A 105,653-nucleotide genomic window follows, 5' to 3' on the forward strand; every position below is an offset into this window, starting at 1 on the left:
AGAGAAGCAAACGGAGAAGAGGGCCAAAACGGGCTGGGGAATACCAACCCCAGGACTTTTACCGGTGTCAAATCAGTAAAATCTGCAATTAGGTATCAATTGCTAAAAATATTTTTCTTTATTCCAACATACATCAATAGTACACACAACTTTGTTATGCAACCATAAAATATGATGAGGCAAGATACAGTGTGGAACATCCACAAAATTACCCCAATTTTATACATAAAAGCACAAATGCTGAGCTGCGATTTTTTTCAACATGTTTCGTTCAAAGTTCGAGCTTCTTCAGGAACTAGCACAGCTGCTAATCATAACTAAAATAAAAACAGCATATGTTTAGTTCATAGACATTGTTTCCAAAGTCTGAATACAGATATCAAAATATCAAAATTTCAAAAGTGAGAATACAAAAAATCTAAATTACATATATTCCAAAGTGTTATTGATACACTATGTCATGAGTTGTAGATATATTAAATGAATAATAATCAACATATTAGATCAGAATAATAAGAGTATCATATTAATTCTCTCACCTTTGAGCCAGAATTTCCCAGAATTAGGAGTACATTTACCAGTGGTATGCTCTTATTATGTATGCTATAGTAATTGGCTATTCCTTATTGTTTTATTTTATTGAACATCAATATTATTAAACAAATGCCAAACATAAAACATAATGTTTTTCTCTACAGACCAACTGGTGACGCGTCGCTGTTTGTTGGCCATTTGTGTATTAATTGCATATCTTTCTTAAATTTTATTAATTACCACTGGTAAATGTACTCCTAATTCTGGGAAATTCTGGCTCAATGGTGAGAGAATTAATATGATACACTTATGATTATTCTGATCTAATATGTTGATTATTATTAATTTAATATATCTACAACTCATGACATAGTGTATCAATAACACTTTGGAATATATGTAATTTAGATTTTTTTGTATTTTCACTTTTGAAATTTTGATATTTTGATATCTGTATTCTGACTTTGGAAACAATGTCTATGAACTAAACATACGCTGTTTTTATTTTATTATTTTAGTTATGATTAGCAGCTGCGCTAGTTCCTGAAGAAGCTCGAACTTTGAGCGAAACATGTTGAAAATCGCAGCTCAGCATTTGTGCTTTTATGTATAAAATTGGGGTAATTTTGTGAATGTTCCACACTGTATCTTGCCCCATCGTATTTTATGGTTGCATAACGAAGTTTTGTGTACTATTGATGTATGTTGAAATAAATAAAAATATTTTTAGCAATTGATACCTAATTGCAGATTTTACGGATTTGATACAGGTACAAGTCCCGGGGTTGGTATTCCCCAGCCCGTTTTGGCCCTCTTTTCTATATGTGATTTTGGGATGTGGTATCTTCCCTATTCAATCCCTCCATCTTAATTTTGAATCAGTTAGAGACAAAGAGAAGGAGAGAGAGAGAAGAGGTGAGAGAGAGAGAGAAAGAAGGGAGGAGAAAGCGAGAGAGAAGAGAAAAGAAAGAAAGAGAAGGGTTAAGAGAGAAGAGAAGGGAAGAGAAGAGAAAGAGAAGGGTTGAGAGAGACAGATAGAAGGAAAGAGAGAGAGAAGAGGCGAGAGAGAAAGAAGGGATGAGAAAGCAAGAGAGAAGGGAAAATAAAGAGAGAAGGGTTGAGAGAGACAAAGAGGAGAGAGAGAAGTGAGAGAGAGAAAGAGGGGAAGATAATGTGAGAGAGACCGGTGCAGAGAGAAGGGAAAAAAAAGAAAGAGAAGGGTTGAGAGAGACAGAGAGAATGTAAGAGAGAGGGGTGTGAGAGAGACAGATAGAAGGAAAGAGAGAGGGGGTGAGAGAGACAGATAGAAGGAAAGAGAGGGGGGGGGGTGAGAGAGACAGATAGAAGGAAAGAGTGAGAGAGAAAGAAGGGAAGAGAAAGTGAGAGAGAAGGGTTAAGAGAAAAGGGAAGAGAATGAAAGAGAGAAGGGTTGTGAGAGACAGAGAGAAGGAAAGAGAGAGAGAAGTGAGAGACAGAAAGAGGGGAAGATAATGTGAGAGAGACCTGTGGAGAGAGAAGGAAAAAAAAGAAAGCGAGAAGGTTTGAGAGAAGGGAAGAGAAAGAAAGAGAGAAGGGTTTAGAGAGACAGAGAGTGAAGGAGTGAGAGAGACAGAGAGAAGGGAAGAGAGAGAGACAGGTTGAGAGAGAAGGGAAAATAAAGAGCGAGAGGACAAAAGGTAGAGGGAGAAAACAAGATAGAAGGACAGGAAAAGCGAAAGAAAAGAGGAATGACAAGAGTGAGAAAGACAATAGAAAATAGAGAGAAAAGAAGGGGAAACAAAGGAAAGGAGAAATGAAAAGAGTGAGACAATAAGAGAAACAAACAGTGAGAATAAAAAAGGAAGATAGAGAAATAAAGGAGGAAGAGAAGAGATGGAAATGACAAGAGAGTGAGAAAGGAAGAGAAAAGAAACAGAGAAACAAAGGAGGAAAGGGAGAGATGGAAATGACAGGAATGGGAAAGGAAGTGAAACAAGAAGACAATGAAGAGAGGGAGAAATTGGAATGACAACTTAGAAAGGAGAGAGAGGACAGAATGGAAAAGAGAGCTGAAGAGAGAGAAAAGAAGGGGAAGAAAAAGAGAAATGAAGAAAGAAAGTGAGAAAATAAGAGAGAAATGAACAGTGAGAATAAAAAAGGAGGAGAGAGAGAAAGGAACGAAGAGAGAAATGAAAAGAGAGAAAGGGGAAAAAGAAGGGAGAGAAGAAAGGATAGAAGAGATGGATGGATGGAGGGTAAGAACGGAAGAGAGAAACTAACAGGGAGAAAGAAAGAGTGAGAGAGAAAAGAGAGAGAAGAGAAGTCATAGACGGAGGCTCCTCCGCACACACACGTCCAGCTGGAATGAGAAGTGATGAGATCGGTGATGAGGTCGGTGGGGTTGTGCAGTAATGAGATCGGTGGGGTTGTGCGGTGATGAGGTCGGTAATGAGATCGGTGGGGTTGTGCGGTGATGAGGTCGGTAATGAGATCGGTGGGGTTGTGCGGTGATGAGATCGGTGCTGTTGTGGTTCTGCACACAGAGACCCATCCCCCTCTCCATTCCTGATCCCGGTGTCACTGTCACCCCCTCCAGCTCCTCCCACTCTGGGCGGGTCCAAGTGTCACTTTACGGCCCATCTCCTCAGAACCGGAAGTTTTTCAGCAGCGACCGGGAGAAGAAGGTAAACAGAGGTGAGAGGTGTCTATTGTAGAGTGCGGTGTGTCCCCGGGGTGTGCTCAGGACATGACAGTTGTGTACAACACAGGAGATTATTCTACACAGGCGACCTGCTGTGGAACTACAAGTGTCAGCAGTGTGTGTGGGGGATGGTGTGCCTCTATAGTGTGCCCTGTAGGGGGGGCTCCATGTAGCACTATTGTGCTGTATATTGTGCCCCTGACATCTGCTATTATTACTGTGTGCTGAGACAGCTGTGTATGGGGGGAGGGAAGTGTGGCTGAGGTGCTACTACAAGTCCCAGCATGCCCAGCCAGCATTCTGCACATAGATGTGTACATAGCCACCTACACGTGGAATGTCCCCTCTGTATATGACTATGGGTATTGCCTCCATGGTATGCCATTCATGTGTGTGGCCCTGAGATCTGCCATGACTCCTGATCCCGGGGACATTCTGCCTGCTGGTGACACAAGTCCCGTCATGTCCCTCGGATGAAGCCTGGTTGTGCTGGGATCATTTCACGTTGATTTCAGACCACCAACTACAGTGATCTGGCACGGGGGCTCCATATAGGCCGGGTACATGTCACCCGAGTTGTGTTTCCTGCGCCCTGTCATAAGATCAGGGCAATTGAATCGACTCATTGGGGGGGGGGGGATTTACTAAAACAGGAGAGTGCAAAATCTGGCACAGCCGTGCATAGTAGCCAATCAGCTTCCAACTTCAGCTTGTCCAATCAAGCTTGGACAATAAAACCTGGAAGCCGATTGGTTGCTAGGCAGATCTGCACCAGACTTTGCGCTCTGCAGTTTTAGTAAATCATCCCCCTTGTTTGGCGTTTCGCTTTTCATGGCAAAACGCTATCTTGTTTTCCTTAACGCACGTTGCCGCGCTCTGTGATGCATTCTAATGTTTGGCACTGCAAGTAAATGCGGCCTGTTCCATTATCACCCCGTGTTGTGTTGGTGTGGCCCATTGGAAATAATGGATCCCAGTTTGTCATTGCCTTCTGCCTGTGTTGAGCAAAGCAGCCCAATGGATGTTCGAGATGGGCCCTTAAAGAGGAATTCTGCTCCCCCAGCAAAAAGTGAAGCCATCCGCTAAACATACTGCATCTGCCGACTTTTAATATTAGGACATCCACTGATGTCCAGGCAATGTTTCCATCAGCTCTCAGGTGCTGCCACCGCCATTCATGATAAGGGAACGGAAAAGGCTTCACTTCCCTACTGCGCATGCACGAAGCACGCTGCCCTTTCCAATCGGCTCAGTGGCAGAGGAGGAGGGCCTAACTTCGGAGTGATTGTGGTGTGATATCCCAGAAGTGGGGACGGGTACAGGTACCCCCCCCCCCCCCAAAGGTGCCAAATGTGACACTGGAGGGGGGGCTGGTAAGTGGAGCTTCTACTTTTGGGTGACACTCAACTTTAAATAGGAAATGTATCCCTTTACTTTGCTTGTTTCCCCCCACCCTTTCTTAGCTTTTATAAACATACTCACATTCCCAGTGAATCCAACATTTATTTATTTATTTATTACAGGTGCTTCTATAGCGCCGTCAATTTTCGCAGCACTTTACATACATATTGTACATTTATATCAGTCCATGCCCTGGAGCTTACTCGGGTCCCTAACTCACATGCATACATATACTAGGGCCAATTTAGACAGGAGCCAATAACCTACCATCATGTCTTTGGCGTGTGGGAGGAAACAGGCTCAGGGAGATCATGCAAACTCCTGGCTAGGTATGAGCTCTGGCGTGTTCTCACACTCCACGTGCAGAGCCCGCCAGGAAGTTGGCACGGCGCTGCGATAATCACAGGCAGTGAGACGTTTCCTGATCTCTGCAGCCGCACATCGGGAAATGTCTCGCTGCCTGTGATTAGCACAGCGCCGTGCCAACTTCCTGGCGGGCTCTGCATGTGGAGTGTGCGAACACGCCGGAGCTCATCCTTACTCCAGGCAGGTAGTGCCGTGGTTGTGATTTGAATCGGCGACCATAGTGCTGCTAGGTAGACATGCTAATCCCTTAGCCACTGTGTTCACTATTGGAACATGTTGCATCTTTTTTTAGGGTGTAACATGTTCCAGGACCCCCCTCACCCCAGAGCCCCTTTCCTGTGATATCAGGTGGGGGTTTTTCTCCCCCGCAGCCGCTGTCATCTTTAAAATCTGCGTGGCTGTGCGTGTTCTGCCTGCACAGCAGCATCATTTATTTATGATTATACACGGACATACTGTTATGTCCTCCCCTTCTGGGTGAATAACGAAAATACAAAGTCCCATCTTCCACTGCGGCAGATGGGATGGTAGCACTGAAAGGGTGCTGATGAGTGCCGTTCTAGTCCACTTACACTTCCTTCAGTTTTCTAACGGCCCGTACAAAGGTATGGGCAGGAAGCTAGAGGGAGTGTCTACAGCAGCCTGACATGCTTTGTAGGCTCCTTTAGGAAAAACTCCTGAGCTGTGGTGCTTGTGTCCGTTGACACAGACAGCGTGGCTCAGCCCCGACCCCCCACCCCCCCCCCTCTCTGCTCACAGGCTGTGATTGACAGCAGCAGGAGCCAATGGCTCTGTCCACTGAGGAGTGGGAGCGCAGAGAGCCTCTGCTTATGGGATCAGGCTCGGGTAAGTATAAGGGGAGCTGCACAATGTTTGTTTTTGTTTTTTTTACCCTAAGGTAAAAATCTGCCTTTAGAAACACTTTAAGCCTGGCCATGGACTGATAAAAATGTGGCTGGTTCAGCAGTGACCAGACAAATTTCAGTCAGTATGTGGCTGTCTCTGCTTAACAGATGTTAATTATATGACTTCTGTCAAAGGGTCATGCTTAAAAACTTTTCTCGATCAGCGGCTGCAGACACTGATCAATATATTCTGACAGCAACTTGTCCTCCGTCTACCTTGTTTGTGTGGATAGCGGAGGCTATCTGTTCATGGCCAGCTTTACTCTGCTGGGATCCAGTCCCCCAATGCTACACAACAGGTCCTATGCCGCCATCTTAATTTTTTTGTCCTTGGAGGCGACTATCTCGTCCGGGTTCTTGTAGCAAACCCCCTTCTAACACTTTAAGAATGCATTATTACCAGCACACCATCTTCACAAATGCAGGCAGCATTAATTCATCACCCACAGAGACATTTCAAGGCCACCAAGAACCTGATGATGCCATCTGTCTTGTCCCTCTGGCACTTGCTGTATGATCGGTTGCTGTAAGATGTGTGCTGAATTCTTTGTACATATCCCTCAATGACCTGGCCCAATGTTCTCCAGCCACTGCGATGCTTCAGCTGAATGCCTCCTGGGATACCTGATATTGATATCTCGAGAGGCCGCATCCTCACCTAGGCAAGAATGGAGGAAGGTGGTGGGGTGAAACATGAAAATAACTTTTTAAAATAAAGGTGGGGGGGGATACAATGGGGCAAAGGGGTATTTGGCATGAAGGTATACGTTAAAAACATCTGTGTTGATTCCTATATTACGTGTACATAAACATATTACGTAGGGTGTAAGGGGTTTACTCCAAGTGTACCCTTTTAGGTTCCACACTAGAGCTGCATGATCTTGAAAAAAGTATTTCCCAATTCTTTCTATTCAGAGAATTCTCTCTGCTCTGCTGAAGCTGTCAGCCATTAAAAGAAATGGAAAAAAAAAAAAACGGGCAGTCTGCTAAGAATCACAACATTCTTTAGCAGTGGAACCTAAGTATAAACATTGTAACAATATTTGTCCTTTAGATCAAAGGAATACACTTTTTGGTGTGAAATTAAAGGAAGTTTAACCACTTAAACACTAAAACTTTTTCTGACATTTGTTGGTTTCAAGTTAAAATCATTTTTATTTTTGCTAGAAAATTACTTAGAACTCCTAAAACATTATTTATGGCTGGAGCCCTATGGCCGATACGTATCTGAACAAAACAAGCTTATCATGAGACACCTTTTATGAAATGGACCTGAAAGTGTGCCCTGGTCTAATGGACGGTATACCAAAATAAGGGGGCATACCCAGTAATCAGAATGAATATGATTGAAGAGAAATGTTTTTTGATAAATGCCCTAAAAAGGGGATGGGAGGGAGGGTATTGCGCACCGGAAACCGACAACCACCACAGGCGAACGGGCTGGTTAAATACCCCCCGGGCTCCTCCCATAAATTCAGGCCACCATACTGGCCTTCCTACTTATGGCTGGAGCCCTATGGCCGATACGTATCTGAACAAAACAAGCTTATCATGAGACACCTTTTATGAAATGGACCTGAAAGTGTGCCCTGGTCTAATGGACGGTATACCAAAATAAGGGGGCAAAACAGTCAGGTAGGGATAAGAGAGTTTTATTGTTTCCTGGTTAATTTTATTGAGCCAGTTGAGTGAATGCTCGAGACATCTCCACCTGTGGGTTAGGGATGTACCGAGTGAAGCAGGCCGACTTCCACCTGCCCAACCTTTTGATGACGTGGTCCGGGACCCCATGCCGGGATGCGGATGAAGCTGCTCCAATGCGAAAGGAGTGGCCGGAATACTCACTAGGATTGAGGAGCAGGTTGCGGAGGAGAATCCTGATATGCTTAACAAATTGTTGGTTAGTTAGTGGTTTCACCGGGAAGGGCAAAAGTGGGCTAGAGTCCGGGAGCTCGGGCAGCCGAGCGAGAAACTGTGTAAGCATCGTGACCGGGCACCAGGCATTGTTGGTTTTGTAGAGGTGGATGTCTACGCCGGTGCCTGTCTGCTGGGTCTTGGTTACCGGGAGGTGGAGGATGAAATGGTCCTGGTGACGGAGCAGATGACATCTGCGGAGGACTGGGCCGTGTAGGCTGTTGTGAGTAAACTCACCGGGCCGAAGGAAGCCATAGAAGGCTAGGTAAATGGCTGCCTGTATGACCAGACTGGGGAGAACACCAAAGGGGTAGCTGTTGAGTATGGTGGACATGTCCCTGAAGATGGCACTGGTGATGGGGAGCCGCTTGACTTTTACTGGCGGCTGTTGCTTTTGGATGCCGCGTAATATGGCTCGGACAGCGTGGGACGAGAAAACAGAGGGTTTGGTAGGATCCTGGATTGAAAGGAAGTGCTGAACACCAGCTAAGTATAAGCGAATGGTGTTAAAAGACAAGGCCAGTTGGTTGTGGCAGTACGAGATGAAGGCTAGAATGTGTCTAGTATCTGTGGGGGTGCCTACTGAGGAGGTGACCAGAAATGCGTTGAAGGTTCTCCAGGCTACCTGGTAGGCTTTGAGAGTATTGTCCGATAACGAACGGTTGATGAGCTGCGTGGCTCCTAGTAAATGCGGCTCTAGTCCAGGGTCAACTACGACCAATGCGGGATAGGCGCTGATGCGGCATCTGCACTGGGAACCTGTAGAAAGAAGGACCGGAAATTAAAGCGGGAGAGGGCGTCAGCTGCCCGGTTATATTTCCCTGGGATAAACATGCAGATGACGTTAAATTGGTGCTGTAGTGACAGCTGCACCAGCCTGCGTAGGAAGGACATCACGGAGGGGGATTTAGACCTGCCTTTATTGACAATTTCGGCTGTGGCCTGATTGTCGGTGGTGAAGCCTACCGTTTGTCCGGACCAGGTAGGGCCCCAGAGCTGGGCGGCTGCAACCATGGGGTAGAGCTCGAAGAGTGAAGAGGATTGACTAAAGCCCGGGATGCTAAGTATCTGAGAAGGCCAGGGTCCGGCGAACCAATGGTGGCCAAAAATTGCTGCGAACCCTGTAGAGGCCGCGGCGTCTGTGACTACCTGTGGTGAGAGAGGTGAAATGCACGGGATGAAAAGGGAGATGCCATTCCAGTTGGACAGGAACTCGTCCCACATTGCCAGGTCTGCTAAAGCTGCGGTGTCTAGGCAAAGGATATGATCCGGGTCTTGAGCCTGAGACAGGTAGACCAACAGTCGTGAGATAAAGGAACGGCCTTGTGGGATAATGCGCATGGCATAATTGAGCATGCCCAACAGTGACTGCAGCTGTCTCCTAGTACATCCCCTGGTCCGAGTGAACTCGTGAAGTGCCGCCCTGATGCGGGTTAGTTTGTCAAGGGGCAGGCTGGCTTTCATGGAGCCGGCGTCTAAAATAACACCCAGGAAGGTGATTGAATGTGCGGGTCCGTCCACCTTATGTTCAGCGATGGGAACATTGAGGTTCCCGAAAACGGTCCTTAACTTGTCAAGATCTCTGGGAGGTGCGCCTGGCCGTTCTATCAATAAAAAATCATCTAAGTAGTGGATAACTTGCTGACAGCCGACCTTGTGTAAGAGAATCCACTCGAGAGATTGGGCAAATATGTCGAACAGCCACGGGCTGCTTTTGGAGCCGAACGTCAACTTCGTGGCAAAAGTAGTATTGATCCTTCCACTTAATCCCGTGCCAGCACCAGAGGGACGGGTGGATAGGTAACAGTTTAAAGGCGTCGGATATGTCCGCTTTCGCCAGCCATGCGCCTGTGCCTACTTTAAGGATGGCCTGGATTGCCATGTCCACTGAGGAATATTTTAAGGAGAATTCTTCAGAAGGGATCAATGAGTTTAAGCTAGGGATGTGAGAAAAATGAGGCGCAGACAGGTCATACACTAAACGACTTTTATTGGAAAACTTGCCCTTGACAAGCCCAATAGGGCTAACTCTCCACATATTGAAGGGGGGCTGAGTGAAGGGGCCTATAACGAAGCCTCGATCCACCTCGTTCTGCAGCAGCAGGTCGATGGCCTGTTCGTCAGAGGCTGCTGAGCGGAGGTTTCTGCACTCGTGGGTTTGGTGAGGTAGGGAGATGAGGCCGGTGTGAAAACCTGCGGTGAAGCCGCCTATGAGGAAGGTGGTTAGTGAAGGAGTGGGGTGCGTGTTGAGGTAGAAGCCCAGGCAAAGTATGTCTATACGGCTCAGTCATGAACCTTTGTGCGCTTTGACCTCGCACAAATTCCTGGGGTGCGCCCTGTGGCATATAACGCAGATATGCAGTAGACGGCACTGGCTGTAATTACAAGAACCGTAGTTGAAGTTATTGCAGACGGCCGCGCCCCCAATGGTTTGGACCGTGCGTCCAAACTTGTCCACCTGGTTTTTTGGTGCCGAGCCTGATGGGCCTGGGGCTGCGGCAGAGGTGGAGGGAAATTCTACCGGGCGAGTAGCCGGTATGTTGGCGCACCAGGGAGCGGTATGGGTGGAGGACTGGCAGACGGCACACAGGGGTGAACGAAGGCCGGCAAAATGCCGGCAGAATAGTTCCGTGTCCATCAGGCTCCAGTCTGTGAGAGACTGGAACTGTGCCAGTTTGGCGGCTGCTTTCGCTGAGAAGGAACGATGGTAGTCGTAGAATGCAAAGCCACCATATTTGTACCCCAGGTCCACCACCGTGTGGAGATACAAATCTAATTCAACCCTCCTGGCAGGAGAGGCTGAGCAAACGACATCTCTGAGCATGCCGAAGGCTAGGGTAAACTCGGGGATGGATAGCTTCCGGTTTAGCCTGGGGTCCTTAGCTTTGAGAACTACGGATACATCCCCCCAGGTGTAAGCCTTGTTCTCTGCCAGGTCATGCACCGAAATGAGCAAGGAGGCAAGGTTAACATCCTTGCCGTCCAAGATGTCCTTCCTAATGCTGGCCGGCACAAGATGTGCTGGACAGACCACGGGACATGTGCCTTCAGTACCTGTTGGTAGAAGAGACGGGACTGCATCCGGAACAGTGGTGGCTGTAGCTGGAGGTGTTTCTAAGAGGGTCACCCTGGTTTGAACATCCGTGACCGAGCTGGCCAGAGACGACACCATGGTATGCAGTTGACCTATGGCCGAAGAGATGGACTGCAGCGTAGCCTGAGGCGGGGTACTAGGCCCGGCGGTAGCTGGGGGGGCAGAGAGGAGCCTGAACAGCTCTGCCTTCCTAGCTGTGGCTGGGAAGGGAATGCCCCTGCGTCTGAGCTCCGCTGACAGCCTAGGGATAGTCCAGCCCCTGAAAGACTGAATGCTGTCGCCCACTGAAGGCGGGCGAGGTGACAAGGGGGCAGTAAGGTCTTCACTGCTGGTCTGGGACATGGTTCCTGATGGATCGAGCCCCGGGAGTGATGTCCTATCTCTTTTGGGGAAGATAGATGGACGACCGGAACCTATAGAGGATGACAAAGTCAAGACTGTTTCTCTATTTTCCAAGTGAGCCCACCTGTTGCTTGGGTACTAAGGCGGAAGCGAACGCGAATACACATATATACTGACGTTCCTTCGCCTACATACATATGTGTACCGGTCCGTCTTGCTGACGCCTTTTCCACTCCTAGCCCTTCTTTTTTTTTTTTTTTTTTTTACCTGGGAGACGACGTCCAAGCTGGTGCAGGGTGGACCTACTAAGCTTTGACTGACCTGGAGAGAGAAACAACAGATGACATTTGTTTGAAGGAGCCTAACAAGGAAAACTGGCATGTGACGTAAGTAGTTGGCTAACACAACTGAAGTGCACCGGTGAGTAGATATTTCTGCGCCATGATTCCTAAACCATCACGCCGTTATTCCCTCATTGTTTCTGTTATCCTTTTGAGATTCCGTTTTTTTTTTTTTTTTTTTTTTTTGGCCCAGCGCCAGACAACCTGTGGAAAAAATAAATGAAATGTGGCTGTTCCCTCTGGGGCACGCCGAACCGTATCGATGCATCATAGATGCTACTGGATTCGGATCGGAGCGCTATAAGTGACCATGAAATGAAGCACGATTTGCCGTGACAGAGGCACAAACTGGTCGTGTCGTTAGTACAACTGACAGCAGAACGGACTCTGGAGCACGTACTGAAATGAGGGCAACAACCTGGGGGCGAACCGGAACGAATCGGTGCATCCGATCGTGCGACTGGATTCGAACCGGAGCGCGGAATGTGACAGTGAAATGAATGAAGGACTACTGTCATGACAGAGGCCTGGAATGGCCGGCCCCAAACTGAGGCTGGAACCAACCCGGATTTCTGGAGCATGCACTGAAATGAGGCCGAAAAAGCTAAAAAATGTGGGACCGTCCGGGCGGATCGATGCAAACGAAATGCGACCGGATTCGACCCGGGCGAACTAGATGAGGATGAAATGTTTTCCCATGGTAGAGCTGCGACTCGGAGAGGGCGCGACTCGTAACCATCAACGAACGGGCTCTAGCGCATGTACTGAAATGAGGCCAACGACAACTGGGACACGTCGACCAAACCTGTGCGTTTTTTTTTTTTTTTTTTTTAAACGACTGGTATTGGTTCGAACGTAGTGGTGACGTGAAATGAATCCCATGACAGGGCCCGGGTTGAAATGGTAACGCACGGGCTCTGGAGCATGTACCGAAATGAGGCCAAGCTATTTGGGACACGTTTAATCGAACCTGTGCGTTTTTTTTTTTTTTTTTTTTTTGGCAAACGACTGGTATCGATTCGAACGTAGTAGGTGACGTGAAATGAACCCATGACAGAGACCCGGACGGTTGGTACGAGCGGACTCTGGAGCATGTACCGAAATGAGGCCGAATACCTAGGGGCACCCCGGGACGAATCGGCGCATTTAGGTGATGCAACTGGATTCGAATCGGAGCGTAGTAAGTGACAGGTGAAATGAAGAAATGGCCTACGTGAGCCAGTTTGTGGCAGAGGCATGGGTCGTTGTGCCGCAAGATACGACTGACAACGATATGACTGCGGAACATGACGAACAAGATTATGCAACCGGTAGCTAACAAAGTATCACAGACAACCTACCGAACGACGCCCGTGAAATGAAGGGCGTGTGCGGGCAAGTGCGACATGAGTGATAACAACCCGGTATAAACCCGAACGATGTGACATTTTTTAGGGTTTACGACACTCAAATAAAGTAGAAATGAATAGAAATGAAGGTCAATCGAGACCCCTACCTGCGGCAGTCGAGCCGGCGAGATTTGTACAAAACCGGACGGAACACGAAAACTACGAGACTTCCAAGAAGGGAGACGTTTGTCTGAATGGTAATCAAATGGTGATCAACACGAGCTGTCGGCCTAGTGACGTGGTATTGCGCACCGGAAACCGACAACCACCACAGGCGAACGGGCTGGTTAAATACCCCCCGGGCTCCTCCCATAAATTCAGGCCACCATACTGGCCTTCCTACATATATATATATATATATATATATATATAATAATAATTATATATTTTTTTTTAGTAGAGACACTAGAGAATAAAATGGTGGTTGTTGCAATATTTTATGTCGCACTGTATTTGTACAGCAGTCGTTCAAATGCATTTTTTTGGGAAAAAATTACACTTTAATGAATAAAAAAAAAAAAAAAAACTACCAGTAAAGTTAGCCCAATTTTTTTGTTTTTATTTTTTTGTATAAAGTGAAAGATTTTACTCTGCAAGAATCGTGAGAGAATCATGATCTTTTTATTCCAAGCAAAAAAATTGTGATTCTCATTTTGGCCAGAATCGTGCGCTCTGTTCCACACTAAGGGGTATATCAAACATGTTTTACTGCACACATGACTGATTTTTCTGTCGTGGGATTAGTAACACTTTTGTTTCCTTTGACATGGGCGGTCGGCCCAGTGGTGTCTGATTGATCTCCCGCTGTTGCTCAGAGAGGGATTGATCCGCTGATCCCTGCTGAGCAGGCGGATGACAGGTCCTTGTCCACTCACTGTGCAGAGATGGACCTGTCAGAGCCCTGCTCTCCTCTATGGGGAAATCGGATGAAAATAGATCACACAAAATTTATGATGCAGTTTGCTGAAGACAAGCAGACTAAGGACATGGATTACTGGAACCATGTCCTGTGGTCTGATGAGACCAAGATAAACTTACAACCAGGTGAGGAGTACAAAGACAATTGTGTCTTGCCTACAGTCAAGCATGGTGGTGGGAGTGTCATGGTCTGGGGCTGCATGAGTGCATTGGGGAGCTACAGTTCATTGAAGGAACCATGAATGCCAACATGTACTGTGGCATACTGAAGCAGAGAATGAGCCCCTCCCTCCGGAGCCTGGGCCACAGGGCAGTATTCCAGCATGATAACGACCCCAAACACACCTCCAAGACGATCCCTGCCTTGCTAAAGAAGGGTAAAGGTGATGGACTGGCCAAGCATGTCTCCAGACCTAAACCCTTTAGAGCATCTGTGGGGCATCCTCAAAATGGAAGGTGGAGGAGCGCAAGGTCTCTAACATCCACCAGCTCCGTGATGTTGTCCTGGAGGAGTGGAAGAGGACACCAGTGGCAACCTGTGAAGCTCTGGTGAACTCCATGCCCAAGAGGGTTAAGGCAGTGCTGGAAAATAATGGTGGCCACACAAAATATTGACACTTTGGGCCCAATTTGGACATTTAACTTAGGGGCGTACTCACTTTTGTTGCCAGCGTTTAGACATTAATGGCTGTGTGTTGAGTTATTTTGAGAGGACAGCAAATTTATACTGTTATACAAACTGTACACTCACTACTTTACATTGTAGCAAAGTGTCATTTCTTCAGTGTTGTCACATGAAAAGATGTAATAAAATATTTACAAAAATGTGAGGGGTGTACTCACTTTTGTGAGATACTGTAAGTAAGTATATAGTGCTTACTTTGTACATACAGACAGGTACTGAGATGTCCCAAGCAGCATCTAAGGTAGCTGAGATCTAAATGTGCTTCACAAGCCACTGGTTGGGTATATCTTCTCACGGCACAGACTATATTTTTTGTCTTTGTGTGTTTTGAAACACTTGTGTCGGCACATACTGTATGTATAGTCTCTTATCTGTGAAGATCACTGAAGTTATTTCCTGTCCTGTTTTTGATTTGTGTGTAGCTATTTATACAGCTATGTATACATTATACAATGTTACATTGCACTGGAACTGCTTTGTGAGTATAATTCCCCCGTACACATCGGACTTTCCAATGGAAAATGTGCGATCGGATCGTGTTGTTTGAAAATCCGATTGTGTGTGGGCTCCTTTGGACTTTTTCCATTGAAATTTCCGACACACAAAGTTTGAGAGCTGGATCTAAAATTTTCCGACCACAAAATTTGATTGTTTAAATTCCGAACGTGTGTAGACAATTCCGATGGACAAAGTGCCACGCATGCTCAGAATAAATTACGAGACGAAAGCTATTGGCTACTGCCCTCTTTATAGTCCCGTCGTACGTGTTCTACGTCACTGCGTTCAGAATGATCGGATTTTCCGTCAACTTTGTGCGACCGTGTGTATGTAAGACAAGTTTGGGCCAAAATCCGTCTGAAAAAATCCAACAGATTTTGTCGTCAGAAAGTCCGACCATGTGCACAGGGCATAAGACTGGTCTGCCTAATTCAGGTTGTGCTGCTGGCATATAAAGATGTGTCAGGTTTAACATATAAACGTATTAAATATTGAGCAAGTTAAAGCGGTTCTGCACCTAAAAAAAAAAAAATATTAAAGGCCTGCAGCTACTAATATTGCAGCTGCTGACTTTTAATAAAATCACACTTACCTGTCCCAGGGTCCAGCGATGTCAGCGGCAGATGACGAGCGATCGCTCATCTCGCTGCTGCCCCCGCCGCCATCCTCTGTCAGGGAATCGGGAAGTGAAGCGTTGCGGCTTCACTACCCGGTTCCCTACTGCGCATGCGCGAGTCGCGCTGCACGTCTCTTCTGGTCCCCCGCTGTGTCCTGGGAACTGTGTGTTTCCCAGAACACAACGGGGGGGGGGCGTCTGCGGGGGTCTGTGGCGGTCTGCCCGGAAGTGGGTGCAGATACCTGGATTATCCAGGTAACTGCACCCCCATCCCCCCTGAAAGGTGCCGATTGTCGCACCGGAGGGGGGGAGGGATCAGATTAGCAGAACTTCCCCTTTTAGGGGGAAGAACCGCTTTAATGAAATGCCCGGAGGATTCTGCCATGAATAACTGGTAAATAAGGATGGCAGCCTCAGAAATATTTCATGAAATATAAAGGGGCAAGCTGGTCAAAACATAATTTTTTTGTTGGTAATTAAAGCGATATTAAACTCTATTTTTCTTTTAATAAACGGGTCCTCTGCAGGTTATGCCATAGTGTGCTCGTTAGCATCGCACCTGTCATAATGTGCCCTTCAGCACTGCACTGTCCTCACTTCCACTGGTTCCCACTGGGGCTTCCAGCTTCTCATGGTCTTCCTTCCTTCTGTTTCCGTCTGTTCGACCGCTTGGATGGCCAGGCCACGAAGACGTCACTCCCATGTGCTTGTACACAGGAGTCGCATCACCATGACACAGATCGGGTGCCATAAATGTACGCTGAGCGGCACATGTGCTTCTCGGGGTACATGACAACTGACAGGCAGGAGAAGCATTTATGGCAGAGGAAACCGATAGGAGCTCTTCTGTCATAACAAGTTTGAGTGTCGGCAGATTTCTAAAATTTAGAGTTAAATACCACTTTAAACCATTAAGCTTCTCTTCTGTCTCCCAGACCAGCCTCCATCCCAGTTAGTCCTTTGTTTTTATTGCTATAGCTTTGTTGGAAATATAAAATCCTGTGGTATAAAAAGTTTACATGTCAGATTTCATATTTGATTTGCTTTTTTTTTTTTATTTTTTTTTTTTTTTGTGCAAGCAAGTAAAATCTTGCTTACCAAAACAGAGAAAACAAAGGGAGAGTTGTCACACCTGGGCGATCCAATTCCTCCACCATTTCACAGTTCACACTGCGATCTGCGAACTGATCTGTGGGGTGTCATTAACTTTTTACATTGACACCCGCAGCAGTTTGCAGATGTCAGTGTGAACCACCTGCGATTCAGAGGCGAACCAGCGTGATTCCACGCGCCCAGGAATCGCGCTGGTTCACGCATTGCACAAATGTAAACCTAGCCTAAATGTCCTACAATATAAATGTTCGCATGTTTTGTTATCTTGTGTTTATATAACATTTAATTTCCATTTCCTGCATACTGTCTTCTTACAGGAAACAATAGTCTTTATTTAAAGTGGTTCTAAAGGCAGAATGTTTTTTTTATACCTCTACCTCCAGAACCTGCATTCACTATATCTGATCATCCACAGTACACAGAACATGGAAATGAAATCATTTAGTAAATATAAACAGATAAATACTTTTTTCTCATCGGCAGTATATAGCAGTCTTATGATTTCTATCAGTGTGTGGTTAAAGCTTGTATGAAAACTCCTCCTTCTCCTCTGATTGTCCTATGAGGCTGCATAACCCCTGACCCTCTGTGTGAACAGTGCTGATTGGTCCTGTGCCGATCACATGCACTCTCCCACAAAAAAAAGAAAAAAAAATACTGTAGAGCAATACACACTAAACTGATGTGCAGAGTGCCTCCAAGGCTCTGTACTAACAGGAGATGGATTGGGGACAGTGAGAGAAAGGGGAGGATTAGAGAAGAAAGGATCAAACGCCTTTTTACACAATGCGGAGGATTAACCCCTTAGGTTCCACAGTGAGTAAAACAAACATTCCTTACTGCATATACAGACCAATTTAACTGTTGTGGGTTTAGTAACACTTTAATGCATTCTCCTCTTAGGCCCCTTTCACACTGGGGGCAGGAGGAGCGTCGGCGGTGAAGTGCCGCTATTATTAGCGGCGCTTTACCATTGGATTTGTGGCACTATTCGGCCACTAGCGGGGCATTTTTACCCCCGCTAGTGGCAGAGAAAGGGTTAAAAACCGCTGCAAAGCGCCTCCGCAGAGGCGCTTTTCCGGCGGTGTAGCCACGCTGATTTCAATGGAAAGGAGCGGTGTATACGCCGCTCTAAAGATGCTGCCAGCAGGTCTTTTTGCACCATTTTGCCAGCACACCGCTCCAGTGTGAAGGCCCTGGGGGCTTTCACATTGGAGAGACAACAGTGGCTGTTTCAGGTCTGTTTGCAGGCACTATTTTTAGCGCTGTAGTGATTTCAAAATTACCCAGTGTGAAAGGGGTCTAAAGGTAAATAAGTCCGGCTCTCCCCGTCTGAGCCCTGCCTTGGGCCTCTTTCACATGGCTGATCCGCTCAGATCCGCCTGTCAGTTTTTCAGGCGGACCTGAACGGATGCTCCATAGAGGTCTATGGTTCGTCGGATGTCAGTGGTGACATGTCCACTGACATCCGACCCGCTCCGATCCAAAAAAGTGTGACGGAGGAAAAACCTACTTTTCCATCTGTCATCGGATCGGGTGACGACGGACTCTATGGTCCGTCGTCACCCAATCTCCCATAGGGGAGAGAGGCGCTCTGCCAGGTCCGTCCCTGCGCAATGTGCGGAGATAGACCTGTCATCTTCCTGCTCGGCGGAGATCGACGGAGCAATCCCCTGCTGAGCAAAGCGGATATCCACGGGGTGGAGCATCATGGATCTGTCCCGTGTGAAAGAGGCCTAATACTTACCTGAGCCTGATCTCAGTCCAGCAATGTGCATGAGAGCAGCATCTCTCTCCCTTTTCATTGGCTCCCACTGCTGTCAGGCACAGCCAGTGAGGGGGGAGGGGGGCAACAAGTACAGAATATGTGACCGTATACTGTACCTTTAAATGTTGAATAAGTCTACCTATCATGTTATTTATTCATTTAAGTTTTATAGAACCTCAAGCCTATAAACTGTTGGAGTATAAAGAATGGAATTCCATTGCACAAGAGGTGTTTTTCTACTGCACAAAGGTTACTATTACAATAGTTTCTCAATATAAAAATATCTTGCAGAAGTTTACTCCATGGATAGTTGATTTAACACAGCCAACAGCTTCAGGAGTTCAAGCCAGGTGAGGTCTGTCGCTGGTGTTTGTCATTCTGACTACTAATGGGGGTTCTGTGCTTTACAACAGCAAACGTCACATAGAATTTCAGACATGGGCCAAAGACATAACCATCATAAGGCTATAATGAGATTTGAAGTACATGCATGACTCGTGCTTTATTCAAATAGTCCAGAAGCCAGTTACACTGCAGAATGTAACAGTCAATGTAGGTAACGCTTAGTCTCCAAACTTTGTAAACAAACCGTCAGTTTACTCCTTGCAGGAGTTAATTTTTTTTTTTTTACTACCACTTTAAAGCGACTGTAAAGGCAATTTTTGTAAGTGATATTAAAGCATTGTTTTTATAATATTTATATATATATATATATAATATTAAAAAAACAATGCTTTAATACCACTTACAAAAATTGCCTTTACAGTCACTTTAAAGTGGTAGTAAAACAAAAAAAAGTTAACTCCCGCACGGTAATGTTATAATGTGCTAGCATGAATTGCATACTAGCACATTATGAAATACTTTCCTTAAAATGAAGCCCTCCAGAGGCACACTTTCACTGCTGACAGGGCTTCCATCTTCGCCCGGTCTTCCTTTTGGGTTCAGCCGCTTGAGTGGCTGAGCCGCAATGGCGTCACTCCTGCACATGTGCACGGGAGTCACGGTCACGGCATACAGCTTTAAAGGCACAGCTGAGTGTGCCATCTCTTCAGAGCGCATGCACCAGTTACATTACCGGCTGCAGACACACTGAATAGCTCCTAAATGGTGCAGGTTTAGGAGATATTCTTGGTATCTACAGGTAAGCTTTTTTTTTTATGGCTTGCTATGGGGAACACGAAGAAGAGGAGGAGCCAGAAGTGCCAGCGGGGGGAGGAGGGAGAAGAGAAGGATCAGGGCAATACCACTGCACAGAGCAGGTGATTATAACATGTTTGTTATTTTAATAAAAGAATAATAATGTTTGACTTTAGTAAGACTGTAATGTTTAGTACAGAGAAGTAAAGCTTCCAGCACTATAGACATTTAAAGGGGTTGTAAAGGTTCATTTTTTATTTTCTAAATAGGTTCCTTTAAGCTAGTGCATTGTTGGTTCACTTACCTTTTCCTTCGATTTCCCTTCTAAATGTTTTATTTCTTTGTCTGAATTTCTCACTTGCTGTTCCTCCTCAGTAAGCTGTTTTGGCTGACTAAACACCGCTTGGATAATGGTGTGAAGTTTGCTGAGGAGAAACAGGAAGTGAGAAATTCGGACAAAGGAAAAAAAACATTTTGAAGGGAAATTGAAAGAAAAGGTAAGTGAACCAACAATGCACTAGCTTAAAGGAACCTATTTAGAAAATAAAAAACAAAGCTTTACAACCCCTTTATCTTGCATCTTAAGGTCAATTGTAATGAAGGAAACAGACCATCACTTGGAGTTTCAAATCCCTTACCCAAATGTACCATTGTGGCAGGCTCTCTGGAGCTCACGTTCTGCCTTATCTCTTCAATAAGGTCCCCTTTGGTGACTGAGGTTTGCCCACGTGGACATCTTGGTAGCAGATAAATGGTTAATAACACGAGATGATGTTAACACACTAAGTGATCTTTCCTGAATTTTCATATTTCATTACATGCATTATGGCTCTGTGAAATCATCAAAGGAATTCATTCAAATTCAATGATTCGCATCATTTACCCCGCTTTTGTCTAATGAAAGATTTTATTATCCGCTGTAATTAAACACTGTATTAGTAAAGCAAATAGAATGGCTTTTTCTCTGTCACAATCAGAAAATGCAGGCCTCCGTTTGTACGGATTTTCTCATTTTAGTTTCTTCTCTGATATTTTTACAGGTTCAGCTGTGTTAACAGTCTGGATCTAAGCTGACAGCTGGTACCTCCCCGTCCTGAGCCAATGCTGGATCTGGAGGTTGTTCCTGAGAGATCCCTTGGCAACCAGCAATGGGAGTTTACCTTAGGTGAGTTGTGTTATTTGGCCAATGGCGGTCCAAGTCTAGCTTAAAAAGTAACTGAAGTCTGCTCACATAATTTGTAATAAAAACATCTCTGCCATTCTGAAGCTTCCCTCCAACCACTTTGCATATTCTTTTATATATACTGTGATTCTGTACTTGCCAAATATGCTGCAGAAATCTCCCTACTCCACAAAGTCTGGCTGCATCCATTTTAAATATGGGCAGCTGAAGCTGTTGCCTGTTCATTTCCTGAATTTACACAGACACGCACCTCCAGCTCTGCTGCCCTGCAGCGCTCATTGGCCCACTTATGACTCATTCCGCCTCCCTTCCTGGCAAACTCTCACAAGAGTGGGAGAGAGCCATGATGGAGAGGAGTCTGTGATGGGGGAGTAGGGTGTCTGTGAAATACTAATAGGTTTATGTTGATTAAAATTGTTCTTTTGTTTTAAATATTATATTTTCTTTTTTTGTTGTGTACTACAAATAAGATATGTGCAGTGTGAATAGGAATTTGTTCATATTTTTTTCAAACTATAGTCCAGCCCCCCAACAGTCTGAGGGACCGTGAACTGACCTCCTGTTTAAAAAGTTTTAGGACCTCTGTGATAGACCAACACAAAGTGGCACATAATTGTGAAGTGGAAGGAAAATGATAAACGGTTTTCCACATTCTTTACAAATACATATGTGAAAAGAGTGGCGTGCATTTGTATTCAGCCCCCTTTACTCAAATACTCCTAACTAAAGTCTAGTGCAACCAATTTACTTCAGAAGTCACCTAATTGGTAAATATATCCACCTGTGTGTAATTTAATCACAGTATAAATACAGCTGTTCTCTGAAGCCCTCTGAGGTTTGTTAGAGAACCTTAGTGAACAAACGGCATTATGAGTAAGGAGGAGCTCCGGCGTGTTCGCGCAGCTCACATGCAGAGTCTGCCATGAAGCCAGCACTGTGCTGTGCTAATCACAGGCAGTGAGACATTGTCCCGATGCACGGCTGCAGAGATCAGGAAATGTCTCACTGCCTCTGATTAGCACAGCACAGTGCCGACTTCCTGGCAGGCTCTGCACGTGGGCTGTGTGAACATGCCAGAGCTCATTCTTAATTATGAGGGCCAAGGAACACACCTGACAGGTCAGGGATAAAGTTGTGGAGAAGTTTAAAGTAGGGTTGGGTTATAAAAAAAATATCCCAAGTTTTGAACCTCGCACGGAGCACTGTTCAATCTATTGCCTGAAAATGGAAAGAGTATGGCACAACCTCAAACCTACCAAGACATGGCCGTTTACCTAAACCAACAGGCTGGGCAAGGAGAGCATTAATCAGAGAAGCAGCCAAGAGGCCCATGGTAACTCTGGAGGAGCTGCAGAGATCCACAGCTCAGGTGGGAGAATCTGTCCCACAGGACAACTATAAGCCCCTGTACACGCGGTCGGAGATTTCCACAACCAAATCCGTCGGATTTTGCCCGTCGGATCTTGTCCGAAACTGTTGCATACACACGGTCGGACAAAGTTGTCGAAAAATCAGATCTTTCAGAATGTGATGACGTAATTTTGTTACGATGGGACTACATTCAGGCTAGTAGCCAATAGCTTTGGTGTAGGAATTTGATCTGAGCATGCGTGGCACTTGGTCCGATCAAAATGCTCTACACATGATCGGAGTATGCCTGATCAGCCCAGTTGGTCGGGAAATATTTCCAACATGTAGGAAAATTGGGTCCGACGGATATTCCGACGGAATCAGTCCGATGCATACCACACACAGTCGGATTATCCGACGACGCGGTCCGATAGGACACATTCCGACAGATTCTCCGACCGTGTGTACAAGGGCTTAGTCCTGCACTCCACAAATCTGGCCTTTATGGAAGAGTGGCAAGTAGAAAGCCCTAAGAAGTCTCACTTGAAGTTTGCAAGAAACCATGTGGGGGGGGGGGGGGGGCAGCAAGCATGGAAGAAGGTGCTCTGGTTAGATGAGACCAAAATTGAACCTTTTGGCCTAAAAGCAAAACGCTATGTGTGGCAGAAAACTAACACTGCATATCACCCTGAACATGACACATAATGGTGGCCGCATCATGTTGTGGGGATGGTTTTCTTCAGCAAGGACAGGGAAGGTGGTCAGAGTTGATGTGAAGATGGATGGAGCCAAATACAGGGCAATCTTAAGCCCCGTACACACAAGAGGACTTATGTCCGACAGACTTCCGAAGGAGTTCTGCCGGAGTTCTGCTGGAGTTCTGTCGGAGTTCCGACAGAGTTCTGACGGACTTTTCGGCTGAGCGGACTTGGCCACACACAATCACACTAAACTCCGACGGATTTGAACGTGATGACGTACGACTGGATTCGAATAAGGAAGTTCATAGCCAGTAGCCAATAGCTGCCCTAGCGTCGGTTTTAGTCCGTCGGAATAGCATACACACGAGCGAATTTTTCGAAGGGACCGGGTCCGGCGGAGTTCCTTCGGAAAAATTTGAAGCATGTTCCATATTCTAAAGTCCTTCAGACTTTGGCGAGTCAAAAGTCCGTTGCAGCCCACACACGATCGAATAGTCTGACGGAATCAGTCCATCGGACTTTGGATGTTGAAAAGTCCGCTCGTGTGTACGGGGCTTTAGAAGAAAACTTGTTGGAGTCTGCAAAAGACTTGAGACTGGGGCTGAGGTTCACCTTCCAGCAGGACAATGACCCTAAACATACAGCCAGAGCTACAATGGAATGGTTTAGATCAAAGCATATTAATGTGTTAGAAAGGCCCAGTCAAAGCCCAGACCTAAATCCAATTGAGAATCTGTGGCAAGACATGAAAATTGCTGTTCACAGACGCTCTCCATCCAATGTGACAGAGCTTGAGCTATTTTGCAAAGAAGAATGGGCCAAAATGTCACTGTAGATGTGCAAAGCTGGTAGAGACCTCCCCAAAAAAGACTTGCAGCTGGCAAAAGGTGGTTCTACAAAGTATCGACTCGAGGGCTGCGTACAAATGCACGCCACACATTTCACATATTTATTTGTAACATATGTTGAAAACCATTTATTTTCCTTCTACTTCACAATTATATACCACTTTGTGTTGGTCTATCACATAAAATCCCAATAAAATACATTTACATTTTTAGTTGTAACATGACAAAATGTGTAACAAAGAAAATTAGGAAAAAAATGGACAGGTCAAAGGACACAGTAAACTAAAAGGTTGCAATTACCTGGAAAATAAAAAAAAGTATGGTTTTATTTTTTTATTTTTTTCTCATTTAAAAAACAGGAGTATGGCACCCGTTGTACAGCTACCAAAAAAAGACACAGGATCACACACTCGCACATCTATCTATACATATGGCTTACATCCCCTTTCTCCTCCAATCCTCTATACTGCTCTTTTATGTCTAGCAAGGGGTGCCAAAGTTTGAGACATTTTTGTAGCCTTCGGATTCCCACATAAGCAAGTTTGAATTTCATCAGAACTTCATTCATTACATTAAAAAGTTGGCCCGAAGTAGTGGTGTGTAAACCCTTTCATCATGGTAGTATTGAATTACATGCATAAGGTATTATAGTTTCCATACACGCTTCGATAAATCAACTTCTGTTTGAGCTATTGCAGAACATTAGGCCGGAGTTTGGTTGGATCATGGAAGAGAAAAGAACTTTACAGCAGGATGCTTTTTCATGTGTCCAAAATCTAGCTTTTAGGCTGGGTTCACAATATTGCGTTTTTTTCCCCGCATCCAATTCGCATGACAGGAGACTGACCGGCTCTCAATGGAGCTGATTCACACATCTTCATAGAGGCTGCAGAGTGAATTGCACAGGAGTCCTGGGTATCTTTGGCTCTGTTTCAGGTCCAAATTCAGGCAAAAATTTGGGCCTGAATCGTCCCTGATACAGAGAAAAGGAACGCTCCGGACCCCTGCTGTCAGCCGCATCCATCTGTAGTGTGAACCCAGCCTAAAAGTTCCAATAAAGGGTTAGTTCACCTTTTCGAAAAAAATGTGGAAGTAACCCCATAGACCCCCCCCCCCCCGATCCCCTCTGTACTTACCGCCATGGGTGATGAGCTGTGGGTGCCCACACAGCTGATGCAGTGCTCTGGGGAATTTAATTCGACACTCTTCTTCCACCTTCTTTCTGCAGGGCTTCTGGGATGGATCTGAGCGATTCTGCCTTTGAGCATTTCCCAGAAGCCATGCAGAAAGGTGGGGAGGAGAGGCGCGAGGATTTAAAATCCCTGCAATGCTGCACCAGCTATGTGGGCACCCACAGCTCATCACCCACAGGGGTAAGTACAGTGAGCAACGGGATGATGTGCGGAGTTCACCTTTTTTTTTTATTTTATTTTTTCTGAAAAGGTGGATAAAAAATAATTTAAATCGTTTGTAGTTAAGCTGTAACAGAGACAGAGCAAACCGGACCAGAGTTCTATTCATTGCAGCCAGTCATATTCTAGTGCCATTTAGATTGAAAGATTAGAAAGATTAGGCCTGATTGTTTACAGCCCTTCATTTCGCTCACTCTATTTTTTTTTTTTTTTTTTTTTGTGTTGCACAATAACCAGTCTGATGTAACCTATGCATTTTTGTGTGAAAAACTGCATACATTTGTTTCTTTCTCAGCTTGTTTTTTTGGCACTTTACTCGTAGTGTCACCTGATTTCAGGAATTTGGCCTCTGGTTTTCTTTATTTGGACATTGTGAAACTAGTGACACCCTGGGAGGAGTCATCTCAGCAGCCGCCACTTTGTACAATGTCATCCAAAAAATGTTTGTTTTTTTTTTGTTGGGAAGAATAGTGGACAAGGCTACAACAGGTGTTCATTTTTTTCCCCAATATATAGTAGCTTATTGGTTGAAACTGTTTAGTGCAGTTGGTTTCTGAAAGAAACCGCTCAAAGCATTCAAAACCACAATATGGTAATTTGTTCATATCGGTTACGGTTTGTATTCCCCGATCCTCCTCTCTTTGTATATTATACTTCCTTTTAAAATTCAACTCTTTGTATTTGGTTATTCATTGTGACAGGGTGCTTCCATATACCCAGTGAAGTGACTGGCCTCAGGCGATACACAGGGATAAAACAAATCTTCCTACATAAGTTGTACCTATGGATTTAGAGAAGAGAAGAGAAGACTCCAGATTGATAAAGCTTGTCTGAGCTGTCAGAAAACAGGGGGCTGACAACTGAAATGACACTCTGCAGAGCTCAGTTAGGGCCCTTTCACACACGTGGACCGTTCAGATCCGCCTGTCAGTTTTTTCAGGTGGACCTGAACGATCCCTCCATACATCTCTAGCGACGGATGTCAGCGGTGACATGTCCGCTGACATCCGATCTGATCCGTTCCTCTGAATCCAGACGGATGGATGTCCTATTTTCCATCCGCAGATCGGATGAAAATAGACAGGCAGTCCGTTTTCATCCGATTTCCCCCCTCCCCCCCCCCCCCCCCCCCATAGAGGAGAGCGGAGATCTGACAGGTCTGTCCCTGCACAGTGTGCAGTGACAGACTTGTCATCCGCTGGCCCAGCGGGGATCAACGGATTGAGCCCTGCTGAGCAAGCGGATGTCTGAAAACAGATACGCACATGTGAAAGGGCCCTTAGGAGAGCTCTGAGAGCTGTTTGGAGGTAAGGGTCACCCCCCCCCCCCCCTCTTCACACAGCTCATAGGAGCAAAGCTGAGGTTGTCAATCACAGGCACAGGTGTGCTGGAGATCCATCCCATGTCACCATTTTTTCTCTTGGTGTCAGCAAAACTTGTTAGAAGTCATTCATGCAGATAGCAGAGGGAAGAAGCATCAGCTGGAAACGACATGTAGTACTCTGGATTATGACAAGTACACACTATAGGGATAGGCTTTGTTCATTTTTCAGGTCTGAGGTTTACAACCACTTTAACAAAAACTCTCCTTTTTAAGATACAATATCTTGTTCATTGTCTGCTCCACTAAAACAAATGCAGTTTAGCATATTTTGGATCCCAGTTGAGATAAGTTGGACATATTCTGGACAGCTTTCTGGCAGTAGAATGTTTCTATTGTTTGTTTTATTTTACTTATGGTAGTATCTAGAAGGATGAGCTCAGTTTTGGGGTATTTGGGGCAATAATTCAAGTGAGAGTTCACCCAAAACATAACTAACGTTAAACCTACTCACAGCCAAATTCTAAAACTAATCTATCTAGCCATGTAAAGAAGAAACTGCTATACATTCCTTTTCTGAAGCTGATCTGGTCTCCAGCAGCAGATGCTGTGTGCAGGAGCCAGCCTACAACGGCTGTGAAATGCCCGGAAAGTGACGTCACCCATTCACATACTATGGCAGGGCTGAACAAATCCCATTCTTAACGGTGAGTAGAAAATGTGGCCTGGCACCTGGGCTGTTGTCAGCCCCCAGTGGCTAGCATGGGGGGGGGGCGGAGCTGGGCGGCCGGCAGGCAGGTGTCCCCTGTGTTTTCTGATGCTGGGGGGTGGGAAGGGACAGTGCTGTGAGGGCAGATTAAAGGAGGAGAGGGGTAGGACTGTGAAGGGCAGATCAGGGACAGGGGGGGAATGGAGCTGACAGGGGTGGAGCAGAGCCCCCTAGGGCAAGAAGGGTCCCTTATGTGGCTCTCTTCCCTCTCGCTGGGTGCGGGTCTACATCGCACTGTCCAGGGAGACTCCCCGGAACAGGAACAGGCAGCTCTGAATGGGCTCAGCAATAGCCGGACACCGCCTCACAGGGGATCACCTTGCTTTCGGCTCCAGTTCCCTCTGGACAGGCTCTGACTGCTGCTCTGAGTCGGGTCTGGGCAGCCCGAGAGCCCGATACTCCCTGGATAACCAGTGTGGCCACTTGTCAGTGCCCATCAATGCTGCCTTATCTGTGCATATCAGTGACCCATTAGTGCAGCTTCATCAATGCCGCCTATTGGTGCCCATCAATGCTGCCTTTATCAGTGCAGCCTAGCAGTGCCCATCAGTGCAGCCTCATCACCGCACATTAGTGATTTAGCAAAAAAACAAAAACCTAATTGGTGAATAAATACCACCAGAAGAAAACTTTGTCTCAAAAAAATGATAAAAACTTCATATGGCTACAGTGTTTCATGATCGCGCCATTGTCATTCAAAGTGTGACAGCACTGAAAGCTGAAAATTGGCCTGGGTTAGGAAGGGGGTGAAAGTAACCAGTGGGCAAAAGGTTAAAAAAAAAGGCTCCTAACTTTATCTGGCTCCTAGATTCAAAGCAAATTTGTCAAGCCCTGTACTACGGGGCTTCCCATTTTTCGGCTGCGCCTCCTGCACATGCCTACACAGTGAAGCCGTTGCTGACAGCTCAGGGTGGGACCGGACCAGAGCGGCTGCAGAAAAGTTATGTATAGTGATTTCTTCTTTACATGGCTAGATTCATTTTAGAATGTGGCTGCGAGTAGGTTTAGCGTATACATGGGTCGATTTTTCAAAAGAATTTTCTTTCGAAAATCTTATCTAAGAATTTTTGTTCATATTTCACACCATTAGTGGGCTGCAGCAACAGCCAATTTTTGTGTGACCCTTGAATTGGACTAATCGGAAATGTTGGAAATTATTTGAAAAACAAACGATTTTTAATCAATGATGGGAGAGTCGTGGGAGGAATGTAATCGAAAAAGAAATGCGCATGTGCAAGAAAAGAAAATTCCCGGAAAGAAAAGAAGATGCCCAGCCACGAAAAATTATTTTCTGTAACAACATCAGGTGAGAAAGTGAAGGCTTGGGTGGTCGAATTTCGTAATCCATAATGGCACCATCGGATCACAAAATACACATTTTCAGATTTTTCAAAAGAAATTCTTTCTTAACTCGACCATGTATGGCCAGCCTTAGTAATGTGTTTGCTGCACTTCTACTTTCAGCATTAGGTTGATTTTGTTTGGTAGGAAACAGACTGACTGCTTTTTTTCAAAACTAATACATTTTCGAATACAGAAGTATGTCTCGTAGGGTAGGATTCTGAGTCACAGCTCCAGGAGGTGCCCAGCCCAGTTCCTATGCCACAAAGGTGGTATCACTTACAGCAGTAAAGATCCTGGCATCCCTGTCTCCCCAGGACTCCAGAGAGGCCTTAGGGAAGATTCTGCACTAGAAGAAGCTGGAGCACTAACCATTAAACCACTTTACTGTCATAAGATATACTGTCGATTGTCTGTTTCAGGAATGCCCCTGGCTCAGGCTGTGTCTATCCTCCAGAAACATTGCAGAATGATCAGAAATGTGCAGATCCTCTATAGCGAACAGGTGAGTCTTTACTTAAACTACTTATTCTGCATCAATAAACCCCCCCCAATTGCCCAGACTTCTTCCATAGAGGGCATTGTGCTCATTGGGAACTTCAATGCTGCAGACATTTTTCTGTACCCTTCCCCAGATCTGTACCTCGATACAATCCTGTCTCTGAGGTCTACAGACAATTGCTTGGACTTTCTTGAATTGGTTTGTGGTCTGACCTGCAGTGTTAACTGTGGGACCTTATATAGAGAGCTGTGTGCCTTTCCAAATCATGTCCAGTCAACTGGATTTACCACAGATGGACTCCAATCAAGTTGTAGAAACATCTCAAGGATGTAAAGATTTCAAACAAACTTCTTTCATGTCATTATGGGGTATTGTCTGTAGAATTTTGAGAAAAATAATGAATTTAATAAATTTTGGAATAAGGCTGTAACACAACAAAATGTGGAAGGGAAGCACTGTGATACTTTCCGGATGCACTGTAGATCGGTGATCTTGCCTTTCCTCTGACTACACTTGCTATGTCCTATTTTTCTATTAGCAGCACAGAATTGCCCCAATTTTCAGGAAAGCTGCAGGGTACAGGGGGGCTCCAGCTTCTAGTTCCCTGCAGTTTTTTTTTGAAGCAAGCCTTTCCTGTGTTGCTCCCATCCGCTGACACCCGATATCATCATCTGTCTCTGCTATGGTCCGATTCCGCAGACGGAGGAAAATCCTATTTTTTTCTATCCATCTGCAGAGCGAATCGGATAAACAGGGACAGACGGTCCATATTCATCCGCTCTCCCCTATGGGGGGAATCGGAGATCTGCTTCACAGTGTGCAGGGACCGCCCTGTCATCCGCAGGCTCAGCAGGGATCAATGGAGCGATCCCCGCTGAGCAAGCAGATGTTTATGGGGCTGATCATCACTGATCTGCTCCGTGTGAAAGGGGCCAAAGTTTGTTTAATGAAGCTTTGGCAATAAAACCTGGAAGCTGATTGGTTTCTCTGCACAGCTGCACCAGATTTTACATGCTTCAGTTTTAGTAAATCACCCTCAAGTGTATCTAAACAGCTTGGCTGAAAAATTAAAACCGATGCTAAACAGAAGATTGCAGTTGGACCAAGAGTGTGTGATTCTGCTGTTATGCAATTGTCTCCCAACATGATTTATTGGAATAGCAGATGCACAGGAGAAAAAAAGAACCTGAAACCAGAACATGGCTTTTGCTCTTTTTGACTTGGGTCCAATCATGGCCTTGCAGTGTCAAAGTGTAACTAAAGGCAAAACTTTTTTTAGCTTTGCATAGAGTGGAGAGGGATTAGAACACCTGTTAGTTGTTATTGCTGTCTGTGCCCCTGTTAGGGAGATGCTCCCTTTCTAATTGTTATTTTTTACTGTTTATAATCAAAAGTGAAAGTAAAAGAAAATCACAAATTATGGGTTGACCTCAGAACACGAATCGTGGGGAAAACTTCCACTGGTGACACACTGGGATTCCCTCACTTTGGAGGGATTTCTTCTGACTTCCTGTTTTGTGTATAAGACAGGAAGTGATGGGAAATCTCCCCAATGGGACACACATGGAGGTTAGGAACCCCCCCCCCCCCCCCCCACTCTATCCAAAATGGGGATTTTTTTTATTTTTTTATTTTTTTTTTAGTTACACTTGAATTGATTTGTAAGATCTGTATGTTTTTCTGTTGTAGATTACAGAACCGTGATGCAGAGTTTCTCAAAGACACTTCTAGGCTCTGGCATAAGCTGACCATACAGTATGCAGTTTTCTTAGTCCATTTCCTTTTAGATATCCCTTCAACTATATAGTGCAAGGGCATGTCTGCATACGTATTGAAAGTGTTTAGGTTTGGCCTCATATTATTTGTATACTTTATTAAAGTACTGTACATTGAAATAAAAAAAAGCAATAATAATAATCTAACCAAGCATAGCAAGCATTTGAAATAAGAAATAAAAAAACACTTTTTTATATTCCGAATATGTATTTTTATTTTTTTATTTACAGTGTCCTTTGAATCATGACCTCATACTTAGCCTTACTCAGGACGGGATCAAATTGTTGTTTGATGCATTTAATCAAAGGCTAAAGGTGAGAAGCTTTTAGAAATTGAAAAATTAGGGTTGTTTTTGGCTCATCCCATTTTTTTTTTTCTAATGCTCTTGATTTTTATATTCAGGTGATAGAAGTATATGATTTGACAAAAGTAAAATTAAAATATTGGTAAGTGTATCTGTCACCATGTTTTGTCTCTCACCTGAGCACATCTTTTGGTCAGTTCCATTAACGCCTACCTCCCTTCTTTCTTTGTTTCTCAGTATAGTTGCTTATACAGTTTTTGCTATTTCTGTGACTTTGATAGGAATCTCCACGCTTTCTCTGCTACTTGCACTGTATATCTAAGCAAAAACATGCTCACTACATCTCTGCACATTTCCCATGTTTTGCCAGTTATGCTGCAAGTACAGAAAGCAATGCCTGTTGATCCTGTCAGAGATCCAGTGAGATCCTAAGTTAACAGATAATACTGCTTTACTGAAATCCCAAATTGTGTTGTGAACTACAGAACACGTCATCATCACATCACCATCTCCATAAGGTGTTCTGTAGTCCAACAGAGGGCTGATAGCACTGCTTGGGATTTCAGTGCAACAGAGTCAGCATGTTGCAGGAAGTAATGCGTATGCTTGATTTCTGGCAGGATCATTAGGTACTTTTCTGTACCGGCAGCATTTAAAGGGATAAAGCATAGGAAAATGTATATGTATTGCAAAGATTTACCCTCTACCCTATTATTTTGTTTTTATAATCTAGCTCCTTTTCTGCTTATTCTAAGCTTTGAATCTCTTTTTTTTTTTTTTGTTAACCTCTACCCTTTCTTCGCAATTTCTACTGTATTCAGTTCCTTCCACTCCATTTTTTTTCTCACTCTGACTAAGGTTGCCACCTTTTCTTCAAGCCAAACCCGAACGCTTTACTGGCGCACAGCATTTTTTTTTTTTTTTTTTTTTTATATACAGTATACATTATAGACAATAGGATTGTTAAAGACCTTGGAGTGGGTGTGTACAGGAGGGTAGTGAGATGCACAATGCTACTAATACTTTGCAAACAGTCTGTTTAAATGTTAGGTTAGATCAGCCCACGAGTGGAGTATTGTGTACCTCATTGGGTTGGTGGTCATTGTAGATGGCCTAGGTATAATACAGGGGTGTTGCTAGAACTATACAAGACCTGGGGTACTTTTGGGCACCCAAACTTGAGCAGTAATGTGGCATGCACAGCGCGTCACAGCAAACACTTGTGCTGGCCAATACGTATTCTTCTACATATTTTTGGTAAAAAAAAAATCGCAATTAGCGATTTATTGATTGGTTTGGGCAAAAGTTATAGCGTTTACAAAATAGGGTAGGATAGTTTTATAGCATTTTTATTGATATATTTTTTTTTTTTTTACTAGTAATGGCGGCGATCAGCGATTTTTATTGTGACTGCGACATTATGGCGGACACATCGGACATTTTTGACACATTTTTGGGACCATTGTCATTTATACAGCAATCAGTGCTATTTAAATGCACTGATTCCTGTGTAAATGACACTGGCAGTGAAGGAGTTAACCACTAGGGGGCAGTGTAGGTGTTATGTATGTCGTTGTGTTGGTTTTTTTTTTTGTATTGTAGGGGGCGTGGCCTGGCATGTGACGTCACTGATCGTCCTTCCCTATAAAAGGGAACAGACGATCAGTGACAGCCACACAGGGAAGCATGGAGAGAGGTTTGTTTACACAGACCTCTCCTCGTTCTTCAGTTCTGTGACCCGATCGCTGGTCCCGTGGTCACGGAGCTCAAGACCGGGTCGAGAGCACGCTGCTGGCGGCATCATCGGTACCGGTACGTGATTGTGCCTAGCCGCGCCATTCTGCCGACGTATATCAGCGTGAGGCGGTCCTTAAGCAGTTAATGACCAGAGCAATTTTTGCAATTCGGCACTGCGTCGCTTTAACTTACAATTGCGAGCTTCAATTTTGAAAGAAAAACAATATTTTTTACTTTTTGCTATAGTAAATATCCCACATTTATTTTATTTTTTTTAAAACAAATGTATTCATCAGTTTAGGCCGATGTATATTCTTCTACATATTTTTGGTAAAAAAATCGCAATAAGCGTATATTGATTTGGTTTTGCACCTACAAAGTAGGGAATAGATTTTTGCCATTTTTATTATTTTATTTTATTTTATTTTTTTACTGGCAATGATCTGTGATTATTTATTTATTTATTTGTTTATTTTTTTTTGGGACTGCGACATTGCAGTGGACAGATCAAACACTTTTGATACTTTTTTTGGGACCTTTAGGGTGCTTTTACACCGGCGTTGTCGGCAGTAAAGCAGTGCTATTTTTATCAGTGCTTTACTGTTGTTTAAGAGGTGCGCTTTTGACCCCAGCTAGCGGCCGAAAAAAGGTTAAAACCGCCCGCAAAGTGCCGCTGCCCCATTGATTTCACTGGGCAGGGGCACTTTAGGAGCAGTGTATACACTGCTCCTACAGCGCTGCAAGGATGCTGCTTGCAAGACTTTTTTTTTTTACAGTCATGCAAGCGCACCGCACCAGTGTGAAAGCACTCAGGATTTCACACTGGAGAGACAGAAGAGGCTCTTTACAGGCGCTATTTTTAGTGCTGTTGCGCCTGTAAAGTGCCTCAGTGTTGAAGCAGGCTTAATTAATAATCCTTTCCATATATACATAAACCTAAAAACAATTTGCACAATATTCCATATATATTGTGTGTGTGTATATATAGTAAATTGCATACTCTGATATAGAAATATGTTCAGTTAATAACATGCGTACACACTCAAATGCATACAGATACTGAGATATATATATATATATATACATATGCTCAATTACATGCAGTGCATGCACAATAAATATATATTCGGATACATAGATACATGCAGACACACTACTGTAAAGACACATATATAAGATACATGCATACACACACATTATATTACACTCAGATACATGCACTCAGATATATACTGTACATATGCTCAGTTACACACTGAGATACATACATGCATTCAGATACACATAAACATGTATAAATACACTTGACACAGCCACAACATATTATGAGATGAATACATATATATGTAGCCTGGTAATGGGCAGCCAGCTTCTCTCCTCCCCGCTCTGTCCCCCTCTTTCCTCACTCACTGTCCGTGCATCTCCTTCCTCTTCCTGCTCACACACACTCACAGCTCCTCTCCAATACATTGGTCTGCCAGAGTGAGCAGTCCTGACAGGTCTCCAGTAGCCAGGACTAGAAGCCAGCATCAGAAAATGCAGCCAGGAGATTCTGTATCCCTCCATAGAGAGAAACAAGTCCCCTGTAACTAGGGCTGTTTCTATCCAGACAGTTACATATATATGAAGATAGGTGACATTCTGATGCATATTATGGATCCTAAATTCTGATTAAGCTTTTATGGGGGTGTTATAGGAAATTTTGAGGGTTCCCTGGTGGCAGTGTCAGAAATGACAGGCAGTCAGAAACCCGGGCACAGGATGTAAAAACCGGGGGAATCCCGGACAGGTGGCAACCCTAACTCTGACCCTGTTTCTTTCTGTGTAACCTTTGTTTTTTATGCCTTTCTCTCTGCCCTCTAGTCTCCTATAAACTCCTCCTTTTCTTTCTCTGCTGCCCCCTATTCCTTCTAAGATTTTTAACAGTCTCTGCTTTCTATATGCATCTCTCTCTGATCTCAGCTCTTTTTTCCTTTACTCTACTGCTCAGTCTGGATTTTTCTTTGAGCTCCTATTTTAAAAGAGAAGTATAGCCAAAGCTTTATTGGCTAGACTTCTCTTATGGATCACAGGGGTGCAGTTCATTCAGCACTCCTGTGACCTGTTCTCAGCCTACAGTGGGCCAAAGCCTGCTGATGGCTGACCTCACTCAGCTGCTTGGGATAGATCCTGACTTTACAGTCGGGATCCCCTCAGATGCCTGGATTGGCAGCTGGCTCAGTCTCTCAGCATGCCACTGGGAGACTGAGCCAGCTGCTCCCAGCACTCCAGGGGCAGAGCAGAGAGCCGGTGACTGGCAGTCACCATTTTCTGCTCAAAGTGGGGAGAACTGATCAGCAGTTTGTGGACAGCAGCAATGATATAGATGAGTATGATTTTTTTTTTTTTTTGCTATTCCCAAACTTCTCTTATAATTCATGCTTTTCTTCTTTTGCTCACCCAAAACTTTACCCTTGATTGTCAGCTTCTGTTTCTTTTCTCCTCTGCTCTTTCTCCTCCGTTGATTTTCTGTAGGCTCTGCATTTTTATTTTTCATAGATCTGAGCTTGGTTCTTTCTTTAAATGATCTGCTTCCCGTCCTGACCTCTTTATCTATAACTAATTTTCTTTCTCTGCCTTTTTTTTATGTTTTTTTTTTTTTCTCTATCCAAGATAAATAATTTGCCCTCTTTTTTTTTTGTTACAGTGGAGTTCATTTTAACTCTCAGGCCATAGCTCCCACTATAGAGCAGATCGATCAGTCATTTGGAGCAACGCATCCAGGCAGTAAGACCCCACTTTATTAATGTTGGTATGTACTTACTTCAATACAGCAGTTATCTTAATGCTGCCTTGTGTTCATTTCAGTATACAACTCAGCAGAACAACTGTTCCACCTAAATTTTCGAGGTCTGTCCTTTTCTTTTCAACTGGATTCCTGGACGGAAGCACCTAAGTATGAGGTAAGAAATTCTGCTTGATAAAAAGGATATTTTTTACTGATTCATAAAATATGTGCTAGAAAAGTTGTGTCCTATCATAAACAGGCTGATTTTGATTGAATGGCTTTTGGCTTCTAAGTGATTCATAATATACTGCTATGAATTGCTGGCCAATTAGACAAAATTTTAGTTCGACATGTATTTGGCCAAGTATACGATCTCACTAGAACTGGTCGTGGGGAGGGACACAGGCAATGACAAAATGGTTGCTGACCTTGCACTTCAGGTGCGCAAGATAAAAAAGGCAAAATGGCAACTGATTTTAGACCAGAGGTTTTAGAGGAAGCTGTCCATGGTAGAGGTGGAGGGGAGAGAGCAGTGACAGTTAACCTTGGAACATTAGGCGATACAGGGTTTGATTGATTAAAACTGGAGCGTACAAAATCTGGTGTAGCTGTGCATAGAAACCAATTTGTTTCTGACTTTAGTTTGTTCAATTAAGCTTTGACAATAAAACAAAAACAAATAAAAAAGCTTACTATGCAGAATTGCATCTGAATTTGCACGCTCCAGTTTTAGTAAATCAACTTTACAAAGTATTAGCACACTGGGGATAATATAGATAGGTTGTAGATTGTGACAGGAAAGTGGATGAGTGGTAGCACTGTGCAGATGATCATGGAATGGGAAATATACAGAAGGCAGTCGGATCTGAATGTGCACAGGGATTAGAGGGGATGGAGTGTGATCAGATCACTAAACGCTGCAAGAGGAACAATGGTTAAGCTAAGTAGTTGATTTCCTAAAACTGGAGATTGCAAAATATAGTACAGCGTTGCATGGTAGCCAATGAGCTTCTAACTTCAGCTTGTCCATTTAAAGGATAAGTTCACCTTTTGTAATGTGTTACACCCATATTCAGGGTGTAATATGTTACAGATGCACTGGCCCCTGCTCCCCCCCGATCCCCCGTTCTGACAGCTAGCAAAGGAATCTTCTCCTGCCCGCCTGACCACGTCATCCATTCACAGTGTTCATTGAATCGAAAAACTAAAAGGTCCAACAGCCTTTGCTGCTGTCAGATTGTAGTTTTCAATGAGCTACCATGGCGCTGTGGAGCTCCGTTGTAGTTCATTCTCTCTTCCTGTCAGATTGTATCTGCTTGCCTGTACAGGATGCAAGGGGAAGCAGATACACTGGCAGATCTGCTGGAGACCTGCATGGCACCAGCGATCTACTGATCGCTGGTACAATGCTTTACAAGCTCAAAAAAAAAAAAAAAAGTAAATGCAAATCTTTTACCTGCAAAAGGGTGCATTTATTATTTTTTCCTAAAGAGTGAACTCCTTTTTAAGCTTTGACGGAAAAAAAACAAATCTGGCAGATTGGTTTCTATGCAAAGCTGCACCAGATTTTGCATTCTCCAGTTTTAGTAAATCAACCCTAAGTGTAGTTGAGTAAAAAATGATAGAGAATGTCGGTGAGTTGAAAAGAGGTAGCTTAGGAGTTGTTCAAGGATCGCAGAGAAACTGAGGGCTTAAGCCGGCCATAGTTGGTTCAGCAGGTACCGGCTAAAGGTCGAACCATGCATGGGCAGGCTGATTGTACCCAAGTCGATCCATTGATTTGACTTGGGTACAACCAGCATGTAGGATTTTTACTTGCGATTATTCCCAGCAGCCGTAGTTGCTAGCAATGATCACTATGTTCTCCCAGCAGAGTTTGCTCCCTGCTCAACTACCGAATACCCCCCCCCCCCCCCCCCTGCTTCCATCAGGAGAACACTATAGCTCCCCATGGGAAGGGTCTCCCTCATCAACACAGTCAGTGTTGATTAAGTGTTTTTTTATTGAAAGAAAATCACATGATCTATGGCCTGCCTTAGGAGCTGGGAGAAGTGTCAATGCAGAAAAAATATCTGGTCATCAACTAAGGCCAAGAAGGAGCTAATTATGAATATGAGGAGAAAGATCACCTATAAACTGTAATATCTGCTTCCTAGAATATTTCTTAACTTTTTTTGCCTTATGTGTAAAATTGTGGTGCATCTGCTGGTGCCAGCTATGCCACACTTCTGACAATGGGTGGAACTTTGAGAAGTGGAAAGGAGCAAGGCTTAGCACATATGATTTATACACAGCAATGTGTTTTTACTGCCACTGTGTGGATTTAATTAATGAATATGTATGCAAAAAAGAAGATGCAAATTTTTATTCTTGCTTTTTATAGCCCAACTTTGCCCATGGGTTGGCATCACTTCAAATACCACATGGAGCCATGGTGAAACGCATGTATATCTACAGCGGTAATAGCCTCCAAGATACAAAGTAAGAGACAACTTCAAGTACAGCTGCCGTTGTTTACATTGCTCAAGGTCTCTCACATAGTACATTACATTCACAGAAAGTCAACTGGCTGGAATAGCTGTAATGACACAAAAAGTTTCAGTGCTAGAAAAATTCTGGTAGTACATTGAGAAGTCCAAACCAAATCTATATGCAACAGAAGTACACTTTTGAACCATAAATCATTACAACTAGCTATATCTCTGCTTTATGCTATGCTGATGTAAATCATTTGCTAAAAATAACTACAACTAAAATTTTGTTCCAGCACACAAAATATCTGTTTCTGATCATTGGTGACAAGTACTCTTTAAGTAAAAAAATTGATATGTCATTTTTTCTTCCTATATTTTTACATGGTAGAGCTCCAACAATGCCTTTGGGCTGCTACATGGGCAATGTATATGCGGAAAGTGTGGATGTCCTGCGAGATGCATCTGGTCCTCTAGGGCTGAGACTTCGTCTGCAGAGTACAGGTATGTTGAGCTGTGCATGCAATATTTATTGAAATGTGCATATTAAATTAGAATAAAAATAATTCTGATGTGGTGCATACTCTCCTGTAACACTGCATAGGTTAGATGGTAATAATACTCTCTAATGAGTAGGCAGGGGACACGGGATCATAACTAAGCATGGTCATGTTGCTGTGAATCCTGTGCTCTTCTCTTACAACTGCCTTATATATCTACCCCAAGCTCCAGTGCTGGAAAGTCTGTTGGATTGGTAATGCTGCACAGCACATTAAAGTATGATGCATGGCCTTTCAGTTTAGTGTCATTTAATTTAATGCACAGATGATTATGGAAAGATATCATAAACTAGATTCCAGACAGTTATATTTTCTCCAATAAAGGGTATGCCCATCAAAAACTTTTGGACCTGTAGAATGAAACATGGTAGTTGCAATTTTTCTTTTGCAATATTTGCCCAAATTTTAATTCAATCTATATTTTCAGGAAATAATACACTAAAGTGAATTCAGGTGCACGGAAACATAATATTTTTTTTTTTGTACAAAATAAACCGAGTAAATAAATACCAATTATGTTAAGCCTTAAAACTGCCTACAACACTTTGAAAATGTATGGTTCCCAAAACTATCAATAGGCCATGCTTAAAATGCCTTTAAAATTCATCAGTTTAGAGTTAACAATAATGCTACGCTCACACAGTTGAAGAGGGGCATAAGGCACATTTTTCCCATCCCCAACCATAAGCTGCTGGATGTGCAGATACATGCATACAGCCAAGGCTAATGTCAACCTTCCATTGCTTTGTAAAGGCTTCCTGGCCGCAGCTGTTCACATACACCTCTGATCCCAGCCGCAAAAAATCGGCAGATTCTTGCCACAGGAATCCGTTGTAAGCACGATATAGCCTAAACGAGGGACCTGGATTTATTTTAGAATTATTACACAATGTGTATTGTACGATTGCTTACATAGATGAACACACCCTGCACATGCATTTTTGTTTGTATGTATGTGCCTGGGGCAAGGGGGATGCCTTTATTTGTATTGATATTATTTTAAATTTTTTACACTTTTTAATTTCTTCTCCACTTGGCTGCTACTGTAGAAATGAGCTTGTTTTAACTCCTTCAAGGCCTAGGCATACATGGCATCCCCCTCTCAAAGAACTGAAGTGGTTGTAAAGGCTGAAGGTTTTTTTGTTTTGTTTTTTGTTTTTTTACCTTCATGCATTCTAAAAACCAGCAGGGGGTTTAAACCATCCAACTCTGTCCAAAACTAAAATAAAGAATTTTGGTCAGGCATACACTTTTTTTTTTCTGATGTACAACTGTATAATACCATGTTTTTTTCACTGGCAGGTTGTGGTCCAGGAGTAATGGCCGATGCTAAGCTGCGTGTATCTGAGCGGTGTGTGTATTTTGGAGACTCGTGTCAAGATGTGATGAGCATTCTTGGAGCTCCACATAAAGTCTTCTACAAGTCAGAGGACAAGGTAGATGGACCTGCAACACCGTATTTTATAAATTGAAGCCTCATACACACTGGTTTATTGTAAACGCTGTTTCTGCTGCCAGGAGAAAATCAATGTTAGCTCAACTAAGCTGCATTTGTTTCCTAACCACTTTAGATGAGTTTAGCAGCGTTTGCCCATTTATTTCATTGGCCGGAGTTTCAATTTATTCTGGCCATTGAAATGAATAAATACTCAAGTGCTAAATGCGAGTTTGGGCACGTTTAGCATTTTTATACCCAAAAGCTTCTCTCTTGAACGCAATTCTTCTGCGTTCAGAAGGAGCTTTGACTGCCTCTAAACTCTGCTGCTTCTAAACTCCTCTAAAAGCCTAATGTGTGCATGGACACACAGGCTTTCATTGAGGTGCATTCAGTGGCCTAGGCAAAAAATGCCACAATCCCCAGAAAACGTCCGTTTAGGAGCTGCAGTTTGCATGAGGCCTGAAAGTCCACAGAGTACCTTTATTTACAAAGGCAAGATATTAACTGAGCCCTTTGATTAAACATGCTACTATAGAACAAGATACCAAATTTTTATTTAATGCAACATAATCTATACAGAATCTAAAATCCAATTTATACACAAGTCAACAAAAAATGTTACTAAATATGCAATAAATAGCTGTTTTGCAACTACATAAATCCCAGCTCCAGGCACAGCTATTTTTATGTTTATTTTTGATATTGACATTAAAAACAATAGGGTCCCTTCACATGGGCTTTCCGATCGGGTCTGCCTGTCCGTTTTTCAGACGGACCTGATTGGATGGTCCATTCACCCCATCAGGCAGCGGATGTCAGCAGGGACATCTCCGCTGACATCTGCTGCTATCCATTCTGATCCTGTCCACCAAATCCAGGCGGATGATGACCCTATTTTCCATCCGTCTGGCGGATCAGATAAAAATGGACAGACGACCGGATTTTATCCGATCGCCCCATCTGAGCAGGACTCTGACAGGTCCGACTATGCACAGCGAGAGGAGACGGACCTGTCATCCGCCTGCTCAGCGGGGATCAACAGGACAAGCCCATGTGCAAGGAGCCTAATTGATTAACACCAGTTTCTTTCATATACAATCTATAAATATGAAAGGTTTTTAAAAATCTATACTGTAGATTTGTATAGGTGGCAGATTTCTACCAGTGTATTGTTACAGAAAATGTATAAATTATTCTATTGCTGATTAAGCAACAATTTTCTGCTTTCTTACCAGATGAAGATTCATTCCCCGTCCCCCCACAAGCAAGTCCCTGCAAAGTGCAATGATTATTTCTATAACTATTTTACTCTGGGTGTGGTGAGTATAGATCCAGTTTTATGTGCAATTTTTATTGGTAGTAATATAATATGATACTCTTAAACAAATGAACACACTTAATTGAAAAAGTGGAAGTAAAACACCGCACTTACCGTATATACTCGAGTATAGGCCGACCCGAATATAAGCCGAGGCCCCCAATTTACCCCCAAAAAAACTGGCAAACTTATTGACTCGTGTATAAGCCGAGGGTAAGACATGCCTGTCCATCCCTGTGTGTGTGTCCGTCCATCCCTGTGTGTCCGTCCATCCCTGTGTGTCCGTCCATCCCTGTGTGTCCGTCCATCCATCCCTGTGTGTGTGTGTGTCCATCCATCCATCCATCCCTGTGTGTGTGTGTGTCTCCATCCATCCATCCATCCATCCCTGTGTGTGTGTGTCTCCATCCATCCATCCATCCCTGTGTGTGTGTGTATCCATCCGTGTGTGTGTGTGTGTGTGTGTGTGTGTGTGTGTGTGTGTGTCCAGCCTACCTGTGTCCCGAGCCTTTGTCCCGAGCCTCCGTCCCGTGCCTTGCCTCCTTGCCTCCGTGCCTCGCCGCCGTGCCTTGCCTCCGTCCCGTCCCGTCCCGTCCCGTCCCGTGCCGTGCCTTGCCTTGCCTCCGTCCCGTGCCCTCTTCGTCGGCGCCTCGGCGGCCATTGTAAAATTCAAAAGCTGCGCCGCCGCCTTCGCCTGTGATAGGCGGAACACTGAATTTCCCAGCAGCCTGTGTTCCGCCTATCACGTACATCGTATCATCCTCGTCCGTAGTACGAGGATGATACGATGTCCGTGATAGGCGGAACACAGGCTGCTGGGAAATTCAGTGTTCCGCCTATCACAGGCGAAGGCGGAGCCGGAGGCGCGGCTTTTGAATGATAGAATGGCCGCTGTCTGTCTGCTCGACACGCTGATCGAGCGGGCAGACAGCGATGACTCGAGTATAAGCCGAGGGGGGCACTTTCAGCCTCAAAAAAGAGGCTGAAAATCTCGGCTTATACTCGAGTATATACGGTAATTGCTCCCTTTTTTAAAGAGGAGGGTCATTCTGGAAAAAAATGTTTAGCTGCTGACTTTTACTGTACAAATACTGTAGCTGCTGACTTTAAAAAAAAATGCACTTACCTGTCCAGGGATCCAGCGCTGTCATCGCCTGGGCTAGTCCTACTGTGCATGTGTGTGTAATGCTGCATTTTGTGAATGGGACCTATGATGTGTCCCCAACGACTGCAGGGAGGGAGAGATTAGAACTTCCTCTTGGCTCATCTAGGCAATCCGAGTGGGAGTGGGTACCTGTCAAAACTAGGTATCCACTTTCCCCAGCAAAACAATGACATGCCAAATGTGGCAGGGGAGGAGGACTTAAAGTGAAACTCCACCCAAAATGAGAAGTTCCACTTTAAGACCACTTTCACACCACACTGCCCATTGTGTCGGCGGTAAAATGCCGCTATTTTTAGATTTGCGGCGCATTTTCGGCCGCTAGCGGGGCGCTTTCACCCCCGCTAGCGGCCGCGAAAGGGTTAAAACCGCCGCAATAGCGGTGTTTTGCCAGCGGTAATGCAGCGCTGCCCCATTGATTTCAATGGGGAGCAGCGGTGGAGGAGCGGTAAACGCACCGCTTCTTCACCGCTCCAAAGAAGCTGCTGGCAGGACTTTTTTCTGACGTCCTGCCAGCGCACCGCTGTTACACACAATGGTGCAGCTTCTTTAGGGCGGATTGCAGGCGCTATTTCTAACACTATAGTGCCTGCAAAACGCCCTGGGCTTAATATACTCTTGGAAGTGTTTTGTTATATCTGTTTAATAAGTGGAAATTTTTTTTTAATGGAAACTTAGTTCTGTCTTCTGCACACTTCCTGTGTTATCTCAAAGAGCCTTCCTAGTTCTTATCTTGGACTACAGAATAATTAGCCATTTGTAGTAGTTTAGTGAAGGACAACTGGAAGAGATGACACCAATCGGTCTCCAAAAACATTGTGTTGCCTCAACAGGACATATGAGCTGAGTGCATTTCTGTTAGATCAACGGGTACTTTTCTGTACCTGCAGGGTCTTTAAAAGAATTAACCTGGGGAAATTTGTATGTATTGTAGAGATGTCCAGTATTTTGTTTTGGGGGGTTGCCTTGCCATGCACTTTAACGCTGGAAAAAGACTGGTTAGAAAGAATCACTATATAAAAATAGAGGCTGTCTTTTTTTTTTTTTTTTTTTTTTTTTTTTTTTTTTAGAATGGGGTGGCATTCCAGCTGCTTTTGATTCAAAGCTTGATGGAGCCTCAGCAGAAATTAGCAGATTTGATTGAAACCAGGGTTCTGTCTTGGGGCCAGTGCTGTTCAGTATGTGTATTAATGATAAATTGAATGAATTGATAATGGAATTAAAGGTATTGTAAAGTCAGAAGTTTTTTTTTATTTTAACGCATTCACAGCCTTCTGTGTTGCAGCAGCCCCCCTAACTATGCGTTAAGATAAAAAGCCTTCTGTATGCAGCAGCCCCCCTAATACTTGCCCCATCTCAGTCCGGCGGTGTCCTCCATCGACCATCTGCTGCTTTCAATCAAAGTCAGTTAGCCAATGTAGGGACACCCAACAGGAGGGGGGCCAGCAGCACAGAAGAGGGACCTGAGAAGAGGAGGATCCCGGCTGCCATGTGCAAATCCACTGCAACAGAGCAGGTAAGTATAACATATTTGTTATTTTTATAAAAAAAAAAAAAAAAAGACTTTACAATCACTTAGAGCTCAGTTTTAGTGTTTCTGATGATACCAAATTATGTTGGGAAACAACACAAAATATAGCATTGTTACAGGAAGACCTTGACAAATTAGGAGGTTGGGCAGCTACATGGCAGGTGAGGTTCAATATTGAGAATTTAAAGTTATCCACTTTAGTGCCAAACATAATCATGCAAAATACATAGGAGAATCTGTGATGGAAAAGGATCTGGGGGTGCTTGTAAATCAGAGATTTAGCAATTGTATGCAATGCCAAGCCACATCTAACAAAGCTAGTACAATACTGTCATGCATTAAGAGTTAATTTAAGACTCCTTTCACACTGGAGGAATTTTTCAGCCACTTTAGCTCTAAAAATAGGGCCTGTAAAGCACCTGAAAAATACCTCATCTGCAGTCCAAGTGTGAAAGCCTGAGTGATTTCACACTGGGGCGCTGCGCTTGCAGGACGTTAAAAAAAAAAAAATCCTGCAAACAGCCTTTTTGGGGCACCGCTCCTAAAGCACCCCTGCCTATTAAAATCAATAGGCAGTGGCGCTGAAGTGCCTGCAAAGCACCTTGGCAGCGGCGCTTTTACCATTACCCCCGCGCACGCGCTAGCGACCAAAAAGCTCCTCTAAAGCGACGGTAAAGCGCCCATAAAACTGCACTTTACAGCTGCTAACGCAGCCGCCTTGTCAGTGTGAAAGATCTCTAATAGTTCTACCCCTTTATGAAAGACTGGTTCAGCCTAATCCTCAATACACAGTTCAGGTTCTGTCAAAGAAAAAGGTAGTTGGATTAGAGTTCAGCAATGGGCAACAAAATTAATAAAAGGGATGGAGAACCTCAGCCATGAGGATCATTTATATAGATCAGTGGTCATCAACCTTGTCTTCAGGGCCCACTAACAGGCCAGGTTTGCAAGATAACTGAAATACATCACAGGTGATCTCATTTGCTGCTCAGTGATTGCAGTATTCTAGTCTGTATCTCCCCAAGGTAACACATAAAACCTGGCCTGTTAATGGGCCCTGAGGACAGGGTTGATGACCACTGATATAGATTACAACTATTCACTCTGAAGAAGAGGGGCATAAGAAGGTATATAATTACAATGTACAAATATGTCAAAGGTAACTCCAGTAACTATGATAAACGGTTTACTCTAAGGTTACTGAAGAGGACAGGTGGCCTTGAGTTGAGGTTAGAAGAATGGAGGTTTAACATTAGATTGAGGAAAAACTTCTTTACTGTTAGCCCTTGTACACACGGTCGGACATTCCGACGGAAAATGTCCGATCGAATCGTGTTGTCGGATAATCCGACCGTGTGTGGGCTACATCGGACTTTTTCCATCGGAATGTCTGACCAACAAAGTGAGAGCTGGATATAAAATTTTCCAATAACATGATCCAATATGACTTTGTCCGATTGTTTGTAGAGAATTCCGATCGGACATTCCAAAGTGCGACGCATGCTCAGATCAAATTACAAGACCAAAGCTATAGCCTGAACGTAGTCCCGTTGTAACGAAATAACGTCATCATGTTCGGAACAATCGGATTTTATGACAACTTTGTCCGACCGTGTGTATGCAACACCAGTTTCGGACAAAATCCGATGGATTTTGTTGTCGGAATGTCCAACCGTGTGTACGGGGGCTTAGAGAATAACAATTGCACACACTATGAACTGGATGAACCTTTTTTTTTTGTTTTTTGTTTTTTCAACCTTATAAACTATATAACTTTGTAAACATGCAAACAATAAATACATTAAATACATGCAAAGAATTTGAGAGTTTGGTTTGTTGTACCAAGAGATTGGTGTATATTTCCCTTCAGACTCAGTTTGTTGTCTTTTTAGTAGCCATACCGTTACTATACTGATGCCAATTTGTTTTCACTTCATATACACAAGTGTTTACAAGTTTGGAATCCTAACAGATTTTTTTTTTTTTTTATATGTTTTTGATATTTTCTTCACCAAGGTAGCATTAAATTGATTAGAATTAATAATCAATAGACTGACAATGTTAATAAATTCTTTTAATTTCATATATTTTTTATAAAGCCAGCACCTTGAAGATGACACTGGTTCAAAGTTGACTCTGTTCAAAGAAAAATAAATCTAAGAGGAAGAATATAAAATTCTGCAGCTTACTAGTCATTAGATGTGGTGGCTGCATTTGTTTTCTTTTTTCAGGCTAAGTACAAAAATTGCCTGTTGATTTTACTGGCGTAAAGCTACACAATGTTTTGGTTCTCCTGTCTGCTTATTGGTTGGGATTAGTATGCCTGTTTAAACTCTATACTGTAACTTGAATCAGAAATAATCCTTGCTTGTCTCTCATATTTGCAGGATATTCTTTTTGATGCAAATACCCACAGGGCCAAGAAGTTTGTTTTGCATACAAATTATCCTGGACATTACAACTTTAATATGTGAGTTGATGTGTGACTCCTAGTTACGTGTTTTTTTTTTTTTTTTTTTTAATACATATTATTTGTTTCTGCCATACTGTATATACAGTATATTGAATACATCCTTTCATTAGTAAAAATGTTTCCTCTCCATATCTGCTTAGACTCTTTCAAGATACTGCCATAAGAATGGAGCAAGGATAGGAATATTTGTTTTTTGAATTATTATAAATGTGTATTGTTATAACAGTGGTCTACTCCAATTGTGTGTACAGTGATGGTAGGAAACCTTATTGGGTACAAGCTTTAAATAATAAAGACCAAGGTTTAAATAGATTTTCTTATGAAAAGGCTGCTACCATTGTTTGCATCATAGTTTCATAGTTAGTAAGGTTTAATAAAGATCCAGTCCATCCAGTTCAATCTGAGTGTCTACAATTGTCCCTATCCCTGTACATTACACACTCACATTGGTCCCTACCGTGAAGGAGCCCACAATCCAAGGTCCCCATTCATATACTAGCGCCAATTTTGGACAGAATCCAATTAACCTACCTACCTGCATGTCTTTGGTTTGTGGGAGGAAACCGGAGTACCCGGCGGAAACCCACGCAGGCACAGGGAGAACATGCAAACTCCAGGCAGGTAGAGTCGTGGTTGGGATTTGAACCAGCGACCCTTCTTACTGCTAGGTGAGAGTGCTAACAACTACACCACTGGTCCTATATCTCCTGACTGGTACCTGCCTTTATTCCACTGCCTGTATATGGGGAGGCAGGGTCTGTGTCAGGTTGGCTAGGCTTGGGCAGGCCATACATGGTGCAAATTTCTTTCCTGCAACCAAGAGTTACAGGAAAGAATTTCACACGATTCCCCCATCAACACAGACAGTGATGATAGGGAAATCAGCAATTGTCTTCTCCCAGTGGGGGCGGGCAGGGAAGCCATCCCCATCGGGAGAAGTCAGTGATAGATCTAGTGATAATTGCAAGAGAATCCGGCAGGCTGTTTGTACCCAAGTTGATTGATCAACTTGGTACATGCAGCATGCCCATTAACGCTTTGAATCTTTGCTGGTTCCTGATAAATCAGCCAAGATACGAACTGTGTATGGCCAGCTTAAAACAGATCTCGCCTTGCCAAAACCCAAGATTAAAGATAGGCGCTGATGAGGCAATATGAAGCTGAAAGATCTAATAACGATTTCAAGACCAAAAGGTCTGTATGGACTTAAAATGTCTTTACAGCAAGAAGCACTGTTTAATTTACGCAAGAAGTACAGCTGGCTGTATTTCTCCTGTAGATCACAGGAGTGCAGTTCGTTCTGCACTCCCGGGACCCGTTTTCAGCAGAGAGCGGGCTGAAGTCTGCTCTCTGCTGACATCACAGAGTCGGTCCAGGCTCTGCGTTATCACAACCATGGAGTCGGCATCTGCATAGATCTCTGGATGGACACTCTGCTCAGCCTCTCAGCGAATTGCTGAGAGGCTGAGCCAGCCACTTGTGCCCCCTCCACAGCTCTGCTCTCCAGTGAGCGAGGAGGGGGCAGAACAGAGAGCTGTAACTGACAGTCACCAGCTCTTTGCTTGGGGAGCTGTGAAATTGAAGGATCGTCAGTGTTTGATTGCTCGGTTCTCAGTGTTAGAGGCGCCGATGCTGCATCCACCTAGGTAAGTATGAATCTTTAATCCGTGACTCTAAATAACCTGTCTTTTTCAGCCCCAACTAGTTCTTAAAAAATAAAAAATAGGCTGTAAAGCATATACAAAATACAGAAAGCTACAAGGTTCCTTCCAGACATAATTAACAAAAAGGACACTTGGTAATATGGTACCAAGTAAAAATTGTTAAGCTGTGCAGCAGTAATTCTCTCAAGAAACCTCTGCCAAGTGTGCAGTTCAGATATGTGTAAAGCCGATAAGGGAGTGTTTCTCAAACGTTTTGATCGTGCGCCGCACTAAAAAGATCTAAAACTTTTCACAGCATACCTGAAAAGATTTAACAATTTTTGTGGTGAAAGACATTTTTACATATATATTTAATTTTAAATTGAATGTAAAGGATGTGCCTGCTTACAAAAGCAAATCAGATTGAAGCGATTATAATCTTCAGATAATGTTTCTCTTTCAGAGTTCCATACTTGATTAAGTATTTTTCCATCGCTAAACAATGAACAAACTTTATTTATAAGAATCAAAGTTGGAATGGAACGGTCTCTGTTATTATAATATGATTAGAGCAATCGAGGTCTCCCGAGATCTAGCACAAGTCTTGCGTTACGAAAGAAACCAATGAATGACAAACTGACAGAGATTGCATTTTTTATATCTGTTACCTTATATATATATATATATATATATATAATATTTTTTTTTTTTTTTTAAATCGATTTAATCAACTAATTTCGCTTAATTATAACGCACATACAGATTCAACTACCTTATTTATCGGCGTATAACACGCGCCGGCGTATAACACGTACCCCAAGTTTAGGAGGGTATTTTGTGGAAAAAACTTTTAGGAGGGAAATTTAAGGAAAAAAAAAACTTACATTTAAATGCCCATCAATGCAGCCTTATCAGTGTCCATCTGAAGCCTTGTCAGCGTCATTTGCAGCCTTGTCATGCAGCCTGTCCATCATCGCAGCCTTGTCATGCAGCTTGTCCGTCATTGTAGCCTTGTGCATCAGTGATAATGTCAGCTTATGTTTTTAAAAATGGCGCTGCTGAGATGTCCTGTGTATCTCGGCGGCGTCCGGAAGTTCTTGGCCGCTTTCGGACCTTCTCGGCGGCTTTCGGCCGCTCTGGGACCTTCTTGCGGCTTTCAGCCACCTCGGCCCTTCCCGCCGGCTTTCGGCCGCCTCGGCCGTACTCAGCGGCTTTCGGCCGCTCTCAGACCTTCTCGGCGGCTTTCGGCCTCCGAGAAGGGCCGAAGGCGGCCGAAAACCACGAGAAGGGCCGAAGGCGGCTGAAAGCCGCCCAGAGCCCAAAAAATCGCGCGGAAATCGCGGAGGACCGGCGTATAACACACACCCGCGATTTTCCCCTGATTTTAAGGGGAAAAAAGTGCGTGTTATACGCCGATAAATACGGTACTTTTAGCTGATCTCTTGCATTGCAATTCTGCATTAGTCAGTGGGAAATGTGGTATACACTATATACAATCACCCCACACAAGTTAGTTTCCACAATCCATGACTTAACTTCACAGTTCACACAAATACGTTTTAAATTCAAACTGTAGCACTGACGTAAGTAATTTTTTTTTCTCCACAGTAGCGTGACAATCCCACCACCTCCAGTCTAACTAATCACTCTCGCCTTATGGCATGGACCCCTGTGCAAACAGGTGGTCATGCAAGCGGGTATCAAAAGGGTTAACGTGGACCATAAACTTCTCTCACATCTCCTTAGATTTCAGCAAGGATGCCAGGTCATGGGTAGAAAGAAAAGAGCTAAGTGCTCACCGCTTAAGTATAAGATTTAATTTTTGTGTTCAAACACAAACTACTCACATAAAGATGATAAAAACACAGCATGTAAAGCCGACAATCGTGTTAGTTCCGTAGGGCAGCAGCGGGTGACCTCATGCGTAGCGCCTCCCCCATAAGCGTTACGTTCAAGAGGAGAGGTGAGTACTGTTCAAAAGAATTTTGATCACTCAAAAAAATTTATCGATTAATCGAGGAATTAATCTTTAATTTCCACAGCCCTAATTTCAAGTGTTTCCAGTTCAGGGTACTTTTGATGCTCCAGCATACAAAGTCATTTCAGACAACTGTGTGTTTTCAGGCTTTTGGTAATATTTTAGGGAGGGTCTTTTTCTGTTTCAGCATGACTGTGCTCCTTATAGATATGGGATAATGAGTTTTGGTGTTGAGGAAGTTGTGGCCTGCACAGAGCCCTGAGCTCTGTACCCACTTGAGCACCCTTGGGATGAATTCATAGGACAATTGCAGGTTAGGGCTTAGGCTTCATTCACCCCAATGATTTAGGCTGGTGTGAATAATATTGGCAGAAATCGGAGACTCCTGCTGCGGTTCTGAGGGGCTAGGTGGGGCCGCTGGACCCGCTCACTAAAATGACAGGCCGCTGGTGGCCACAACTATTCATGGCTGTTTGCACATTAACTGCTGTGATCACTGCTGGACTCACTTTGTGTGCGTCCAGCAGCGATCATCCCAGGTAATCTCTGGCTGTGCGAACAACAGCAAATAGCTGCTGGCCATATGGTGTATGTTAAATCAAAGTTTTTGTTGCTGCACTGGTGCATCCCTGTGATTAAACACTGTAGGTGACACAGGTATCCTTTTTTTTTTTTTTCTTTTCTTTTTTTTCTTTAGGTTGTTGCTCTCATGTTTCCACTTGTCATATAACAGTATTTGATTCTTTTTATATTATGTGAAACTTTTTCTGTTTTAGTTATCATCGTTGTGACTTTCGGATTCCTCTAACTGTGAAGAGAGGTGAGGTTAATAGATTCCACTGCATGTTTCACAGCATTGTTTCCTATGACTGCTCTCTATCCATGTGGTCATGCTGTAGAAAATGACTCAATTTTCTGTTTTTCTTTGTACAGACAGCTCAGAAACACAAACTGAAATCTGCACCACATACAGTAAGGTGAGATATCATTCCTTACATACAGTTGGTCCACCCAAACTTGTTTTTTCAGTACTAGTTTGATACTGGCTGGCTGAATTACATCCTGGCTTCTTATAATTCTTGTATGTGTATGGAGTAGTGCCTGGTAAAAAAATTAATCTCACTTGACAGACCTTTTGAAACCTTTAATGGTTATGAGCTTCAAATAAATCCAAATGTATTATTGCAAACAAGATATGGTCTGTAGGTTTGTTCTTAAATTGAATTTGTATGTAATTCGGAACAGGTAAATTTTTGTAAAACAAAACAATTGTTACGTGTTTTTTTTTGGGGGATAGCATATGGAAGGGCTAACACCCCTGTAACATTTGTTTTGCTGTCTGTGCACCTGTTAACAACATTTCGCCTCACTTTATGTCCCCATGACAATTGGATTGGAGTCGTTTGTAACTTGGGGACCGCCTGTACACACTCCCAACAACTAGAAGGGTTTTATATTCTGTTACCAGTATAATTGTTTATTACTGATTGGTGCAGGAGGAGTGCACTTGTGCTCAGTATATGGTTATTCTTAGAGAGTAGCATAAAATAATAACCATGACTATTATGTACATACATACATAGTATAATAAAAGCATTTGTGACTTATATGACAATATAATGCACATATGTGAAGTGGTTTGTAAAGGCTGAAGTTTTTTTTACCTTTTATGCATGAAGGTAAAAAATATTCAGTGTGCAGCTCCCCCTCAGCCACCCCCAATACTTACCTGAGCCTGATCTCGATCCAGCAATGTGCATGAGACCCGAGGCTCTCCCGGGTCTCTCCCTCTTGATTGACTGAGATGCCGCAGCAGGTGCCATTTGCTCCCACTGCTGTCAGTCACAGCCAGTGAGGTGGGGGCGGGGGGCAGGGCTGAGCCAGCTGAGGTGTCTTGTGGACACAGAGAGCTGGCTCCAGAGCGAGCATGCATGCAAAAGTGCCCCCACAGCAAGCGGCCTGCTATGAGGGCACTCGGGAAGGGGTATTACATGTTTGTTATTTTATTTTTATTTTTTTATTAAATCATTTTTCTTCACAATCACGTTAATTCTGGTTCTCTTTGAATTTCTAAAGTTTTTAGACTTTATTAGAAACTTTACAATGAGCTTGTGCCCAGATCATGCACATTAAAGCATTTACATATTCTGAACTAATGGTAAAAACACTCAAAGTTTAAAATACAAACATTGAAATCTTAGATTTTTTTTTTTTCTATGGTATGAGATATTAGCAGGCTGCCAGTCCTCTGATATAAACAACCATCAGGTGTTCCAACACTCTTAGAAACTGAATGAACCCAACTTTAAAGCCTTTGTTGAGAATGGATAACGTCACATTAAAATCACCTAGTTAGGTGAGCAAGAGCTTATTCTAAAGCTTTTCCTGCTTGTGAGGAATATGAAAAATAGTTGAATGTTCATCGCCTGGGCACATGTTCACTTTAATAATAGTATTTGTCTAATTCACTATGTGTGTATTGCAGTGGGAAAGTATTCAAGAACATCTAGGGCACCCAGTGGAGAAGCCAGTCGTCCTTCACAGGTAAATGTCTGAATATACAGTATAATCGCCCACTTTTTACTTTATGTATTGAGCCGAGTTCATGCCATCTTATTGTGGTAACACGCATTTGTGCTCTGCAGTGCCGTTCATTTTGTTTGTCACCCCCAATAGACTAAGGCGCCTGTGCTTCAGTACACAATAATACACTGCCATATATTGCATTACCACCCTGCTGGGGTGCGTTGGCAGCGCATTAAAAATGAATGCTTGACATAACATGCATTAATGCATTGGACCTTTGTGAACATGGCCTTAGTTTCTGCCTTGGGAGTGCCTTTTAATGTGGTAGTCCCCCCTTTTTTTTTTTTTTTTTTTTTGAGCCATTGTATAATATTTGAAGCGTGTGGAAAAGGGTTTGTTTTTGGCAGTATTTTTATATTTTTATGGATTTTTAATTTTGCAGGTTTGTAATCAGGCTGGATTTTATTCATAAGACCCCTGCAGGTCGTTAGCTGAAGAAGCCCCTGTAGACACAATACCTTGCAGCTACAAATTGCTGATTTAATATGCATGAGCAGATACAGTACACTGAACCGTGTTAAATATAATAGACCTTGGCAAACTGGAATTGCTTAGCAACAGTGCTGGGAAGTTACTATGAAGTGGCAGTTCTATTGATTGCAATTTGTTTTCAACAAACAACAAAAATGCTCATCTTGAGGAAGAGGATTTGCATTACTGCTATAAATCCTTTTTTCTTAAATGGCTCTTAATTATATTCAAAGTCCTCAGAATGCCAGTTATTTTTTCTTTTTTGTACAGCCAATCAATTAAAAAGCTGAACGCAGCTGGCTTCATGTAGTCACTCTCGAGCAATATCCATCTGAAATTGCCACCTTTTTTGTGAAACGTCGTGTCATGTGTCTTTTCCCTCTTTACAGATCATCATCGCCAAACAACACAAACCCGTTTGGATCAACTTTTTGTTTTGGTCTGCAGAGGATGATTTTCGAGGTAAAAAACAAAAAAAACTTGAGTTTTTGTTCACCATTAAAATCAATGTAGGCTGACTGCTAAAAAAAAAAAAGTTCGCAAAATAGAAGTGGTAAAGTGCCTAAGATATGAGATGACAGATCAGTCAAGGAGCATGTGTGTGTGTATATATATAGCAGCTGCAGACCATTCCACCTGACCGTTCTCAAGAAGATATAAGGCCCCTTTCACACATCCGTTTCCGGATGAAATACGGACATACACGCACCCCTATGGGATAGCGGGTGTCTGCGGATGAACATCTGCAGACACCCGCTATCGTCTGCCTCCGCTATGGTCCGATTCTGCAGACGGAGGAAAATCCTATTTTTCTATCCTTCTGCAGAGCGGATCGGATGAACACGGACAGACGGTCTGTGTTCATCCGATCCCCCATAGAGGAGAGCTGACAGGGCGGTCCTGCACAGTGTGCCGGGACCGCCCTATTATCCGCCGTCTCAGCGGGGACAACGGAGCGATCCCCGATGAGCAAGCGGATCATTACTGATCCGTCCCGTGTGAAAGGGGCCTTAAACAGAAAGTTTAAAAAAAACATTGTCTAACCCATATTATTTATTTTGACACAGACCAGTGGTGGGATAGTCTGCAGTGTGTTCAGCAGCACCTCCAGCTCCAATTTTTTATAGAATTGTGATAGGAACTGAGAATTCAGAAGACACATGGCCACCTTTGCTCATAGCAACCAACTTTGATTTCTTCTATTTTTAAGCTGTACTAGGAATGTGATGGCTATATGTTGGTTGCCATAGGTAACACCACCTACTCTCCTATCTAAATTAATAAGAACTATTTTGCTGTTTTTTTAAAAACTTTAAACAATAGTGTAAAAAATAAGTAATACCAAATCCAGTGCCGGGACAGGGTCCTCTAGTACCCAAGGTGAGGATGCCAAATTGTGCCCCCCACCAAGCACCTTAGTTTGGCACTACAACTGTAGGGAAGGAAGAAGTTCATAAAAATAATGGCTGCAGCGCTGGTCAGTGTATACTGAAAGTGAGGGAGTCCATGCTTTCAGAATACAATAGAGTAGTGGGGAGGATTACCTCATCCACCTCAAATGTGCGATGGATGTGAAACGTGTCGTGTTGTGTTTTGTTTTTGTTTTTTGTTGTTTAATTAAGCCAGCTGGCTGATAAAAAGATAAATCTAAAGCCAGTTTAAAGTGGAAGTAAACCCATGGATTTAAACAGTTAAAAAAAAAAAGGCATGCCGGGAATGCTAACTGCACATTGGCTGTGCTCTCAGCCAAACTATCAAACCATCCAATGGCTGGTGTCATAACGAATCACATGTGCAGCACCATAGCAGTTGAAGTTTAAACAGAGGCAAAGATGGAAGCTTCCTTGGCTGAAAACGATAGGGGAGTTTACTTCCACTTTAAGGCATGTTCTGCCTCTGCTTCATCCAGGCCCTGGCCAAATCCTTGGTTGAAAAGTAACATTATTAACTGCTGAAAAGATGACTGCAGTATCATTTTAGATCATTTAGGCTAGGTATCCATTGTAGCATTTGCATTTTGCAGAGCAGAATAGGACTGGCCAGAGAGGGATTACTTTGACGCAGTTGGCCAGCTTAAACATGTATTGCAATGTATGTGAACTAAAAATCCCCATTTTTTTTTTTTTTTTTTTTTATTGCAAAGTTTGCTAGAGATGGTGCGTTGCAGTGTGCAGAGGGTTCATCCAGAACTTTCCATGCATTCTGGAACACATAAGTGTGAACCAGATCTTAGCTGGTGCACACAAAAAAACAAAATTAGACTTTGCATGAAGAATTTTTTTCATTTATTTACAATTATGTTAAAGTCTCTTTTTTTTCTATTAAAATGTTAAACATGTCATACTTGCCTATTCTGTGCAGTGGTTTTGCACAGGGCAGGCCAGATCATCCTCTTCTCAGGTTGCTGGCTGCAGCTCCTGGCCCCTCCCTCCTGTTGAGTGCCTCCACAGCAAGCAGCTTGCTGTGGGGCCGTGGTTTGGCCTCGCCCCTTTTCACTGCTCATTGGCTAACTAAGTTTGATTGACAGCAGCGGGAGCCAGTGGCGCTGCTGCTGTGGCTCAGCCAATCAGGAGAGAGAGTCCCGGGCGGCTGAGGCATTCGCGGACTTCGCTAGATTGAGATGGGGCTCAGGTAAGTATTGGGGGGGCTGAGGGGGGCTGCTACACAATTTCTGCCTTTACAACCACTTTAACTTCATTGCTTTCACAAAGGGTCTTACAAGTTGGTTCCCTAGCATAGCCCTCTCTGTCCTCATATCCCTCTCTTATGCTGTGAGCTTCTGATTACTGTCTGTGCTGGTCCAGCTCCTTGGACCCTCTTTTCAAATGTCTATATAACCTATTATGTAGACTGGAGGAGTGAAGGGGACGAGTAATGGAGTGTTACTTGAGTGACTGCTTTGAGTCTACTTGGACAGCTGACCTCACATCCAAGATAGTAGCACCGTAGTAGCAGCAGTGTCAGGGCATTTGAATGTCTACACAAGGAGGGACTGTTGAGTAAGCAAAATTCATTAAACTTATTAAATGCACATATAATTCCATGGGAAGATTGTTGTTTGCGATTAAAAGTCTGGTGTCTTTAAGCTCAAACTAGCCAGTCAGAAGCTCAACCTGAATGATGACCTGTCCAATTGTCAGACACCATTTGTACAGTGTTTTTGCCATTATTAAAGCGAACTCCATGTACATATAAAAAAAAAAAGTATCTAGTTACCTATACTGTACTTAATGAATTCATAAACATATTGTTTAATTCAACTAGTGTAAATACATGAATTTGACTTCATTTAATGCTCTTGCAACTCCTTCCAGCAGCATCCATGCTGGAAGAGAGAGAGGCTGCCTTTGTGATCAGGTGTCCTGTATATACATGTACTGACAAGGAATTCACTGATGGGAGAAGAAAGCAGAGGGATGATTCAGATTTAAATTCAGAAAAGGGAAATTATTGCGATACCACTACCTTCAACAAAGACAACACAAGAGCACAATAACGCAATAAAATTACCAATAACAGCAATTAGTACAAATAAAACAAATTAAAATTATACTGTAATAAAACACCCATACTATTAAAATAGGACATAGATTAATTAACACAAATTGAAAACAGAAAATCAAAATACAAAAATGCAAATAATGCACCACTTTCTCTAACATTACCCCAAATATTAAATAATATAACACCAACATACTATAAAAACTGCATAAAAATCTTAATCGTAAACCAGATCAGATCAAAAGAAAAGTATGGGAATCTTTTTTTTTTTTTTTTTTTTTTTTTCTTCTTTTATTCATCATGATTACCTAGGTGGATGTAACATCGGTCTGAATCGAGCGATCAAACACCGCTGATCACTCGGTTCTGTCAGTCACTGGCAGCCTGGCCCCCCAACAACCCTAAACCCACCCGCCCCCGTGCTCACAGAGGCTTCAGCCCACTGTCTGCTGAAAACGGGTCAAAAGGGTGCAGATTGAATTACACTCCTGTGATCCACAGAAGTATAGCCAAACAAGCTTTGGCTATACTTCTCCTCTAAATCTTCACATCAGCCCTCAGATGAAGAGAAGAATTATAGAATTTGATAACCACAGGCAAAAACGATTTCCTGTGTGGTGCATTGTGGTTGTAACAATCTGTCCCTGATGGTACTCCGCAGACTAACTAGCATATTGTGGAGTGGATGGGAGGAGTTGTCCAAAATTGAACGTGCCTTGAATAACATTCTCCTCTCCAACACTGTTGTTAGACTCCAACTCTAATCCAACAACATCACTGGCCTTGCAAATCAGTTTGTTGTGTCTATTGGAGTCAGTCACCTTATGCCTGTTTCCTGTTTCCCCAGCATGCCACTGCATACAGGAGAGCGCTGGCCACCACAGACTCAGAAACATCTTCAGCATTGTCCGATTAAATGTTAAAAGAGCTCTGCCTCCTAAAAAAAAAAAAAAAAAAAAAAAGACAGCTCTGGCATTTCCTATAGAGCACCTCAGTGTTCTTGCTCCAGTCCAGCTTATTATCTATGTGCACCCCCAGATACTTGTACCTCTTTGCCACATCCTCTCCTCAGGTGGATAAGGGGGGGTCATCGGTGCCTTCCTCTGTCTCAAGTCCACAAACGGCTCTTTTGTCATTGTCACAAGTTCTCCCCCACAGTCCTATACTCTGTCACATTCCCATCCCTGATACATCCCATTACCGCAGAGTCATCCAAAAACTTCTGAAGATTGCTCCTAGCTTCTCACCCAAGATCTGGCCTAATAGTATCAAAAGCACTAGAGAAGTTAAAAAATCTGACCCTCGCAGTGCTGGCCTATCCAAGTGTGCATACGTGTGATTTAACAATGACGATGATAGCATCCTTAACTCCCAAAATGCAAAGGGTCTAAGGCCTGATTCACACCTATGCAGGTTGCAGTTTGCATATTGCAGATGCAGTTTGCGTTTTTCAGTACACGCTTTTATTGTGTATGGAACCAAAAACCAGAAAAAAATTCCCTTGCCCTTTCCAAAAAATGCACAGATGTTAACTTCATCCATAGGAAACCATATTAAATGAACTGTAGTGTGTTTCTGCAAAACGGAAAATGCACTAAAAAATGCATAGTTGTGAACCAGGCCTAAATATTTACTAACCACACACATTTCCTGGTGTTCCTTTATTGTCCAGTAAAGGGTCATGCGGGGGACAGCTGAAAAGCATGAGATCCCCATAATGACTGTGCTGTGTAAATCTCAGTACTGGATCAACAGAAATATAAATCTTTTAGTAAGATAAACAGGTCTCATATATGTACTTTTAACTACTTCCTGCAAACCGCCATCATTGTACGTCGGTACTTTGCCGTAGAATACCAGGGTTATGGCAGAAATTAGCTGCCATAACCCCAGTATTTTCTTCAATGCCAGGACGGTCTGCTTTCAGATAAACAGATCACTTTTATCAGCGGCGGGAGAGGTGCCTTCCTGCCATGCTTCGGTCATCTCCGCCGCTTACCGGACCCGCTAGTAGTGGCGGAGACAATCCGATCTTATCCCCTCAGTAGCATAGAGCCGAGTGGGGGAAAGATTGCCCTCACTTGGCTCCATAACATTGGATGATGGAAGCGACATCAAACGTCCCTACCGCCCAATGGTCTTAAAGGGGAATTTTTTTATTGCATTTAAGTGTAAATGTGAGATCTGAGGTCTTTTGGACCCCAGATCTCACATTAAAGAGGACTTGTCATGCTTTTTTTTTCTATTTCAAGGGATGTGTAAAAGGACAGTGTAAAAATAAAATAAATAATAATAAAGTGCCCTGTCCCACTGAGCTCACACGTAGAAGCAAACACATACGTAATTCGCACCCGCATATGAAACCGGTGTTCAAATTTCACATGTGAGGTATCGCTGCAATCGTTAGAGTAAGAGGAATAATTCTAGCAAAAGACCTCCTCTGTACCTTAAAACTGGTAACTTGTAGAAATGTTTAAACATCGCCTACGGGGATTTTTGCGGGTCATAGTTTGTCGCCATTCCACGAGTGGGAGCAATTTTGAAGCATGACATGTTGGGTATCAATTTACTTGGTGTAACATTATCTTTCACAATATAAAAAAAAGTTGTGCTAACTTAACTGTTTTCTTATTTTTTCATTCAAAAAAGTGTATTTTTTTTTCCATGCAACGTCTGCCATTTTATTTTCTAGGGTGTCTGGAAAAAAATAAAATTAAAATAATATATATATATATATATTTATATATTTATTTATAATGTTTGGGATTCTAAGTAATTTTCTAGCAACAAAAAAAATATTTTAATTTGTAAACAAGTTTGAAAAATAGTCCCGGTCCTTAAGTGGTTACTAGTGTGTTTGCCTGGAGTTCAGATTTAGGAAAAGTGATTGTAAAGCAGAAAACTTTTCCTGGGCCTATAGTTAATTTAAAGTATAATTAAAGGCACAACTTTTTATTTTTTTCCCATATAGGTAGAGTAGTGAGGGGATAAAACTGGCAGGTTTTAATTGCTGTCTGTATCTCCATTAGGGAGATTCACCCTCTTGTACGGCCCTGATCACCACTGTTGCCAGAAGTGAGGTTAAATCCAAAACTTTGAGGGAAAATCTTCCAAGGGGTACACTCCCTCACATTGGAAATATATCCTTTACCTTCCTGCTGAGTCTAAAGGACGGGATGTAAAGGGAAATCTCTCTATTGAGCCACACATGGTAAAATAAAAACTGGCAGCAGTTCTAACCCTTCCCTACTCCAAAATGCACACAGAAAAATGTTTTGACTTCATAAATACTTTAAATGTATTTCTTGGTCAACTAATTTGCAGCCTTGCTAAAGCGTATATGAAATAGGTATTCTTTGGTGATGTATATGCTTTTAACTTTCTTTTCCTTTCTTTGCATTTAGGTGATGCAGAACAACCACATAGCGTCAGTCACCCTTTACGGCGCCCCAAGAGCCAGCGGGCAGCAGAAATCCTCCGGGCTCAGCCAGTAAGCATGGAACAGCGGGTGGGGTGGTACAGCCCAGTGTGCCTTCACTTGCTGACGGATACTCACACAAGACTCAGCTGTGTGTGCTGTTGGCAGAGAGGCATGGAGCTGCATGGATTGTGGGTGACTGCAGCTGCTGCCTCATTTCCAGTTCCTGCCAGGCATCATCCTCATTGCAGCAAGCGTGCCCTCCATATCCCCGTGACCTCCTCCATAGAATGTCAGGGTCACCAGGGAGCTCTCTGCTGCGCATAAAGCACAAACATGCACGAGCCATGTGCAGGAACAGGGTGTAAGAAGCCTTTGTGTTGATGTTCTTGAATTCACGTTGTATTCACATCTGTATATATTAATATACGTGGATATGTAAACACATTGCAATGTCTGTGGTTAAGGACAGTCTAATATAAACGGTATATATAAATGCAACATAAACAATATATATATATATATATATATATATATATATATATATATATATATATATATATATATATAGCCACACATTCAGGTACTACATCATGTGACTTTAAAAATGGAATACACACAACCTACCGTCAGAATCTGTGTGTTTGTGCACAGAAGAAAATCTGTTGACCCTTCCCCACGTCACAGGCTTCTGTTCCTGATGCTACTGATTCATAATGGATCCTTAGTATTCTTTTCCTGAGTAACTGCCATGGTTAAGAGCATTTAAAGGGGGAGTATTTATCTTAAATCATTGTTTTCTAAGTTGTAAATATTATGGGGGGCATGCTGATCTCAGCTTTTGAAAAGATCTTGATTATCTGAACAGGCTGTCTAACATTGTAAGCCTGGAAAGATCGAATACTTCCCATTTAGGTGATTCTAGACTCTTTAGGATCCAAGCTCAGGTTGGAGTGCTGAAGTCATGTAGCTTTATAAATTTTCTGCCAAAAAAAGCACTGCAGATATTGCAGATACATGGCACCCTGCAGGCTTAATCATACACGTGCTTCATGCATCTAAAATTTTCCACAACTAAAATGTAAATGTGGCAGCCGTTTTGTTGGTAGACTCAGTAGTCAGTGAAAATCTCAGTTCTCTGGGGGGGGGGGGGGGTTGGGGGCGCTGGCATCACCGAGGCATGAAACACAAATGACAAACTTCAGGAACTGCTCTAAGCACTGTGTCAAAAGCAGCCACATGGGGAGATTTTATTGACATTGGAGCACTCAGAATTTGGTGCAGCTGTGCATGGTAGCCAATCGGCTTCTAACTTCAGCTTGTTCAATTAACCATTGGCAATAAAGGCTGGATACTTAGTGGTTTCTATGCAGAGCTGCACAAGATTTCGCACACTCTAGTTTTAGGAAATCCCCCAATAGTGCAATATTGCTGTATGATACACAGTGTGCATGTTGTGGATGAGTATACATTAACCTTCATCAGTCAGCCCTCACATGAGCTGTGCTGACAGTGTGATCAGAGTTCCGGGGGTCCCAAGTGCACATTTTGCACAACTCCTTTCCTAGGTAGAATCCCCACCCTTTGAGCAACATAGGCTGGGTGGAGATGTGCTGTAACAATAAGATCCTCCATGGCAGAACCACTAATGGCAAGCATAGAAATCCAACAGTATACATCTGCTGTGCTTGGTCATATTATATCACAGATCAGACTGCAGTCACCAGCAGCTCTGTCTTTGGGTAATCTTATTACAACACCTCTACCCGGTATGCTTTACTGCGAGTGATACTAAAGTCACATGGAGCAAATTTCCCGAGTGGTTCCAGGCCAAATTTGATCCGTGAGTGACCTGTTGGCATTCTCCCACCTGACCTCATTTATTTTGAAAATCAAAGAAGCCGGATGGTCAGGTTGTCATCTGAACAACAGCGGCATCCAATCCAATGCATCCACTGTTTGGGTTTTTTGACAGCCATGGATATCGGCTGTCATAATACAGTAGTAGGCAGAGGAGATTCCTCCACCCACACTATTTAGTGTAGACGGGGAATCGATTGATATCCCTTGTTCAGCCCATGACACTGAATAAGCAAAATCTTAAGTGTATGGCCAGCTTAAAGCGGTTGTAAGGCTTTTTTTTTTTTTTTATAAAAAAGAGGATATACTTGCCTGCTCTGTGCAAGGATGTTGCACAGAGGGGCAACTTAGTTCCTCTTCTGGTATTCCCCACTGGTGCTTTCTGCTCCCACGCTTCTCCGAGTGCCCCCATAGCAAGCCAGCTGCTATAGGGACATCGTGACCCTAGACACACACAGCGTGGCTCTGCCCCACCATCCACTCCCTATTCACAGAATTTGACTGACCGCAGCAGGCGCCAATGGCTCCCATTTGTGAATACAGGAAGAGTGGAGACGAGTTACTGCACACGTGCACAGCGCTGGATCTAGAAAGGATTCAGATAAATGTTGAGGGGGGATCTGCTATTTAAAGGTTTTTTACCTTAATGCAGAGAATGCATTGGGGTAAAAACAACTTTTGCATTTAGAACCACTTTAGGAGGCAACAAAGACTTAGAGGGTCATAGCGCCTCTTTGTACATACCTGAATATGATGTAGTGGATGGGGCGGTCACAAACAAGGTGTTGGATATGGCAGAACTGCTGGTTTGAATCTTTATATGCACCCTAGTTTCAACATAGGGAGGTAAAATATCTTGAATGGTTATATTTAAAGCTGCTTACATTATGACACATTCATATACATATGTATGAAACAATCAGCGCCACCCTAATAATCAAGTGCAAAGTTGCAGCCGCTATACACTTTAAGTGAAATCACTACACTTAAAAAAAAAAAAAAAAAAAAAATTATATGTGTGTGTGTGTATATGTACTTTTTGGTGCACATACATATTTTTATATATATCTAAAAATATGTATGTGTACCAAAAAGTACCCACAGTGCAGCGCTACTACAGTGATAATTCAATGCTATATTATGTATACATGCAATACAATTCATAAATTGATAATAAATGTCCTATAAATCAATATCAATCTTGATAGTAGTGCTGCAGTGTTATCATCTCACTGTGTTTTTCAATAATTCTTATTGCTTGTGCACACCACCACCAGCTATTTAATCTGCTCACCTCAAGGATGAGTCAGGCAGACTCATATGAACTCTTTATTTTCACTCCCCAAACATCTTTTCTTTCTCTCAGGACTCAGCTGATCAATTTCTCCCTTTCAAGATCTCCACTCCACCCAATGTGTCCCTCACAGATAGGGGGATGATCTCCGAGATTATTCATCTGTTCCTCCACTTCAAGGGACTTGTGTATCATGTAATAAAAAACACAGTCGGCATAGTGCTCTCTGCTATAAAAGTTTTATTTAAAACCCTGCTAAAAGAGGATACTTGCTAGATAGTAAAACAAAATTTGCTTGTTACATGTATTGGGAGCGTCCGCTCGTTCACCACCGTGGCTGCGCGACGTCACAGGCTCAGATCCGGGGTTTTAAATAAAAGTTTTATAGCAGAAAGCACTATGTCGGCTTTGTTTTTGATTACATGATACATGAGTCCCTTGAAGTAGAGGAACAGCTAAATAATCTCGGAGATTTATGGAACATTTATTATGAATTTTTTATGAATTAGAATTTTATTGTATGTCTACATAGCACTAAATATAGCATTGAATTATCACTGTAGTAGTGCTGCACTGCGTGCATGTGTGTGTGTCTTTTGATTATATTTATATAATATATCATTTATAATTTTATGACACATTCATGTTTTTTAATCAGGCGGGCATCTCTGCTAATACAAAGAGTATTAGCACAGTAACCCATGGCAGCCAATCAGAGTTGAGCATTTGGCACAGGAATAAGAATCGATTACTGATTTTTGCTAGCACACATTCCCTCTATGCTATAGCTTAGTAAATAATCCCTTGCATTAGTCAGTAACAGGACATTATACCTCGTGCCTCTGTCGTTGTCTGTTCCTAGTAACCTGATAGCCCTGATACTTGGTCCCCTCACACATTCACTGCCTCTTCAGTGTATGCAAAAGGTACTCTTTACAAAGGGTATCATGAGTTACTCCTCATTTGAGCCATAACCTGAGTATCTCGCAGCCTTTCCAATAAATGCGCATTGTTTGCAGCCTGCCCCATCAGTATGAATAAGCATGCAAAAATAAGATGCTTGCCTTTTTTTTTATTTATTTTTAATTTTTTTTTCTAGTCATTTGCACTACATACACTTTACTTGATCAGTCAATGTGTTCACTGAACATCATCTGAGGGATCTTATGGACATTCGGATGTTGAGCGTAAGGCTTATTTATATGGTGGGAAATTAACCTTCGCCCTGCTTTCCTGCACTAATGATTACTTGACAAGCTTTTTTTTCTTATTATATTACACCCCTTCCTCTCTGTTAATGATTTTGTTTTCATACCCATTTAATTGTGACTTGTAACTTTTTTTTTTTTTTTTTTATTTAATAACTATAGTAATTACTCCACTTGAATCTTTAGTTGTGGTATTTTTAAGCAAATCCTCAAAACTATTTTTTTTTTCTTCTTTTCCAATGTAGTAAAGTGCTCAGAAAGTCTTTATTAGTACAGTTATTAGTTTATTAGTTATTAGTACAGTGTTCCAAACTGAGGCCAAATAAGCCCCATTTGCACCTTTTTGTCAGAACACCTTTCCCCTCTTACAGACAATAGCCAAAGACCGGATCTGCATGTGCGTTGGTAATTCTCTTTACTTTCAAAAATGACAAATTCCTCCACAGTTCATGTCGCTTGACATTGTCACAGTCGCTCTAGATATTGAAGTCCATTCCCAACAAAGCATCTATACAAATCCTGTAATTTTGTTTAGGTGGAGGGTGACACTTGAAGCCTCTGCAGCCCTGTTAAAAAAAAAAAAGTCAAATTTGCTGCCTTATTCTTTAAATGCTAGTTGCCTGGCTCCCATGTTGAAACCTTAGCTAACTGTTGTAGTTGTAGGCACCGTTAAACAATTCATCCCCAAATTCAAAACAGAAGCACTGAATTTGTTAAAGTATCTCTCAGTAGCTCAGCAAACCCTTCTCTTCCTCCCTGCAGTGACCCAGCAGCCCTCTAATCTCTTAAAGCAGAAAGCCGGAGCTCTTCGAGGGGGAGCAGGGTGAACTGAGCTGCTGAGAACCAAAAGGAGAAATTCCGCTTTTCTTTCTTGCACCCCTGTCCCCCTGCTCTCCTCTCCCATATTTGAAATGTATGTTTTTGTGGGGAGCAGACCCATGATTTTTACAGGTACCGGCTCCCACTTTCAGTCGTATCGTCACGGCCATCCAAGTGGCAATTCGCACGCCCCCCCCCCCCCCCCCCCACAACCTCTTGGGACACGTCACAGGTCCCAAACTGCGATACTATTCGCACGGCTCGCAGCTGGCTGTGAAGCCTCAAGGAGTCGGTCCTCTACCCACAGTTAAGATGCCGGTGCCTGGATCCGAAGACTGACAAAGAGCTGAGTTGGTGACACTGTATCCTGGGACAGGTAAGTGGGCATTTTTTAAACATCAGCAGCTACAGTATTTGTAGCTGCTGACTTTTACATTTTTGTTGACAGGGCGAAGATCCTCTTTTAGTGCTTCTGTTCTGAACATTGAGATGAATTGCTTCATAGTGCCCGCAGCTACAAAGATAAGTGTGGGCCTTATTTTAAAGTTAATTTAATGCTAATTAAGAATATAGAAAATACTAAATGTCTTTCAGCAGTTTCAGTTCAGCACTGAATTTAAACAGCAGAGCTGCAGAGATCCCTGTGTTATTACACAAGGCTTCTCATATCCACCCAGCTTCAACTTTCCTGATATGTCCTTTATGGTCTCCAATAGGATATCTCTTAAACTGTAGCCAAGCTGACCTGTAGCGTTCTATGTCAAGGTTTGTAAACTGTTCATAGCAAGACATTTTCAGCAAGGACCTGTTCTCTATCACTACTAGAGCAGTGGGGGGGGGGGGGGGGGGGGGGGGGTGTACTGGAGGGGAGAGACTGTCTGTAGTATAATTCCCATTTGTAATATTTTGCTGTAAACTTGTGATACATGGACAAATTTTTGTGTGTTTTCCACAGAAACAAAATTGTACAGATTTTGTATATAATATTTTTTTGTAAGACTAACTTGTGTGTAGGTTATATTGACACACAGGTGGAGAGCCAGAATGAAAAAGAGAAGGGCACCCCAGGACCAGAGAGCAGTGCAGGAATTGTCTTCCTGGTTCAGTCATCATGCGGCCTGCATCTCTGTCTGAGGTTCAGGTCTTGTCACCAATTTAAATGTTCACTTTTCTAAACCAGTTTTCCACTCGTTTATTTCAGTTCACTGGCTTGAATTGATGTCGTCTTGTATGGTATGGGTAAATATCCTGTGTGAAAAGCCTCAATGTTCTTCACTAAGAAGGCCATGGAAGTAGTACTCTTTCCTGCAGGTCAGGGAAAGGCTGCTTCTCTTTGAGGTTTCTCATGTGGTTAATTTGTTTCATGATCTAATCCTCTAAAAAAAAAAAAAAAAAAAAATACAACATACATTAAAAACTGGCCAATGGTACAGAAATCAGTTGTACTGCTGCTACTTGACTGCACTGAGTATAGCAAGGCATAGGTGTACAAGGGTGGTCAGATATGCAGGCATGATCCATCCACCCTAAGGGTAAGTCATTTGGCAAGCTGTCCCATAAACATGTACATTTAAATTTGCTAACTGTACTGAATTGTACCCATGAGTGAAAATTTGTAGCTGGACTCTCCTTGGTGTCTGCTGATCTAGAGAAACAAGGGATTAAAAAAAAAAAAGTATCCAAACCTGGCTTAACTATTGTTTCCTTCTGAAATCGGTTGGCAAAAGTGTGTCTAGTAGTGTCCATTGATGAGAGAGACTGTTATTTGATCTGGTTAAAAAAGAATCAGTGGATGGGGTAGCTGATTTTCCTTGTAAGGCAGGGTAACTACAAGTCCCATGATGCATTGCAAGGCTGTCGGTTACAAGCATGACTCCCAAAGGCAGAGGCATGATGGGGCTTGTAATTCTTGCAACCACTGGAGAGCCAAAGGTTGAGCACCCATGCTGTAGGGCAACCCCAAACACACTTCACTGTTGTGTGCAAAGTTCCCCGTATGGATACCCTAACTATATTTCACAGCTTTGTGTACACTTTATCTGAACAACTACATTTTACTCTTCTGTGCTCCTGCACACTTTCCCTGTATGGATACCACAAATACATTTCACTACTCTGTGCACTCTTTCCCTGTATGGATACCCCAACTAAAGTTTGAAGCTCTGTGCATGCTTTTCTTGTAATGATACCCCAACTACATTTTACTGCTCCATGCACGCTTTCAATGTATGGATACCCCGAATACATTTCACTGCTCCATGCACGCTTTCAATGTATGGATACCCCAAATACATTTCATGCTCCATGCACATTCTCTTTTCTCTTCCATATACACTTTCTCTGTATGAATACCCCAAAAACATTTCACTGCTTTGTACACAGAGCAGTGTCGTTCGGGTAGTGTCCACACTTTCCCTGCTTTGATACCCTAACTACATTTTATTGCTCTATACGGATACCCTAATTACTCTTCCCCAAGTACTGATACCTTAATTACATTTCACTGCTCTGTGCACACGTCTGCATAGAAACCTACAATACATTTCAGATCTGTTTATACATCCTCTGTATGGATGCCTAACATTTATGCAGTCAACCCTAAGGGCTGGTTCACACCAGATCTAGTCCACTGCGTTTTTTAATCTGTATCAAAACCGCATGCACAGTTTTCCATATATTCCAATGGCCCCAGTCAACAAAAGTAGAACATTTTTTCTGTATGTAATGCAGCAAAATGCATGTAAAGGCACTGGAATGCATAGTGTCCTAATTTTTCAAGTGTCAAAAAAAAGGAAGAAATGTACTGGAACGCTTTAGAAAAACGTCATAAACATGTGAAAATGCATGTGCAGAAATTGTGGGAATGAACCAGCCCCAAGTCTGAAAGGAAACCTTCGTGTTCATCTTAGAAATAAGTTTGGAGGAGCACAGGGGTTGCTCAGGTAAATTAAGCACATTTTGATAAATTATGTAAAAGATTTTCATAAATTCCCCAATTACACCGCAAGATTTGAATATAATGATGTTACAATGCATATTAAATTCTAAATTCTATGTGGTGGAAAAATAAAAGTTCAAGAAAACGTTTTTATTATTATTTTTAACCTTAACTAAAATATCGCATTGGTAGGTCTAAGCAGCATTTAATTTTTGTTTTCTTCAGAATCTATGAACACAAGGGCATTTTTTTAATTACGAGAATGTGGGAACCATCTGATCGCTTCCTCTCATTTCACAACACAAGTCCTCCTTATACCTAGACACAAGAAACATAAAAAGAGTTATTTCTCTTGGTAGTCAAGGAAGTTCAATCTACTCCTGAAAATGAAATAGGCAACTTGTTTTCTTTTCCCCAATTTTTTCTTATTGATAGGTCTCATCATGTTTATGGTTGGAAGATAAAAGAACAATTGGGATGTTATTGAAAAAAGCTTTTTGAAAACTTTATTTATATTGGCAGTAAATTTGGAAGTTGTAGGTTATAAATTCTAAGTTAAAGTATATTAATAATTAATATGTATAGCTTAATTTTTCTCCATTTTAGTGGTTAAAAAGAAAGAAATTATGAAACATAAAATATTATAGCCAGTATATCATTTAAAAGGGGACCTTAGGACCACTAATGGAAGAATGGTTTGGATTTTGAACTATAGCCTGTTGAACAATGTATCAATGTTTTCTGAAGCTAAGAGTGCTGCCGATTGTGCAGTTTAGCTCATGTAAACCAGACTTCCAAATAATTCAGGAAGAAGTGTTCTTTTTGCCCATAGCAACCATTCATCTGTTTTTACAGCTCATGGCGAATTCGGTAGATTTGAAGTGAACCAGTAATATATAGGTCCCATTTAGGACTCATCATTTATTTTTATTTTTTTAAACGGGTCCTCTAAGTTCTGAAGATTTAAAGTTAGGCACGTAGAGCTGTCTTTTTGTTTTCTTTCATTTTCCAAAGCACCAGGAGCCCTCAAACGAAGAGTGCTCAGTGCATAATATGTATGGCAACTTTAAGCGCTCTACGCTTCCTTCCCCCAAATTCAGCTTTTGGTCTTTTCAACTAATGGAGATTTGAGCATTGCAGAGGTGGGTGCAAGAGTTGGAAGGATTTGCATAGTGAACACCCCTTAATCTACTGTTCTTTATCTTTGGAAATGAAGAATAATACATGAAGGCAACCAGTGACAAGTTTAAGACCCTTTTAAAAAAAAGTAAGACCCTCTCCTCCAATCCTAATCCTGAAAGCTCACCAAAGTGATGCAAAACACAGATGAAATAATTCATGTGCTTTTATTAACCAGTAAACACATTTTTGCTTCTATTGATATGTGTGGGAAAACAGACCTGCTGGTTCTTACTGAGAAGGGAGTTAGAGAAAAACCACCGCTCTGTCTCCTGCCACAGATCCTGCTGCAGAATGCAGTCTGCACTAGTTTCCAGTCCTGGGTCAACCTTCTCTTGTAGCGAATTGCTGCTTGTATTTATATTTTGTTTACATTGCTCATCCCTTATAGTATTATGTCCTGTAGGCCATGATGACATCACCAGTCCATGTGACTGAACATAAAGAGACTGATGTATATGGGGGAGGTGGGGGGGAGGGGGTTGCCTGGGCCAAGAATTAGAAACACTTTATGGAATTACCATATGTTTAGGGTCTCTTGTGGGTTTCAGAGCCAAGGTATCTTGTGGGGTGCTTTCTTTTTTCTGTACAGGGTCAGTTCGAAAATTTGTTGTTTTAATAAAATTCTAAATAAGGGTGTTTGTGGTCATGCTTATTTTCATGTTTTATCTTTACTATTATTTTATAATAAAAAAATACTCTGGAATCTGTAGCCCCAATGAGCATGTATACCCACAGGTCAATAAAGGGAGACCATTGGTCACAATTTTGGATTGTTGATTATTCTTTGTTTTTTTTTTTTGTTTTTTGTTTTTTTTAAGGAGGCAGTACACCAGTGGTCTCACTTGAGCCAATTTTTCAATCGGTTATCAGATGCTGGCATCACCATCTCCACTAAGGGTGCTTTGTGAATAGATTGGCTGTGGGGGAAGCATGAGGGGGGCTGAACTTCCAGGTGAGTTCACTGCGGTGAGCTAAGCCGGAAGTGTGTACTTGTCAAAACCAGTACATGCCTAACCAGGGTCGACCAAAGAAGTTGAGTGCACGTGCTCACTCAGCGTGGCCAAGTATGTTTTCAGACCTAAACCCTATTGAGCATCTGTGGGGTATCCTTAAATTGGAAGGTGGAGGAGTGCAAGGTCTCTAACTTACACCAGCTCTGTGATGTCATCATGGAGGAGTGGAAGAGGACACCAGTGGCAACCTGTGAAGCTCTGGTGAACTCCAAGCCAAAGAGGGTTAAAGTGGTTGTAAACCCTTACGAACCACTTTGACCTACAGGTAAGCCTTGATTAAGGCTTACCTGTAGGTCCAAGCAATATCTCCTAAACCTATATGGTTTAGGAGATATTTGCCCGAAAATGGGCACCTCTGTCTACGGCGCATGCATTTACAAAAATGTGAGGGGTGTATTCACTTTTGTGAGATACTGTATCAGTCTCAAAAGTGTTACAAAGCCATTTCTAAAGGCTTTCCAGTGAACTGCTGTGAGAACCATTATCCACAAATGGAGAAAACTTGGAACGTGGTGAACCTTTTCAGGTGTGTCTGGCTTACCAAAATTACTCCAAAAGCACAATGAAGACTTATCCAGGAGGCAATTAGAGAACCCAGAACAACACTTATAGAACTTCAGGCCTCCCTTGCCTCAGTTACACCCCTTTCACACCATGGCGTTTTGCAGGCGCTATAGCGTTAGAAATAGCGCCTGCAATCCGCCCTAAAGAAGCTGCACCATTGTATGTAGTGTGAAAGCCCGAGGGTTTTCAGAGGTGCGCTGGCAGGACGTCAGAAAAAAGTCCTGCCAGCAGCTTTGGAGCGGTGAAGGAGCGGTGTGTTTACCGCTCCTCCACCGCTGCTCCCCATTGAAATCAATGGGCAGCGCTGTAATGCCGCCGGCAAAACGCCGCTATTGCGGCGTATTGCCGGCGGTTTTAACCCTTTCGCGGCCGCTAGCGGGGGGTAAAAGCTCCCCGCTACCGGCCGAAATGCGCCGCAAATCCAGTGGTAAAACGCCGCTAAAAATAGCGGCGTTTTACCACCGACGCAAAGGGCGGTGTGGTGTGACAGGGGTCTTAAGGTCAGTGTTCGTGATTCAACAATAAGAGACGGCAAATATGGCATCCATGGGAAATCCATGCAAGATCACCGTTGGCAGTGGAAGAGGGGCCCCCCTCTCCCTCATTCGTTGCTGCTCACCGGAGCTGCTGTTAGTGGCGGAGGCGATCGGGTCCTTCTCCTTCCTTAGTATGGATACGAGTGAGGGTAAAATGGCCCCCACCCATCTCCATACCATAGCAGGGTGGAAGCGACATCAAAACGTCACTTCCGCCCATACCTCTTAAAGGGCCTTTTTTTGTTGTCATTTTTTAAATGACAAACTTTTATTTTATTGCATTTAAGTTCAAATATGAGATCTGAGGACCTTTTGACCCCAGATCTCATAGTTAAGAGGACCTGTCATGCTTTTTTCTATTATGTTTACATTCCTTGTAATAGGAATAAAAGTAACCCACTTTTTTTTAATCAATAAAATAAATAAGAAAAATATTTTTTTAACCGCTTAAGGACCACCTCACGCCGATGTACATCGGCAGAATGGCACGGCTGGGCACAAGCACGTACCTGTATGTTGCCCTTTAAGTGCCAAGCCAGGGGTCGCGTGCACAAGGTAAGTGTAAACAAACCTGTCTTCGTGCTTCCTACTGAGCCTGTCACTGATCGTCTGTTCACTGTTATAGGGAAAGACGATCAGTGACGTCAGACACCAAGCCAGGCCCCCCTACAGTTAAAAAAAAAAAAAAAAAAAAAAAACACACACACACACTTAACCCCTACACTGCCCTCTAGTGGTTAATCCCTTCACTGCCAGTGACATTTTTACAGTATTTAGTGCATTTTTAATTGCACTGATTGCTGTATTAATGCCAATGGTCCCAAAAATGTGTCAAAATTGTCCGACGTGTCCGCCATAATGTCGCAGTCACAATAAAAATCGCTGATCGCCGCCATTACTAGTAAAAAAAAATATTAATAAAAATGCCATAAAACTATCCCCTATTTTGTAGACGCTATAACTTTTGCGCAAACCAATCAATAAAAGCTTATTGCGATTTTTATTTTTTTATTTTTTACCAAAAATATGTAGAAGAATACGTATCGGCCTAAACTGAGGGAAAAAAAATGTTTTATATATATTTTTGGGCGATATTTATTATAGGAAAATTTTAAAAATAATGCATTTTTTTTTCAAAATCTACGCTCTTTTTTTTGTTTACAGCGCAAAAAATAAAAAAACGCAGGGGTGATCAAATACCACCAAAAGAAAGCTCTATTTGGGGGAAAAAAATAAGTCAATTTTGTTTCGGAGCCACGTCACACGACTGCACAATTGTCAGTTAAAGAGACACAGTGCTGAATCGCAAAAAGGGGCCTGGTCCTTTAGCTGGAAAATGGTCCGGGGCTTAAGTAGTTAAAGCTCCCTGTCCCGACAAGCTCACGCGCAAAAGCGAACTGATACGCGAGCAGCGCCCATATATGAAAACGGTGTTCAAACCACACATGTGAGGTATTGCCACGATCGTTAGAGCAAGTGCTATAATTCTAGCCCTAGACCTCCTCTGTAACTCAAAACATGCAACCTGTAGACATTTTTTAAACATCGCCTATGGAGATTTTTAAGGGTTTGACGCCATTCCATGAGCGAACGCAACATTGTCTTTCACAATATAAAAAAGAATTGGGCTAACTTTACTGTTGTCTTATTTTTTAATTAAAAAAAGTAAATTGTTTCCAAAAAAGATGACCGCTGCGCAAATACGGTGTGACAAAAAGTATTACAATGACCGCCATTTTATTCTCTAGATTGTTAGAAAGAAAAAAAGTATAATGTTTGGGAGTTCTAAGTAATTATCTAGCAAAAAAAACTTCTGAAAAACAGGCTCGGTCCTTAATTGGTTAAAAACCTGCATTTAGTATTTACTCGGGTTATGTTTGTCTAATATTAAAATGTGTTTGTCGATCTGAATCATTAAGTGTGACAAATATGCAAAAAAAAATGCTTTGAGTTGAATTTTCTTGCTCTGCTAAATAAGATAAGGTGCAAATAACGGAGTCAGAAATACCCCTATCCTTTAGGACTTGGGTTTCAATAGCCATGCCACTAAAGCCACCAGCAGAGAAGCAGGATGGAATAGGGGACCTTCAGCTAGTAGGTCTGGTTTGTTTGAAAGAGGCCAAGGCTGTTCTGTCAGAAGTCCAAGAACGTCTGTGTTACCATGTTCTGAGCCAACAATCCAGGATTGGAGATCCACCACGTCAGGGAAAGCTTTGGCTAGACAAAAGCATTGGGCACACCAAGGATTCGATTTGCATGTTACACATCATGAGTATGTTTGATTGAAGAGGTTTAGAGTAAAGCTGAGCCAAGGGAACTGCCCCAAAGGAGGCTACCATCAAGCCCAGAACCTTCATGCAGAAGTGAACTATGGATGTCGTTTTAAAGCAACCTTCTCTCCTGGGAAGAAATTTCTGGCTTGCACTATGTACAAGATTAAACCCAAGTACTACAGATGGCGACTGACACAGCTCCTCTCTTAGCCATTGGGTTGTTACGCCAGCTTTAGGAGAAGACTAGGCATTACATGTTATGAAAAAACACAGAACTTTTAGTTCCGCCCAAGGGGCGGTCCCTTAGGTAACAACCCCCCAGCCTGCCATGCAGCCATCAGTTTTATTTTGCCTAGTGAAGGAGAAGGACCTGGGAACCCTGACGGGCCCATCGGTCTGTGTTTTTTCTGCAGAAGCTTTGCTTTTTGCACAAGATGAAAGATCCTGTCATCAACAGCCGGCTGGGTGACAGGCTGGATACTCTTATCCTTGTATTCTCCCCAGCCTGGCCAGCGAGCGTGTGCAGGTCGGAGCTATGCGCTAGGCCAGCCAGGACATAGCTCAGCTCCAGAGGTGGTCGGCGAGCTTTTATACTCCGTGGGCGCACATATGACCAGGCTACTGATGTCTGCGTCACAGTGTGCCGAGGCCAGCAGCCACCCCGTGCTGATCGGAGAGTGGGCCTGTGATGGAATGTATCCCAGCTCTTCAGGACTGGTAAGTACAGCTCTCCCTGCCTCAGTGGGGCTGAGCAGCTGGGCATTCCCTGGGAGGTTGATTCGGGGGTCCCTCACCTCCTTCATCAGGCTCTAGGAGCAGCATGCTTTCCTGTAGTCCGTTTTCCTGTAGCCATTTTATGCTGGACACTTGACGGCCATTTTCTTTGAGCATGGGCACATTGCAGATCGGTTTCAGCCGCAATTTTGGATGACACAGTGCCAATTCCTCTGCACCTGGGAGCTGACAGAGAACATAGGCACTACTTGCTGGACAGTGCAGAACCAGTCAGGGGGGCGAGTCCTGTGGGAAAGAGCCCCTCAGCCAGCAGCAGTTAGGAGGGTGGGACCATCACTGTCCTAAGTCCCCTTCAGGAGGCAGACAGGGTAAGGTCAGCATGGCTTCAGAAACTGGTGTTTCTTCCCCCGAAATCCAGGCAATTGCAACCGGTTCGCTTGCGGAATGCGCAGTGCCCCTGGACACTTTGTTGTCGGTCCACAATTAGTTCGTTGCCAAATGGAGGCAGTGCGTGGGTGCAAAGGTGATATAAAGTGGCCCCTGCCCCCCCCCCCCCCCCCCGTCCTCTGGGGAGAGCTCTGACGCAGACTCGGGCCCTGCTGAGGCTGATGACCCCTGTTCTGTCGTTTCAGGTGACGCTGACCAGGACTATCCGGACAGTGAGGATGAGTGCCCGTCCGGGTCCGTGCGTGATAAAATGCTTGTTAGAGCGCTTATCACAGCTGTGCACGATACCCTGAAGATTCAGGAGCCAGCAGATCCCTCTGCTGATGTAGCGGTCCCTTTTGGGTCCCGAAAGCCAGCCCGTTCACCTAAGGTGTTCCCGTATCTGACTTATTTTGACAAGTTAATTTACAAGGAATGGGCTCGACCGCAACGGACCTTTTCGGTCCCCAAATACATGGTGGTGCGTTACCCCTTTGGGGAGAGCCTTCTCAAGAAGTGGTCGGCTCCTCCGGTCGTGGACCCCCCAGTAGTGATGGACGAACTTCCGACGGGACGTTTCGCGAACGCGAAACGCGAACGGACACAAACGTTCGCGAAAACGACCGTTCGCCGCGGGCTCCATTGACTTCAATGGGAGGCGAATTTCGCAAACCTTTAGGTCGAATTTGCGGCCACGGGGTAATTATTAGGGGGTAGCACGTAGTCCCACCACCTGGACAATAGCATAATACATGTATGAGGTGAATTTGGGATCGATAACTACAAGCATTTTTTTTTTATTTGGGAAATTGTTCTGACAATTCAGGACTATGGAGCTAATGAAGGCAATGGAGGAGAGGGAAGGTCAGGGACCAGGGTAGGCAAACAAGAGGGTGCAGGAGATACAGAGCACTGACAGCAGCACCGTAATACAGAGCACTGACATCAGCACCGTGACATACAGCGCTGACAGCAGCTCCGTGACATACAGCGCTGACAGCAGCTCCGTGACATACAGCGCTGACAGCAGCTCCGTGACATACAGCGCTGACAGCAGCTCCGTGACATACAGCGCTGACAGCAGCTCCGTGACATACAGCGCTGACAGCAGCACCGTGACATACAGCGCTGACAGCAGCTCCGTGACATACAGCGCTGACAGCAGCTCCGTGACATACAGCGCTGACAGCAGCTCCGTGACATACAGCACTGACAGCAGCTCCGTGACATACAGCGCTGACAGCAGCTCCGTGACATACAGCGCTGACAGCAGCACCGTGACATACAGCGCTGACAGCAGCTCCGTGACATACAGCGCTGACAGCAGCTCCGTGACATACAGCGCTGACAGCAGCTCCGTGACATACAGCGCTGACAGCAGCTCCGTGACATACAGCGCTGACAGCAGCTCCGTGACATACAGCGCTGACAGCAGCTCCGTGACATACAGCGCTGACAGCAGCTCCGTGACATACATCGCTGACAGCAGCTCCGTGACATACAGCGCTGACAGCAGCTCCGTGACATACAGCGCTGACAGCAGCTCCGTGACATACAGCGCTGACAGCAGCACCGTAAGCAGCCCCAGGAGGAAGTCAGCACAGCACAGGGATGGTGTGATCCCCTCATAATAAGAACCCCCAGGAGGAAGTCAGCACAGCACAGGGATGGTGGGAGCCCCTCATAATAAGAACACCCAGGAGGAAGTCAGCACAGCACAGGGATGGTGGGAACCCCTCATAATAAGCAGCCCCAGTAGAAATATGACACCGCTCAACCTCTTCAAAGAGGAGGGTAGGGGCATATAGTACGGTGTGCTTTTTTGGGTCAGGGAAGTGAGCCAAATGAATTAAGAAGGTCTGTGTGCTTGATTCCAAAAATTGTTTATAGACATATACATGGTCTACTGATCACATGTGTTGAATTCCTCCGAGATCCATGCCTCATTCATTTTTAGAAATGTGAGGTAGTTAACACTGTGGTGAGCTAGGCGAGTACGCTTATCGGTCACAATCCCCCCTGCTGCGCTGAACGTCCTTTCGGACAGGACACTGGATGAGGGGCAAGCCAACAGTTCGATTGCAAATTGGGCAAGCTCTGGCCAGAGGTCAAGCCTGCCCACCCAGTAGTCTAGGGGTTCATCACTCCTCAGAGCGTCCACATCGGCCGTTAACCCAATGTAGTCGGACACCTGACGGTCTAGGCGTTCCCTGATGCTGGATCCGGATGACACCTGTCGATGGGTCGGCTGAAAGAATGACCTCATATCCGAAGTCACCAACACATCTTCAAACCGGCCTCTTCTTGCAGGCGCTGTTGGATTGGTACCCGCAAATCCTTCTCTGGGAGTGGGAATTGCTCCTCTGCCAGCGCACGCAAAAGCAGAATGCAGCATTTCTCGAAGCAAGGCCTGGAAGTGCTGCATTCTGACAGCCCTCTGCGACGGCGGTAACATTTCCGCCATTTTGTGTTTGTACCGGGGGTCTAAGTACGTTGCCACCCAGTACTGGTCCTTGACCCTCATGCTTTTTATACGGGGGTCCCTATTAAAACACTGGAGCATGAAGGCCCCCATTTGCACTAAAGTGGAAGCGGTGTGGTGGCCTGGCTCCTGCTCATCATCCAGGATAATGTCGTCCTCTTCATTCTCCTCTCCCCATCCTCGCACAACAGGGATCCCAGAAAGGTTTAAAGCATGCTCTTCTTGCTCCTGCTCATCCGCCCCGGCACCATCCTCCTCTGACTCCTCATCAGACTCCTGTTGTTGACTTGTCTCAGATAGAGTAGCCCCCCCTGGGAATTCATCCAGCATTGCGACTTCCTCATCTTCCCGCTCCTGCTCCTCCACAGCCTGATCAATGACACGACGCAATGCACGCTCCAGAAAGAAGGCATAAGGTACCATGTCACTGATGGCGCCATGGCTGCGACTGACCAGTTTGGTGATCTCCTCAAATGGCCGCAGAAGTCTGCATGTGTCGCGCATGAGCAGCCACTGGCGCGGTGAAAAAAAACCCAGCTCCCCAGAACCGTTTCTTTCGCAGAGTTCATACAGGTAGACGTTAACTGCACGTTTCTGCTGGAGCAGCCTATCAAGCATATAGAAGGTTGAGTTCCATCGCGTCGGGCAATCGCAAATAAGACGTCTGACCGGCAGATGGTGTCGCCGCTGAATGTCAGCAAGGCGAGCCATGGCCGTGTAAGATCTTCTGAAATGGGCCGAGATTTTCCTTGCCTGCCGCAAGATGTCCTGGACCCCAGGGTATTTGACAAGGAATCGCTGCACGACCAAGTTTAAGACGTGTGCCATGCACGGCACGTGCGTGATTTTGCCCTGTTTCAATGCGCTAAGCAGATTGGCACCGTTGTCACACACCACTTTACCAACTGTCAAATTGAGCGGTGTTAGCCACTCATCTGCCTGTGAACGCAAAGCTGAAAGGAGTGCCGGGCCAGTGTGGCTCTTTGCTTCCAGGCACAACAGACGCAGCACGGCATGGCAACGTCTCACCTGGCATGTGGAATAGGTTCTGGGGAGCTTGGGCGGTGCAGTGGAAGAGACGCTAGCAGCGGAAAAGGAGGAGGCAGCTGAGGAGGAGAGGGAGGAGGATGGAGTAGGAGGAGGAGAAGAAGAGTCAGGCCTGCATGCAATCCGTGGCGGTAAAACCAAATCTACACGGGTGCCACGGGTTACATGCTTGACGGCCGTCAGAAGGTTCACCCAGTGGGCAGTAAAACTGATATACCTTCCCTGCCCGTGTTTGCTAGACCACGTGTCTGTGGTCAGATGTATCTTGGCACCGACACTGTGTGCCAGAGATACATTCACTTGCCGCTGAACATGGCCATATAGCTCTGGGATGCCCTTCTCTGAGAAATACTTCCTTCCTGGGACCTTCCATTGTGGTGTTCCAATGGCCACAAATTTGCGAAAGGCCTCCGAGTCCACCAGTTTATATGGCAGTAGTTGGCGGGCTATGAGTTCTGACAAGCCAGCCGCCAACCGTTGGGCAAGAGGGTTATCCGGCGTCATCATTTTTTTACGCTCAAACATTAGGCCCACGGAAGCCTGCCTTTTTGCAGAAAAATGTGAGCTTGGCGTGATGGAAGGTGGAGTGGAGGACAATTGTGAGGAGAGAGGAGAAGGAGAAGTAGAAGACGAGGCTGGACGGTGAGAGCCTGCAGTGTGGCTTTGTGTGTTCCGTTGCTCCCACTGGGCTCGGTGATGGCTGCTCATGTGCCTTCTTAAGGCGGTCGTCCCTAGGTGAGTATTGGGCTTACCGCGACTAACGCGTTGACTGCAAAGATTGCAGATGGCAACGCTATTGTCAGCAGCGGACACGTTAAAAAAAGCCCACACTGCGGAGCCATGTGCCGGTGTCCTGGGAGCGCCAGATGTGACCGTACATGGTCGATGACTCGCTCCTGATACATTTGCAGTCTGCTTTGTCCCTGCTGTGCAATGTAAGTCATTGCTGCTTCTCCTCCCTATCTGCTGGTCCATATCTCCCTCTGAACTCCCCTCCTCTTCCTCTCTTGTGGGCACCCACGTGACATCACTAGACACGTCATCATCAACGTCACCTTCCCCACCGCTATAAGTAGAGTAGGCAGCAACACCGGGGACCAACCTCCTCCTTGGGCTGATCTGGGTACTGGCGTCAGACTGCTGAGTAGCGCTTGTTGCTACCTCCTCTTCCTGATCCAATACCAAGAGTGGCTGCGCATCAGAAATGTCCTCTTGATATGGATCGGAAAATAATTCCAGTGACTCAAGCGGAAGGTATGTGGTGGTGGTGGTGGTGGTCGTGTTGTTGGTGGTAGTGTCTTTGGGGGTGCACATAGCAGAGAGTGAAGAAGAGGGTGCAGATCGAGAGGATGAGGAGGGTGCAGAAGAGTAAGGCTGAGCGAGCCACTCAACCAAGTCTGGTGCATCCTTTAAAGTAATTGAACGCACCTTCTGCAACTTCCCACTTTGGCTCAAGCCTGTTGCTCCTGCCCTACCCCTACCACCCCTGCGGAAGGGCCTGCCTCTTCCTCTGCATGTCATTTTTTAAATGACCCTGTGACAAAACTCTTAGTCCCTATACCGCTGAAGGACTGCTGCAGTATAGGTGAGCGGTCAGCAGTGGTGCACGTCAACCCTATCTATTGTGGACCGATAGCGGTCCTTACAGAACAGCAGACTGTACCGCACTCAAGCCTATGTACCGTAGCACCCTATACCAAGTTACCAGTCCTTATAAGAACTTTTGTGGACCAAGCAGGTTGTGTATTAGTGTTTAGCAGACTGTACGTCAGTCCCTATACCGCTGAAGGACTGCTGCAGTATAGGGCAGCGGTCAGCAGTGGTGCACGTCAACCCTATCTATTGTGGACCGATAGCGGTCCTTACAGAACAGCAGACTGTACCGCACTCAAGCCTATGTACCGTAGCACCCTATACCAAGTTACCAGTCCTTATAAGAACTTTTGTGGAACAAGCAGGTTGTGTGTTAGTGATTAGCAGACTGTACGTCAGTCCCTATACCGCTGAAGGACTGCTGCAGTATAGGTGAGCGGTCAGCAGTGGTGCACGTCAACCCTATCTATTGTGGACCGATAGCGGTCCTTACAGAACAGCAGACTGTACCGCACTCAAGCCTATGTACCGTAGCACCCTATACCAAGTTACCAGTCCTTATAAGAACTTTTGTGGACCAAGCAGGTTGTGTATTAGTGTTTAGCAGACTGTACGTCAGTCCCTATACCGCTGAAGGACTGCTGCAGTATAGGGCAGCGGTCAGCAGTGGTGCACGTCAACCCTATCTATTGTGGACCGATAGCGGTCCTTACAGAACAGCAGACTGTACCGCACTCAAGCCTATGTACCGTAGCACCCTATACCAAGTTACCAGTCCTTATAAGAACTTTTGTGGACCAAGCAGGTTGTGTATTAGTGTTTAGCAGACTGTACGTCAGTCCCTATACCGCTGAAGGACTGCTGCAGTATAGGGCAGCGGTCAGCAGTGGTGCACGTCAACCCTATCTATTGTGGACCGATAGCGGTCCTTACAGAACAGCAGACTGTACCGCACTCAAGCCTATGTACCGTAGCACCCTATACCAAGTTACCAGTCCTTATAAGAACTTTTGTGGAACAAGCAGGTTGTGTGTTAGTGATTAGCAGACTGTACGTCAGTCCCTATACCGCTGAAGGACTGCTGCAGTATAGGTGAGCGGTCAGCAGTGGTGCACGTCAACCCTATCTATTGTGGACCGATAGCGGTCCTTACAGAACAGCAGACTGTACCGCACTCAAGCCTATGTACCGTAGCACCCTATACCAAGTTACCAGTCCTTATAAGAACTTTTGTGGACCAAGCAGGTTGTGTATTAGTGTTTAGCAGACTGTACGTCAGTCCCTATACCGCTGAAGGACTGCTGCAGTATAGGGCAGCGGTCAGCAGTGGTGCACGTCAACCCTATCTATTGTGGACCGATAGCGGTCCTTACAGAACAGCAGACTGTACCGCACTCAAGCCTATGTACCGTAGCACCCTATACCAAGTTACCAGTCCTTATAAGAACTTTTGTGGACCAAGCAGGTTGTGTGTTAGTGTTTAGCAGACTGTACGTCAGTCCCTATACCGCTGAAGGACTGCTGCAGTATAGGGCAGCGGTCAGCAGTGGTGCACGTCAACCCTATCTATTGTGGACCGATAGCGGTCCTTACAGAACAGCAGACTGTACCGCACTCAAGCCTATGTACCGTAGCACCCTATACCAAGTTACCAGTCCTTATAAGAACTTTTGTGGAACAAGCAGGTTGTGTGTTAGTGATTAGCAGACTGTACGTCAGTCCCTATACCGCTGAAGGACTGCTGCAGTATAGGTGAGCGGTCAGCAGTGGTGCACGTCAACCCTATCTATTGTGGACCGATAGCGGTCCTTACAGAACAGCAGACTGTACCGCACTCAAGCCTATGTACCGTAGCACCCTATACCAAGTTACCAGTCCTTATAAGAACTTTTGTGGACCAAGCAGGTTGTGTATTAGTGTTTAGCAGACTGTACGTCAGTCCCTATACCGCTGAAGGACTGCTGCAGTATAGGGCAGCGGTCAGCAGTGGTGCACGTCAACCCTATCTATTGTGGACCGATAGCGGTCCTTACAGAACAGCAGACTGTACCGCACTCAAGCCTATGTACCGTAGCACCCTATACCAAGTTACCAGTCCTTATAAGAACTTTTGTGGACCAAGCAGGTTGTGTATTAGTGTTTAGCAGACTGTACGTCAGTCCCTATACCGCTGAAGGACTGCTGCAGTATAGGGCAGCGGTCAGCAGTGGTGCACGTCAACCCTATCTATTGTGGACCGATAGCGGTCCTTACAGAACAGCAGACTGTACCGCACTCAAGCCTATGTACCGTAGCACCCTATACCAAGTTACCAGTCCTTATAAGAACTTTTGTGGAACAAGCAGGTTGTGTGTTAGTGATTAGCAGACTGTACGTCAGTCCCTATACCGCTGAAGGACTGCTGCAGTATAGGGCAGCGGTCAGCAGTGGTGCACGTCAACCCTATCTATTGTGGACCGATAGCGGTCCTTACAGAACAGCAGACTGTACCGCACTCAAGCCTATGTACCGTAGCACCCTATACCAAGTTACCAGTCCTTATAAGAACTTTTGTGGAACAAGTGAGTTGTGAATGTTTAGCAGACTGCAGCAGAAGGGCAGCAGTCAAGTATAATATCCTTTCTATATTTGGAAGAAAGAATATTATACATGTACAAGCCTATTACTGTACCACTGATACCAGTCCTGAAAAGAACCTTTGTGGAACTAATAATAACAGCAAGTCTTTAAAATTACCCTCACTGCCTGACAACACTGCTTCCTTCCTGTCCCTATACAAATTGGCAAAAAAAGAGAACGATTAGTGGTTACTGGAACAGCTCTTTTGTGGACCTTGATAGTAACAGCTAATGATGATGATGATGATGATGATGATGAAAGACTAATCTGGCTGTCCCTGTAGCATACACCGTCCTTTCCCTTTCTCTAAACTAACAAAAGACACTCAGGCTGCTGCAAGAATCAGCAGCACAGCAAACCTATCAACACCTAACACCTATACCAGTCCTGAAAAGAACTTTTGTGTACCAAATAGCTAGTGGTTTATCTCTCCCTACTCCACACAGGAACCTGTCCCTATCTTAACAGAAGAAAGAATGTAAAATGGCCACCGGATCGGGTGTATTTATAGGTTAGGGGGAATGTACAAGTGTCCATGTGCTGTCATGTCTCAATTGGCTGTCCTGTATCACATGATAAACGTGTCACCAAAGGTTAAAGTTCTTGTATACATTAAACACGTAAGTCCGCCGCGGCGAACGACGGAAAAAGGCGTTCGAACGTGCGGACCGCGAATGTCGGAAATTCGCCGCGAAACGACCGCCGGGCGAACCGTTCGGCCATCACTACCCCCCAGTATCCAGGTTAAACAAAGTAACCACGATCCTGGTAGAGGGGACTCCTGCATTTAAGGATCCCACGGACAGGAAGGTCGAGGCAGTGGCTCGTTCCTTGTTGACGGTTGTGGGGTCAACCATGCGACCATACTGGCATCCGCACTTGTGTCGCAGACACTGAGTGGGCAAAACTGTTGCACCGCCAATGGGCAGAACAGGCTTCTCCTGTCTGCGTGGAACCAGCAGACCAACTAGTGCAATGCCTTAAGTATGTTTGTGACGCGGCCATGGATACCCTCCCTCTGTTATCCAGGGCTTCAGTGTCAGCAGTGGTGCTGAAGCACCTGATTTGGTTAAAATGCTGGTCGGCTGACCAGGCATATAAAAAATCCCTGATGGATCTACCCTTTGGAGCCTCTTTGGATGACATTATTAAAAATGCCACAGGTGGTAAGAGTACACTACTCCCACAGGCCAGGAAGACTAAGGAGCCACGCCATAGGCAAGGGCCCTCATTTTCCGCTCACAAATGGCTTTTTCATCCACCCGGAACTTCGGCCAAATGTCCCCAGCCCGACAGGATGACTTCTGAAGGACAAAAGCATCCCTGGAACTGTAAGCCTAACAAGCCTGCAAGCAAAAGTGCTACCGCATGAAGGTTTGCCCCCACCCGCAACTTGGGTGGGGGGTCACCTTTGGGACTTTGCAGCCCGGTGGACCTCTCGGCTGTCCAACCAATGGGTCTGCGATCTGATTTCCTCTGGCTACAAGATAAAGTTTCTCTCTTGGCCGCAAAACGGATTCTTCCCCTCCAGCATACCCGTACTCCCGGCTCACCGGGAGGTCCACTTGGGGGCGGTAAGGGACCTGCTGAATCGTGGGGTGATAGTACCTGTTCCGGAATCGGAAAGTTGCCAGGGGTTCTACTCAAACCTGTTTTGTAGTTCCCAAGATGGAAGGGGTACGTCTAATCTTGGATCTAAAAGCCCTCAATTACTTTGTAAAAGTACAGAGGTTCAGAATGGAATCAGTTCGCTCAGTAGTCGCTGCACTCCATCAAGGGGACTCCCTGGCGTCCTTAGACATCCAGGATGCGTACCTGCACATACCTATATGCCTCCAGCATCAAAAGTTTCTGCGATTTGCAGTCGGGGAAGCTCGCTACCAGTTTGTGGCTCTCCCTTTTGGTTTGGTATCAGCCCCCGAGTCTTTACCAAGGTATTGGCTCCTGTTTTAGCGTTGCTGCGGCAATGCGGGATCGTGATCGTGGGTTACCTAGACGATTTCCTGAGAGTATCTTCCGCCTCAGAGTTAGAGGAGGATATAGCGATCACCATGCAGAACCTGCAGGAATTTTGGGTGGCTGTTGAACCTAAAAAAGTCGGTGATCGTACCGACTCAGCATTTGGAATACCTAGGCTTGCTGCTGGACTCCATGGAAGTGAGAGTTTTTCTCCCTTCAGACAAGCTGCAAACTCTCAGAGCCGTGGTAAAACTGCTAATGAACCGCAAGTGGTCGTCGCTACGCTTCTGCATGCGAGTCCTGGGACTTATGGTGGCCTCCTTCGAGGCAGTACTGTATGCCCAGTTCCACACCAGAGTTCTGTAGAAGGAGATTTTGACAAAGTGGGACAAATCTCCGTTGTCCCTGGATCGACAGATCCAGGTGAGCCAGTTAGTCAGGGAATCCCTGATCTGGTGGCTAAGGTCCCCGGTACTTCGGGAAGTCGTTCCTACCTCTGAAATGGACGGTGATCACGTAATGGGAGTTCAGTCAACCCAGGGCCTCTGGTTGACGAAGGAATCCAAGTTGCCGATCAGTCTGCTCAAACTGAGAGCGATCAGGCTATGTCTCTCCACATGGCCGATGAGACTGCGAGGGCCTCCGATCAGGGTCCAGTCAGATTGACGTATGCCATGGCTGTGGCATATGCCAATCACCAAGGAGGAACAAGAAGCTCGGCTGCCTCACGGGAGGTCGATCACATACTTCGACGGGCAGAGCGACATCCCGGGAGTGGAGAACTGGCAGGCGGACTATCTAAGTCGCCAGATGCTGGACCCAGGAGAATGGGCGTTGAATCCGGAGGTGTTCAGGCTACTGTGCCTGCGGTAGGGCACACCAGATGTGGATCTTCTGGCCTCAATCGGAAGGTGCCAAGATTCATGTCCAGGACAAGAGATCCTTGGGCAGATGCAGCAGACACGCTGGTGGCTCCATGGGATCAGTACCTGCTGATCTATGCCTTTTTCTCCACTGAAACTGTTACCACGTGTGCTTTCGCAGAGTGGAGGCTGAGGGGATACCAGTAATACTGATTGCCCCAGATTGGCCCCAGCATCCCTGGTACGCAGACCTAGTGCGCCTGGTGGCAGATGCTCCCTGGCGACTGCCGTTGCGAGAAGACCTTCTGTCTCAAGGTCCGATTCTCCATCCTGCTTTTACCATCGCTGGCTTTAACGGCATGGCTATTGAGAGCCAGGTTTTGAGGAACTGTGGTCTGTCGGACTCTGTGATCCCAACTGTACTGAGGGCACAGAAATCTTCTTCTCGGAAGATATATCATCGTACCTGGAAGGCTTACATTTCCATGTGTGAGGAGAAAGGATGGTATCCGCGCTCCTTTTCTATATCCAGGATCTTGCTGTTTCTTCAGCAAGCAGTAGACCTTGAGTGGCCTTGAGCACCATTAAAGGACAAATATCAGCCTTGGCTGTCTTTTTTCAGCGACCCCTGGCGTCTCACTCTCTACTGAGTACTTTTTGTCCAAGGGGTCCGGTATTGTTGTTCCTCCGGTGCGTCCACCGTTGCCTCCGTGTGATCTGAATCTGGAACTGGCGGCCTTGTCCTACAAGTTGCCCTATCTGGTTATCCACAGGAATAAGGTGGTGTTGCGTCCGCAACCTTCTTTTCTACAGAAGGTGGTCTTGGCGTTTCACATCAATGAGGACATTGTGTTGCCATCTCTGTGTCCTAAGCCGACACATCCTAAGGAGGTGGCCCTTCATGCCCTGGACGTGGTTCAGGCTCTGAAGGTGTAGTTGTCGGCCATGGCTCCCTTCCGGAAGTCAGACTCATCGCTTGTTTCGGTGGCTGGTCCAAAGAAAGGCATGGCAGGTGCCCCCCTTTCCGGTCACGGCCCACTCCACGAGGGCAATCAGAATGTCTTGGGCCTTTGAACAAGTGTGTCGCTCAAGTGTGTAAAGCGGCGACCTGGTCGTCTGTTCACACCTTCACAGAATTCTACAAGGTACATGTCAGTGCATCGGCTGATGCCTGTTTTGGCCGCAAAGTTTTTGCAGGCAGCTGTGTAGTTGCAATTGCATATACAATTTTTTTTCCTTTTTTCAGTTTTTATGGGGTAAAAACGCAGTACCTTTAAGTTAATGCATTTGTTACCACAGTTTTGGTGTGGGTCGAGGGTGGTGTCTCTCTGTTGAGGAGCACCCTTTGTTTGTGGTGGTTTTTCCACACACTGTCGTTTTTGTGGGTAAGGTTTATACTAGTTCCCACTTGCCATGGTGGATGAAGCTTATGCTGTTTTTCCTACCCCTCGTTTTTGGCACTGCTTGGGGACATCCCAATGGCTAAGAGAGGAGCTGTGTCAGTCTGTGAATATAAGAGAAAATAGGATTTTATGTACTCACCGTAAAATCCTTTTCTCTGTAATTCACCGACTGACACTGCACACGCCCCTCCTAATTTTCTTTACGTTATACTGCTTGTTGACATACTGATGGCTGCATGGCAGGCTGGGGGGTTGTTACCTAAGGGACTGTCCCTTGGACGGAACTAAAAGTTCTCTTTTTTTCATAACATTTATTGCCTATTCTTCTGCTAAAGGTGGCGTAACAACCCAATGGCTAAGAGAGGAGCTGTGTCAGTCGGTAAATTACAGAGAAAAGGATTTTACGGTGAGTACAAAAAATCCTATTATTTGGTTTTGGCACTGTGAATAGCTTTAAATAGAAACCTTGAAATCGTTCTTCTGTAGTAACTATTATTTGAATGATGTTGATCATATAATGGCAAATGTACAAAAAAAAAAAGCTAGCCATTATAGAAATTAAGGTAAGAGAGTTCTGTGATATGCCACATCCCACACAAAGAATGGGGTTTCCCATATTTATGGGTCTTTTCAGGCACTAGCTTATACACCAAGTGAAAGAAAAATGGTAAATTTTTTTAAAAACAAGGTAAACTTCTCTCTCCAGCTATCCAAATCTGCTGACAACCACAGATTTCAAAGCCAGCTTTATTACCTTTTATATTCATACAGCTATATTTACAATCGCTCTTGAGGTGCAGGACCGAGCTTTCCAGGCCTCAGTGTTTCCTATTTCCCCTTTATGGGTATAGTGCTCTCTGGTGCCCTCCTGTGCTACTACTGGCCTCTTAATTACACATATTATCTTGAAGGTTGGGCGGACCCGCTTAATTGTAAGATGTTTTTAATTGAAGCATGGAATGTTCATCTTTAACACCATTTGATTGGATATGAATTATACCTCTTAGGCCTCTTTCACACCGACGTCCCGTTCAGGCCCGCCTGTCAGTTTTTTAGGCGGACCTGAACGGGTGCTCCATAGAGGTCTATGGAGCGTCGGATGTCAGCGGTGACATGTCCGCTGACATCCGACCCGCTCCGATCCGAAAAAGTGTAACGGAGGAAAAAGCTATTTTTCCATCCGTCTGCGGATCGGATCGGGTGACGACGGGCACTGCGGTCCGTCGTCATCCGATCTCCCATAGGGGAGAGCGGCGCTGTGACAGATCCATCCCTGCGCAGTGTGCAGAGACGGAGCTGTCATCTCCCTGCTCAGCGGGGATCGGCGGAGTGATCCCCGCTGAGCAAACGGACATCCACGGGGCGGATCAGAACTGATCCGCCCCGTGTGAAAGGACCCTTACACCCCTGATTAAGAGATATCTTAATCTCTGAAACACGCCGGGTAGCGGAAGCTATACTGCATCAATATCATTCTCAAAGTTGGTGTACCCAATGGCTGGTCATATCATGTTGTCTATGTATTTATTTTATTTTTTTTATCCAGTAATGTATTAATAAAACCTTTGTTTCTATAAAATGTACTGTTTTTCTTTCACTTGGTATTTACACTAATGCCTGAAAGGTCCCATAAGTAGGGGAACCCCCATTGTTTGTTTGTCAAAAAGCAAGCTATTGTGCAGCCCTCTGGATATGTTGCTAGACGGCAATCACTGTTATAGTGCCTCAACACAAAACAATGCTGGGGATATCAGCTATAATTGTTCTCAGAGAACAGGGCCCTCAAATGTAGGTTCGTGTTCTCTATTCATATGTTCTGTCCAGTTAGCAATGGTCTGGCAAAATGACAACACAATAACAGCTGTCTGCAGGGCAGAATCTGTAAAGGCAAAAATAAGGGCTTCCATGTGCCTTAAAACAGAATCCTTAAAATAGAGAGCATCCTCAATAGGAACTGTATGGTGTTTGAGGACTTGTATGGCAGGATCCACCATCAGAACAGCCCATTTATTTTTTTAAATCATGTTCAATAGGATAAATCACGGCAAAAATCTTAGGAGGAGTGAAAATCCTTTCAGGATTGGACCAGTCCTCCTAAAGTGCACAATCTGTACATGTATTAGAAAGGACTTTCTTACTTAGCCAATATTGTAGTACTTATAGGGGCTTGTTTAGGTTGTGAAGAGTGAGATGTTGTTTGGCAAAGACTAGTGCACACAATGCCAGTTAGTTTGTCCACAATAAAGAGCACTTTGCATGAAGATTCAGAATACTGAATCATGGGAAATAGAGTATGTGTAGCGTTTCTGGAAATACCAATGGTTTTCCAAAGAATTCAGACATAGTGTCAGAGAAATCTGCTCTGGGAAAAGGGAACAGCTCTGACCCTGAGTGGTGGTTACTTTCCTGTAGCTGTAGGCCTCCTCCAGAAAGCATGCTATTTGGACCTTTTGTCCCAGCTCCCTTGCACCTGTGATCCCCATTGCTAAGCGAGGGGATCCCCATGGAGGTACTCATGGAACAGAGGTCGGACTGGATGGGGTTTTACATGTTTGATTATGGGAGATGTTAGAACCCCTTCACTGACCAAGTTTCTTCGGCTGTGTCTCTGTGCATTTTCAGTGGGAAAGGTATCATCTGCTGGCTTTTAAACGTGAAGTACTAATGCACCACTAATCGTGTACTTGATAAACGTGATAAAGTGCTTAAATGCAAGATTATATATATATATATATATATATATATATAAAGCAGCTGCCTTCTAAAGTGTTGCCATCACCAAATATATGTGATTTGTAGTGAAGCAGCGCTAAATAACTCTACAACAATACTAAAATGTAAAGCTCTAATAATAAAGTGCTAATACTATTTATGCATACCTCTGAACCAATCCTAAGATATAAAGTGCTAATAATAAAGTGCTGATCTCACTTTGGGAAGTGAGATTGTTATAAGCACTTTATTATTAGCACTTTATATCTTAGGATTGGTTTAGAGGTATCCATGAATAGTATTAGCACTTTACATTTTAGTATTGTTGTAGAGTTATTTAGCACTGCTTCATTACAAATCACATATCCTGTCCAGGCATCTTCAGACTAAGTCTGGATAGGAGGACAAAAAAACAAAGTTTAAATTGGTTGTGCTGAGATATATTAAGTGAATAACACTCAAATCCTCTGCCTATAGAACCTAATAATGTGCTACGCATTACGAATTGAGTTCATAAAAGCCAGGAAGCGATGTAAACACACAGGAAAACCCTGTCTTACCTTATCCACATTGCTGGGCCTACTAGAAGTCCAGGCTTTGCTCCTGGGCATACCTGCAAAGATGTCTTCAGTGTCTAGGAACCATAGAAAAGGACAATGGCTCTGGACCTGTATAGCACCCTGTGGCTAACTTCTCACATTGCACTGCATGCCATGGTGAATATCTAAGGCAGATTCCAGTGCCTGAAGCAATCTTACAGGCCAGCCCCACACAGGAGGGTCTAGAACAGGGGTCTCAAACTGGCGGCCCTCCAGCTGTTGAGAAACTACAAGTCCCATGAGGCATTGCAAGGCTGACGGTTACAAGCATGACTCCCTCAGGCAGAGGCATGATGGGACTTGTAGTTCCGCAACAGCTGGAGGGCCACCAGTTTGAGACCCCTGGTCTAGAAACAGTCCCCAAGGTACACATTGATGGTAACCAATCTGGAAACTGCTAGATAGCCCAGGGCAGTAAGAAGCTACATCTTAAAAGAAGCGTCAGAAAAAAAAGAAAAATAATCCTCCCTAGGTGAACAGGTTCATCACCTAAGGACACTAGCAAAAAACTGGAGTCTTACAGAGTGTGTACGATTCCCTCTGGGGGCAACTCTAGCAATTATTATTTTTTTATTCACTCACCTGAATGTAGATACATATAACCCATGGTCTAATAATATAAGTCCTGTACTATATGATTAAGATAAGGTATTTACATTGTGATTTGTAAGTAAGGCCATAGGGAGGAAACATTTAAATGTTAATTTATTACTTAGCCATTCTCTACCTAAAGGCTTTTAAAAATGTAGTTTCTATGGGAAGCTATTTTCTTCAGCGTCATGTCCCAAAAACATAATAATGAGTTGAAATCTCCCCACAAAGGGGAGTTCCCATTTAGGAAAGTTGTCGCTATAACAGATGTGTGCTTTGGAAGGATTGCTCAACTCTTGTTCTGGTGACAACCCCAAAATTTTAGATTTCCCCTCACCTTCTTTCTTAGTGACAACGTGGCAAGAAGAAAGCTATTGTTGAAAGAAAGTCATAAGAAGTCCAGTTTGCAAGAAGCCATGTGGGGGACACCGCAAACATATGGAAAAAGGTGCTCTGGTCTGACGGGATCAAATTTGAATTTTTTGGCCAAAACGCTATGTGTGGCAGAAAACGAACAATGCACATCACCCTAAACACACCATGCCCACCGTGAAACATGGTGGTGGCAGCATCATGTTGTTGGAATGCTTTTTTTTTTTTTCAAATATAAGTTTTATTAGGAACACATCAAGGGAGAAATCCCATCATTACAGTAAAAAAAAAAAAATGTCACTACATATGGTATAAATGGTATTTGCAAACATTAAACCTGTGTCAATAACATCAACACATGCATGGAATGTTCATGTACAGTAAATTACATGTGAGTTTGGTAGATGACAGGACCTTCCCTAGAACTTTTTCTTTAATAGCAGTAACTTGGAAGTGACCAAACTATAAAAGAGTGCAGGGAGAATTAGAGAGAGGGGGGGAAAGAGAAAGAGGGGAAAGCAGCGACAGGGCGAGGGTATGGGGGATGGTGCCATTTCAGAGCATAAAAGTTCCCTAGGAGGGCTAACCCCTCGTCAGAGTAAATAAAAATGTTCCAAAGGCTCCAGGTCGTATTATATTTCTCATGGTTGTGTTGCGCAGAGAGTCCTCCATTTTATTTATTTCTTATACTTTTCTCAGCCAGCACCCAGTGGTTGGGGGGAACTGCTGTTTCGTATTAGTGATTTTTGGCTGAGATCTTGGATAAATGTAAGAGGAAAAAAGATGCATCTGCTGGGATTTTATATTCCGTAAACTTTTGTGTTATATTGCGTACATCATCCCAAAAATTCTTCAGTTTTGGGCAGGACCAAAAGATATGTAATAAGGATCCCTTGTCTTCCCTACAGTGCCAGCAAAGTTCTGAGGCCATCGGGAAGCACTTGTGTAACCTGGTGGGTGTATAGGGAAGATTTTAAAGTTTGTTTCCTGAGTTTTAGTGCATATGGAGGACTTGATGGCGAAAGTGATATGTTGTTTTTGTACTTCTGAAAATGTACGGTCAAGATCATTTCTCCTTGCATAGGAGACATGGTTGTTTAGAGGGTGAGTTTAACAGAGAGTGCATTTTAGAAAGTGTCTGGGACAGAAGCTCAGACTCTGAGCAGTAGTCCTCAATATTTGTCTGTAGACGAGCAAAGATATGTGGGTCCAGGATTGAGTGTAGGAAGTGATGTAATTGGGCTGCCTTCCAGAAGGGAAGACGGTAGTTGCCTGACATATCCGGTGCTTCCGCCAGAGATACCCAGCAGTCCGACGTCACAAACTTGGAGGCCTGATCCCATCCCAAATCCCTTAGTTTTGTGTAATCTGTGTGTTGTAGGCCTGGTGTAAAATTCGGATGACCCAAGATCGGGTATAGAGGTGAGGTCTTTTTCGTCAGCAGTGTTTGCATGGCTATGTGAGTGCTGTGCCGTAATGTGGGCCCTATCAATGGGTGAGACTTCAATATCGGGGGTAGAGAGTCCGTAGCACCATAACGCACTTTTCAGAGGGATTATAGTCTGGGATTGTTCTAATTGCGTCCAAAGTTTGTGTGATATGTTCCGTCTCCAATCTAATACCCTGCCCAAGTGTGTGGCTTGATAGTATCGTCTGACATCTGGCACCACCAGGCTTCCGTTTTGCTTTGGGAGTGACATTTGTGTGCAGCTTAGCTTAGCCTGGGTTTCTTTTGGGCCCAGATGAAGAGGGTGAAGAGGGCCTGCACTTGTTTGAGGTATGGGGTAGGAATTTGTATAGGGAGGACTTGAAACAGATAGAGGAATTTGAAGAGGATGCACATTTTTTATTAAATTGCATCTGCGAAACCAGGAGTGCAATCCTTTGTGCCAATTGGGAATGCTTTTCTTCAGTAGGGACAGGAAAGCTAGTCAGAGTTGATGGAAAGATGGATGGAGCCAAATACAGGGCAATCTTAGAAGAAAACCTGTTAGGCTGCATACACACGTGGCGGACTGTCTGGCCAACTTAGTCCGTCAGACAATCCGACGGACAGTTCGTCATACTTTCGAATGAACGGACTTGCCCACACACGGCACTTTTTGAGCGGACTAATACGGCAGACTAAGTCCGCCATACTATCCGCCCTACTTTTGAAATGAACGGACTCGCCCACACACGCCGAGGAAAGTCCGCTCATTTCGAGCGCGTCTCCAGGTAGGCGGGGCCCGCGACGGAGACGTCGCTGGCCCCGCCGGCTGGTATGGACTTAAAGGGGAACCCCAACGCCGAAAAAAATCGGCGTGGGGGTACCCCCCAAGTCCACAACAGACCCTTGTCCGAGCACGCTACCCAGCCGGCCAGGAAAGGGGGGCGAGCGAGCGCCCCCCCTCCTGAGCCGTACCAGGCCGCGTGCCCTCAACATGGGGGGGTGCCTTGGGGAAGGGGGGGCTGCGCGGCCCCCCCACCCCAAAGCACCTTGTCCCCATGTTGATGAGGACAAGGGCCTCTTCCCGACAACCCTGGCCGTTGGTTGTCGGGGTCTGCGGGTGGGGGGCTTATCGGAATCCGGGAGCCTCCTTTAATAAGGAGGCCCCCGGATACCGGCCCCCCACCCTATGTGAATGAGTATGGGGTACAATGTACCCCTACCCATTCACCTGTGAAAAAAAGGACAAAAAAAACACAACACAGGGTTAAAATATTTTATTGCACAGCTCCGGGGGTCTTCCGTCTTCGGGGGTCTTCTCGCCGGACTCCTCCGCTATCTTCTTGTAGCTCTTTTGCTAGCGGAGGAGTCCGGCTTTCTTCCCCGCCGCCGGCCTCTTCTCCCGACTTCGGGGGTCTTGTCCCCCTCTTCGGTTCTTCTGCCGGGCCACCGCGCCTTCTTATAGCTCTTTTACAGGCGGTGGCCCAGTCTTCTGTCGCTGCCGTCGCCGCCGCCTTCCGTTCTTCTTCTTCTTCTTCTTCTTCTTCTTCTTCCCCAGGAGATGTTGCCTCGACGATCTCTCCGGCCGGAATGCCAGAGCCGCGCTGCGCGGCCACTTATATAGTGACAATGGGGCGGTGTCACATGGCTTTATGTCACATGGGTTGGTCACATGGGTTGATGTCACATGGGGACTATGACATCGTAAGGGGGCGGGGTCACCATGTGACACCAACCCATGTGACATAAAGCCATGTGACACCGCCCCATTGTCACTATATAAGTGGCCGCGCAGTGCGGCCCTGGCATTCCGGCCGGAGAGATCGTCGAGGCAACATCTCCTGGGGAAGAAGAAGAAGAACGGAAGGCGGCGGCGACGGCGGCGACAGAAGACCGGGCCACCGCCTGTAAAAGAGCTATAAGAAGGCGCGGTGGCCCGGCAGAAGAACCGAAGAGGGGGACAAGACCCCCGAAGTCGGGAGAAGAGGCCGGCGGCGGGGAAGAAAGCTGGACTCCTCCGCTAGCAAAAGAGCTACAAGAAGATAGCGGAGGAGTCCGGCGAGAAGACCCCCGAAGACGGAGCTGTGCAATAAAAATTTTTAACCCTGTGTTGTGTTTTTTTTGTCCTTTTTTTCACAGGTGAATGGGTAGGGGTACATTGTACCCCATACTCATTCACATAGGGTGGGGGGCCGGTATCCGGGGGCCCCCTTATTAAAGGGGGCTCCCGGATTCCGATAAGCCCCCCACCCGCAGACCCCGACAACCAACGGCCAGGGTTGTCGGGAAGAGGCCCTTGTCCTCATCAACATGGGGACAAGGTGCTTTGGGGTGGGGGGGCCGCGCGGCCCCCCTTCCCCAAGGCACCCCCCCATGTTGAGGGCACGCGGCCTGGTACGGCTCAGGAGGGGGGGGGGGCGCTCGCTCGCCCCCCTTTCCTGGCCGGCCGGGTAGCGTGCTCGGACAAGGGTCTGTTGTGGACTTGGGGGGGGACCCTCACGCCGATTTTTTTCGGCGTTGGGGTTCCCCTTTAAGTCCATACCAGGCGGTGGGGCCAGCGACGTCTCCGTCGCGGGCCCCGCCTACCTGGATACCCGCTCGAAATGAGCGGACTTTTCTCCGGGCGGGAAAAGTCCGCTCATTTCAAAAGTACGGCGGACTGGCACACACACGGGCGGATTGTCCGCCGAAATCCAGCGGACAGTATTTCCAACATTCGGAAAGACTTAGTCCGCCAGACTGTCCGCTGAAGCCCACACACGAGCGGACTGTCCGCTAAAATGTGTTTCAGCGGACTAAGTTGGACAGACAGTCCGCCCGTGTGTACGCGGCCTTAGTCTGCAAAAGAGTTGAGACTGGAGTGGAGGTTCAACTTCCAGCAGGACAACAACCCTAAACATACAGCCAGAGCTACAATGAAATGGTTTAGATCAAAGCATATCCATGTGTTAGAATGGCCCAGGCAAAGTCTTAAATCCAATTGAGAATCTGTGGCAAGACTTGAAAATTGCTATTAACAGATGCTCTCCATCCAGTCTGATAGAGCTTGATCTTCTGTATTTTGCAAAGCAGAATGGGAAAAATTTCACTCTAGCTGTGCAAAGCTGGTAGAGACACCCCAAAAAGACTTGCAGCTGTAATTGCAGTAAAAGGTGGTTCTACAATGAATTGACTCAGGGGGGCTGAATAAAAATGCACGCCACACTTTTCACATGTTTATTTGTAAAAAAAAAAAAAACATTTATCATTTTCCTTCCACTTCACAATTATGTGCCACTTTCTGTCGGTCTATCACATAAAATCCCAGTAAATTCATTTGGTTGTAACATGAGAAAATTTGCAAGGGGTAGGAATACTTTGTCAAGGCACTGTATGTGCAGTGGCAAAAGGGTGGGCTTCAGTTGGCCACATGTTGAACATATGCATCACTAGACTGGCACTGCACCCTCTTAGCACAGAGACTGAGCTGTCACAGTCCCCCCTAATGATCAGTAGCCAGCAGGACATGCCATCAATCATGTGACCACTGTGACAGCCAATCACAGTGGTCACGTGATTGCTGATCTTCCAGCCCCCCGGGGCGTTCAGAATTTTCTAAAAGGTCACCGGTTGGAAGGGGTTGATATACGTTGTGTTTAGTCAGCCTATTCGTTTGAATGGGCTGTCTAATGCACCAAAAACACTGCATGCAGCACTTCTGGCAGTGCGCTACAACACACATCTGGGGCCATTCATTCTAAATGGCACCCAAGGTTCTCTGAGTGAAATTTGGAATGACTGGCATTATGTGGCACCAACGTGATGCTATGCATTGCAGTAATGCACTTGTTAACACAGTGCAACAGTTTGAATACTCGTAAAACTTGCAATTAGGTTCAGGTGGAAAAATGTGAGTTTTTGTTGCTTGAAAATTCACAAGTGTAAAGCTATCTAGTAAACAATATCCAACGCCAAAACTTTTTTTTATATATGTAGAGCAGGGAGGGGTTAAAACCCATCAGTTTTTTTTTTCTTTTTGCTGAAATTTCCCTTTTGCTTCTGCCCCAAAACACAACAGGAAGCAAGAAATAATCTCTTCAAAGTGGGGGCAATTTTTTACTAGTTGTCATTGAAACAAATCTCTCCTGGAAAATTTCTCCTCTATCCTTGTTCCGATGATTGCTCAAAATGTTGGATTTTTCCTCATTTTTAGTCCTAGTGACAATGGGCACCAGGACAATTGGAGAGGTTATTCTTCCCCAGTGGAAGTACAGACACTAATTAGAAGGTAAAATAATAATTGATAATCCTTCTCCACTATATCCAAACCTAGAAAAAAAGTTTTGGCCTCAGATACACCTTAATTCTATTTGTGCTGTTTCTTGTTGCTCAGAAAATTACTATAATTTCTGGCCCATGCCAAATCACTTCAAAGCCATTAGGCTCAATTCACTAAGGTAAAATCCTAGGGGCTCTATTTATAAGAAAAAAATTAAGCAAAATCTGCAAATAATACCTGTGCTTAATATGTGTGAAATTTTATTTTCTAGTATTTAAGTTGTCTTTTGCAGGATGAATGTAACATTCTCTAGTACTCTAAGGACATTCCATATTGAGGGAGAACAGCCTGTGAACATTCAACCAGCAGAGAAAATAGCCTTCAAGAATATCCTACAAACAACAGCCTAAGAACATTTGACCATAAAAGAAATATCTTAAAGTGGTTGTAAACCTCAGACATGAAATGTGAACAAAGCATGTCTTTCTATACTGTATGCTTCTATCCAAAGTACTGAGTGTGATTGTAGCGGAGGCTACAGAGAAAGGAAATGGAGTATTCCTGTCCTCAGTCTCTTTCTCTGTCCCAAAAATTAGAAATCAAGGCTCTTTAAAAAAAATGATGTCATTTTTCAAATAGAGCTTTCTTTTGGTAGTATTTAATCACCTCTGCGGTTTTTATTTATTGCGCTATAAACAAAAAAAGACAATTTAGAAAAACAACAATATTTTTAACTTTTTGCTATAATAAATATCCAAAAAATAAATGATCTTCTTCATCAGTTTAGGCCAATGTGTATAATATGTATTTTTGGTAAAAAATGATTTTTAGCAGGACTGCGACATTGTGGCTGACAGGACAAGTTTTTGGGACCAGTGACATTATTACAGTAATCAGAGCGAAAAATAGCCACTAATTACTGTATAAATATATAAATGTTTTGGGTAAAGGTCCACTTTAAGGCCTCTTTCACACTGACGTCCCGTTCAGGCCCGCCTGTCAGTTTTTCAGGCGGACCTGAACGGGTGCTCCATAGAGGTCTATGGAGCGTCGGATGTCAGCGGTGACATGTCCGCTGACATCCGACCCGCTCCGATCCGAAAAAGTGTAACGGAGGAAAAAGCTATTTTTCCATCCGTCTGCGGATCGGATCGGATGACGACGGGCACTGCGGTCCGTCGTCATCCGATCTCCCATAGGAGAGAGCGCCGCTGTGACAGGTCCGTCCCTGCGCAGTGTGCAGAGACGGACCTGTCATCTCCCTGCTCAGCGGGGATCGGCGGAGTGATCCCCGCTGAGCAAACGGACATCCACGGGGCGGATCAGAACTGATCCGCCCCGTGTGAAAGGACCCTAACAAATGCCTTCACCTATATCTGGCCTTTGCAGCAAGGAACACATGGAAGGGCAACACGTTCAAAACAAAATCAGAGAAATTCCCTGTTCAACTTACTGACCAGCCTGCAACCAACCGAATTGTCCTGTCTAACACATGCCTTGTACACATTTACAAATACCTGTGTAAGCTGCAGAGCCCTTTCACGGTACCCCGTTATTATCTGCAGTCCGAGCTCTAAATTTGGAGAGCCTCCACAGTGGAAGCACATGAATTATAATGGATAGACAGAGGACAGGTGAGCCTGGAGAGAGCCCACCCCTCAAGGGCACAGGGGCGTACTGGACACCCAGCATATAGCACAATAGCTGCAAAGGTGTCAAGTGCATCCCCTGACCAGTATTCCAACAGTACAAACAAATTGCCACTGCCCCCACCTATAACTGGCCTTTGCAGCAAGGAGCACATGGATAGGGCAAAGCATGCAATACAAAACCAAAAAATATCCCAGCTCAAATTACCAACCAGCCTGCAACCAACTGAATTGTCCTGTTTAATAGTATGTGTTAAAAACACGGGTTAAGTTTGCACACATTTGCAAATACATGCATACGCTTCATTTTTAACACATACTGTTAGGTTAATTTGGTTGGTTGCAAGCTGGTCGGTAAGTTGAGCTGGGAATTTCTTTGGTTTTGTTTTGCACTGTAAGAACATTCCATTTTGTCCTATTTGCACTACCCTTGTGTTAGAACTTATAAATCACTTGTGTTAGAACTTATAAATCTGAGCAGCCAACCCACCCCTTCCAAGGAGATCATGTAAACTGGTCAGAATGGCCTAAATTTGGACAGGCCCTTGAAACGTTTTGTTTCTGAACCAGCAGGAACACAGCAGATCTCTTTTTGAAACCATTAGCTGCTTCTCTGTCATGCTGATCCAATGAACTAACCCAGAAAGAGCATGCAGATCAGGTAAGTAAAAATGAAATCAGACCTTCTGGCAGTGGCCGATGGTAATTTTTTTTGGGAGGGCGGCAAACAGTATCACCCACCCCATCTCGGTCAATTTCCTTTCCTCTGCTCTCCATGGGCATCGGCGGCTTCCACTTTCTCCCTCCTCGTGGCCAATCTGGAGTCTTCTCTTTTTGGCCTATCGGAAAACGGGTCTCAGACCTGCTTCTGCTTGGCCGGATTGAGGATCAGTGTTACAACAGCGAATATATATTCACTGTTTTAACACCTGGGTGGGCTCCTGGCGCAATGCTCTGTGCTCCGAGCCCACCCTATTTTGAAGCCTATTAGAGCCTATGGCTCTAACCAAGTGCTTCAAAAAACACCTCTTTACTGTAGTTCAGGAGCCCAGCGTCCTGAAAGGGGCCAGAAGCCTTAAAAGGGGGTGGCAGTGGATAGACTTATGCTATGCTTGAATCTATCCATTATACATATAGGGGGTGGCATGGATAGAGGGTGCTCCTAATGGGCGGGCTGCCACTGCCTTCTGGTAACTGTTTTGGGAGCATAGTAGTCAGGCATTTAGCTTTACCAAAAGGAGAAGTTATCCATGGCTGTTCAGGTCTTCGCAGTATGCAGTAGCATTTGAAACTGAGGCTAGGTTCACAAATGTGTGGCACGAATTGCAGCTCCGGTTTTCCTGTGAAGATAAAAATGATTCATTCAGTGGTTCCTGTCCGTTGTAGCTGCAGATCAGCTGACCAGGGAGAGGGGGAGGTATAGTGAGGAGGGGGAGAGAATTAGTGTTCAGAACGGAACACATCTGCGAATCAGATGCGTTCTCATTGAAGATTATGTGCCTGCAATTTGCACCGCACTGCCTAGAAAATGCACACATTTTTTGTGCAATGCGGACTGCAGATGCAATGCACATTTGTGAACCAGACCCATTGAAAAATTTTTTTTTTCAAATGTTCTGCAAATTGGATGCGATGAAAGCCACATCCAATTCGCATATGTATGCACCCAGCCTTAAGGCTGCACACCAGTTTTTATCCAAAAGACTCCTTGGAGTTGTGTAAAAACGAAAGAAAAGAGATTGAGTTGTGGTTTTCCACAGTAACCAAATCGCATCCTTTCTTTCTCTTGTGTTTCTTAACTTTCCTATCTTAATCTGAGTGACCGTTTATTTCTACAGAGATAATTCCAAATGTAGTGATGGTGCCAGTATTATCCAAGAGTTACGTAATTAAAAACAGAAATGCTTCAGCTTCTTGCGTCATCATTTCCTGTCTAGCCCCAAGAGCCAACAGCATAAACAGATTATATTAAATGGTGCTTGAGAGATCTCACCTGCTGTGTATGACATAAAATGTATTATTCTCTACAATGTTATCTCAGTATCACTTGATCCAATGAGGATGTACACTATTTTGTCAAAAATATTGGGACACCTGTCTTTACATGAACTTTAATGGCATCCCAGTCTTAGTCCATAGGGTTCAATATTGAGTTGGCCGACCCTTTGCAGCTATAACAGCTTCAACTCTTCTGGGAAGGCTGTCCACAAGGTTTAGGAGTGTGTCTATGGGAATGTTTGACCATTCTTCCAGAAGTACATTCATAGCTCCCAACTGTCCCTGATTTAGAACAAAGACCCTTTGTTCCTCTTTCCTTCTCATTTATCCCTCATTGTGGTCTGATCTATATAGTTGTATATAAAATGTACTATTAATATATCAAAAAAGTGTTTCCCAGTGCTAAACCTTTCATCCAATTTCTAAATTGCGTTTGTAAATTCCAAAAGCCAAAAAAAAACACTTGTGGGTTTAACTAATCATTTTTAAAAATAATTCTCCTTTAAGTGGGCATGACAGGGGGTGTGTCCTATGCCAACATACTTTTTCTAATAGGTGTCCTTCGTTTTCATCTCAAAAAATTGGGAGGTATGGTACATTTGTGAGGTCAGGCACTGATGTTGGACAGGAAGGCCTGACTCACAGTCTCAGCTCTAATTCATCCCAAAGGTGTTATATCAAGTTGAGTTTAGGACTAGGACTTTAGGACTGTGCAGTCTAGTCAAGTTCCTTCAACCCAAACTCGCTCATCCATGTCTTTATGGACCTTGCTTTGTGCACTGGTGTGCAGTCACGTTGAAACAGGAAGGGTCCATCCCCAAACTGTTCCCAATACTGACACCTTAAGAGTTCCCTACACTGGAACTAAGGGGCCAAGCCCAACCCCTGAAAAATAACCGCACACCATAATCCCCCTCCACCAAATGATTTGGACCAGTGCACAAAGCAAGATCTACAAAGATATGGATGAGCGAGTTTGGGGGTGGAAGAACTTGACTGCCCAGCACAGAATCCTGACCTCAACCCGATAGAACACTTTTGGGATGAACTTGAGTGAAGACTGTGAGCCAGGCCTTCTTGTTCAACATCAGTGTCTGACCACACAAATGCACTTCTGAAAGAATGGTCAAACATTCCTATAGACACACTCCTAAACCTTGCAGACAGCCTTCCCAGAAGATTTAAAGCTGTTATAGCTGCAAAGGGTGGACCAACTCAATACTGAACCTTACAGACTAAGACTGGGATGCCATTAAAGTTCATGTGCGTGTAAAGGCAGGCGTCCCAATATTTTGGTAATATAGTGTATCTATCATCCACCAAGGAGTGCCTCTACCAGTAAGGAACTATTACCTTCCTTCCCAATACTGCACCGGTGGCTGAGCAGAGTCTGACTGCATTGGTGGCAAGGTGACCTCCCTTTCTAGCATCATCTGTGTATTGCTGCAAGACTATGTAACAGACTAAAATTAAGCAAATAAGAGAAATTAATTGTTAAAAATTAAATCCACTTTTAGAACACTATTGCAATGGACCAAGAAAGCACATGAAAAACTCCATAGCAAACTTTGTACCTTATTTATTTAATAAGCAGGGTAACACTACTCCTTAGACAGTGTAGGTAAACAAACCACCATTCTGCTTGCTCTGGTGGATGTGATGGTTTCACTGCTCTGCCCTATTTTTCATATGAAATATCATTGTTTTTCCTGAGACATATTTATAGTAGTATAATTGATCTTACAGTAATAGGATACACACTGAGGCAGCGTAGCACAGCTTGTTTTTCTATTTTTTTTGTATTGTTCTTAATTATCTGTTACTGTGCATTGCAACACAGGTGCACTGGAGTGCTACTCAAATGAATGGCACCACAGAAAACCAATACACTTAGGTCAATGTGAACATGACATAGGGGCATGGCTTGATGGTGAAGCGAGCGGACGTGTAGAGACACCGCTCCGGATCATGAACGGCATCCTACAACGATCCTGGGTCCCTTCTCCTCAGGACTGGCACCAAACTACTACTCACAGTTGTGGGAACATTTCAGGCTTGCGTCCATGGTGAAATACAGGCCACACACGCCAACATCCACGGCAGGACAACTCACCCATTTCTGATGGCAAGATGGCGGCAAGATTACAGGCAGAGTGGTATGACACGCTGCAGCAATCCTCCTCCACTCTTCACAGACAACCTACACCCCCGGGGTGTGGCTCTACCCCTGCCCTGTTTGATACTCAACCTGACTCCCTGCAACCCCGAGACTCCCCCCGCAGATAGTGAGGATGGCCAGGTTCACCCTCTGCTGAGCCACAAAGTGGTGACTTTCTGCATGAAAATTGATGATTTGGAAAATCGCTCGCGCAGGAACAATCTCTGCTTTGTGGGGTTTCCGAATTCTTGTATACCCGGCTAAGGGACATTTTTGGTATGGATGCACCCTCCTTTTCCTATGTTATTGAATATGCACACTGTACCCATCCACGTTCCCCCCCCCCCCCGCAGGAGCTCCCCCACATTCCATGATTGCATGGATCCTTAACTTTCAGGATAAGGTTGCCATTTTACTTCTTGCCAGAGAGAAAGGTCCCCTAAAATACAATGGCAATACCATCTCACTCTACCCTGACTTTTCATCAGACGTCCAACGACAACGCATATCCTTTGTGGCAGTAAAGGCCCACCTACACACTGAGGGTCTCTCTTATGCCATGCTTTTCCCCGCTAAGCTGTGTGTTATCCATGATGGCAAAGCTCACTTCTACACCAACCCTAAGGAAGCCATGGTGTGGCTAAACAATCGTAATGGAGTTCTGCCGCTGCGCAGAGCTGTTTGATCACAGGTGGCCAAAGCTCCTTGTACACACCCCTCTGTTATATGCAATTCCACTACCTATTGCTTCCATGGACAGATAGAAGGTGTGCATACTTTGCCTTTAAATGTTATCTATGCTCCTCAGGATGACTATTGCTCCTCCCCCTGATGTCTACGGAACTGGTATCCTAACATCTCTAGCATTCCCAAACTGGACCTCTTTATAATCCTTGTGGTTAAGCTCCCTATGCTGCAGAGGGTATACCGGCACTCACACATCCTTACAACTGCAAATGTTTAATATCCTGAAGCCGCACCACTTTAAAGCATTTTTTCTCCTTCCTGTTGTGTTGTTGGGGAGCCAAGTCAGACACCACAACACCCCCATACCAGTTGGTGGCATGGCCACGGGACAGTTCTCACGTCGTTGAGTGAAGGTTTTTCTCGGTTCAGAGATCCAAGGCTCGCTGCTATGTTTGGGATGGCCTAGCGGGGAGGGAGTACGGGGTTTTTCATAAACTTCCTACCTTTTTTCTTTTTTTGGTTGTTCTTGTTGTTTTTGACATCTTTTTTCTTGTACTTTGTTTTTTCATGTGTATTTTTGCTTCCTTTACCCCGAATAGTGCCCCAGAAGCTATCCCTGGTATTCTTGGTCCTGAAAAAACATTGCCTCCAAATTGTTTGTCTCCAGGAAACACATCTGGTTGATTCTAAAATAAGGTCCCTTAAGCGACCATGGTTGGCTCAAACCTATCACACTACCCATACAGCTTACTCTAGAGGGGTCTGTGTTTTATTGACCAAATCTCTCCATGCGGAGGTTTTGCAGATTAAGACAGACCCGGAAGGCAGGTATGTCGTACTTAATATACAGATTACCTCTGTGACACTCACCTTGGTGACTATGTACTCCCCCATTTTTTGCAGATGTGCAAGTAAAACTGTCACGTATGCTATTATCTAGGCCCCCAGGCCCACTACTGTATGTGGGGGGGGGGTTTAATGCTGTAATGAGCCTGGCCATAGACCGCCTGGAGGGTGGAGGCAGATCCTTCACCTCCTTTGTCGACTGGGCCCAGGTTCATGGACTTACTGAAATATGGAGATAGAAACACCCAGATATGTGTCAATGTTCTTGCCATTCAGATTCTTTCCACACCATGTCTCGCATACACCTGGCATTTGGTACACAAGATATTTTCCCAATAGTCTCTGACATATCCTATTTACCTAGGGGTGTATCGGATCACGCCCCCCTGGCAGTGGATCTCCTTCTTCTTCCAGGCTCAGGCTCAAGTGTGTGGTGCCTGAATTCTCACTGGTTGAAGGATGAGATAGTACAGGGGGAATGTAAGAAGGGTATAGTGGAATACTGGAATGAGAACTCAGGCACAGTGGACCCGCTTACGGAATGCCAGGCCTTTAAAACCATGTTGCGAGTACTTTTATGTCCATTACTGGCATTCTGCATAAAAATACCCAGCAACATTCTGTGGAATTGGAGACGGCTATGACCTCTGCTGAAACTGCTTATGCCTCTAACCCTACTCCAACTAGCAGGGATACTTGCTTGAAATATCGTAGGAGATATGAGCTCTGTCTGCTGGACCTCACACAAAAACGCATGTTACATACCACTCAAAAATCTTTGGAGCATGGTAACAAGGCTGGCCAGCTCTTAGCTTTTCTGCCTAGACCTGAACACTCCCCTGTTTCAATCCCGTGGATTATGACTGCACAGGGACGGATTAGTGACTCTTCTAGGGATATCATGGAGACATTTCTGGACTTTTACAAGGACATGTACTCATCCAGAGCAGAATAGACTGACTCCCAACTAAAAGACTACTTGCCGGGATATCTCTCCCCTCCCTTTCAGCTGAAAGCTGTGGAGGCTTAGAGGCGCCTCTCTCTGTTTAGGAAATCGCAATGGCCTTTTCACAACTACTGGCACATAAGACACCAGGCTTAGACGGCATCCCTGCTGAGTGGTATTCCCAGTTTCAACACTTAATATGCCCATTTCTTCTGCATACTTATAACAAGGCCTTGAATGCTGGAAATCCCCCCCCATGAGGGAGTCTTTGATTATCCTATTATTGAAACCATGCAAGGATCCTCTTAAATGTGACTCATACCGCCCAAT

At 44.4% G+C, this 105,653-nt stretch overlaps 1 protein-coding gene across 2 annotated transcripts; it reads left to right on the forward strand.

Annotated features, from left to right (window-relative positions):
* Positions 1-3,111: 3,111 nt before the first annotated feature.
* On the forward strand, positions 3,112-60,711 carry PHAF1 (phagophore assembly factor 1). 2 transcript variants are annotated; one of them, XM_077455152.1, is made up of 17 exons: positions 3,112-3,197; positions 20,744-20,868; positions 29,051-29,133; positions 31,137-31,220; positions 31,309-31,352; positions 35,634-35,713; positions 35,795-35,889; positions 38,098-38,195; positions 38,577-38,689; positions 40,048-40,181; positions 41,419-41,502; positions 46,582-46,664; positions 51,065-51,108; positions 51,222-51,265; positions 52,774-52,832; positions 53,735-53,807; positions 60,251-60,711. In XM_077455152.1, exons 2-17 carry the CDS (start codon positions 20,805-20,807, stop codon positions 60,338-60,340), a joined length of 1,272 nt encoding a protein of 423 aa, XP_077311278.1. In that variant the 5' UTR covers positions 3,112-3,197; positions 20,744-20,804; the 3' UTR covers positions 60,341-60,711. The 2 variants fall into 2 exon arrangements, with proteins under 2 accessions (XP_077311278.1, XP_077311270.1); XM_077455144.1 differs by having other exon boundaries at positions 3,114-3,207.
* Positions 60,712-105,653: the final 44,942 nt, after the last annotated feature.

This window comes from Lithobates pipiens, unplaced genomic scaffold (assembly GCF_037356315.1).
Source record: "Lithobates pipiens isolate NorthernLeopardFrog02 unplaced genomic scaffold, aLitPip1_a1.2 Scaffold_10, whole genome shotgun sequence".
NCBI lineage: Eukaryota > Metazoa > Chordata > Amphibia > Anura > Ranidae > Lithobates > Lithobates pipiens.

Excerpts from the sequence above, each read along its gene's own strand:
- PHAF1 (XM_077455152.1), top strand. The coding sequence starts at position 20,805 with ATGCTGGATCTGGAGGTTGTTCCTGAGAGATCCCTTGGCAACCAGCAA. Across the intron at positions 35,890-38,097 it reads CGGAAGCACCTAAGTATGAG|CCCAACTTTGCCCATGGGTT; the intron begins GTAAGAAATTCT and ends TGCTTTTTATAG. Across the intron at positions 53,808-60,250 it reads TGCAGAGGATGATTTTCGAG|GTGATGCAGAACAACCACAT; the intron begins GTAAAAAACAAA and ends CTTTGCATTTAG.